This window comes from Centruroides vittatus, unplaced genomic scaffold (genome assembly GCF_030686945.1).
Source record: "Centruroides vittatus isolate TY-2023 unplaced genomic scaffold, ASM3068694v2 scaffold_1167, whole genome shotgun sequence".
Taxonomy (NCBI): domain Eukaryota; kingdom Metazoa; phylum Arthropoda; class Arachnida; order Scorpiones; family Buthidae; genus Centruroides; species Centruroides vittatus.
In genome coordinates this window covers 2,155,675-2,299,853 of record NW_027122671.1, presented here as the reverse complement: position 1 = coordinate 2,299,853, position 144,179 = coordinate 2,155,675, and the positions used below count along the sequence as shown (strand labels likewise).

Here is a 144,179-nt window from a genome sequence, read left to right as displayed (position 1 = left end):
TTTAAAAAAAATTAATGAAATACTACACAAAATAAAAAAGTAAAGTATATTTTGTTGGTTTGTAAAAAAATTGTTATTACAAAATTTGACTTCAATTTTCTTTTCTGTAGAAATGTTTGAGGCCCCTTGAAAGTCGAGGGCCTAAGCAACAGTTTACATATCTTATTCGTAAATCAGGCCCTGACGGGACAGATGTCAAAGCTGATAACAAAAGGCACAAATATGTATAGAACGATCTCGTTCATTTGTTTCGATACCATATAATGACGTGTCCCGCTAGCAATAATTGTTCTCTTTCTATAAAATTTCTCGATAAGCAGCTACAAGCAGCATATTTCATTATATCGGACAGTAATATATAATTAATTTTACATTACTAGTTACAAGCTACCCAGATAATATTTTAATAATTTCAATTATATTTATTTTAATTTACTTGTGTCAATGTCACATTTAAGTAATTTTACTTAAAAAACGCGTAATTAGAAAAACAATTGAATCGAAACAGTGCTTCAGAAATTAATACAAAGTAACAATGAATCCCATTTGTTAGAATTTTTTTATTGTGAAAAATTCATCTTCAGTTTTCATATCCACGGCGACAATTTCTTATTACGTGTCTTGCTTTAAATATTTAATTAAAGTTTAAGATACACGATGCCTTCATAATTAAAAAATAAATGTAAGTCCAATTTTTGATAATTGCAAGAGTTATTATCAATGTGAAATCTTTCCATTTTCAGGATTCAAATGGTCCAAAAGGGAAGTGTGTGTCCATAATTAGCATATTGCTGATTGATTACTATGATTTTACTTTTATTTCAGGTATGGACTTGCTTTAAAATACTTAAATGACACTCTTCATATTATTATTGCTTCGAGAAACGATTACTTGTATCTTTTTCTGTTGAAGTTAAAACGATTTACTACTACAGTACTGAATTTGGAAAGACTGTAATGACACGGAAGGAAATTTTATTGAATTCAAATAATTATTCTCATCTCTTCTGAATTCAAAATGTGCAGAATCATCAGCTTGTTCCTTCTGGGTCTGGAGCGTTCAACGAATTCATATTTTACAGTTTCATCGCTCACATAATTTAACTCTATCAAAGTGTATTTCATCCGCAATGTACAGGTGGCCATTGACTTTCGCACAATTTTAAAAATTCAACTTTTTAAATGTTTTTATCGATAATGAAAAAATTTGCTTCCATGCAGAACGCTCATACACTATGAAGTGCGGTAGCTTGCTCTATGTTCTCGACACACATTACTTCCTACAATAGCGGACTTCTCGGAATCCTAATCACTACTGTTTTGTTCCGAGCAAGAGGTCAAAACAGCTTCATTCTTGCATTAAGGCGTGCGTTAACGTGTTGTGTATTTGCCAATTTATTTATGTTTAAATATTTCGTTCTTATAAATTGATAATCATGAGCGAGAAACGGAGAAACTGCAGTGTTGATACGAACAAAAAGAAATTAAGGACTCAAACTTCATACGATCGAGACAAAGATGGAAATAATTAAATTCTGAAAACGGTGAATCTTTTGCTTCAATCGGACGTTCGTACGATGTAAACAAATCTACGATGTGTTCAATTTTGAAAAATAAGAGTAAAATTAAAGAATAAATATTTTAAACGCAGTTTTTGGTGCATATTTTTTTTTACATCCCTCTACTTTCAAACATTCACCATTCGCACACACTTTCAGGAACCAATTATATGCTAAAGTCGAGGGCCGTCTGTATTGTGTACTAGGGTTTCTGAAACGGGATCCCGGGATCCCGGCTGTTTTTTTACCCCGGGAAATATCCCGGGAAATTTTTCTCATCCCGGGAAATCCCGCAATTTTTTTAAAAGTTCACTTTTTTCTTATTTTGTGTTAAGATTGAAGAAATTTTACAAATAGAAAGTATAATTAACTCATAAACTGTCAGAATGCCGGAATGCATTTATATTTATTAATTTAAGCCTGCTTATTAGTTTTTTTTGTTTATATGTCTCAAAAATAAATAATTGTTGAACTGCGGGCTTTGTAGTAATCCTCAATTGATACGTTCTGAAGTGATTCCAACAGAGGTTTTAAAAATTTGTATATATATATATATTTACAGAAATTTTGCGAAAAACAATTCCTTACTACCACCTGCAGTGAATTATCTGGCAGAGTGAGAGCTCTGTATTCTCGCGATTATTATGAGCACAATTGCAATTGAATAAAATAACAATGTGGAACGTTTAACCTTTACCATAATACTACACATTCTATCTTTTTCTCCTGGTTTCAATGACCGGCCAAATCCCAATTAATTTCAAATAAGTTATTGCAGCTTTTTTGACAACGCGATTTTCTCGCTCGGTGTTATCGCTGTGCTGTCTCGCGATCATAACACGATAAGAAATTTAATACTTTTGATTCTGATGAAACCGTGTTGTAGTTTACTTTGCTTTTTTACAGACACACTACGGTGACATTATTCAATACTTGGCAGATTATTCATTACTTTATTCAGTTGGGACGCTATTTACAAATTTAATACTTTCAATTTTGCAACAATTAAAATCTATGTTTATTACGTAGCAATACCATTTAGTAATTGTGACCCGAACATTTATTTGGCTATTTTATCAATATTTTTTTAATTATTAAAAACAAAATTATAGACTTCATTACTGTCAATACTAGTTGTTAAATTTAAAAGAAAACATTCCCCCGAGTGCAAAAACAATTTGTTAGTCATTTAACTCACTACTGACAGATAAGGGAGTTTTTGAAAACAAAGTAATAAAACGATTAGCACTTTGTTGTCGTTCAAAGTGGGGGACTAGTAGAATCTATTACTTTCGCGGGAGAAAATAAAAAAAGCTTTACTCCCCTAAAGTTGAAAGATAATACAATCCTGTAAAATTTAACAAATCTGATGTGAATAACTGAAATTAAAATTATTTATAAATTGTGCATATGTCACACTTCCTTTTGTGAATTTGTGAGCTGCGAGTTAACTCAAGGATTTTCCTGTAATCGCCTATTATCTACATTTATACTACGTTATAATTTATAATTTATTTTGTTCGTAACCAATCCCTTTAATCAAGAATGTCAGAATCATTTGTTTGGAAATATTTCGTTAAGGATTTGAAACAAGAATTTGCAACCTGTAATGAATGTAAAACACAGATAAAGTGTAAAGGTTTTTCAACAAGCGGCCTTATCAGACATCTGCGTAACAAGCATAATATTGACAAATTATCTGTCACTAGTACTAAGCGTACAGCCGAGGAAACTGGAGAAACTAGCAGTAAGCGATTAGCCTCTCAACAAACCTTACCATCGCTTTTTATTAAAAAAGAAACGTGTGAAGAAATAGTAACAAAACTTGCGACTTTAGATGGCATCTCTATCAACTCTATTACAAAAAGTGAGTTCATCAGAAAATCATTGACAGACAGAGGATACACTTTACCAAAAAATCCATCAGATGTAATGGATCTCATCCATTCGCATTACAAACAAATCAAACAACGATTATGTTCTGAAATTGATAGCCAAATAAATGGAGGATCAAGGTTTAGTTTATCCTTGGATGAATATACTTCACTAAACAATCGCCGGTATTTAAATATAAACATACACAAAAGTGACGGAACATTTTGGAACTTAGGAATGGTGAAGATTTCCAATGTTCTACCTGCAGAAACTGCTGTCCAAGTAATCAAAGAAAAGTTAAAAGAATTTCACATATCTTTAGAAAAACACGTGGTGGCTTGTGTTACTGATGGTGCAGCTGTAATGGTGAAATTTGGAAGGTTAATTGAATGTGAGCATCAGTTATGTTATGCACACGGAATTCATTTAGCGGTATGTGATGTTTTGTACCAAAAGTCAACCACTTCAGTAGCAGTCCCTCTTTCTGAAGAAATTCAAACTGAAGATGAAGAGCGCAATGACGATATTGAGAAAGATGAAGAAGACTTTAGTTATAGTATTGATTTTGAAAGTGTTTTGTGTGAGCGTTTGGCTGAAGATCCTTTCGATATAGATATTTCATTTGAATTACATGACACACTAGGTAATGAAATCGTCTGTTCTCAAATCATTAATAAGGTTAGAAAAATAGCAAAATTTTTTCGCAAATCACCTTTAAAGAATAACATCTTACAAAAATACGTTGAACAGGAACATGGGAAAAATTTGCACTTATTTCTGGATTCCAAAACCCGATGGAATAGCCTTTTAGCCATGTTAGAGCGATTTATTAAAATAAGATCATCCATATCGAAAGCAATCATTGACTGTAATAAAGATACGGACAATTTTGATCTTGACAAACAAGAAGTTACTGTAATTCGTGACATCGTGGCATCACTGCAGCCATTAAAAGCTGGAGCAGAAAAGCTTGGCAACAGAGGATCGACTTTACTTTCATCGGAAGGTATTTTTTCTTTTATTATAAATGAGTTAAATCAACTAAACACACCTTTTTCAAGAAGACTAAAAGAGTCGTTTATTCGACGCATAGCAGAGAGAAGAAATGTAAAACTGACTGGCCTCATACAATATCTCAATAGTGGAAAGAATTATGGAAAAGTTTCAACTTTCCCAAGTGAAAAAAGTTTGCCAGCCTTACCAACCAAGACTATGTTAATTTTATCAGCAAAACAGATGTTAGATCGTCTTTTTGAAGTATCTACTGATTCTACTTCCGGTGATACAGATCAACTACCAGATGTCGCAAGCTCATCTGCAATGACTTTAGCTGAAAAGCTTGATGCTGCTATCAAAGAAGCTGAGATAGACAGATCAAGAAAAGTGGACAACAAAAGCAGTACTGAAACGCGTCTCGAGAACGAAATAGAAATCTTTGAGGCTACAGGTGAAAAAACACACATCATCTGTCTTCTGTTAAATGCGTTAAAAACGATTCCACCCACATCGATTGAATCAGAAAGGGCATTCTCGGCAGCAGGACTTTTTATTACCAAATTAAGAACCAGATTGAGTGATCGGAGTATCGACCATCTTTGTTTCTTAAAATCTCATTATAAAAATTTACAGTAATATTTGTATTATGTTTTATTTAAATAAAAAATATCATTTTCTAAGTTAGAAGTTTGATCAAAGTTCAGTTTTTTTCTTTAAATTTTTAACTCAATTCGTAGGCAATTTTTGTTATAAGCAGTTTCGAACAAACTTTAACAAATTTTTTTTTATTTGTGAATTTTCTACGTAATTCAAAGGTATTTTTAATACATATTTTACACATCATTATTAATACGATTTTGGAGGTTGTAGAACACTTAAATTACTTTAAAAAATGAAAAATAATGATATCATTCGATTTCAAGATATTTTTTATATTTTAAAAATAATTTATTATATCCCGGGATTTCCCGGGATCCCGGGAAACAGTTCACTTTTATCCCGGAATCCCGGGACAAGCAAAAGACCGGGAAATAAGAAACCCTATTGTGTACTGTACTGTAAACAATATGTAAATATAACACATATTATGTACATTGATTTCCAAAAGAAACCCGCCTAAGGAGATTGTGGAAAAGCTTGTAGGCAAACCATCCGATAAGGAACAAGTGTGTAGTGTGTTGCTTGTATGATGCATCATTCCAATGTGTAATAATTATTTCAAACAAACTTTCAAATACATTATGAACATTTTCGTTGTGGAAATGGCGTGATTCCAGTTTTTCCCCGTAATGTTGATTCTGCCTATTCATTACGGGGTTTCTGGACAAACAAAAACCCACTGAGAAGGATGAGACCTTGACGATGGTTCTGTGGCTTCAAATAGAATTTTTTTTCTGTCACTGACTTCACCCGGCAGAAAAAACAGAAATATTTCTAAAATACATATTCCTTTTTCACATTTCTGTACCCACCAGTGGCCAAGTAGATAAAACCACCGAACATTGGTAGTTGTGGTTTTGCTCCACGTGGAGTTTCCACGGTTTTCTTCGCATGAGTAACACCTAAATATGAGCCCGTTCACCATAAAAGCGCTCTGAGAAGGCATTTCCCTTCTATAGATCACCCATGTGTCGCGTTTCCGAATACAAATAAAATCAAATCATTTATTCTTATTGTAGTATTATTAATATATATGTATGTGTTACTGTGAAAGACCGAAATCTGGCGAATGTCAGCATTCACACAGTTGTTTCGTGTAGGTAAGAAATATTTGCTAAATATCATTATTTCTCACTTACACTGACAAATGTCGACATTCAGCATGCACTGATATAAATGTTGAATAAAAATATTGTTCATAGCATTTAGTCATGGAACACTTCTTTTTGCAATTACAGCGTGTATAGCCCTGCGTCCCACTTCTCGAAATAGTTGCAGCTGCTTCTCTCGGGGACATTTTTTACCTAACTTAATCTAACCTAAACCTAAGCTAACCTAACGTAACATTAATAATATAACCAAATATTCGGTCTTTCGTATATGTCGACATTCACTGGAGAATCTCGACATTCTCTAATTTCGGTCTTTCACGGTGACATGTATATATTCCTCCCCCCACGAATATAGATTTTTAAAAATTGTCACATAAAATGTTTTGGGTAAAAAAAAGGATTGTGTTACTTTGTGCACTACTGTGCATTTGAGTGACAAAGAGGTCTAGCTTTTTGCGTTTTTTTTTATTTATTTCTTTTCGCACTTTAAGGCACAAAGTAGTCTTTTTTTGCCAGCTCATTACAAGTTCTACCAGATCCGCAATTGGGTGACTGAAAGGCAAGGAAGAGAGCCAGACATATCCGAAAAGACCACTTCCGGAAAAATTCTTGGTGTTTTTGACTCGTCAAAATTACATCTTGGATTCTTCAATAGGTTAACATATTAATTAACGGGTGGACATCGGTCGTGCTATGAAGTTTGTCAGAATAAATGAAGAATAAAAAAGATGTCTCCAGCCGTACTTTTTACGATAAATTATGAAGATCGGGATTTAATTCGAACAGTTTTCATGCACGGTAATGAAAATATCGTAGACGATAAATCAAAATTATTAAAATAATAATAAATTCTACAAGACGAATATAATTTGAAATATCTAATTTCGAACTCAATTTGTGTTGCTGCATTTAAGGAAAGATGAATTTTACTTCCATTCGGTTTATTTTCCATTAAGACCCCCAAAAATGATTAAACCTCTTCATCAGTGGCGTGCCGTCATTGAAAGTGCTGTATTTTCTAAAAAATAAAAACATATTGTGCCATTATTTTCATATAATTAAAATTAATATTTTATTATAACCGCATTATGTATCTTATTACAAATTTCTATACTACACGTGAAAAAACGATAAGATTGCTATTGTATATTCGAATATTATTGGCAGAATGGAAGCGCTGTATTGTCAGCTTCCAATCAGCCAGATTACACTCATTCGCGCATGCCCTTTACAGAGCACCAACCTCAGCCGGTTTAGCTGGTGGATGCTACACACGTATAACGCTTCCAATTCTATCCAGGACCGGTCCTAGGCTGTTAGCAGCCTGCCTGTTAGATATTTGGCCGCCCTCGCCCGATTATGTGAATCATGAGATTTATAACTTAACCCAACCGATAAGAATTTACTGGTATGATGTTTTTATGATAGTTCTGTATAGTTGATAGGAGTTTTAAAAAATCCATTAAAATATTTGATATTTTTATTCTGCTCTCCCATCTTATATTACCTACGGATTTCAATGTTAAACCAGTGATACATCCATCCCATCTACAAGGAAATGTAGAAAAAAAAGACGTGTACAAATCTTGTACAATGTTAAAAAATTAACTATTACTTTGGCAGCATCATTTACAACTAAATTTAATGAAAGATGCATAAGGTACAAAAAAGCTCTAGAATTTATTTTCCTTAAATTTACGATTTATGTATCCGTTGTCATAAAAATTTGTCTTTCCACTTTTTCCCAAGACTACAAATATTCAAGTACAAAGTAACCGGTTTCAACTTATTTCTACTTAAGAATAAATAATTAAGAGATTAGGAAATTGGGGACATAAATAAAACCCTGCTGAAAGAGCTGGAATTTTACTTAAAAGCGAGAAATGTTTAAAATGTACAACAATCTTGTTGCGTTCTTTGAGGCATACGAGTGATGCGACAAGAGGCATTTGACATTGACTGGTATCGGTACCCTCGGGATTTGGCAGCCCGCGTGCATGCACTTACCAGGACTCTCTCTGATTCCACCCATTAGTCACTTGTAGGGAGCTATTTGACTAAATGGATTGTTTTAAGATTTAAAAAGTAAAGAAGATTTTATGTTATTTTTATGTATGTTTCTTTACAAAGCTATATTTAATTATAATTTTCTTTAAAAGTATATTCATACAATTGAAAAATATTTTGTACCAGATACGAGTATGTACTGTACTTTACATCCACCACACATTTTATTTCACCGAGTAAGTTTTTATTATTTTATTTATAATTTTAGCCCTTATATCGTGGCTAGCGATTCAGAATGTAATCGTGATATTAAAAATACATTTAGAGAAGTCTACGGTTTTTACTGGCTTATCGAACAAACGACACGAATGGAGCCAAGATCATCACTGACCCACAATTAACTGATTACCCCTGGAAGTCGGCTTCTCACAGAAACACAGCTTCTCTATCATCAAATGTCACGGCATGCCACTGCTCTTCATCCATGATTGGACCTGTGTGAAGACCAACATTTGCCCCCTCCAAAAATACCTTGATGTAAGCATTTGTGAACTGTTATTTACGATATTTGTAATAATTTTTGCTTAATCACCTTATTTTAACTTTTTTTGCTAATTATGTATTTGCATGAACTTTGTTAGAACTTTAACTGTATCTTAAACAACAACCAAAGTTGTATGAGGAAATTTGCCTATTTTACCAATCCAGGGACTCAGCCTTTTCCAAATTTTAATATCAACTTAAAATGATTTAAATAAATGAATTTGAATAAGATGGTTAATTATCCAACTATCAGAAATCTCACAACATGCCAAGGAAAAGAGGAAGAAGCAATTAAGTAATTAAACTAATTTATAAAGGATTAAAAACATAAAAATGGGAAACATCGTACTCCCCCTTTTTTCTCACGGCACCGAGTGTCGCAACGAGGCTTGGACTTCTACAATGTTTACACATTAAACGAAGAACTTAGTCAAAGCAATCAATGAATAATGATTAGAACTGTCACAAAACAAAGATGAGTCACATCAACGCGATGATGACTCTACTAAAGTTCAATGTCATTACCAAATAACAAAATAAACCATCACCCAATGACGACACTACCAATAAATCATCACCAGATGACAAACCTTCTCATGCTGGAAGTATTTAAAAAGATAGCTCCAGCCCGATCAAAAAAATTCACACAGGACAACAGAAGAGAGAGTGCAGGCAGCCAGTGTAGCTAGTTGAGTGCCTCTAGTCTAGTGGAATCCAGTCTAAAGCAAGCTAGTCTAGTCCAAACTAGTGCGGTACAGCAGACAAGCCAGCAGACAAGACAGAGACAGGATGAACCAGAAAGAGAGAGTAGACCAGAGGCGGTCAGACAGAACCAGAGAGACAGAAAGAGAAAGACGTACAGAAAGACAGAGAAAGAGAGAGAGTAAAACAGGACCAAGAGACTGACCAACTGTCTGAACAGACGAGAGAAGACATCTTCTTTACCTAGTATGTTGTGAGCCGCGTAGTTCGAATATCCTCCCATTAGGTACCCCCTTGTTGTATAATATAAAAATAGGCAAATTTCCAAAAAATCTGATTTGATAACTTTGTTCTGAACTTTCATTTTCTTTTGCTAATGAATTCCCTTTAGTTGATTATATCTGACTCTGCATTCTTCCTCCTGAAGGCTCATTCCTGGACTTCGGAGTGACTCTTACCCTCACGCCTTAATCATTTATTTCGTCTCAATTGACGGTGTGTCTGGTAAAACACACCTGGTAGTAGGACCGTACCCAAAACGTGTAATACACATCTTAACAGCCCTGAACCCCACAAGTTATTTGATAACACCTTCAGAAAGGACATTAGATTGGGCAACAAGCAACTAACAGGAAAGCGCAACAATGCAATTTTTGGTTTATTGTGTAGTGACAAAGCCCCAACTTGATCTTACCACATCCCCAAGTGTGTGTGAAATATCCTTTACTCTAGGTCTAGAGAATCACTCAACAAATACATGAAGTACACATTCCAAAATCTTCCACCAAGCTGAGGAAGCATCAATACAGCACTTAAAGAGAAAAGCACCACAATGCTGGCTATTGTGGCAACTGTTAGTGAAAATATACTACATTTGAAAGTCATTAAACTCTTAAAAACCATCTTGGAAAAATACACGTTCAAACTATAGAAAAAATAATAATATACAACCTTACATATTTATTGTTTCATTAATGTAATTTTCTTTCTTACTTGACAAAACCAAAACATTTATTTGAAAGTTAAAATACATTTCAAATTTATTTCATTAATTATAAATGATTATGTAATGAACAACGGTTGTTTTAATCCCAAAATATGAAAATGTAGAAGTTTGGTATACTGGCACAATGAAGTGACGCTTAATCAACACTGGGCGAGTTTTCCATCTTTATTTAGTACGCTATTTTACATATGCGTTTCGGGCTCTTGCCCCTCTTCAGCTCAGTTTAAAACACACACCTGCGAACAGCATGTAACGGATTGACAGGCGACAAAAAAGTGCATGACAATTATTACGGTAAAAAGAATGTGTCTGGAAAGAATTGTAACACTCATATTTAATTTGTTTAACACTAATTGTATTTAATTTTATAACTTGTTACTTTCAAACACTGTTATTAGGCGCAACCTTTGTAAAACCAATCCTTGTTTCATCCACCCTGCAAAAAATATTTTATCTATATGCTAGTGCTTGGGATCTTGAGGAAACCAATGTATGACTGTCGTATGAGAACTGTATTTATAGATACCGTAATAATTGTCATGCACTTTTTTGTCGCCTGCCAATCCATTACATGCTGTTCGCAGGTGTGTGTTTTAAACTGAGCTGAAGAGGGGCAAGAGCCCGAAACGCATATGTAAAATAGCGTACTAAATAAAGATTGAAAACTCGCCCAGTGTTGATTAAGCATCACTTCATTGTGCCAGTATACCAAATACAAATAACAACACAGTTTCGGTAGTACCAAAATGTAGAAGTGTTCACAATAATAAAAATTCACTTTGCAAGAAGAGTTAAAGTGAATGAATGTCAAAACAATTTCATTTCATGGAATAGCTTTAATGAGAATATTTCTTTTCTGAAAATTGATATGCCAAAAATGAACTCAAAGTGGATTTGAAGTTCAATTACTTATGATTTTGAATTCTGAGTATCACTCAATCATTCAATAATAATCAAACAATGATTTGACAGAGATTTGGTAAAATAATTTTAACAAAAACTTATAATACATTTTATTATTATGCATGTGATAACAAACATGCATGATTTATTTACTTTATTTACACATTTATTTATTATATATCAAATCAACAATTGAATATAACTGTAAAATTGAGGTAAAGGCACATTTGAAAGAACATGCATTAATAGAAAATGGTTTTACCAAACTATAATAATTTTTCACCATCATTAGAAGTACTTTCTACAAATGAATTTCTCTGTCATGTCATAAACAAATACTGCTTTCATTTCTACAATAATATTGTAGCTGGCATAGGTTGACAAAATTTTTCCATCCCTGCTGTTTCCCATAATTGTAAATGTAATACTGTGTTAATTTAAATGAATTATGTGTTAATGTAACTTTTGAATATCACAGTTCATTGAATTAACAATTACTACAAAAAGAATCAGATATAATTTGATCTCTGACTAGAGTTGAATGAGCCTGAGTTCTTCGTTTAATTACAATTGGACGTGGCACATTTTTGACGACAATATGTTTAGAAGTATCCAATTTTTTTGCCAAGTCAAGCATAATTGTATTTATAGCAGTTGATTCAATTTTATTTTTTGCAGAAGTTTCATATAAATCCATGTTTCGTTTACTTGCATAATTTTTTGCCATTTCTGTAGAAATTACAATATTGTCAACACAGTCAGATTTATTCCCAATTAAAATCCAATGAACTCTATCATTTTCTTGATAATTCCTACATTCTTCAATCCACTTATCAATATTATCAAAAGAATTTTTGTCCGTCATGTCATAAACAAATAATACTGCTTTTGCATTTCTATAATAATGTTGTGGCATAGCTTGACGAAATTGTTCCATTCCTGCTGTATCCCATAATTGTAACTGTAATAAATAATAGTATAATAATTAAAATTATTACTATAAAATACTTATTTTATACATGGGTCTTACTGAAAGTTTCTGGATATGAGAAAAGTAAAAAAATGTAGTATAGCAGTTAGCTGAATTTAATAACTCTTGTTTAGTAGGTATGCCAATAAATGTCATGCTATTGCAATCTCCCACAATTCAGAAATGGAGTGAAATATATTTGACATTCTGTTGAATATTTGCAATGGAGATGATTTGGAAGCATTTTCAAGCAATGTTTTAAAGTTTTAAATGGGGTTTAACTCAGGTCAATTATTCTAATGTTTTCAGCAAGAATCATTTCTCAAACTATGCTTCATTCCATATGAGGTGAAAACAAAATGGAAACTGACAGACTAGATCATATTGCAACTATGTGCCTAGAGGATTGAAAGACTCACTGTTAAAATAAATAAATGGTAACATAACTTTAAGTCTTTCAAGTAATCCAGTAGAAACATCTAGAGACCAGACTTTAAGGCTTCCTGCTTTACCACAACAATGCCTTGGCATACACAATGACAAAGAAATGGCTTTACTTGCTAAATTAATTATTTAACTAGTAAACCATATACCCACAAGACGTGTGGCATCTGGTGACTAATTTCTATTCTGAAAAGTCAAGAAAAGAAACTACTTTAGAGATGGAATTTCCAGAGTGCAGAAGAGATAGCTTTTATATTCTGTACAGATAGCATGTTGAAAGCATCTTACAAACTTAGTGGGGTGATTACTTCTATAGTTGATTTGGGAAGATGAAAAATGCTATGTAAAATGTAGTAGGGAGTACTTCAAGACATGATATAATTTGCATATGAATAGTTTGTACCAGTGGCGTGCCGTCATTGGAAGCGGTGGAAGCGCTGCATCCACCTTCCAATGACCTTCCCTTGTATTTTCTAAAATATAAATTTTCATATTTTAATGTACTTTGAATTAATTAAAATTAATATTTTATTATAACTGCATTATGTATCTTATTAAAAATTCTATACTAAGTGTGAAAAAAACGATAAGATTGCTACTGTATATTCGAATGTCAGTGGCGGAATGGAAGCGCTTACGAGACAGCTTCCACGGCGGCGAGAATAACTGAATGGTGTAAAGCAGCCATAGGGCATTGGAGTATGCGCTTTACAGAGCACCAACCTCAGCCGGTTTAGCTGGTGGAAGCTACACATGTGTAATGCTTCCAACGATTCTATCCCTTAGCCAATGGGTAGAAAGCTGTCTGACTAAGTGAATTGTTTAAGATTTAAAAAGTAAAGAGTATTCAATGTTATTTTTATGTACGTTTTTTTGCAAAGTTATATTTAATTACAGTATAATTAAAAGAAAATTATAATTATATTGACAGATTTTCAGACATAAAATCTTTAGAATTTTTTATCACTTTTAGATGTTTTTCATAATATTAAAATTATTAACAATTTTTTCAAGCGTGTTTTAATTCTTTAAATTAAGTAAATTTTATGGAAAATTTTTTGATTTATCTAAATTACGTAGTGAATCGCAATATTTATATTCGTGTCCGGATTATATTGACAAGTAACTCTTAGACATAAAACATATTATAATTAATGTCGATCCGAAGAAAGACGTACTAAAAGAATTATATGATTTAATATCATTAATTTTTATGGTACCATCTACCAGTGGGTCTGTTGAGCGCAGTTTTTTGAGCATAGATCGAATTCATACATTGGCCAAGATCACTCGGTGGGAGGAAAAATTGTCGTCGCTAGCGTTGCTTTCGATAGAAAAAGTGCTTTTAAATACGTTGATGGAATCGACGACCAGCGACTTTTATGATAAAGTAATTAACGACTTTGCAGAAAAAATCGCCGAATAGAGTTAGTTTATAAAAAATTAAAAAAACAAGTTTTTCTATCATTGTTTGTATCGTATCAATTTGAATTATGTATGTATTATTTGTATTTTAGAACTAAAATACATAAATTGTTATTTTTGTCATTTCCAGTATTTGTTTAAAACTTTTATGGAAATGTCATGTACCGGACAGGTCTGACCTGCCACGAAAGACGCGAAAACACGGTTAATTTACAGAAAAATTTATTAGTTTAGAAAACATAGGTAAAAGTTGTTTGTAGTCGGACACCCATTGTTTATATCAAATTGCCAGGCAGAAACCATAAATCGCGGAAGGAAGTCGTCCTATGATCGGTGGAAGATCGAATTCATCTTCGATTTTGACTTTTCTCACTCTCCAGGTAAGAGTCTCTTTACGTTTAGTAACGAGGGACAAATCACTCGGGAAGCGTGATTGAGGGAGAACGACCAATCATAATGGACAAAAGAAAGAACGGAGATTGATATAATTTCCGACAATCAAGGACACCTGGCATTCAGTTAACGTTCCGAATAACCAAAACGAACGCCGTGTGTCAACGCGCGCAAAAATAAAAATAAAAATAAAAATAAAAAATTTCGCGTCTATTGTGCCAATCTGTAACCCGTGCCACTTCGGACTTAGACCGTGTTCCCGACTCCAACGGACGAAGTCTCCCCATGCCTTACAGACTTGTCAACGCCATTGTCCCGGAGCCACCTTCGATCGACCATCGAAGAACCACATCGACGCTCAGGACGTCCGAACGGCTGATTGTCCTAAAGCAAACTATTTTGTACATAGTGTATGTATATTTTATTTTAAAATAAACGGTTTCTGTCAGATACTTGTCGTCTTTGTCTCTACAGCCACAACCCATGTACGAATGGACCCTAGACCATTACTGAAGCGGAATTAACTGATTGCCCCTGGAAGTCGGCTTCTTACAGAAACCCAGCTTCCCTATCATCAAATGTCACGGCACTCCACTGGTTTGTACCTGTGAGGCAGCCACACTTCAGTATTGAAAAAGTTACACATGGTTGCAAGACATTTATTAAGATCAAAGTTTAGATTAATATATAAAAATTAATTCTATTATGAAACTATGTGTTAATAATCAAATAATAATTGTGATTTGAGATATATGTAAGGTGAGATTTGAAAGAGAGATGGAAGTTGGATAACAAAAACTGCTCTGGACAGAAAGTGGAGAGAATTTTCACAAAAGAAAACAAAACACTGGAGATCTATAATTGTCATTCAGGAAAAACAGAAGTTCTCTCACTATTTTGAAACACTACCTATTAGAAAAAAATTGCATCTCTGTTGTTTAAATTTTACTGAATTTAAACATTAAAGGAAAGTGAATAAAAGTTATTTGAATTTTCAGATCCCCCTGGTAATCCAACTCTTCTCAATTTGTGTCTGAAACATCATCTGTGGACTCTAGGGTTTGAGAAGTCTCGACATTCTCAAAGTGCCGGGACACGAGACAACCCACGATTAAAGTCCCGGGACTTCGAGACTTCTCTGAATAAAATTAGAATCGAGTTCATTTTTGGTGAAATGTATCAATAAAAAAGCAATTTTAGTAAAAATCAACATTTATTGAACATAAAATCAAATCCTTGCATTTATAATGTTAATTAAAGTCTAAACATTTCGTATGTTTAATCCTTATAATTATAGATTCATTTTTTGACAGTAAAATCTTATAATTATAAAACCAACTTAGTAATCATACTAATCATTAATAATCATCACCTAGTCTCTATTCATTAGTCATATAAATAATATAATAAACTAGCAATTAGACTTCTTTTCTGATTTAATAAAATAAGCATTTAAAAAAATCGGAGCATTTACAGCTTTGTCTGACAATCTGTTTCTGATTTTTGTAATAATGCCTCTAGACAAGGAGAACACTCTTGTTTTCAACAGATGTTGGTTTTATAAAGTAGTTCCAAACTTTCAGTACGTTTTCTGGTTGCTTCAAATAACTGGAACTCCTTTTTTAAATGTTGCTCTTGATCTTTTTGCAAGAATTTCGGGTACATTTTCTTTGATTTTTTTGATTGCCTGTTTCATTTGACTTTGAAACGACTCATCGGGTTCGTTGTGTACTGTAGAACTATTGGTACTGGGTTTGGCGTCCATTATTTCCAAATCTGGCGTTTGGATACGAGGGATATTTTCAAAAAGTCTGCAATACAGATCTTCCGCAAAAGCAATAAGTGCAGTTTTATTCAAATTCGAAGAAAAAAAAATCCATATTTTGCGACTGAGAGCTGTGGTGGCCAGTATGCAAATATTTTAACAAATATATAACCCGTTGTGATCTTTCTTCTAGACAGGCTCTCAATGTTTCAAAGAACCATCCCCCCAGATTATCATTTGTCGTTGTCGATTGAATTTTTTTCAGTAAAACATCAATTATTGCTTCGGCTGTGAGTAATGAAGAGTTTTGTCTGCTTAAGGCAGGGGTTGGGGAACTTTTTTAGCCATTACCCCAAAATATATTTGTGTAAGTCAACATTACCCCCCTCATTTTGAAAAGGAGAAAATCGATACAAATTTAAATTAAACACTATTTATTGAATCATTTTACACTGAAAATAATAAATAATAGACAAACCAAATAAAATTATCATTTTGGAACACAATAATTTCATTGAAAACTTTTACTCTTTAGGTTTTGGAGAAATTCCTTATTACCCCCAATAATTTCTTTTTTATCCCATTTGGGGTAATTTACCCCAGTTCCCCGACCGCTGGCTTAAGACTTCTACAGCTATCTTGACTGACTGCAATAAAGTAACGATTGACTGCAAAAGAAGAAGATTGTCTTCATTCCATTTGTCTAACATGTTTAAATCAATCAACGCTTTCTTTACGCAATTTTTGAGCTTCAAAAATATAATTTAATTAAGCTAATTAATTTAATAAAGCTAATAAACTTTATCATGACTTTTTGAAAATAAAATTATTACAATACAATTTCGACAAGCGTGTCTCGAGTGTTGACCCGAAAGTCCCGGGACCCGAGACAATTAAATTTAGAAAAAGTCCTGTGACTTCGAGACACGAGATGTTTCGGGACCCAAACCCTAGTGGACTCCAAAGAACTTTGGCTCAGAGATATCTTGATTCTCTGGCTCCTGAATCTTACTCTCTCTCTCTCTCTCAACCCATAATATAATCATGATCACAAAAATTGTGCTTATCTACAAACTTGAGATGTAAGTTGTTATAAGTAAATTAATCTATATTTTAATATGAAAGTAAGTTAGGCTCTTTTCCATGGAAAATGTGAAACCTCCATTTCTATGAATTGAGTTTATTAATTCTCAACAACAAAAGAAATTGACTGGTGTCATCTTAATGTAATCAAATGGGATATCTCAACTCAGCATAGAGACTTACACATATCTAGAAACTTTCAGAGTTGTCCACATACAAGCATAAATTTTTAGTTAAACCATATTCCTATGTATTTATAATTATAGAAAAAATAAATGGTAAAATAATCCATTGTATAAATGAAAATACAAAACTTATTTACATAATATATACTGTAAAAATTAAAAACATTTAATAAATAAATCAATTATAATGATACAAATAAGATGCTTTTTAGCAGTCATAAATCTATTATACTAATCAGTAAAAAACTTGAGTATTCTGATTCACATAAATGAATCTGATATTTATCTCTTAATAATGAAGTTCACAAAATTTTAAATTGGAACTAAATGAGTTTTCCTTAAAAAAAGATATCTTTATTCTTTAACACAAACTCTGTCTAGAATAATGACATAGCTGCCAACCATCAGTGTTTGGCATGGACTAGCAGTGTTTTGTATGCTCTGTCAGTGGACAGGCTGCTTTTTTGTTTTTAAAGAATTTGATATTATCACACAAACACTTCATTTAATGAGTCTAACACCAATATATATGCCAAACACATTGTATTTTATTACAAACAACTGAAGCAAACCAGAATGACATTCTCAGATTCTTTCAATTGGGAAAAAATAGAGATTGATATTTTTATATATGTATGTTGGTATATGTATGAGAATTTTAGTTCAAATGTGATCTGTTTATGCTGTCATGTTGGTGGTTAAATCAATTATAGCCACCTCATCAGTAGAAGAAAATGACTTTTACAGTCATACTCTGTAACAAATTATTGAGCAGTGCTACAGTTTCTCCACACAAAAAGAAGAAACATCTGATTCATCACTTAAGAATATACAGGCTGTATGGTATGAACTTTCTCAAGAAGATGGTCGTTTGAGATTTGTGAGATTCCACAAATCCCATGGTAAGGCTGATGATGGATTTATCACAGCACAGCCTCCCCTGCATTGCTGTGTGGCAAAAGGAAAAGATATTCAGTATGGTAAGAAAAAAACAGAGATAGGAAATAAATAACCAGAAAAATTATTACCCTTAATAATTGCAGTGAAAGTCAACAAACTGACTCATAGCAACTATCATGAATACATTGTACAAAAGAAATTATTAACAAAGTAGAACATTGCACAAAAGCATATAATATAACAGGATACACTTGTGCAATATCAAGATTCATAACACATCATAAATCTACACCTAGCTTTATGATGTGTTCCCATAAAATATTTGACTTTTTTTAAAATTGTAATGTTAAAAGAGTATAAAACTATATTGCCAAACCCTTGATAGTGTTTATGGCAATAACTTTAAAGATATATGCAGAGATAACTCTAAATTTTGTTTATTAAAAGTATTTAATATAAGCATTGTGCAATATCAATGTTAATAAAGAATTTTTTCACTTTTCATGCTGTCAGAATTTTTATTCAAAAACAGCATTTTTCTACCAACGTCCCAGCTGTTCCCTATTCTAAAGGTTGGCAAGTATGTAATAATATCAATGCCTGCCAAGCTCGTGTCAAATTGGTTCTTAGATTACATATATTGTAGACAAACATTCTTAGATTACATATATTGTAGACAAACATTCTTAGATTACATATATTGTAGACAAACATACAAGGTATATAGAGTGGTCTATTTCAGTCAATCAAGATCAACATTTCTTTATCATAAACTTTATGGTGTTAAAAAGCTATAGCATTAGTTTTTGCATCAGTTCATTATTTGAAAAGAATGAATGATTCCTCCAAATAGTAATAGTTTATTAATGATTTTTTAAGCATTTTTCTTCATTTTTTCCAATAAACTTCACAGGTGCATGTTTGCATTGGTGTGCAGCTGTATAATGCTTCACACACTCAAAACTTCTGACATATGCATCGTTTGAAAAAATATTTTAGATAAAAGTTTGTTTGTTTTTGATGTAGAATCATAATATGGAATAAAAAATGGGTTCCCATTTAAAATAGTAAAGTTGGTCTTGTTTTCATCACCTGTGATGACACTGATATCACAGCACAGCCTCCCCTGCATTGCTGTGTGGCAAAAGGAAAAGATGTAAGGCAAGGAAAGGAAGGCAAAAGGAAAACATCTTGTGGCCTACCTGAAGTCAAGCATTTTTGGTTCAATAATTTTTTTTGTACAACATGTATCACAAATTGTGGCATTTCTCAACATGTGGCAGATCTTTACTATAGAGCACTACTTGCTCTATAGTAAAGCTCTGCCACATATTTAATGTTAAAGTGCTAACTTTTGACCCTTAATATCTCACACAATCACATTGATGATTTGGATGAAATTTAAAATAGTGTCCATGATGAATACTATGGACATCTTTAATTTTGAATAAATTTGTTAGATTATTTTGGACACAATCAGCATTTTGTCATCTAGATTTACAGTGAAAAAGAAGCTACCAAACAATCTGAGATTACATATGTTTAATAGCTCAAGAGCTGACTGCTTCTATTTGCTCTTTTGAAGGTTTTATTTACAAATGTTAAGTATTTGTAAAAGAATCACACATTTTTAAAAATTTTAGCATATCACTGGTCAATCAGCTATTATGTCACAACACATAGTGCAGGTTTGACTCTCATGTGAAAATAGAATTATCATGTAATCTCAGATAATTATCACCTGATTTCACATCTTGAAATTATTTTGATCTATTAATTAATACAAACCTAATGATTTAAAAATAAAACATTTCTGAAATAATATTCCAAAATTTAAAAAAATGGGCTATTATTGGTCAGTTATCAAATGACATGACTTACTTGTTAGTGCAAGCTATCATATGACTATCACAGATAACTGTAGAATTATCATGAAAACTATTCCATTACAAAGTTACAGATAACTGAAAAATACTTGAAATCCCATTAAAAAAAAAATAACTGATGAAACCAGGATGAAAAGTATAGCTCAGCAAAAACTTCTAAATAAAGAATACTTTTGAACATTGTGGCATAATAATACCAGAAACAGATTTGACAGTAAGACACAACATATAAATAAAATGCAAATTACACAGACTACAACTACAGGAAGTTTGGTATGAAGCAGTGTCATCATAATAATGAATCAGAAAAACAAGCATTGTCAAAGCTTTTGAGCTTTATTTTGTGCCTTAAAGTTGTTGCCCTTACAATAATTTGGCTGAACATTAGAGCATCTCTGAGCAATATCAGTGATCTCTGAAGCACTTATTTTATGAAATAATCTAATTTACTATATCTCGAAAACTGGGTTATTGTAAATATATCACTCACCAAACCATCACCAGTTCGTGACACGAAAAAAGAAAAAGCTACAAAATAATTATTATTTTGTAGCTTTTTTTGTAAAAATTAAAAAGTTGACATCTTTGCTACAAATATAATAAATAGAGATCTTAACTTTTTGCATCTTTCAGAAACATTTTTCAATTTTATGGCTTTAGATTAGGTATCTAGTTTTAGAAACATTCATAAATATAACTCTTTAGCCATATTATGTTATGCAGATTTTAATGTTATAAGATTTAATGTTGAACTGAAATACAGTAGTAATGTTGTTGTAATTTATCTAACTATTCATGTCTTGTAGTATAATGGGAAATATGTGAAATGCTTATTTCACTAGCCAAACTTATATTTTGATTACAATACTGTAATAAAAATTACTCCAAACTCGATATAGGGTAGATGTACCAGTTTTGGCCAGCGTACCAGTTCTGGCCAGAAAACAAATTTAACTTAAAAATATAATAACCACATATTCAAATCTGTCCAATGAAACAAACTTTTATTGTTAACTGTTCACATAGTTAACAATAAAAGTTTGTTTCATTTGTGATTATATTTTTAAGTTAAATTTGTTTTCTGGCCAGAACTGGTACTACACTGGCCAGAACTGGTACTACACTGGCCAAAACTGGTACATCTACCCTATGTGATTTATGTAGCCATTGAAAATTACATTTAAATATTTACATTCATAAAATAAAAATAATTAATTAGAAATGAACACATAGTTAAAAATAAATTGTTAACAGTCTTTTATATATTTACACCTTATAATATGAACAGTTCTGCAAAAATATAATTCACAAAAGGGAAAATAACTTGTCAAGCCATTTTTAAAATGATTGTAAAAGATTTAAATTAGAACCACGTGGCAGATTTGGAATATGTAAACGATTAATATTACTTAAATACATTGCGAGCTATCAAAGTAATAATACGTAATCTATTACGGTATAAATCTAATAAAAACGACTCGAGACACATTTAGTGTCCGTTCTTTTTTGTTTGACGTTGTTTAATACAAAAGGAACTTTCAATGTTATCATTTCGCTTTTCAACATTAAACCAATAAAATATTCACTATAAAAATTCTTACTGTAATAGTTTTTCCATTGCGTGTGATAGTTTTCGAGTAAAAATCAAAGCCGATCGTAGTTTTGGGTTTTTCAAGAATTTTTCCGTGACATATTCTCTCGATTAAACATGTCTTGCCTACATTCGAATCTCCAATTAAAATAACTTTAAATATTAAATCATCATTCCGAAAACCTGACGACATTTAATCGGGAAGAGAAATTAACTTATATTTAACTTTAACTTTCATTTTAGCCAGTAACTCAGTCAAACTGATAAAATGGCAACTCGCACTAGAGGCGCTCCTTCCTCATCGATTTAAACCAATAAATATTTCAATGTGCGGTTAAGACATCAGCCTTCCTCTCTGGAAGATCCAGGATCGAACTCCGAGCGGTCGGAAAACCTTAAGAAATTTTTGGACTGATACTTCTGAATACACCGAGCCCCGACTTTCACCACTGTGGGCCTGGTGAACCCATAAGCTTGTTGGAAAAGGCCTCAGAGCCCACACGGCGGGAAATATTTCGATGCAGAATGGAATTATAACAACAGTTATTTAGATCTTATTTTAGAATTAAATGCTGTATGTGATATTTGCGTTATAATAAACATTTATTTCATTTCGAGAAATGAAAAAATAATAGCGTAAACGTGATTCTACAAATGGTTTAACAATAAAACTTAAAGCATAGGCCAGTGGTCCCGACCCTATGCCCGCGGGCACCATGGCGCCCGCCAATCGTTTTACGCGTGCCCGCCACTGTGCGACCACGATAAAAATAAAAATATTTTGGTTTTCAATAAAATGCTATGTGAAAGTTTTTTCACTTTGAATGATTAACCATTCAAAAGGAGAAATGGCGTTCAACACAGATGAAAGCACAAAGCGAAATGCGACCGATCTCTTTTTCCCCTCCGCCAAATCTGCACCAATTCAATTTCCCATACCTGAAATGAAGTAAAACGGTCCGTTCTGAATACCGTAAAATCTAAGTAGGGAAACGTGTACGGCCCGTAACTTGGAGTGGCCTAGAAATTTTAGCAGTCGTTAACTAAAAAAAAAAAAAAAAGGTCAACAGCCATCCGTATGTCAAAAGTAATCTCCGCCACGATATCCCTCGCACCATCTAGAAATATTCCTGGGTGACACCACGATATCCGCACCGGGTGTCACCCATGCTAATGTCACATTATATAAGATTTGTTTAGAAGCAACTTATTTAAATGGGGCCCCAATTTAAATTTTGTCTAGGGCCCGCTAGAAGCTTAATCCGGCGCTGTTAACTATGACCAAATATAAATTCACCTTGAAAAAATAAATGGTGCCCGTCGTCCAGCCGGTATTCTGGAATGTGCTCTTAGGTACAAAAAGGTTGGGGACCCCTGGCATAGGCTATGTAACACATAATCTAGATTATTAGAATTATAACATGCATGTAGGAGAATTTTTAAACATCTAAAAAGTATAAGTATAACCTTAAAGACTTTTTAAAAAAAGTCTCAATCGGTTCTTGTGTATTTGAAAATGTAATTAATTGTTAAAAAAATAGAAATTCTTTTTCCGACTGCTCATCCGAGATAAAACTATTTTAAATAATAGTCACTAAAAAGTAATCAAATAAACATTGATTTACTTCTCTTCGTCGTCTTTATTGAGATAAATGCATTTCGATTCAACAATCCCCATCAGTACCACTTGTTTGACAATTGCTAGAACATTAAAGAACAATATATAAATATAATTTACAACATTCGACATATTTAAGCCATTGCTTACAATTTTCGAATTTTTGATAATATTGATTATCATTTGCCAACTATAAATGATGTGCCTGGAGACACATTTATACCTGTGTTCAGGTTTATCGGACTGCAATTTGAAAAAAAAAATTGTAGACCTGTAAATTCCCACTGTCGTCCTTCCTGAATCTCGATAACGGAGTTAGATACATAAAAGTCAAGACCAGATATAGAAAGTTTAGGGGCAGGAGGCCCCGATTAACAATATACGAACTTCTGATGTAAACTGGAAGTTGCGTTATTTCAATTCAAAAATTTTCCCCTGAAAGGAGTCAGATATATGACTGGTACGACTTTATTGCTAACAAAAAAGTATGATGTACAGGGGAAAGACACTACAGTTCTAATTTGAACTGGAAAGCATATATTTTAAATTAAATAAATTAAAAATATGATTACAAACTGCAGCCCGGCACTGTGACCAGGGCCGGATTTACCAATCCAGGGGCCCTGGGCACAAATTCGGTGGGGGTCCTCCTTTAAGAGTAGGCAAATTTCATGATTTAGAAAATTTACACAAAATACTGTACCTTCAACTAGATTTCAACCAGGAAGTTGTAAATTTCATTTAAAAATAAGGTTATTGTAAACATACATATATTTTATTGTGTAAAACTAATTATTTTAATTTAATTGAAAAATACCTATGTAAAATTTTTTCCCGAAATTTTCCGATGTTTCATAGATTTTTTCCAGGTTTGGTTTTCTTTGCCTGTGGCCCTCATGATTAGGTCACACTAGGTTGTCGCAGTAATAGAAAAAAAAATTATGTTTAAACATAGTTTTGTGGGGGCCCTGGGCACCGGCCCCAAATGTCCTTATGTAAATCCGGCCCTGATTGTGACACATGTATCTAACTCGAGATTAAAGAAAGACAGGCAGACAACAACAGTAGAAATTTATAGATTTTTTCAAATTGCAGCCCAAAAATAGTAAATAAACTTTTAAATGATAATAACATACGTATTCTTCAAGCAAATAAAACTAAACAAATGGTAATAGCAGATAATTAATGGTTAAAGCAAAAAAAGAAAGCTTAATCGGGGCTTCCTGTCCCTAAGCTTTCTATACCTGGTCTTGACTTTCATGTATCTAACTCCGTTCTCGAAATTCAGGAACGACGGACGGACGGGCGACAGTGACAATTTATAGGTCTACAGTTTTTTCAAATTGTAGGCCAATCGTGATATCGATCCTTAATTAAATATACTGAACAAGCTATTATTTCGTTAGATATCTGTCATATAAGTGATGCCGTTAGAAACATAATTTTGCGTTATTATACAATCATACCACATTGTTTTTCAAAACTGCAGAGTACAGCATTTCCGAGTAAAATAATACATAATTCCACAAACGAAACAGCTGCAAAAATAAACAGCTATTCATAAATACTTGCTATTATTATTATTTATATAATATATTGTTATAATATATGCTAAAGTATTGTCATTTTTCAACGATGTAATAAAAAAAATCGATTTGACTGGACGTAACGCACTTTGCATGAAACCAAATTGACACATTCCCTTTATTTTCAATGACAACTCAGTCGGTTGAATCTAGCAGCGTCCAACTTACTAGACGTACCGGTTTGGTATCATCTGTTCAGTTCTCAAACGCTCTAAATCTTGAACAATGAGATACACTGTCACATAAAATGCCTTACCTCCTCTATTAACATTTCGTTAAAACTTTTGCTTTTCATTTTGTTAAAATTCTGTATTTTTCTTTTCGTTACATGCAAAATATAGTTACTAGATGATTTCACGTGTCAAGCTAAAGTAAGCATAAAAGGCCGCCTCTCATTGGTTGTGACGTTACAACGGCCGGGTTAAGAGGGCAGTCTATCTCTCTGGGGATCCTGGGATCGAATCGGGACGGGTCGAAAAACCTCAGGAATTTTTCAGGGTGTAGTCCGTCCAGATATGTCGGGCTCCGTCCCTCACCAGCCGGCCGCTCCAATTGTGAGCCTATATACAAATTTGTAACGGACTACAGATTAATTCATAAAATTAAATAGACTATAGAGAGGTAAAAACGCCTGAAATGAATATCCCTATATGAAAAATAACTCTAAAAAATACTTCCAAAAAACTTCATTTACTTGTATTGTTCAATGAAACTTATAAAATTTCATTGAACAATACAAGTAAAAGGGAGTGAGTAGAAAAAGAAAAAAAAAATACTATATAAAATTTAGTTATAAATATACCAAAATTTCATTTTAAAATAATAGACTATTACAATTTTCGAACACTTGACATCGGGGGCGTCTGCAGAGGAGGAAAAACGGGACACTTGCCATCCCCTGGAATCGAGTAAAACATTCCACAAATTTTAATTGTAAAATTGACAGAGATATGTAACTGTACACCCTCGGCAATAAGATATTCTATAATCTACTTGTGAAAAAAGACCAAAAATTAAATAATTAAATAAAAACTTATTGATGTAATTATTTGTCACCAAGCTTTGCCAGGCTAGAAAATTTTCTGCGGACGCCCATGCCTGACATCGACGGCCAGATGGCTGAGGTGGTTAAAGCGTCAGCCTAGATCCGAAACGAATCCGATCAGGCGGAGAACTTCAGGAATTTTTCATGGTCGGTCTGTCCTGGATGTGTGCGGACCCTGTACTTTACCACTTCACCATCCGGTCGCTCTAATTGTAGGTCTGATGGAATGATTAAAAGGCTCTTAGTGCCCATAAGGCAGAATAAAAAACAAATTGAAAAAAGAATACATGAAATTTGTTAGAATGATACAACAATTATATATATATATTTAAATTCTGGGCTAAATTTTGAATGTTTGAACATTTCCAGCTTAGAAATTAACTTTAATATAATTTATATTTAGTCTCTTACAGCATTTTATTGCCGATTTTTGAAAAAGAAAATTAAATTAATAACGCCAGTTGTGCAGCGGACTTTTATAAGAAACTAAGATCGCTCTGGAAATCGAATCTGAACGAACAAATTCCCAGGAGAATTTGAAAAAAATAAGAAATTAAGAGTAAGAAAAATAATACATCTTAAAAAAAACATTTTCATTAAATAAAAATATCGATATCGATACAAAAACAGTATATGTGTACAGCCTATATTTCACCCCATTTCAAAATGTAGGTTTTAACAAGATAGAAATCAAAATTACTCTACTCGGATTATATTCCATAAAAATAAAATCAGATTCTACATCTTCAGTTAATCTTTTTAATGCAAATATTGAGTATATGAATCTAAGTAACATTAATTCTGAAATTGTCTATATTATCGTATAAGTAATAATGCGTCTGAAAATACAAATACACACAAATAATTGACAGAACACAATAAACAATTGACTAATAATGTATCGAGTAGTAACAGATAAGCTGCCCGTAAAATTCGGATTCTTTTTCTGTCTTTTAAAAAATCATAATGACAGATTACAATAATACATCTTAAATATAATATATTCAAATAACGGAAAATATATTTAAACTAATAAAAATTTTAAAATAAAGAAATTTAATCATGAATTAGAAATTAAAATAGTTAAATTAAAAAACATTTACAAAAACTCAAGTTTGTTGTTGAAAGGCAAAAGTCACCTGAACGGAACGAGGATGATATAAACAAAACTACACTAAAGTCTTCGAAGAATGACTCATTATAAGTAATAGACCTTTTAAGAATCGATTCTATTATGTACACAAAGGTTTAGTTGAAACCAAAACTCTCAGTTTCCCTCTAACAAAACTTCTTTGACTATATCATATTCACATTTAAATTAATAGTCATAGAAAAATCACAGCTTTCGAACGCCAAATTAGAATGTCGCAAATATGTATAAATTGAAAAAACAACGAACAATTAAAAACAGATAAGTACTAATTAATAATAGAAAATCCACAGTTTATAAAATGAAAAACAACTTTAAAAACTTAAATAGAACAGGAACAACTCTTTTAAAAAAACAGAAAGTAAAATTTAAGGAAACGAGTAGAAATAACGAATAACTAATTAATTTCTTATAAAAAATAATTGAAAATATATTAATTAATATCCTTATTGCCTTTTGATTTTAAGACACAAATAACGTGTAAAGGAAATGTTGCATTTTATTCTCTTTTTATTTTTGATATCATTCATTAGTGAAATTTATTTAATATTTATTTTATTTTATAAAACTCGTAAAATAATGACAATTTTGAAATAGCTGAGCTATACAAATCTCGATGTAGTTACTCACGAAGTTTCCTGTATTATTATAAGTTCTACTCAGTAAACGTTGCTTTTTCCGAAGAGAAAAAAATAGATAATTCGCTTATTTCGTTGTTCGCCTACAATATTACATGGTATTCTCTAGATCAGGGGTGGCCAACAAGTCGATCGCCAAGCCAATTTTGGTCGATCGCTAGCGATGTCTTGACTTAATGTATTATATTTGTAACCGAACGCAACTATATGCATGCAGTTATGACTCGACTCATAAGCAGTGAGTGCACTTCGTACTGTAACAGTGTATAAACATAGTGTGTATTTCACACTTTCCCCTCCCCACATAGACTATGCCTACGACAACAAGTCGATCGCGACACATTTTTACGATAAAAAGTAGATCTTATGTGCACAAAAGTTGGCCACCCCTGCTCTAGATTACAAAGAATCAATTACCGAAATTCATTACAGCAGAAATTCGATAAGTTAGCCTACGTGCGATCTGAGTGTTGCGGACATTTCTGTACATTTTGTATTATCGCACGCTGATATACACTTTCTGTACTTTTATAATCAAAGCCGTCGAGAGCTTATATAGGAACCCACGATAGATTAGGTTCCTTTTGACTCTTATCGAGTCCTTTTAGCCATTATTATTTTGAACAAGTAAATATGTAGAATGTTTCTTACTAATAAAAACCAATCTTAAAGATTTTATTTTCTGTTGGTAAAAATAACTGTATGTTTATAGGAGTAGGAAACACTATGGGTCTCCTCTTAAGACCCGGAGAAAAGTCTTCAGCTCCCTCATCGCGACGACCCTGTTTATAATTGTTTAATGATATTTTATCTGTAACAGTTATTCCTCTCGATATTTATATTCTAACTTGTAGCCAAAATTATTAAAAACTATTCATCTTTAATTATTAATTCAAATCCTGATCGAATTATAAAACGGAAAATTCTAATATTAAAACTTCTAATTTAAATACATTCCGATGATGGAATTAGAAACATCGAGAAAACATTTAATAAAAATCTTCTTTACTATTTACAGGGAGTTTATGAATTTGAAAAATAATATGGAGTGAAAAGTCCGTAGGAGTTCGCAGAATTCCTAAGCACGACATTAATAAAAGACCAATAGCAAGACACAGTGGCGTAGCGTAGTGGGGACGGCAGGGGCGGCCCACCCCGGGCGGCACTTTTAGGGGGCGGCAAAATTTCACAATAAATAATAATAATATCTTGTAAAAATTTTTGTAATAAATGTGATTATTATGTTGTAAAACATATATACATGATTTTTTTATTTGTAACATGTACAATACACAATAATGATGATTGTTCTTGCCGAAAAGTTCTTTAGAATTACTGTATATTTTAGTCTTTTAAATTGAGATACCTAAATAAGGGGGGCGGCGAAATTTTCCTCTGCCCCGGGCGGCTGACACCCACGCTACGCCACTGGCAAGACACGAGAATATTTAAACCACCCATAGATTACAACAAAGCCATCAACGTTGACCAATTATCAATGAGATAACTGAGTATCCCCTAACCAGTTGAACATTTTGCTGTTATCTTCTAAAGCAGTGATGAACAATCCGCGGCCCATGAGATCCTAACATGTGGCCCCGGGGCTTTGGAAACTTAATTTTATTTTCCTATTTTCTACCTCATGCCATTATGTAATCCTAATTAAGCTGATATTCGTGACGAAAAACATTCAAACTAAATTTGACCAGAAAAAGATGAGAATAAACTATAGGCCTAAAGCCTACCAAGTTCAGTTGCGACCCTCATTCCAGAAAAAAATTGTTCATCACTGAATTAAAGGATTCTTCTTCTTCTTCCTATTCTTTAATATGGAGGCTATATTAAAGAATTTTTACACAGAATTACTCTTTAATATAAGTTTGAAAGCTGTCAATTTATCACGCCATCTTTTATTAAGATGTTTTACTAATGTTACGCTTTCTAATAAACAATAATAAAGAGATTTTTTAAAAATTAATAACATGTAACAAGTTTATTTTTTGATATTCCATCATAAAATGATTTGCACCAATCATTTTGTTTAACAGATGAAATACCAAACAAAATGACGTGTTTGTGATAACAAAAGTGTGGTTTAATTTCATCTAAGATTAATAATTTATGTAAGATTATCTTAATAGGAATGTATCGAGAATAAAATGGAAAGAATGGAATGTATTTTTTGATATATTGATATTTCTTTTTCTAGCTTTCTTTTTTAATACGTTGTGATTGTCAAAGAGTAGTATACGGATTACAACTGTAGATAACAGTAGTACACTATATTACGATTATGAAAATATGGTATTTTATTTATAGAGTATATATTAAGTGTAATACTATTAAAGCTTCTAAACAAATCTTTAGAAGAAAAAATACAGAAATTTCTGAGGATCAAACGTAATTTTTAATGAAGTAATTTTTGGAAGTTAATTTTTAAAATAAATTTTTAATTTAAAAATTCTACTGAAATCCATACTAAGTCCATAAATATTAAATAATCAATTCTTAAGCAATAAATTATTAATGAAATGTTAGATATTAAAGTTTCGGAATTTTTAAAATTACATTTCATTTCGCCATATCTGGTCTAAAACCTAAATTAATTTTCTAAATGTCTACATGTGAAGTGTGCTAAAAATCTTATTTGACATTCTCTAATTTCATTGAAATAATTTTGTGATTAATTAAATTTTTAAATTATGAAATTAGAAAAACTCAAATCAATAAAAAAACAAATAAGGTTAACTTTTCTATAATTTAATAAAAACACTTGCAACATTTAACAAAAACAATAATAAATAATCAACATAAATATTACAACAACATAACAACTTCAAAAAGATCTCCCCACCACTATGGCCGATCCGAGTCTTTGTTGCAGATTCTGCAAAAGATCAATGCTGGAAATAGTCTTTGTTTTAAAAAGAAAAATCATCACTGCCACTCACTTGATCACTCAATTCACTAACTTTCGAAAATCCTGAAAGAGAAACTGGAGAAGACGACTTGGCATCTATTAATGGTTGATTTCTATCGTAAATACCGCCATGAATAACCAAAAATTTATCGCGAGGAATATTTTTTGGATCCAGTTCGTCTCCTTTATTCAAATAAGAAGTATCTTCCAATTTCTTCCTTCTGTCGAAGTCTTCTAGATTGATTCTAGTTTTAGAAAATCTGAAAATTTTTGGATATTCTTCAGCTCTGGTTCTGCCTTGAAGATGATTTAATTTAGTAATTATTTGTCCGACCGTTGTTTTCTTTTTCTTCTGTCCAGGACGAGATACTCTTCTGTCGACTAATCTACCGCTAAATTCCTCCGGCGAAAAAGGGGTGGGAGATTGTTCAATGTAACCGGTATCGAGTGACTCGCTCATTTTAGGAGATGCTGGGAATTGTGGAAAATGGCTGAAGAGCGCTTCTATATGCTTGACATCGTGAATGCCGTGAGCAGAAGCAGAATGCTGTCGATGATCTGGAACCACTCGAAATTCGTAGCTGCCAGGATTGATTGTACTTATATGATGACTCTCTTCAGACAACATGTCAGCCGATCTCACCCAAGGCATCGCCAACACGAAAATTACAATCGAAAACTAAAAATAAAAGATAAATAAGCATTTACAACAAACGCTTAATTTCAAATGGAAGAGTAAATTTTCACATGAATTATTTAGATAATAGTTTCGTTTTTATGTGTTCTTTACAACAATTTACAGACACATTTAGCTCATGCCACTGGCATTTTAAACCTAATCGAAATGATTACAATGAAGCAGTTAACAATTTTAAGTATTCTAGACAATTTTCAGATTACTTACTTGTTACAGAGCAACTCTTTACATAAATAGACAAATTTGTAAAGCATTTACCCAAAGTTATTTTTTATTATTAATGGATTAAAGTGAAATCATCGTATCTTAGAGCAAAACAATAAACATCGATTTGGATATTTTTAAAAGCGATTTTTAAACACGGAGTGTTTCCTCAGTAAACAATCCATCATCATTTCAATAGAAAACAGAACTAGTAAATGTTTCCATTAGAGATATTTATCGTCTTACTAACGATAATTAATTAAGTTATTTCCTGCAATAAAAGATATAAAGCTGTAACGAATGCAGCGAAAATACAAAAGGTAGTAAATAACATAACGATTATCTTAAATAAGCTATTAAGTATTTGACATAAATACTGCGCTTTGACAGGACAATTAATCATTCGAAAAATACACAACCTTAAACAACTAACCTAATCTATTGCGTAAAAGTTAAATCAAGAAAAAAAACCACAATAAAAAAAGTCCGACCTTGACATAACGGAACGTTATACCAGAGTAAAATATATACTCGACAATTCATAACTCATAAGCCTGGGATGTCGGAAACTTCAAATCAAAACATGGTGAGTAGATTATAAATAAGCGGATGAACAATTCGGTTAAGCACCCGATTATCGTAAATATTCTTACATTAATATTTGTAAGCATCGAAGTATCTTTGCTATTATTATTATTATTATCATTACGATCATCATTATCAACGCCAAGAAAGTTATTTAAAATAGTACAGTTTAGCAAATACAAAAATAATTTAAAAAGCTTGTTGTTATAATAATAATAATAATAAAATAAAATAGAAGATTCATCGATAGTCTAGGAAATAGAAAAAGAAACGACCTTGACACGGGCAACAATCTTTTGTTGTGACTTTGGAAGAAAATCGTTGATCTCATTTTGAAACGGAGTCGAGGACGTGTGACTGTTATGGATAGAAAAATAGAAAATATTTACGGAATCGAATTACTCTACCGCTTTCAACTCTTCTGAACCACTAGAAACAAAACATTCGCATCCATTCTATACACCTGTATTTAATGTAACTTAATCTACGATCTATCAACAAACCAGCCTACACCAAATTCGATTTAAAAAAACTTAAAAAATCTTTTTTTAAATATTAAAACTTCCTTAATGCAATATAATAAAGCACACAGTCATACGCATTCTAATCAATAAAATAATAATGCAAATGTCTTAAAAATATATAAGAAAGGTTATTAGAAAGAAACAAGCAATGGACTTACCATTTTTGCTAGTTTATCCTAAGATACTGTTTCCTTAATGTTTAAGCTGTTAATAAAATTCTCCGGCGAATATTAATACTTTTATTAGAGTGGTCGGGTCCCGCCCACAGATGCGATGACTGAAAACGAAAGTTGGTCAATGGTAAAGTTGGCAAATACACCGAGTGTCGAAGCATCTGATTGGATATCGTGACTCGTTCAATAAAACAACGGTAGAAACGGTATTGGCGTCGAGAGGTGAAAGTTTTGTAGAGCGTAACCTCGGTGTAAGCTAACCGAGCGTGCACGTCGCATATTGTTCTTTTATAATATATCAAAAACGTCGCATAACACATCATAGCTCCAAAAGTGGATTTAGAAAAAAAGATGATATTACTTTTTATGTTTAAACAATTATTTCCACGTAAGAAGATCCGTATTAAATCTTCCCCCTTCTTTATAAGAAGCAATCATGCGTAGAAACGTTTACATTACTTAAAAAAAAACTATCAAAATAATTTTTTGTGAATAAACAGTTACGCCGTCGGATTTAGTTTTATACGATTTTTTTTCTTGGTTTTTTAACGCTTTTGATTTAATAGTCCATATCACGCGTATTCAATAACAGATTTGTAGCGTATTCAAGCTATTCACAAGGATTAAAATGGATATTCACGATGCATTAATGCGAATAAAAAATGTGTATTATCGAAGAGAAAAGGTTGGGATGGGCTAATTAACAGTAAACATTAAAAAAAAACTTTTTTGACATAGAAGAAGTATCGAGCTTAAATCATGTTAAAAACCGCTTTAATAGTTATCTATAAAATTAAGTTATTGGGTCGAAAAGGGACTTTACTTCAATTACTAAATCAGAACAAAATACAATATAAAATGGGTTAAGGGGAGCTACCTTGTGCTTATTTTAAATCGATTTATCACATTTGGTTATAACTGTAATTAAATTAAACTCCGGAGTTGTATTTAACAACGTTTCACTATTTTTTAATTACCTTATCAGCGCAAAATATTACTAGTATGAGTCATTTTTCTCATATTTATGTTACGAAACGGATAATTGAAAATGTTTCAATCCAGTGGTTTTATGTTTTCTGTTTTGGTGATAATTGATTCTTCGAGATAATCCTTCGGTGACATCACGTACGCGTGTTAAATTCATTGGCTGTTCATTTCCCCAGTTGAACTTCCCATCTTAGGAACAATTTAATGCTCATTAGTTTTTCCTAAAATAAATTTGTTCGTATATCTATAAATACGATTCACGTGTAAAACGATCTTTATAATTTTACGCATCGTTAATCGATTGGTTAATCCACGGATATTTATTATTTTTAAGATTATCCACATAAATGTCAGTAAAAATGGCAACGTCGTAAAATTTTCGTTAAAATAGTTACGTAAAAAAATAAGTTTTAAAAATGCAAATGGAGTGGAAAACTAGAGTTAACGTTTAAAAGGATTTATAAGAAAAAGCTCAAAGTAAAAATATGCTGAAAATTATATTTAACCAGACATAACAAAACTTTACAACAATAGCAAATTTTAAATCAGATATTGCTTTTAACGGTTGTTAAAGCCGTGAAATTAAAAATGTTTTATTGTAGTACGAAACTCTACGGTAATTAATCTAGTACAGTACCTATAACAATGTCGTAAATATTTAATTATTAATTTAAAATATTGTTTAGTAGTTATTTGTGAATGATTGACTAAATATTACTTCCGTCATGCTATATGACCTAATACTGACATGTCAAGGTATAAACAAAACCAGTACACGTAAACCGAGGTTACGCGTCTTCAATGCCGAATATTACTCGGTGTAATATTACTAATAAGTTAGTAAACTTAAAGGATTTAATTGCCTACATCGTTTGATATTTTCGGAGTTCTCTTAATCTCTCTACGACCTTTAATTGGTTTTTTTTTCTTCTTTTTCTTTTTCGACAGTTTTTTTTCTTCTTTTTCTTCATAGCCTCTACTAAAGCGCCTTTACTTATATGGGTGTAACTAGTTTTTAATGTTACTTTTTTAAAAAATCGATATTATCATACGAGTGAGTCCCGGAACGGAATTTTTCCTTTTAGCGTTCGTCCTTCCATAAAAACTTCCAACTGTTTTTATTTATTATTATTTTTTTTCTGGAATCTAATAGTCTGTATCTTATCTCGCATCGCTCAAATTCGAAATCGCTATAATCTATAATGTAATTTTATCAAATTTTCTTAACGAAATAAATAATTTTCTCTGAGATTTTGTTCAATTTTAAATGTGGCCTTTGTATTTAATCTAAATGCCTATATAAAAAGGTGTTACGAACCGTAAAAAGTTAGTTTTATTTAAAATAGAAAACTTTAATTAGAACGTTAGACTTATTTGTGGGAGGGTTTCTTTTGCAATTTTTTCCTAAATCGAAACCCGAAGTTTAAAGATTTTACAATGAAAATAAACATTATAATGATGCAATTTCTTATAACTATTTCCTAATAGTAAGTCATGGTCTTCTGTTTTCCTGATGTGCCAACTGGCCTGGCCTCCAATTTCCAGTTTTACAAAAATCCCAGTTTAACATTTTACCATACATAATCTATAATCTACACAATTATATATATATAGCCGTATATTATAAATACGCTTAATTCACCTCTACATATCCTTATTTAGAGAAAACTTCATTAGATGGCATTACTGCTTCTAATTAAAACTCTTAATGGGTTATTTCTGTAGAAGATGAGCCGATTTACTTTAGCTGCATTCCAATCGATTGTCCTATTTATGTGAAAAGAATCAAAAGATGAAAAAGAAAACTTAAAACAAAGTTTTGTTTAATATAAATGGAAGGGGAAAAAAGCTGTGAAAAAAGAATAAATCTATCGACTGGTTTCAGTTTTCCAGACTACCCTACACTTGTATCGATCACTGCTCTATACACAAACGTTTTTCGTAATGTTAAATTAGAAAAAAACTTAATCCGGAACTTGAATTTTACTTTCATGGCCTTCATCTAGAGAAAAGATATGCATGAGCGATGGTTCGGTTGGTCCATTGTCTTATAAATTCATTTCTCGAAAAATATTTTCTACGAAAACATTACATTCAATTGAGTATGGAGTTTGATTTTAAGAGTCCTTTTTATAACGAATTCTTTCTTACAGATTTTTTTTTTTCCTATTTAAAAAAAGTTCTATTCTCGAAACAAAGATAAAGATTCGATTTTATTTGTTTTTAACTTTCTAGTAGCTTCGTTATTGGGAATTAGTCTTTCCCGTGATCTAATATTAACACAACAGTAAGACGTCACACTCCCCTATTATCTAACTTCTTTTTTTAGAAAATTGCGCCATCTAATGGTATACAGAATAAACTAAAAAAAAAAAAATTGTTAAAACATAAAAACTGTCATAAAACTTAAATAATAATCAAAATAATAAAGTAAATAATTCAAATCATTTTGGCCACAAACTATCTTCGTAACTAAACAATTAACCAATTCGTTTTGTAGATGGCGCTATCTATTAATTACGTCAAACCAAAAAATTCAAAATATGGCATAGCTATGCAGAAAAGAAATAATTATAAACACCTTTATCTATTGATAAATCGCGAAAAATCACTTCTAAAAAAAATTCGTTAGCATTTTATTTTATTTTATTTTAAAGAGAGTTCTGTGCAGAACAGAATATTAACTCGGTCGAGTCATAAACAAAAGTTGGACAGATAAAAGTCTGAATTTTAAGCTTTAAACCGACTTACAAACAAGATATCCTATCTGATAAGTGTAAATAGAAGTTTCATTTGATTAATCTTCAGTAAATCGATATGGTCTTTTTAAATATTATTTCTATTACTAGTTTTAAAGACCGGATTAGTTTTTAAAAAGGAAAAAAAAGAAACCGATGTCACGATCGTGTTCTTTAAAGTATTATATATATATATATATATACATCACGTTACTTTGTTTGCATTTTACGCATCGTTATCTGAAAACTGAAATATTTTTCTTTATAATTTCAAAATCGCCAAAAAATAGCCCAGTTTATATCTCCGTTTGTTTACAAATGACGTCAGTGCAAACAAGACTAACGCTGAAATTTTATCAAATACAGTTTGATAATGTATGTTTGACAAGATTAAAAAAAAAAGGAGCTTTTTAACTATAAGCTGATGAATTCCACAAAGTTCGGGCCGCGCGGCGTAACCCGGAACGATTAATGTAAACAAAAGTCTAAACTGTGAATAAAAATAAGGAATGAATACATTATGTATATTTATATACGAGAAAAAATTGAAATATCGAGAAAGTTGGGCGAAAATCTGACGGAACGTTTACTTTAGTAAAAATTAATAGAAATTTCTCATAAAATAAAATAAAAAAATTGTCAACCGAATAAACAGGGTGAATGACATCCGGGATCGGAACCGTGACGTGTCGATGACGTGTAGTGACGTCAGCAGGCTCCTCCTCCCGACAAGTTGCTGCGAAAATTTCCAATCCATGTGGCAATAGGGACGTATTGGTATACAAACCGCGTGTTGGATAAGTGTTCGAACCCGAAAAATCGTTTGGGATAATCGTCTGCAAAGATATAATCGCAGTCGAGGGTGGACCAGTGTTCGATTTCGATTTAGACCGAAGATCATCTGCGTGCTGGGTAAGTTGTGTTTCAGATGTCAATGACCTTGCCCCGTAGTACAGTACATGAATGAAAAGTTTGTTGTGTAATGCCGAATTGTTTCCATATTGTTGTCATTTTACCTACTCGTTACGTTGGTTAAGTTGACATTTAGAAATAAGCTATTTTTTGGCCCCATTCGAAATTCTGGCACACGCATCGTTGACCTGCACCTGTCTACGTTCCAGCTCGTCTTTTAGCAGGACGGGTGGCATGCACTAACGACCATTTCTCCCAACGTAGGGCTGGAACCCAATTTTCTCTTCCCGAACGCCGAAATTGGACGATTTGGCCCAAAGTCGGACGGTCCGATAAACACCTTAAAAGGAGACGAATTGCAGTTTAGTTTTGTACAGAGGTGGAGTGTAAATCACGTGATATTTTAAGATGACGAAATTACCGAGTTTCCCGAACGGATCGCAGTCCAAAGCCTTCGTCTAGGCTGGAGGACGAGCCGTTCACTCGGAGGTCATTGAACTCGCACGACCGCCAGCTTAGGTTTCGTTGCCGCTCGGGACAACAGTCGAAACACCATTTTTGCGTTTCTGACGCCAACCCGGTTTATCCGTTTTTAACCGCGCCCCCAACTTCTCTACCGGCACTCGTTTCCGAGATAAGTAAAGTGAGAAGTTTAGGTCGCGACCCCCCATTTGCCACTTCGCCTCCTCCCCGGAGGTTCCTTTTTCACCGAATTTCAAAGAGGGGGAGGAGCGGAGGACGAGTAGAAGGCCTCCCGGCACGACTACTTCCGGGTGTGTGTGTGTGTGTATGTGTACGTAGCCATGGCATTTTCCACCTTTCTGCAGGCGTCCCTACGAACAATTATTCTACTCCGTCCCCCTGCGCTAGAGATTAACGAGAGAGAGGCCGTTTTAAGTTCGGCTCTACCGTTTAAAGCCCGCAGGACTCGCTTCTCACCTGAGTTCAATGACCGGAGAAAAATCGCCGCGGGCGTTGCTGCGATTGCTCTGACGTTGGGAAAGTAGCGCTAGCTCGCGGGTCAGAGGGTGTCGATCTTTGTTTCCGATCCTTCGATCCTCGTCAACCATCGACTTTGCATAAATCAAAATAAAGTCGACTTCGTGCCGCGATTTTTAAAATCAAATCGATCGCGTAATCGAGGTGCGATTAAAAATTTTCCCAAGCAATTGCGCATCCGGGACGAGAAGAAACTTATAACTCCATAGTTTTTTGGAAGTTACCGCTTGCCCCAGGCTAAAGTACGAAAAATAATAATTTTTGGGCCCTATCGGGTGACCGAGAATGAATATAAGAATGCTGGAATTTTTGAAAGCAGTCATGCGTCGCGGTGACTAGAAACAAGACGGGGGGGGGTAAAAATTAAACCAATTTTTAGATGATCGAAAAGCTTCGCTTCTCTTTCAGAAATCTGGAATGTAGTGACATTTACGCTAATATATTTCCGGGAGTATCATTTATATTATATACGGAAATACTTTTATATAATTTTAGCATAATGCGCGCCGTCGGAATGTCAATGAATTTTAAGCTTTTTTTAAACAAAAAAATAACACGTAAGGACCGGATTTTTATGAAATTGTTAACTTTATGAATTAATTTTATAACCGATTTATATAAACATGTTTTCTTTACGCATTCTAAAATCAGTCGACGATAAATATAATAAAAGAGCAGGTAGAATTATTATTGTTTTTAACGAATCCAGTTTTATCTTAGTGTCAATATACTTCTGTATATTATGTAACCGAAGAAAAGTATACGTTTTCGTAGAAGTCATTTCAAAAAGAACTCAACAGGAAGTGGAAAAACCAACTCTTGATGTTATCGTATTTTACGGTCGGGATTCGTCTTCGGTGGCTGCCGAGATCAAATTTTAAAAATGATTTCAACATCTATAAATAGCAGAACGAGTTAAGGGCATAAATTCACACTTAAATAAACAATGCATTGAACATTTTAATTCAATTTTAACGGTAAAAATACTTGGAATTGTTAAGCTAGGTGTTTAACTTAATGGCTGATTTCCTACCAATTCCTAAATAAGTAGCTCCTTCCTGCGTAGGATATTTGGGTGGGTTTGATACTTAAATACGGGTGGGATATTAGAACTAACCTTTTGAAGGGAAGGTAGAAAAACAAATTACTACAGGTATTTCGTTTCTAAGCGATAAGTTTTAACGCGAGGAAACAAGAACGCCGACAAAGGTAAACTACTACTTTTTTGACAGACGTTATCGACAGACTAAAAACAATAGAAACGGAATTATAATTTGCTCGATTAGAATAACGTGATTCAAAGAGAAAAATGGTGATTAGAATTCAGAATAACAGCTGGAAAAACTGCATTAAAGAATACTTGAACTTTGATACATTTCTCAAAAATAGCATTCTAATTAACTATCGCATCGGTGTGTTCGCATTTATTAGTGTAGTGAAAATGTCTCCGTATACCTACATCATAAGCCATACAGCGACTTTTTGATTATCCCGTAGTGCTTATTACAGTTTACCAAAACCTTAATTTAATCTATTGCATAATATTTCGTTCAGTTTGGTTTAATAAATATTATAATATCCTGTACTTATAATATGAAAATAAACGTAACGTACGAACTAAAACTTTATTAAGTTTCACCCTATTCCTGCTATACGATCGTTATTTCCATTAGAACAATGAGTGTTCATTTTTAAAAAAATCTTGTTATTTTGTCTTCTCGATAGTATTGTAGTTTCTTTTTTCTTATAACGAAGTAACAGCGTGGTTTCTTAATTGGTAACCGCGATTCATAGAGTCACCACCTGTTGAGAGGCGCCAGAAATCGGATGGAAAGAAAATGGTCGACTGCAGACGCGACTTTCACTTTCCTTAAACAGAGGGAAAATCAGATTATATTTCGATAAATTTAATTTATATAATTGAGATAAAAGCAAAGATGTCGGGAGTGGAGAGATGAGTTAGACATTCTTATCCTAAACACCCATCAATCGGGAGATATTAATAGAATGTTTCCTGACAGTTTAGTTTTGCTGATGTCAGACAGTCTTGACAACTGAAGTAAATTCAATCTAAAACACAAATGTTCACGTATACCAGTCACCTTTCGGCGATTAAAAGAACAACTCATTCCAAATGTGTAAAACACTCGCCATGCTTGTCAAAACACACTCGAAATTTTCTCTCCATTTTCAATTAATCTCGTTCCGTTTCATTTAGCACTGCTATTTAAACAAGACGAAATTACCATTTCCTTATTTTTATTTACACATTATCTGCACTTAATATATTTGTTTTCCCATCTTTTCAAAGCTAATCGTTGATTGAAATGGCAATCGTTACTCGAAATAGCAACAAACAAACAATTAAATTATTATTAAAGTAAAAATTATATAAAAGAAACCCAAGCGATACGAATATAGATAAGTTTATCAGTCGAGATAATAAAAATTGCTATAAATTTTTTATTTCTTATTTTAATGCCTTTCGGAAAAATATGCAAGACCTACATTTTAAAACCACAACCAAGATATATATATATATATATATATAAATTTTTTTACTCGTCTACAGTTCTTACGTTGAAGGTTGAAAAAATTCTTTCTAAATTGTGCAACTGTTTCTGATTTGCCGCACGTAACGTAATCTCAGACACGTTTCTTCACTTTAAAAAAATTAATTTTATTAATAAAATATATGATTCATCATTCCTAATTGCGATCGATCGATTTCCGATTAAATATAACATTTTAAAACTTTCTAAAAAAAGAAAAAAAAAATTAATAATATTGATCGGAAATGTCTACATCACTCCTAACATTCCCCGTGTTATCAATTCAAATGCATGTTTGTCTATTCATTATATATGTTTTCTACATTTAAAAATATATTTGAATTGCTTAAAATATTGTTTCAATTGATCTGAAGAAACTTGCTAGAAGGTAGTAAAAGAGAAGAGGGGATAGATGAGTGACTCCCTCTATCGACAATCGAAGTAATATTGTTGCCTCTAGAGAAATCTCTATGTTTGTGGTAGAGCGAGTCATCGACCTTTCCTACCACAAGTAGCATTGTTAATCAACAATGAATGGTCATTTAATTGGAGGACAAGAATCTCACCGCTCCGAACTATCCACCAAACATTAGAGAAATTTCGAAGACATTTTTTAAAAACTATTATTTAAAGTTTGTTTATAAGATTTCCTTTCGTTTTCCTAAAATCGACTTCGACTCTTGTAAGCAAAAGGTTAAAATAGTTCACTGTTTTCAGAAATGTGCAGTTAATAGGATACACACCTCTTATATCTGTCGTTTGGTAAAGATTTAAAAACGAAGTTACAAACAGTGAGGTGCGATTATTAAAGGGGGAGAAAAAACTCGTTCGAGTACTAGAGAAATACTTAAGAAAAAAAAAAAAAAGATTAAAAATTCGGAAATTAACGTTCACGCAATCCGGTGGAACGGCGAAACACTCTCGAGGTCTACGACCTGTTGACACAAAACTGGGCCAATGTCCGTCCGTGGCACCAGAGGTAGATTGCGCATGACTGCTTAAAGGATAATACGCATGCAATGCATATTACGTCACCGCTGAGTTAGATTTACTATTTATAAAGATATGCCCGTTTATTGATGGCTTATCTATAGTATAAATTACCTTAAAATCACTCGGTTTATTCGTCTTGGTTTGCGCGTTGAAAAAATAATCTATAAAATAAGATTATCAATTACTAATACAAATAATATATAATATATTACACAAGAACGATAGCGAATTTAATGTTTAATGAAAAAAAAGAATATAATTTAAATTGATAAAATTATCTTCATTTTTATCAAAAAAACATATTTCAACGAATAATCAGATTGGAAATACTATTTTAAAACTTCATTTTTAAAATAGTATTTTGGATCTCGGATAATTTAATTTTTAAATTAAATTTCATGTTTTAAAAGCTATTTCATCATCTTACATCAGTCACAATGCAAAAGCATTTGTCTCCAGTCGAATTAGTTTGAAATAAACATTATGTTATTTTCAAATAATTTTATCACACTTCTAAATGAATTTAGTTAATGATCAGAAACAAAGATTATCATTACATAATGTCATTTAATCTCTTTTGCAGATCTACTGTAATTCACTCTAATTATTACCGCAAATCATACATAACTCATTTTTTAATCATCATTACAATAAATTCTCTCCTGGATTTGATTTGAAAATTACTACCATTTGAAAAGAAATTTAAAACAAATTTTTGTTTACTAAGATTATTTTTGAATTTATTTGCCCTTAAAATAGTAAATAATAAATCCAAAAATAATCTCAGTAAATAAAAATTGTTGGTGTATAAATTCTTCTAAGGTTTTTTTATTTTTTTTGAGTTTTACAATAAAATGTAATTTAAAAAGTTTCAAACAAGCACTATTTATTACGCAATAAATTTTTGACCTTAAAATTTTGTAATGTTTTTCAAGGATTAATAGTGCAATTCTTTCATGACCTATATCATTAATCCAATAATAATAATTACCAGTTTAATCAAAAAAAAAATTTTAATGAAAATTATAACTCCAATATCAAAGCACTACATAATATAAACAAAATATTAAAACTATATTCAAAAATTAAGAAAATTGCATATAATTAAAAGTGAATAAGCGCATGAGTATTTATCAAATTTTATTATTTATAAATTATTTTTATTATACATTATTACCTAAAATCACTTATTAGCATTAAGTATCAATTTAAGAAAAATATTTTTCATAAATTACACGAATCAAATTTTTATTTTGTTTAAGCTGTACTGTTATGGTGTTCTTTTAGATAATATTTATAATGATATCATCTTTCTATTTAAAAAATTTCTTGAAAATTATTTTATTGTTAATATTTCTAAATATTGATTTTAGTTTTAATTTGTTAAATTATGTTTATTTTAATATATTTTAATAACTGAAAATATTTAAAACAAAAAGCTCACTAGTTAGATTTTATGAAATTAAAATAAGTTTTTATTTTGTACATTATTATATTTGTATAAAATCATCATATTAAAAATATTATAATATGACATTTTATATACATTTACATCAAAGTGACATAAAATGTTACAAATTTACTGATTTATAATTACAATACATATGAAAAGAGTTTACTGGAATAAACTTCCATTCTTACAAACTAAACATTAGGAACACTCAAGTATTTGAATCAAAACAATATTATCACCTCGAATAAAGACTTGACTCAAATGTCTCTTACATGTATCAAACTTTTTCTTACCCTTTTTCTTTCTTGGATGTTCTTTTATAGTCATAGTAACACTGTCTTTTTCACAAGTTTCAAAAAAGTCTAAATTTTCGCTACGTTTATTTACTCTTTCATTACTGGCATCATTGTCTGTTGTAAGAGTTTTCAAGTTTTCAGTATTGCTTGTAGATGTATCTAAACTAACATCAGTATGTGCATCTTGCACCATCTGTTTAATTTCTTTATTCTTTTTTATTTTTGTTTCTGCACCTACTGTGCAAATACATTTTCCAGATACAAAACATGAAACTGGATGAAAAGAAAGTGATGTGAATGATGCATCTTCTTCAGATTTTTCAAGTGTTTCAGAATCAAATTGTTGAAATGCAAAAAAGTCATTTGTATTAAAATTCCTAAGAATTGGAGTTTTAAGTTTAGCTGATTTCTTATACACTTCATCTACATCTCTCATGGCAAGATTCCAATGTTTATCAAAAGCTATAATATATCCTGTACATATCCCTCGAATTTCTGTGTGATTTCTAGTAACAACCTAATAAAATCAGGAAACAAAAATTTTTTAAATTCCTAAATATATACCAATAATCACAATTGATTCTTAAAAATTAAATTTTTTATAAAATAAATAGAATTTGTAATTTATTATTATTCCTAATATTTGACAGTTTATTACTTCAACAACCTTTATAAAATATAAAAGTGTACTTTGCATAACCATTCTAATCAATAAACAGTTTACATTCCAAGAGTTAAAACTTCATTTACCTGAACATTTTAAAAAACTTTTAGATTTAACTTTACTAAACTACTACTTTAAATAAAGCACAATGCAATTTAATATTAAAAACTTAACTAATACATTTTGACTGATTATATTTTATTTGTGCAAAGATAAAATATAATCAGTTTTTACATTATAACAAAACATTTTCTAAAAAAGATAAAAATCTAAAAAATTATGACAAAAATTTCACAAAAACTCTCATAGATTTAAATTTACAAGTAAATAAAATTTACTGTTAAGTAAAGTGTTTTTATAAATAAGGATTTTCAGTATGAAATAAACAAAAATATTATGGATTTTTTTTTATACTAACAGAACAGAAATAAATAAAACTGTTTATCTAATAAAATATTTTGTTCTCAAAATTCAATATCACCTGAAAAAATTAAAATAATCAGATTAATAATAGTTGAATTAAATTTATGGCTACTAAGCTGAAATTATTTTATGATGAAATATATAACGTGTAATAATGATTGTAAGTATTATGATTGAGGTTTGAATCGCTTCCTATACGGGACAAAACCTGAAATAATCAGCCGAACAGGCCAAGGTCAGCAATCAGTGTTTATTTTCCCTTCAACAAAGAGGTTAATGTGCCAATGGGAAATATGAACGATATTGGTGATATCAACCTTTAAAAATTTACTTAATATGTTACAATTAATTAAAACTGACTCAATTCCAATGAAGGATACACTATATTTAATTATAATCTGGTATTCTTGAATTTTGATGTAAAACAATGTGATTAATTTCATACAAACCATATAATTTGATATATACCTGGAAGGAAGTTAATTATTGTTTTTAACACTAACTTACTATTAGGTTAAACAACCAGAATATTCAGAAAAGTAATCTCTGTAATTATCAGCTTTTGAAAATTTTATAACAAATCAAATTAATCAAGAATTTTGTAATGTATTATTTTGTTCTTTTATATTATAAAACTATTTCTCTAAATAAAGTTATAAATCTAATATACATATCACTGAAGCAAACACAGTTATAAATCATAAAATTAAATAATTTATCTGGAATAAATTTTAAATGATAAATGAAACTATTTATATTAGCCACATTAATAACATTTGACTGTATAAATAAAAAAAGTACTTCTTAAAAATCAGTCTTTAAAATTTTTTTTAAACAGAAATTTAGTAACTATTTATTGAACAGATATATTTAAACTTTTAGTTATTTGGAAACAACAAAGCTTACCTGCAATTTGCCCCCAAAATTTTAAATTATTTTTAGTTTTTGACAGTTGTTGCAGAAACAGGTAAAATTAAATATATTCTTAATGCTAAAAATAAATTATGTAAATTGAGGAAGTTTGTGTATATGAATAAAGTTTAATACATCTAGAGCTGATATATTTTTCTTTGATCTGGCTTCTCATGAAAAATGAAATTCTTTAACTAGTTTACTACCATAAATAACAAAAAAATCCTTTCAAGTGATAATATTTTTTCCATATTTTTTACATTAACAATATTGTTCAGGAAGTCAAAAAGTAGCATATTTACTTCTATTGATCACTAATTGAAAACTTAGTATACGTTATCCAGAATTATAACAAGTAATGTGATAATTATCTTTAGCATTTATTGGAATATCTTCTCTAATTTATGCTGAAAATTTCTTCAAGCAAAATGTCTAAGAAAAATTTGAACAATCTAGTGTTCATCAAATATTTTATACAAAACTTAGCAACGTCTTTCACAACAGACTTAAGACTAATTCTAGATATGTTTTATTGGATTTTGGACAATTGAAGACAACCAAGAAAGGATTTCCATAAATCTCTTTAAAAAAAAATTAAATAATTGCAAATTATCTCTTCAAAGTCTAAAGAATAAAATTATCATTATGATTCAGACATGTATCAATGATAAAAATGAATACATTTTAACATCTGAAGATGATCACTTTTTAAATGATAAGAATATTAGAACTGAAAAAAATATTGGATATATTAGAATAGATCAGAAAGTAAGTTACAAATATCTATACTTAGTATGCAATATCGTCATTGCATACAAATGATTATATAAATTGAAATTTCAACCATAATATTATTTTTCAGCATAGTCACCAACAGTAGTCAGACATTTGCTGTACTTGTGTAATGAATTTATCTATTAAAATTAGCTTCTTACCAAATTACTGGAACAAATCATAAACAATCAAGAACATTTAAAATGCAGTAACAAAATTTTAATAAAAACATCTAATGAACATTTGACCTTGACCAAGGTCTGCTTCAGGTTTTTAAACCAACAAAATTATTTTGTTTTTATTGGGCTGAAATTTAAAAAAATTGTAGACCTATAACTTCCCACTATTGCCTGTCCGTCCATCAGTCTTACCATTCTTGCGAATGGAGTTAGATAGATGAAAGATGAGACCAGATATGGAAACCTTAGTGACAGGAGATCCCAATTAACTATATAAGAACTTCCAATGCAAACTGGAAGTCATGTTATTTCAATTCAAAAATTTTCCCCTAAAAGGTGTTAGATAGATGACCGGCACAACTCTATTGTTAAAGGAAAAGTATAAAATTAAATAAATTTAAAATATGATCACAAATTGCAGCCTGGCATTGTGACAATGTCACATTAAATAATTGCTTGTTATTATAATTATTGCTTTGTTTTTAATAATTTTTATTGCCTTTTCTGAAACCGTGCCTTCTTCTATTTGTTAGTCTTTACGACACAGTGCCAGCACTGGTTTCTGCAAGTTTGCTTTACATTTCATAAAACCTATCTGGCAACCTGTGAGGTTCTCACCAGACACATGCTGTTTACCTGAAGTTTATTTATATTATTATTACTGTATTTACTTGCATATAAGACAAGGTTTTATTCATTTATCACAGCTTCAAATTCTTAGGTCATCCCATACATACAAGCAAAAGATTCTTTGCGTTTTTGCAAATAATTTTTGTAAACCGTGTATTCGCATTTTTTACTGGATTCTCACCTGGTGTTTAAAAACAAAAGTATTTTATTTGGGTCGTTTAAATCGTTCTTGTATATTGCCAGGAGTAAAGATGAATAGCAATAGGAAAAGCAAAGCTTTTGAATTGAATTCTAGATTGAAATTCCAAAAATCACACAGAAGCCCTATATAAGTTTTAATCCATTCCCACGTGAAAACAGATGATTATTTGGAAATCAGAATTTGGAGAAACTTATAAGTGTAATCGACGGAGAGTGGATTCGACTGTTAAGAATTGGCATAAGAAGGTTCCCGATTGTCCAGCTTTACATGAAAAAATTGTTGTCGTCGGTTTTACAAGATTTTTCCTTAAAGTTCAAAATTCTAGTAATTTTTGCAGGACAATGTGTGAATTTATATTCATTTGATATTTTACTTGTGATTAAACAAAATAAAATTAGAATTGTATTAATAAATCTAATTTTCTTTATTTTGATCTTTAAAGTCACACTTCATCCTATATGTAAGGTTGCCTTATATGCGAGTAAATACGGTATTTATTATTAACTCATGAAAACAGCATTCTGTGTATGTATCCATATTCCATTTGTTTAATAAATTATATCCGTTACATGACATTTGGCCTATTGCACAGAGATACATATCTCTGATAATTCAAAGTCATGATTATTTCGTCCTTTGAATTTCAAAAACTAATAAGGATTTCCTGTAACAGCACTGCATTACATATTGAACATGTGTTCAAAAATAGTAGAACATTAATAATTTATTGTATTGAGTTGTTTGGAAAGTAATTTTGTTTTTTTATTACTAGAGGAATTAAACGTATTTTTACCAGCTAATTTTATTTTAAACCACATTTTCATTATATACTTCGACAGCTGACATTTTAAGGCTTATTTATAAAAAAATTTTGTTTGATTCTGAACAATTGTTTTTTTTCGGTGACCCATCAAATATGGAAAATCGAAAGCATCATTTTCGGCATATTTTGCTTTTTTATAACTAAAAAATCAAAATGCTGTTCAAACAAGAAAAAAATTGTGGTACATGTTTGGAGAAGATGTGTTGAGAGAAAGACAGTGCCAAAACTGGTTTACAAAATTGCATTCTGGCAATTTTAATATCAAAGATACACCACATTTTGGATGACCATTTGAAGCCAATGAAAACAAAATAAAGGTACTGATTGAAGCAATCTGCCATATAACAACACGTGAAATCACTAAGAGATTAAATCTGTTAAATTGAACCGTTTATATTACTTAAAACGAATTGGTTTCATTTCAAAGCTCGATATATGGGTTCCACATGTTATTAACGAGAGATGCTCTCTATGGTTGGATTTTAAAGAAATTTTTTTTGAGCTTTATACCAGACAATTTAACAATTGATTCAAAAGAGTACTGCCATCGAGTAAACAAATTGAGTAATATCATCAAACAGAAAAGGCCAGAATTGATCAACAAACAAAGTGTAGTGTTTTACCACGATAATGCCAAATTTCACACAAGTTTGGTAACTCGTCAGAAACTGTTATAGCTTACTTAGATAGGATGTGTTATCATACCAACCATATTCGCTAGATCGGGCACACTCAGACTATTACTTGTTCCGGTGTATACAAATTTTTTTTAACTGTAAGACATTTACTTGAAAAGCAATGTCAAAAATCAATTGGATCAGTTTTTTGTAAACAACGATAAAAATTTTTATGAATGTGAAATCATGCTACTACCAGAAACAATGACAACAGGTATTTGACCAAAATGGTCAATATATAATTTAATAAAATATTATTTGTTATAAGAATATTGCATTTATTTTTCTATGGAAAAAACTAAATTACTTTCCAAACCCAATATTTTATATTGTACTTCATGAAAGGATTTTTTCTATTTATTTTTCATTTGTTTGGTTTAAACATTTTTATTTTAAATTTGCAGACATATCATAAATGTTACAAAAATAAGAAAAAACAGTTTATATCAATTTTACAAAATTTATTTGAAAACTTGTCAATAAAATGTTTACTTTTGAAATTTTAGTTTTAATTTACCAAATATAAACAGTTAGCATATACTCTATTCCACTCATTTTTACTAGTATAAAAAACAGAATAAATTCAATAAACTTACAAATTTATTTATTAAATTTATAGAAAAATCGAAATTGATTGAATAGTATGGCAAAATATTAAGTTAATTCATAATTGTGAAAAATGAAAATCTGTCTAAAATACAGAAAAAGGACTTAATGAGTAATTTGATGATTTTATGGTTTTTCCATACCATCATATATACACTAGTCTTTTTTTGTAATTTTTTTGGTGTATGCTATAATGATTTAGAACTTTTTGGCAGAATGTTATCTTTGAAATCATTAATAGAAAACTGTTGCTATCTATGGCTGAAATTTTCTATTATTTTGAATTTTCAGTACAAAATGATATCTTATAAAAATTAAAAATACTTCATTTGTTAATTAGATATGCAATATTTTCTTTCCTTGATGTTAAGAATAGTAACTTCAAGATCAATTTAGAATTCATTTTCAATGAATAAAATTAAATTAAAAACTATGTTTTAAAAACTTTTTCAATATAATTTTAATTCAATCAATAAAAAATATTGAAATAAATTCATGTTAATGCTAATATTTCAAATTTATACCGGTAACAATTTATTTAGAAGCTCTTAGCTTCATACTATACAAGTGATACATTAGGAAAACATAAATTGGTAAAACAGTAGATGAGTTAATAATAAATAAGGAAGTTTTTATCGTTAATGAAAGGAATGTCCGCTGTAGATATTTTGAGTTCCTAGTGAATATTCATAGATATTAAATATAGAGAAAAATATAATACAAAGAAATTACAATTTAAATATTAGATTCATAGTATTAAGTGTTTATATCATTAACATCATAATTATAATTCTGTTTATTGTCAGTGATTTTATAGCAATTATTACTGAATTAATGCTCATTTACAATAAAATAAATTTTCTATAATAATCAATATACATGTTATATACAATAACAAAATCTATAGTTCTATAACTTCGTATATATTTTAATAAAAATATAGTACTCAAACCATTCTCAAACTGCTAATTAAGAAAGCCAAAAATAAGGAATTATTAGGATGTTTTTGGCTTACTATTTGGCCAACTTCAGCTAACTACAGAAAACTAAAGTGAAGAGCATCTCTTTTGTGGATTGGATCAGATGTTACTGCTGAGCCCCAGTACTGTTGATATGTGATAAATTTAGAAAAAGGCTAAATTAGTGAAAGTACAAATAAACAAAAAAGAAACAGTAAGATGTAAAACAAGACTGCACATATAAATTTATTACATGAAACTGACAATGCAAATTAGTATAAAATTAAGGACCTAATCACACTTAATTTTATGCTATAGTCCAGTTCCGGATATATGAAACCTTTGAGGACTTCTTTTATATAAGTACATATAGTATTTCTAAATTATATCCAAATGGTCTCAAATTCAAAAACGCTTTAAACCGAGGCTTCCCAAAATAGTATCAACTCCTTATGGGTTGATGAAAGTTTGAAAGTGTTCAATGAGTGAATTATATACATATTGTATATGCATATATATATTTTAATATTGTTTAATTATTTAGCAAATATAATCATTCAAAAATTCCTGAAAATATTTTCAAACTATAAAAAAATTTATTAAAAATTAATGTATTTATACATACGGGTAGGCCTCCTACAACGCGGTAGATACGTTCCTTGAAAATACCGCGTTGTGGGAAATCGCGTTATAGAAGACACCAACTTAATACAAAAACTGGGATTCAGTTCTAAAAAGAGAAAAACTGCCTTTTATGGTGTAACATTTTCATCATTTTTTAAATTTATGTACATAAAAAGCTTAAATAAAATTCAACATCATATAAAAACTAAAAAGATTATGATTTCAAGTCAAAATCAAAAAGAAACATAATGTTATGCTCACAAATTCAGTCCTCATCGTCACTTATTATAGTTGTTCGAGAATGTTTGACTGGCCTTATTTCAAGATCTGAGCTTGTTTCTTCCAAGTTCCACTGCACTTATGTGATCCGTTGCAATTTTCCTGTTATGTGAAAGATAATTCGTTTCTAAATACCCTAAACTGCATTTTAAGAAAATTTCTGCGTTTTTCCAATCGCATTGGAGCGAAAACGTGTTGTAAAGGTACCATGTTGCAGGAGGCCTACCTATATATATATATAATGGATGGAAAAAACTTTTCTTAATGGAATTCATACATGAAAAAGGTTGGAAACCTCTGCTTAAAATATTATTTCTAATATGTTAAATAGAAAGGTTTGAGTTTCCATGTCCTTTAGATTAAGTCTTTCTTGCTATCTCAATTTTATTTCCACATTCAAGGAACTAAAGTAACTTGGTTATTTCAATTTAAATGTCTGCAAGATTTAGTCTCAAAAAGAAATGTTTATGTAACACAAACCAGATGTGAGAATAAGAAATTCAACTAGGTTTCTTATAGCATATGCATGTAACATTGATTACTGAAGAATATGGTCAACTTTCAATTTACATAGCAGTAAATAAAATCTTCATTAATTCTCATTTGTCAACAGAAAATTAAATTTTCACTAATACAAGAGAACTAGAGATACTATGTTTTAAAAAGTCAGAAAATGAGTTTTTTTAACACAATGGTACAAGGGAAGGTAGGCAATAAAACTAATAGGAAGAAGGAAAAAAATTTAGATATCGTTTCTTCAGAAAATGTTACAAAATTTGGTACCATAATGAAGCAAATAATCCAGAAATCCTGCTTTTAAAATGAAAATGTTTATACACATTGTATTCTTGTTGATCTTATCTATTTTACAGTTAGTTTAAATATCTCCAGATGCTGTATAAATTATACAGTCAAACCTGTATTTTTAGTGAATTTTTCAATACTCCATTTTGTAAAATGTATATATAATCTAGTTTGTTTATAAGTTGGTTCAATGCAGAGATTGGTTGAAATTTTGCAAAAATATTTAACTTTTAAATATACTATATTTTTGGCAGATAACTCATACTAGCATATATATACCCTACAAAAATTGCAGAATAAAAATAAAACCTTCATATAATAAGAAACATTCTTTTCTAATATTTTTTAATTACTACTATTTTCATTGAAAGCAATTAACTTATTCTCTAATAATACAAATTATTAAAACATTCAGAATAGCAGGATGTCTGAATGAAATACAGTCTAATAAATATACCTGAGACTGAATCTAAAACACAAAAGCATAATGTATCTAGTATTAACTTATTCAGCAAAAGCAGAAACCAATAATATTGAAAGTATATAAATACTGAGTAAGATAAAAAGTTGATTACAAGCATGATTAAAACAAGACATGGAAACATCTGAAAACAATACAAAATATAAAAGATCTTTAATTGGATATTTAAAAGATAAAAACAAGATTCTCAAGAATCATATAAATATGTAGACAAATTGGCTTAAACAGTCCAAGACTATATATTATATATAGGAAAGAAGCAGAAAAATCATCCAAGGTAAAGCTGGAAGGAAAGATCTTCAAAGCCTATATAAAAGAAGAGAAACAGTCCAATATAAGACACTAAATAAAAAAAATATATATAAAATTATCACATATCTCCACTTCTATTACAAAATAAAACTAATATTTGATATAATAAAAAGGAAAAATTATAACAAATTATTTGCTATGGCCAAATAATGCAAATATTTATCAAAAACTGTTTTGTAAAAATCTACATCTTTTTTCTGAGGTATGAGAAAAAATGTACAAGATATAAAATTTGTAATTTTTAGAAAATTTTTAATTTTAAAAAATGAATAATTGTTTCACAACATAGTATAACAACATATGAAATTATTGTCCATGCAGAAATAATTTGTCTCGAGGTAGACAGTTAAGCCAACATTTCATTTTAATTTTAGAAATTATAATAAATTAATTTTTAATTTAAAATTTCTGGAAAGAAAGAAGTGACCCAGAACACAACTCAAACCTGCAACTTTACTTACTAAGCAGATGTGTTGTCAGTAATAATCCTGGACCTCTGCAAGATTATGCAGAGGTCGAGGAGCATTGTAGTTGCAGGTTCAAGCCAGCTCTGGACAAATTCTTTTGTTCTAAAATTCTAAATTAAAAATATATTTATAATAATTACCGAAAGAATTTGAAAAATGGTAACCAAGTTGTCAGGTCATATTAGCCTTAGGTTTAGTATTAGTTTTTAAATGCAAATAGAGAAAAATTTATATATATATATATAATATTTCAGTTACTTCTCAATAATTTTGTTCAGCTCGTCTTAAACTTACTTATAAAAGCAGAAATATTGATAAGTACATTCATTAATAATTAACATATACACTAGATGATTGGTTAATGAACATAATCCATTCCAAGACCATGTTCGTTACTCCAAAAAGTTTCGAATTGTTGCCTGAAAACAAGGGAAGACCAATCGATATTCATTATTTTACGTCACTTCTTCTTGTGTTTGTTCTGTGAGGTGTTCGTTGTCTAAACATAAAAATCTTTTGCAAAAGTGTTTGTTATCCGATTTGTTTGTTAACCAATCACCCACTGTATTAGTAAGTTATTTAAAATAATTTTATATTTATTGAATATCAAAATAAATTTTCTTTTTAAATTTGCAACAGTTTTTAAATATTAAGCATTTGTTCAAGCTACAGTTTTTTCAGATTACTATTTGATTGGTTAGAAAGTTACTTAAGTACAAAATTGTTTTGATGAGTAAGAATCATTCTAGCTATTCAATAATAGCATATTATTGATATTTGATTTAAAAATAAAACAATTAATATTTATTATTTTTTTCCTTTTCTTTTTCAGAAATAAAAACCATGTCTTGAATGAGTAATGTGAAAATCCAGGATAGTTAAACCTCTGCCACTGTTGGAAATTTTGTAATGTATTTAGGAATTTATTTTTAATTTATTTTATAAAACATAACAAAACACAAGATGAACAATATATTTTCACATTTTAAAATGCTAAAATTGGGAAAAGATTTAAATTATAATTTATAATTATAGTTTTGATAACATAATAAAAAATTCATAAAATAAAATCCAAATTTTATACTAATTCATAAATTCTTGACAATATATTATAAACACAAATTAATATATCATTGATTATTTAAATATCATGATATATGAACAAAATAAACTACTCATTTCATACCAGAAGTTAATTCAATAAAAAATAAATGTTTTCAATTGCTTTTAATGATCATCTCAGATTCTGATCAAACAAGATATATACTGTACCTTCACTTGATTATCAGTTTTTGCATATTCTATATCATTTTCATTTAATACATTTTAAGAGTTTCGATATATAATTTATATGTATGTACTAAACATGTATGTATGTCACATTCTATGACTATCATGGGTACACAAATTCAAATTTTGAGACCATTATTTGAATTTCTCGTTTAACCATAATCACGGCCCTCGCCTCTTATGTAACAGATCCAGACATAGTAGCTGACTTTACCCAAGCCAATCTCCTTCTAGCTGTGCCTCCCAATGAACACCTCAAATGGTTAGAGGCTATGCACATCTTTAAATCCTCCATCACAACCACATGCATAAATTTTAAAGAGGAGATGTTTTGTCATTGGCCTGGCAAGAGTTGATTCACAGCAGGCTCTAGCCACTCGTAGTATCCAGGCAGGCTGACTTGTTGCACATGCGTGACACAGTTTTTGTAAATCGTTTCGAACTCATGATTGAACTGTTATTTAAACAGTATTTGTTAATAGAATATCCATCTAGGAATGGTTAAGAACCTGATGCAGAGCCCAGAAGGGGTTTGAAAACGTTTGTTTTTTTTCCGATATTTTGTTATCACACCGTAACTGGTTCCGTCTACATAGTTTTTTAAAATAAAATAATCAACCATTCCAACTTCAGCAAAAATTCTTTAATCCTAAGAACGTTTTCAAACGCATTAAGCGTCCATCTTCAGTTACATCTTTAAATTAAATATGAAATTCGAACAAATATTAAATTCGAACAAATATTACGTAAATTAACAGTATGATAAAATAAATAAGCAATGAGCGCAGAGAAGTACACAATGCATTAATTATAGGGACACTGGGCTGGTGGGCTTTCCACAGCTTGGAAATCTTTGTGCGATGATTTGGGCTAAACATAGAAGTACGATAATCCTAGAGCTGATATTGTTTTTAAATCTTTAATGACGGATGAAGGCAATTGTAAAGAAATACTACGATAATCTGTGATTGGTTTAAACCGCACGTTGGTTTTTTGTTTCGTTTTTATTTTTTGTTTTATTTTTATTTTTATTTGTTTATGAAATATTGGCATAATTTTTGTAAATTACGATAATCCTGTTTATTTTATTTTATTTTTATTTTTTATGTATTTATTTATTGTATCGTACCGTTAATTTACAGTAATATTTGTTCGAATTTCATATTTAATTTAAAGATGTAACTGAAGATGGACGCTTAATGCGTTTGAAAACATTCTTAGGATTAAAGAATTTTTGCTGAAGTTGAAATGGTTGATTATTTTATTTTATATTGTCTCTTCAGTAAGGAAATATAGTTTTATTTATAGTTTTTTAATCATAATCTGATAATGACCACTAAAATTAAATAAAAATAGTTATTTTTATATTGAATTCACTGCTAGTATGAAATGAAAAGTTTGTTTTGTTGTACATTACCCATATTTTTGAGATGTATAGTAAGTTCATTCAGATTTTTGATTACTTTTTTGTTTTGGATGTTATCAAGAGTTTATAATAACTGATTTATATATGTAAATATAAATGTCTTTACAAAACCCAATACATTACAATAAATCTACAACAACTGCCATATGATTCTTTTCTTCCAGTTTAATCTAAAATTATTTAATTATATTATAATTATTACATTTAATATGAGATGGTGCCTAATGCCTCCCTCTAGGGTCAAATTTATTAATAATTTATAATTATTATAGTTGTTATTTAACCCAATGTCATATGGTAGTTGTTGTAGATTTATATATGTAATTTGAAGTGTAATTATTATCTGTATATAAAATCAATCAGTTCTTAAATCAACAGAAGTATTTTTCATTTCTTATCTAAAAATATGAACAAACTTATTACACATCTCAATAATTAAAATTTTTAACAATGTTAATATACTAGCATTAATACAGGTAATTAGTACTTTTAAAATTTTGTATGATAACATTTGATCTAATTTTATTGTACTTTGCAAAGTACAACAAATCCTGCTCATTATAATCAGGATATCATTTAATGTTATCAAAATCTATTAAAATTTTCATCATATAATATTTACAATAAATGAGTTTTGCAGTTAGTTGCTACATTGCTTATCATTATACTCATAATTAGCAAAATAATGTAATCATCATTAATTGGATTTATTTGAAATTGTATAGTGATACTTTACATTAATCTTTTATAAAATAACTACTAGCAAAAAGTAAGTTGAATCAATGAAATACTACGTGGATTATATTATGGTCAAAATGATTGTGTATAAAATAATTAATTCCTAATTCTTGAAGAAAAAGATAAAAACCAAAACTTATAGGATAAATATAATGCTTATAAATTTAGCAGCAGCTCTATACTTTTCCATTAGAATAGGCAGCAACAAAAAATAAAAATTGTGGAATCATTTTAACTAACATACAGCCACAAAAGGATTAAAACACACTAATATAATCCAAAAAACATATAAAATATTTGGATTTATTCATTTTCAATGATCATATTTTCACAAATATACTTTAATTAAATTACAGAATTATGATTTGCTGTTTGACTGCTAGGATAGTAAATTTCAATCACACCCAAACAAATTTTTTGTTATTATAGAATTTTATACGTTTTAATCTTAAAATTTTGAATTTAACACTTGTTTGTTGCTACAGACGTTGATATAAAATGAAACAGTTAAACTTAAATAAATATACCTTTGCAATATAAAATAGTATCATATATCTATTCATAAATCAACTATGGCAGAATTTATTTTAGTTTATAATACCCATGAAACTAATACTTTTATTAATAAGTAAATAACGTTCATTATTCAATGATCAACATCTGCATTTCATAATTATTAGAACTGAAATTTCTGTAAACTTAATTGTTGTTATTAGTTTTTGCCTGTAAGGAAAAACTGATAACGCTTTTACAACTATCATTTATTAAAACTTAAGTCTTAACAAGGGATGCATTTTCTTTTTATTAAGGATATTCTCAGATCACTTTTGATATATAAATCCAAATTTCTTCAATTGGGATCCAACAGATTTAGGTTCTTATTTTCTCCTATTTGTGCCTAAATTCAAAACCAGGATCATGAGTTATAAGTCAACTATAAAACATGGTTAATATCTGTATTCTAATTTAAATAAATCAAGAAACACTGAATGAGATGTGATCAATGTTTCAGAATGAATAGAACAGCAATTAAAGCATTAAATAGCATTAAAAATCATCATATTGGTTCAAGTTGTAATCATTACCAAAAATATTTTCTAACAATAAGAAAACACAAAGAAAATTGTTGTGAAGATTCCTTAGTCTATACAGTAATACCTCGACTTACACTACCCCGACTTATGCGAACCCGGAGTTATGTGATTTTCAAATCTTGACGATTCGTCTTTTGTTTGAGTGCCACGCAACTCTTGATTACTCACTCCCCCCTCCCAAACTATTGTTCAGCTTACATGTTCGGACGTGACGCATAGCTACAATTTATTTTGTGTTATTTATTTCTGTGTTTGTTATATCTATGGAGATTTGAGACTCTACTCCAAATGAAGTAGAACTGATTCTTCTGCATCAAACAAAAAAAGAAAAACTTTATCTTTAGTATGTAAAGTTAACATTATTAAAGACTTCGATACAAAAATGAAAATTTGTGAATTGGCAAAACTTGATCCTTTAGACCCAGTTCAATCAGTTGATCGAATGACGGTTGGAAACTTGACAGAAGGCCTCAGTTTAATTGAAAAGAGGTTACAAATTTTAGAAAATATAGGCTCCAACAAAGAGTGCATTTCTTCTACAAAACGAGAAATAAAATAATTATTAGCATGCTAAGAGGAAATTTTGCGGGAGAAAAAAATCTTTGAGCCATCAGGCGAATTTGTTAGATTTTAGGAAGCCTTCTATACCAAAATAACTTCGGTTTACAATTTTAATAATATAATTTGTTATACATATGTATTATCTAAGATTTTATTAAACATTTTTTTCTAAATTATTGTTTTCTTTAGTCTCTGGCCCCAATTAAAAATAATTTGTATGTATTTAAATGCGAAGTTATACCCTGACTTATGTGAATTCAACTTACGTGGTTATCACTCGGTCCCACCTATCACGTAAGTTCGGGGTATTACTGTATTTATCAATCAAGAGAAATACAGTTGATGAATAATTATATATTTATTCCTTTAATAAATAGTTAATTGACTATAACGTAAAATTATACAATAACAACAATAAATCATATAAAGAATATATTATTTATTCACTCTTTAATTGCTATAGTTGAGAAAGTAACACACAAACACCAAAAAACCAATTACAAAATACTAAACCTTTACTATTACTAACATTTTCATTCATCTAAAATGATCATCGGGTAATTAGAACAAAAACAATACAAAACACTTTTCAAATTAATCAAATACAGTCAAAATTTAAACAGATGGAATACAATTAAAATTTTAATATTGACATGCTTAGTCACATCACATTATTCATGAAAATAAATTATTAATTAACAATGAAATATTACCCCTATACTAAATACCATTCCATCATAATTAAAAATGGATTAGGTGAGAGGTTTTAGGGAAGCTGTTTTTATTGCTATGAATTGAAAAAATAAATTAAAGTAACATTAGTCATAAAGGAAATTGTGCTTATTGAGTAAGCAAGCATGTAAGCATGTTAAATGGAAAAAAGCATGTATTAAGCCATTGAAATGTAATGAGAAGTTGAAAATTAGTGGATGAAATACAGATTTATAATCTAATAGTCAAAATCTAGACTAAAAATATATTTAAATATATATATTATATATATAAAAATATATATTTCCTTATTATCAGTAAAAGCAGTGATATTAAAATATATATATATATAAAGTTTTTGTAATTAACTTTTAATGAATGTTATATTTAAAACTAACAAAAGTTATCAGTTTTACTGTAAGAAGAAAATGAAAGTAGTGAAGAAGCACCTGTATGAGAGATTCTTTCAGTTTTAATACTTATGAACTGCAGATGTTTATCATTATTACCGTATTTTACGGACTATAAGACGCACTTTTTTCTTCGAAAAATTGCCTCCAAAATTTAGGTGCGTCTTATAGTTCGTAGCGTCTCATAGATATTTTTTTTAAAAAAAATTCCTTAAAAATTAAGGTGCATCTTATAGTCCGTAAAATACGGTAATACTGATTAGAAATAAAAGTAAATTTTCATACAAATAAATTTTGCTACAGCATTTCTAATGTGATCTCTCTTTTTTGTCTTCTATCATATGGTTAACATAGAAGCAAGAAGTCCAGAGCAAAAATTATGATTTTTGCATAATTATTCATAGTCCCCAAAAAGTTGATTTTTTCATTATCATCATGCAGAGTAACTTGAGATACTTTTCAACTTTGCATAGTTGCAATTTAGTAACTGATTAACTTATGATGTACAAATGGATTTAAATTTTAAGTCTTCTGGAGATGTTCATTTCATTTTTACAATTTGACTTTGAAAAGAGTAATATCTTTTTTATTTTTCAAATAGTTAATATAACAAGTGTCTTAATTTTAAGACCATGTAAGCAGACTGGGGGTGACTTGAGAAAAAAAATCCCTTGATACAAACACATTTTGATAGAATTTATTCAAGAATTGCAATATAACAACTATAAAGTAAAAAAGAATGTACAGCAAAAACTTAAAAAAGTTTCAAAGGAGATCAATTATTCAACCCAATTGGAAAACAATGCTTGCCCATTCAGGCAAAGGCCTTCGACTAGAAAGGATATGATTTCCTTTGACTTTTGCTGTATCTTTGATTTAGGGAATTCATGAACATTGTTTGCCTTTTGACTCTTAAAAATTTACAGTCAAATTGATACTCTGGCTGTCTGATAAATTTTTTAAAATCATCTTTCTTCTTTGAAGCTTAACAAAATCCACCTCATTGGCATCTTTCTCATTCTGAAATTTTTCCAGTCCATTCAATATATTGATGGTTGAGTATGCATCAGAATCCTCATCTTCTGAATCACATCTCCTTCTTTTACTGTTAGTAATTGAGGAATGACCAGAGAATGATGTAATCAGTTAAGCAAGAATGTTCTGGGAGAATGCCATCCATGATTTCTTTTGTTTCTTCATTGGTTTGTTTTTTAAATTAAGGATGCTTTTACCTTGTTTAGCTGCCATTTATTTTATTATTTTTTGGAGATTTTCCAAAAACTGTGTTTTTCTTGCATAAATTTTTAAAATGCATTATCAATTGTTATTTCATCAGTTTTAGCCTCAGTTTTAGCCTCAGATGTGATGAAAGGTATGTGCTTCAAAACCATACAAATTCCAAATGTACAGAAATCAACAATAACATTTTGTGCAGCCTTACCATCTTCATTTATTTGGTTGAAACACTTTTTTAGAACATGGGAAAAACATCTTTTGGAGTAAATCTCTCTTTCTATTCCTCAGTTTTCATTCCAGAAGTATTTTACACTGACAGGATTTCAGTGGCAACAGGCCAAAAAGTAAGCTATTTTTGTAGACTGGAAGGTATGGGTGCTATTGGGAGGAAGCAATATGAAGTTTATATTATATTTGATGATTAATTACAGAGACAAATAAGTAGCTGGAAAGATTCTACTAGCTTTCACTTCTTTAGGCAATTTTTTGAAATATACCAATGCCATGTATTCAGATTGATCTTGAAAAATCACATCATTGAACCAAGAGGACTTAGATCAATTATAAGGCCATTAGAAATTTAAGATGCACACAGATGTTCTCTCTTATAAATGATATAAGGCAGAAACAAAATGCTGCAGTTCTGGTAAACATAACTGATTGGTTGCTTTCTAACAAATCAATCAATTGATGGATGTGTTTAGAGCTACATCTGCTGATTACTTGACCCTTCCTTGATTACTGTCTCAGGTTTAATGCCTTCTAAACTTATTTCTAATTCATCAAAATACTCATTATTGACTTTAGAACTGACAGATGCTGAAATCTCTTCATTTTGTCATACTATCAGATTGATAATATGTAGGTTGTTTTTTTTTAAAAACATCCTACGGTCCATAAAAAAAAAGACAAGTGGAAATAACAAAATGAATTTATTACCAAAAGTTAGGTATAAATATGGTTACTTTTCAACATAATCACCATGAAGATTGAGGCATATGTCATATCTGTGGACGAGCTTTAAAATCCTCTCTCCATAGAACATTGCCGCCAATGACTTGAGATGGGTCTAACATTGTTTTGAAGATCTTCATTAGTCTCAACCTCTGCCCTCCTAGCCACTTTTTCTGTTCAGGAAAGAGGTGGAAGTCGCTCAGTGCTAAATCAGGGCTATACACTGGGTGTTTAAAGGTGGTGAAGACTTCCACCTAACTTGGAACTTTTTAATATGTGAAGACTTCCATCTCTTTCCTGAACTGAAAATGTGGCTAGGAGGGCAGAGGTTTGAGACTAATGATGATCTTCAAAACAACATTGTTAAATATTAATATCAAATATGATAGGTGTTTTATATATTTCCGTAAGTGTCTGTCTCTTTAATCCAAATAAAAATAATTTCGGTAGACTATCACACAGCCATCAGGTTATTATATTTCCATATGCATTTTGGGCTTATTTAGTTTCTAAGCTCTTCTTCAGTGCAATTCGCTTTTTTAAAAATTTTCCGTTACATTCATACGATACTTCTGGTTCTGTTTTCACAAACCATAGCCATATATGGGATAATATTATAAATATTATCCCATATATGGCTATGGTTTGTGAAAACAGAACCAGAAGTATCGTATGAATGTAACGGAAAATTTTTAAAAAAGCGAATTGCACTGAAGAAGAGCTTAGAAACTAAATAAGCCCAAAATGCATATGGAAATATAATAACCTGATGGCTGTGTGATAGTCTACCGAAATTATTTTTATTTGGATTAAAGAGACAGGCACTTACGGAAACATTGTTAAATCCATCTCAATTCACTGGCGGCAACATTCTATGAAGAGGGGATGGAAAAGTTCATTCACAGATATATAAATGCCTCAATCTTCACGGTGATTATGTTGAAAAGTAACCATGTTTGTACCTAACTTTTGGTAATAAATTCATTTTGTTATTTACACTTGTCTTTGTTTTATGGACTATCAGACATTGTAAAAAAACCACCCTTGTATTTCTATATGACAGTTGAAAAATCCATGCAAGTAATCACATCTTAGTGAATTGTTTTTGAATTTCTTGGTAGTAAGATCATTACTGTTTAAGCAAGAATTGACTAGATATCACACATCAAGTGATATGAATGGGAAACTCCATTTACTAGCAAGTTCAAGATTTTCAACCAATTTTATGGTTTCAGAACCCAGAAGAACATATGTGCATCACAACAGAAGTTTGGTGTTTCTTCTTTATCTTCCTATCTATTGCATACCTATGAATTTTAAACCAAATCTCAAATGTCCTCAGAGATATACTATATAATCTCTCCTTGACAGCTTTATGCATCATTTCTTCATTATAGTCAACATATTTGCAAGCACCAAGTTTCCTTTTGTAATATCTCATAATTATCTGTAACAAACAAGCAAGGTAAAAGTTAAGATCATTTCATTATGGTAGCTATCATTTTATATTCATTAATTTAAAAAAATTGAGAAACTATCTCAAGATGTCCACAAAAAATTACTTTTTAAATTATTGCCAATAACTTTTTTAAATGCTGCAAATTAAGCTAAAAAGTTTGGTTACATGGACCATAATATAAATTTTAAACAAAAGATATAATTAAACCAGAAGTAATAGCTTCTGAAATCTAAATAAAGTTTTTACAGCCTATTTGAAAATTTCAATTTTTCATAATAAAAGAAAAATTTGTAAAAATTACTCACCTTGCTTATAGTCTCTAGACAAATAACAGCACATCAACCTTGTACTGTACATACATATATAAGAATAAGCTCTTACTTTTGTTTGTTTCAAACTCACAGAGCTATCAACTAGTGGGTGAAAAAGTGAAGTTTCATCTCAAGCCAGCTGCATGATGCTAAGTTATATATATGTTAATATAAAAATTTATATAAATTTCATATTCAAATATTCTATATTTTTGTAAAGAACATTGAAAAATTGTTATTTTCTTGCCTAAATGTTAATAACTATCAGGTCTACTGCTTGCACCTAGCTACACCTGCTATTGTAAACATTATGTATGATAGATTTGTTTACAAATCTATCATAGGAAGAATGAATATATTGAAAGCACATACAAGTTATAACTGCTTAGTTTTCTTCCTACAAATAATCTAGCACTTTAATTTTTAATACTGTCATTACAAATCAACAATGTCAACTGATATTGTTGATTTATAAAGCTAAGAGAAAAAAACTAATAAAAATCTTGTATAGCTGACATTCACAATGCACACCAATATAAAACAACATTTACTATCATATAAAAATACAAGCTAAATAATTCAAGAAATCATAAAATAGTATCCACTAGCCTGATCTATGGTTCACAGTCAACAAATGATAACATAAATCATAGCATGCATTAAGATTTTAAAAAGTTAAGATTTAACTCTCTTTATTCATTGTTTTATGTTTTAATTATTCTGCAATTCAGCAAATTTTAGTTTTTCAAATATGAGATATGGTTGCAAATATGCAAAATACATGAATACAGAATTTTTATTCTATTCAAGACATTATTTAAAGCAACGATTATAATATAATCAAGACAAATAAATATTTTCATAAAATTCTTTTCTAAATAACATTTATTTTCTATTTTTCTTATTATATAGAATTTATACATTAACCATGATAAGATTATTGAGTGGAAAACAAAAAATATATTTTATTAATAAGTTTTTAAATTGAAAATTACAGTTACTCAGAAGTACAGTTACAAAACATTATATAAAAGGAAATTTTAAGATTGACATATAGTATTCAGTATAAACAAACACAAAGTAATTTTGGAAGTTTTTCTTTTATGTAAAGCAACTACTTATTTTAATCACAAATATTGTCATCAGTCATTTATGTTATCACAATTAGCAGGTCCTAAAATGTATCTTAAAATACACACAAAACTTTGTTTATTGTAATCAAATTCTGCTTATAATTATCATTATTTTCAGGTAAATAGACATTTGTATTTTATCATCATCAGCCTCAAGATATGGCTGATAATATGAAATCATTATCAGTCTTAACTAGTAGTTTAAATGTTAAACATTAATTATTTTAATTGTTATTTGCTCAGCATATAGTGTCAAATTGCAAACACTTGTCATTTTAGACATATTTAATTGTTTTTTTAACATGTCCTTTTAATGTCAGAGTCAATAAAACCAAAATTACCACCAACTGTGATGCTATTGTTAACTATTTAACCTTGTTTATTTTTATATAATTACTTATCAGTACAGAAAATCCTAAAGTGATTACAATAAGTAGATTCTACCATATTAATAGAATTGTTTTTATTTCATAATATATGAAGGCTTCAAAAAGTTTCCACTAATGGCTCACCATTGCTTACAGTGAAGTGCCGTATATCAATAAAATAGGAAAAACATTAGTGTGCAAACTTCTTCAGTTGTTTGACAACGTGGTAACAAATACATTTAAAATATCAGGAGCATCCAAAAGTGATAAACAAGCTGTTATTTAGTTTTAGTATACAGAAGAATATCAACAAGTTGAAATTTATCACAGTACATCCACACCTTAAATCTCCAGCAAATATTAGTAAATTTTTGCTGAAGATTTAAAGTGTGGATGTATTAATGACATTTACTAATGTTTTTGACCAAATTCAATGTTCTCCTTCAAGTAATCTCACATCAAAAACAAATATAACATATATTCCATATGCTTAAAGAAAAATTTGAATTTTACAGCATTAAAGTGAACATTACAAAAAAAATTTAAAGTTTGTTACAAAATATATTAAAATAGAATGCATATATCACCAATTTAAACTTAATGAACTTAAAAATTGCACAGCTTAACAAGAAAATTACAAAAGTTTAAATTTCTCATTGCAGGAAAAAATAAAATAAATAAATAATAATAATAATAAAACAGTCAAAATTGCTATACATTTAAAATGTTTAAACATTAAATGACTAAACAAAACGATAGTAAAATAAATTGCAATACACAAAGTATTTAAACTTTAAGGGATAACAAACATAAACCAAGCAGTACACATCAGCATGATTCTTCCTGGTCTCATCAGATTTACTAAATAATCTCACATAACAATTTCCATGCATTGGAAATAGTCTTTGTATCTTGGGAATTAATACATTAGCTCTTCCTAGTTGATTTATAAATTTCCATCTTCTCCAGAATTATTTTTAGCTTTCCCTCACTATATACTTCCATTGCAGGCACCAATGTAAAAATGGCCAATACGGTTGATTGCAACCCTTTCCTGTATATGGTAATTTATTTTAGTATTGTTTTGTTTAGTTGCTCAATGTTTAAACAGTTTAAATGGCTAACAATTTTCACTGTTATTTTTGTTATATTTTCAATAATGGGAAATTTAAACTGTCATAATGTTCTTGTTAAATTATGGCATGTTTAAGTTCCATTAAGTTCAAACTGATGAAATATGCATTTTATTTTAACATATTATAGACAACTGTAAATTTTCTGTAATGTTCTCTTTAAGTTTAAGTACTGTATACGAAATGCATGTTCTCTTTGTTTTTTTTTATTTGAAAGCACCTGAGGGAGAATATTGAATATGTCCAAAAAAGTTAGTAAATATTAAATGTTTTTGGAAGATATAAAGTGTGGATATATTTAGTTAAACAGAATCCAATTGACAGTCACTAAACAAATTTATTGTCCTACATTAGCAACTTACTATAAACTGATACTGTCTGTTCAAAACAATGATAATGGAATGGTTGACAACACAAGATTTTCTGTGAAGTGGGAGACCATCCACATCAATGCCAGATCAAATTAAAAAGTAGATGCAGGCATACACCAGAATAGATGTATTTCAACTAATGCAATATGAAAAGAGATTTGCATCTCAACTGGATGTGTCTGCTCAATATCATAAAGGTTTTAGGTTACAACAAAGTGTGTTCTATCTGGATCCTAAAGTATTTTAGCAACCATCAGAAATCTCAAAGAATGTTGTTATCTCTGATGCAATTGAAATGCTACAAGAAAGTAATGACTTCTAGATTGCCACAGATGAAAGGACTTTGACCATAAAGCACTTTTCCTGTTAAATTTGAAACCACCACTTAAAACACTATCATTGCCAATTTGTAACAATGGGTTGATTGCATAAGGCAATCAATAACAAGTGTTGTAATAAACTCACGTACAAAGTCATATTGATCCACGTCAAACAACATGTTGCTGGGGTCAATGAAAATAAACTGGAGTGATTCAGATAGGAATGTAGTGTTTTCCATCTGAATCACCCCATCCACTACAGAGTCATGACATGTAATCTTGCAACCTTTGGATTTTTGTACCCATGAGAAAAGCATTAACCATTACAAGATCCACTAGACTTTCGTATCTAATCGGTAAAAGTACTATAACTCGCACACTATTTAAGAATAGCCAACCAAAAGAATTCTTTCAGGAAGGAATATTTTGTTTAGTGACACTCTGGGTTAAGTTTTTCAATGCCTATGAGATGTCTTTTAGAATATTAAGAAACTCAGAGAATATTCCATGTTCTCTGAGTTGTTGTCAATAAACAGAAAATTTTTGAAGCCCTCATACATAAAAATTTTATATGATTTTCCTTAGAATAGTTAACTTTTGTACAATATGTCAAAAACAAACTGTCATTTATTCAAATAACTTTTTGTCATCATAATTTTATTTATACAGTGTGTCCCAAAAGTCTCCATATAGTGTCACAAATCGAGTCCACCAGTGGCCGAATAAATAAAACCATTGAACACTGGTAGTTGGTCATTGGTTTGTGCCTGACCAACGGGCTGGCCACCATGCAGTGTTGTGGGTTTTCTTCATGTGTCTAACACTTAAACAGAATCCAGTTTCTACATAGGAAGTCCTGCTAGAAGTTATCCCATTGGCAAATCACCCATGCGTTCCATTGCCTTACTCCATCAATTCACTGACACAAATCTTAATGCTGACATTTTAATGTTTTGTGAATAAAGTTACATTTCACCTTTGTATATATATGGAAACTTTTGAGACACCTCTATATAAAAACTACAATATTTAGTATTATAAATTTTCTGTAAAGTTTGTCAATTTGTTTCCTAATAAATATTTATTATTAGGAAACAAATTAAGATTTCAAAAATTTTTTACAAATGTTTTCATCTTTTTAGTAAATAAAAAGTTTCATTAAACTTACCTTAATTCTCTTGCATTCTTGGACACATTTAGTAAGTATATATAAAGGTCCTTTATTAAAAGATGTTTTCATTCGTATTATTACATCCTGTTTTTGATGTTTAGAGATATTTGAAGTGGAAGGCTCTTCAGAGGTTTGTTGTAGGACTTTTTCATTTTCCTCCTTTGAAACATAAAATATTAAAATGTTATTATATTTTAATATTTTATTTAAATTTGTATTTTAAATTATTCAACAGAAAATTTAATAATAAATAACTAAAACAAATGTAATATATTATTGAGAGATACCAGGATAACTTTAAGAATATGACAAAATAATTAGTTTTTTGATTATTTTCAATCATATTCTCAAATAAAGCAAAATATTAAAGTAATAGCTATTTAAACTCTGAATTATAATTATCTTAAAATTATTTGTTCCAATAAAAATAAGATCTCATTATTGTCAAAGATTAAGCAAATAAGATAAACATTTTACTGAAAGAAATTACATATGCAGGAAGTCTTCAACTTTTGGATAACTCGCTTTTTCATAAATAACACCCTTCTATATGTCTAAATTGCTTTTTGTACATCAAATTATCTCTTATACAGCTGACAAAAATTTTGAGTTATCATGATGTAAAACTTTGTCAGACTGCAGACCTTTAACCATAGATTAACCAGAAAACAGACAATAACAATTAATTTTTGTCTATTTTCTGATTAAGTTATGGTTTTAATATTTTAGGCACTGTAACACATTACCTGTATGCAATTTCAAAATATAAAGTTTTTATGTAACAATAAATCTTCATATTAAATGAACATAGAAATCCATTTGGTTTCAAATCTATTAAATTTTTATTGTATGAAATCTACATATATAAGCTATATAATCAATTGCAATATTATTTATTGTCATGCTCATTATCTAAAATAACGATATTGACATTGATCAACATTAAGTATAAATTTATTTGAAATTAGGAATAGTGATATTTAAACTAACCTTACAAAACAAGTATAGTAAGTTTGTGTGTATAAACTATTGATTATCTGTGTTTAAAAGACAATTTGAAAAGAGATCAGGTTATGCAAAGGTGCAGTTTATATAGCTATTTGAATCTTTAAACCTAAGCGTGCACCTATATAGTAATGATTGCTTTCATAATACAAGGTACAGGTACATGCAGGGCATTGAGATTTTTCCCAGGTCCATAGAAATTTAGGGGCCTGTAATGGTTTCTACCCCTATAAATTAATGTTATTTTTGCTAACAAAAAATAAAATCTTTAAGACTGTTTTTATTAATAAAGAAACATTTTATGTATTTCATTTGTTCAAATAAAAAAAAAATGGCAAAAAGGACCCCATTCTACCCCAGACTTCATACAAGCTCTTGATGGCCCTGGGTACATAAGAGAGCAGATTATGTGGTTTTATTATGTGGTTATATATACAAAAATACAGTAATAATAAAAAAAAGTTGAAGCAATGAAACAGTATTATAATGGTAATATTACTATTAAAATGACCACATGTATAATGATTACATATGGTCATTTTAATAGTAACTCAAAGAAAAATAACAAAAAGTTTTTAAAGTAAATAAATTGTTTATAAATTGGAAAGAGTTATACAAATCATTTCCATTAGAATGACAGTCATCAGAAAAAAAATAAAATTATGCAGTCATTTTGACCAACGTGTGATCTCTCAAGGATTGAGTATACATAGAACTTTATTGTTAAATTTTATAAAGTTTTAAATTTTTTTACTGTATTATAGAAAATATAAAACCCTATTTTTATATAATTCATTTTTGAATCTTAATTATTGATTAAAATATTAAACATTAGTTGAAGAAAATTAAATGGTAACATTAAAATGTTTCTTTGCACTTGCAAATCCACTTCATAAGCAACATATAATGCAATTTGCAAACTAGTATCTGCCATAAACAGTAAATAGGAAAAACTGAATTAATATTATGCTTTTTGTCCTACTGTTATTAATTAATTATCTAGCACTATAAATAGCTCTTTTTAGGACTTATCACACACTATCAAGAACTCATCACAGACTGGTGAACATTACATATTTATTTGTAACCAGCACATTTCAAGCAGACAAGCTTGCCTTCATCCACTGTTGAAGAGGTTGAGAAATTGACATTGATTATAGATAGAGTGAACATAAACAGTGATTATATGGGCTGAAGAAAAACTGCTTGTCTGCCCGAAATGCATACCATGGTTACAAATAAATACTTAATGTTCATCAGTCCCTGAGTGAGTTCTTATAGTGTGTGATAAGTCCGAAAAAGATCTATTTACAAGTGCTTGGATAATTAAGGAAAAATTAAATTAATACATTATGCTAAATTTAACATAGTTTAAAAAACTTCAAATTATAGCTAACACAAAACTAAATTAAAAACTCCAGAATATTCTATTTTACTAGAAGTTATTATTTATTAAAAGAGAATTCTTTTTAGAGTTATTCTCCATCTCCAAGATTTTAAGTTCACTTATAGAGTAACTAATTACATATCCAACATTTGGATTGTTCTATTATTTATTTAAAAAATAAACTACTATAAAGATTCTGCATTATTGAGAAATTTTGCATATCCAAATTGTTCTATCCCAGAAATATAATTCAAAAAGACTTCTGCCATAAATATACTGACTGAACATGTAGAGAAAATAAGACAAGAATGAAAGATGTAAGACTATCTGAAAGAAGTATATACCAACTGGGCACAAAATTCTTTTTGAATATTTAAAATTAAATATTTAATTGCTATTTCACACCACAAAATACATTTTATCAACATTTTACAATTTTCTTTTATTTCAATTCTACAAGATTTTTGATTCTATACAGGGCAGAAAAACCAGCAACAAGTTGCTCAACTTTCCCGGCAACATTTAAAGTTTTGGTGGTGTCATCTGTTAAAAATATAAAAAGATTTTTTAATAAAATATTATAACTGTTATAAAATGGCAAAAAGCTTAATTTTGAAGGTAGAAATGGGTTTTACAAGAAACTGTAAATCCTAACAAGTAAGATCATTATTAACTCCAATCCTATTGGAGATAAACACAACCCCCATTATCTCCCCACCCCCTCGACCTTTGATCATCAAAATTTAATAGCATCAATTCCCCTAATACACAAACATCCTTGCAGAATTTCAGAGATTTTTGACAAAAAGCACAAGAGTTCAAGCTTCAAAGAAGGTGAACAAAATAATGCCCCCCACACACAAACACTCATCCATACAGAGATATTACCCCTGAATTTTTTTTGCTTTACTTGACATTTCAAGATGTCCAAAAATGTAAAATTCTTGGGGGAGTCATTTTTTGACTGAGTGCCATATTTTCCCTTTGTTATATACAACAGCCAGGAAAGTAAAAAATAAAACACAGCAACTATACTACCCTATTTTCATATCACTTGTCTTTTTCATCCATGTGCAGTAATGTCTGAAGCTTATTTGCTTGTGAGAACATAGTATGGAAACTATATGAAAATAAATGTGAAGAATTAAAAGTTTTATTTAACTAAAGGGATTTCTTTTTGCTAAACAGGAAATGATGTCACAATTTTTAATATCATTTTATAAACTTTAAATGCAACAAATAATAGTAGTAGTAATAATGCTAATGATGCAGTAAAATAATCAAATAATAATGTTACACACATGAAAAAAAAAAACTAAACTAAATTCTAAAGGTCTGGTATCTAGTGTCTTATTGTGCCAAATGTATAAGACCATTGAACACTGGTTTATGCCTCACCAACAGGCTGGCCACATGAAGTTTCCTGGGTATTCTTCACATTTATAACACCTAAATAGGGGCCAGTTTCTCTTAAAATACTTCCCAATAGGCATTCCCCTTGGTAGATTGCCCATGTGTCACATTGCCACAACCAAACAAACCTAAACCTAGCATCTTATCTACTTGGCTATTGCCACTCAGAGAGTGTTTAGCTTAGGGAATGTGAAATTTCCAAACTAAGTGTTTGGAAGTTTCACATTCCCTAAGCTAAACACTCAATTTTCAGAGACCTGCTTTTTGGAAACACTTGAGAAGTAGGTCCTATTACTTGGAAGAGGAGCTGTTTGTGTTTGAGGCTATGTGCTCATCATGTTTCATTTGAATCAAAGACCTAAATGTTTGGCCCTCTCCTTATTAGGAATAGGAATCATTTTTGAATAAATAATTCTAAATAACACATTTGATCACAATGCTTAAACAGTGTTTAACATGTTATGTTGTGTCAAAATTTTTGTTTTAGTCTACTGAAAAAAAGATCATAGTGAAACGAAAGACACCCCAAAAAATTCCCCAAATTTTCTGTCAGTTGATAAAAATTCCCCAATATGGAAACACTGGACGGCATTGCACAAAAACTGTCTGAACTTGCCACTTGACGTCATGAAATCACTAGGTATATGGTACACGGGTCTCCCATCACACAGGAGCTTGACATTCTGCTGTTTTTCATGAAGGGTGCTTTGTGATTCAATATCACACTGAATGTCAAAATAAGTGGACTAGGATTTTTATTGCCAATTTAATAAAAATATCGCCACCAAGTGGCAATTTTGGTGCTATGCAGTACAACCTGCACCTTTCCTAGTTTACTGATAGACCTTAAAGGAATTACTTTTGCACATGAGAGAGATCTTGCATGCAACTCATTCAAAATTATCAATTTATATACCATCAACATGTATAATCCCAGGCCAGAAGTTGTATAATTCATGCACAATTGTCTTTTTTTTCCCATCTTGTAGACACTAAGGGTCTTTTTCCAAACTCACAATGAGACAGACAGCAGGTGAGGGACAGTGTCCAACATATCCAGGACAAAACACCCATAAAAATTCCTGGAATGCTCATACCTAGATTTAATCCCAAGCCCCCTCTGGAGTGGTAAGCTTATACTTTAATCATCCAACAATCCGAAATTATCAATATGTATTATTTTTCATTATACAAGTATAAACATTATTAAATTAATCATGAAATGCTTGGAGCTATTATTATTATTATTATTATTACATTAGAAAGCTTGCAAATGCTTACAAGTCTGCACTAATCATCAAGACAGTGCTTTCAAGCCTTAAATCAATAGCAATTGTTGTCATAGTAACTATATTTAATAATTTATTATTACAAAGAATGAACTACAATCATATTAAATAAGATAAATATTCGTTAACATAAAAATTATTGTAAATTATTCTTAGAAGAAATATCCTAAGTAACTAATAAAAATTTTTAAGTTTGTGAATGAGTAATTTCCATACAAAAGAAATTGTTTCAAGTCCTTAATGCTGATTACATTACACCCCAAGATATTATCATATGTTCATATCATTTCTGCCATATTGAGGTTTTCATTAAACTTCCCAAAATTTGATTTTTTCCAAAAGATATTAACTTTATCATCATAAGCTTCTTGAGATAGGGCTGTATTGGCTCTTTGATAAACAATGCTTCCTAGATTTCTATATAACTACTCCTCCATTAAAACAATTCCTGATTAGTTGATTGGATTATGTAGAGCTTCTGTGGTTATAATTATTATTTGTACTAAAATGTTATATAAATTATTTATTATTTAATTATTATTCAGCTTTATTAAATTGAAATAAATTTTTAAAATGAAATTGAAATAATTATCCAAATGTGACAATATTTTGACTTACAAGACAATTTGTTTTTTTCCAAAAAAATCATTACTTTAATATAAAGCACCTGTTTACAAATTTACTTTTCTACTTTATTGGAGAAATTAGAATAAATTGTAAATTTAAAACCAATTAGAGATTAGTTTTAAGATTTATTTATAATAAATATGAATGATGTGAAAAGATATATGTTTAAATCCAGCAATTTGGTTATTGTTTAATATGTTAGGAATTAAATAACATTAAAAAAACTGCTTAATAAATATTTAGATGTGTAAATTTCAAATTTTCAAAAGTTCAATTTCAAAATTTTTTGAAACTGAACTTTAAATTTTAAAGTCAGACGGCATTTAGATTCATTGGTATACTTTTTGAGAAAAAAAAATTGCTCAATTCAATATATGAACAAAAATAAGTTATTATAAGAAAACTGTTTTATTTACAATTAAAATCATATAAAATTATTTATTAAAATCATTTATTTATTTATTTAATCATAGCATATAGTAATCATAATCATAATTAGTTTTCATAGAACATCTGAAATGAACATGATGAAAGAAAATTAACCAGAAAATGTAATATAATTTATCAAAATATACTTTAAAAAGAAAATAGCAATTTAATTTTTTATCAGAGAAAAAAGATATTATTATTATTGTTGTTATTAAATATAAAGATTTAGATATAATCAATTCTACAAGGTATTTTTAGATTTCTATTTACATTTAGAGGAGTCAAAATGATCTCCAATGAAACTGATGAAGAAAAAGACTTTGTTCCAGTGATGTTTTGACTTCAATTGGTACATTTGTTATCTGCAAATAATAAATTTCTTGATATACAACGGATTCGTCGACAGGTAAGCAGGAAAAAATAATAATGCAGTAGAATCTCATTTTAATGGATCACTCTGGCCACCGAAAATCATCTATTGTTCCAAAAATCCATTATATCATGAACAGGTTTCCCATAAATTCAGGAAAATATCCATTATTCAAAAAAATTTCTGTTTAACTCCCTGCATATAAGAAATACCAGTACTTGCAATTATTCAGTCTCTTGAGATTTTTATTCTATTGAAAGATCTTACAAGATCGTATTATATATTAAGCCATACATGTGTAGGACAAAGCTGATAGAAGCTGTATATACTGTAAACTCAAAAGGAGGTAAATTGTGTGTGCTCATTAGCATTTTACTTGACTTCACAATTTGTTAAAAAACTCATCCATCATGGTTTGTTTTGATGCAACTTTTCTGCTCATTTATTACAAAAACTGTTTAATATTACTGATGTTATATACAGCCTGTTCACTTATGCTTAAACTCATGAGGAAGTTCTTCATGATTTGGAAAGACTCAATGGCCTCACTAAATTTCGGCACTACACTTGGACTAGAATCAAAATGTTTACCATGTGGCTCCTCTCAATTCTATCAGACTGCTAACTTATCCACTAAAAGGAGTTAAAATTACATTGATTTGGCAGGACAGGAAAAAATCTAGTATTCTGCAATCTGTTAAAACAAGATTCTACTGTATTTACAATTGTAAATAAAAATCTATATTTATAAATTTTAGTCTTTTAAGTATCGAGATTTCTTAGTTAGATTTAATAACATTGACCAGATAATTGCAGAATTATAAAATACATAAAAACAAAAATAAAATATCTTAGGAAAAGTTAAATAAATCTGTTTCAATAAACTTAATCCTTATTATCAGGTAATTTTAACTTTTTTAAAATATCAGATGAATTAGTTATAAAATCAAAAATGTAATTATTACCTGGTTACTGTAAGAATACTTTTAGATGTAATAAAATTAAATTTAAATATTTTTCTTTTTTGAAATTTGTCTTTTGGGCCAGCATTTTAAAAATAGACTGACTAATTTCTTAATTGAAATAATTTGCTACTAATTGTTTGAATTTATAGTTTTCATCTGTAAGAATTACTTTAAAAAATAATTGAGAGTTCTATAAAACTTGAAATAATTTTCTAAGTGCCCACCAGTGACTGAGTGGATAAAACCACTGAGCACTGGTAGTTGGTCGTGGGTTTGTGCCTTACTAACTGGCTGGCTACATGGAGTTTTCCAAGTTTTCTTCTTGTTAGTAACACCTAAATAGGAGCCAGTTCCCATAAAAGACCTCTTGGGAGGCATTCCCGCTCAGTAGATTGCCCATGTGTCAGGTTGCCATAATCAAATAAAACCAAACCACTTTTCTAAGTTGATTGGTTTCATAATTATCAATTTTTAATTCAATATTTATTTTGTGCAAATTAAACATGAATTTTGAAAATAAAATTCAATAATTAAAAATACCGTATTTACTTGCATATAAGACAAGGTTTATATCCATTTTTCACTGCTTCAAAATCCTAGGTCATCCTATATGCATGAGCAAAGGATTCTTTGCAATTTTACAATAATTTTTATGAACCGTGTATTCAAAGTTTTTACTGGATGCTCACCCTCTGGTGTTTAAAACAAAAGTATTTTATCTGGGTCATTGGAATCATTCTTGTGTATTGTCAGGAGTAAAGATGAATAGCAATAGGAAAAGCAAAGCTTTTGAATTGAATTCCAAATTGAAATTCCAAAACCACACGGGAGCCTGATATAAGTTTTAATCCATTCCTGTGTGAAAACATGATTATTCAGAAATCAGAATTTGGAGAAACTCATAAGTGTGGATTCGATGGAGAGTGGATTCGACTGTTAGGAATTAGCAAAAAAGGTTTCTGATTGTCCGGCTTTACATGAACAAACTATGTTGTCGATTTTACAAGATTTTTCCTTAAAGTTTAAAATGTGTAATTTTTGTGGGACAATGTGTGCATTTACGTGCATTTCAGACAGAAGTTGAACCATCCTTGAATACAGCACAACATAATTTATACATATACAGTATTTTTGAAAATGTTTTTCACTCTCCACTATGGAAATTAAGAGAAATTATTTAGAGGGTTCTGAAGTGGTATACAAGATTTAACTTTTTATGAAGAATGTAATAATTTGGTTTAAAATTGCTAGATGGTCCTCCTAGTAGTTAAAATTAGAACTAATGCTTATTTTACTTAATAAATTACCATAAATTAAGGTATAAAACACACTTTCAAGGCAAATTTTAATGCTGAATAACATGAATTGATCAAAATTGACTAAAGTGGCTCTCCTAGTAGTCAAAATATATACTGTTATTTTGTATAATTTAATTTTAAAGCTTTTTACCCTATTATTGTTATAATAGGGTAAATTACTGTAATAAAATAGAAATTAATATTTTTTACTATTAAGGGTTTATCATACCAATTTTACACCTTTTTAGTTTTCATCGTCTATTATAAAACACAACTAAAAAATTTATTTTGCTAAAATGTATTTCAGGTTTTTTTAAATAAATTTAATTATAATTTAGTTAGCATTCTTTATTGATGGCTTCAAATTTACAAAATTTGAAGCCTTCAATAAAGAATTTGTGCTAGTGCTAACACTAAAGGAACTTTATTAATGCCAAACTCATGAATTTTCTTCCAGAAGCTTTGTAAATTTCTTTTTTTACTTTTCTATCATCATAAATGTGCTATTCTACCTTTCTGATGCACTCTGAATCAATTTACATTCAGGACTCAATGCTGTTTTTGAATTTCTCTTAATTAGCAGTTATTGAAATAATTGAAATTTCACAAATAAACAATTTTTTGATACTAATTAATATTGCCTTTACAATTGTTAATTACAGTCATTTGACATAAATTGTAACAAATGCAGAAAGCAGAGTGGCCTGAGATCTAAATATCCTTCACCATATTTGATCCATCTCTACAAATTATGTCTAGCTTGTATGGAGCACTGTTAAAGTTACTGAATGCATCTTGATAAATTAGTCTGTTAGAAGACTAATATTAAAGAGCAGAACAAATAATTTTAAAAATTGAGAACTTTCAAGAATTGAAATGAGTTCTTAAGAACACACAATGAATGTAATATATTGAAAACAATGGAAATAAAGTAACACAGTGCTGCCAATTTGCAATGTACAGATTAGTCGATAATTAACTAGTAATGAGTATTCAAGAATAAACTGATTAACATGTTGATAATTGCAGAAATTGAATAAATGATTGATTAAAATATTAAAATTTCTTAAGAAGTCATATCACAGAATATAGTAACTTTGTCTCCATATTACTGTGATGCAATTAGAATTTCCAATGGCAGAACAAGACATCAGTTCTTGGATTCAAATTAGCTTGTTTATTATTGTGTAAGTTCCTAAGGATCGCATCTGAATACTAAGCACAAAAACTACTAACAGCTGTTCAAAACATCATAACTAATTTGGTACCATTCAAATCTGGTTTACACAGGTTTTACCATATTCACATAATTGGCCAATACTCAAATCCTCAGATTCTAGTGCCGACGTGTTGGCGTATCACTAACATACAAGTAGATATTAGCCACCTTATCGTAAAACAAAACTTTTTAATAACTTTTGTTTTAAGTTTTTAAATAAATCTGCTTAAATTATCCGGCAACATTCCGTACCTACAATTACTCTATAGCATTAGTTGTTTATCAGTTTGCATTTATACAAGGTGTCCTAAAAAAATGTATACACACTTTAAACAATTATAAAATCAATGTTTATTAAAATATATTTCATTTCCAAAATGTAATAGAATCTACAGACATTATTTAATTGTTTTGTCAACACCTGTTTTCAAACTGACATCCATTCTGGTCCAGGCACTACTGACAACGCAAAGCAATGGAATTGCAAAAATCTCGAAACATTTCATTTGGTATTTGCACTCATTCTTGTTCAATGGCTGCTCTCAATTCAGCAACTGTTGCAGGTTTCATAATGTAGACTTTGTCTTTTAAGTATCCCCATAAAAAAAAGTCTAGTGGTGTGAAGTCTGGTGAATGCAAAGGGTATTCTACAAAACCCCTTTGTTTGGCAAGATCTCATCAAGGTAGGATCTAACATCACGATGATAGTGTGGGGGTGTGCCATCTTGCCAAAAATAAAACTTCTCATCTTCAAAGTCCTCTCTAATGCTTGGCACTACAGACTGTCGTAGCAAGTTCAAATAAACAGGACCAGTCACGGTAACATCAAAAAAGATCTGTCCGATTAATCCTCTCGACAATAAGTCGCACGACACCGTAACTCCCAGTAAATTAACATGATGTTCCACCGTAACATACAGATTATCAGGACCCCAGTAGGTGCAATTGTGGTGGTTAATTGTACCATTTAATTTGAATATAACCTCCTAAACTGTGTTTGCACTTCAACTGCATTTTAGAATGAATTTCCTTTCTTCAAAGCTTAGTCTGACTTCCATTATTAATTCTAATGGGTTTAACATAGAAATACAAATACAGCAATTGAGCTACCAGCTGTTAAAGTGTGTATACATTTTTTTTTGGCAAACCCTGTATATCTGAAATCATTGAAACGTAAATTATGATTAAACACTATAAATTTATGTTATCAACAAACACATTTGTTAAATTCTCTTCTTTATTATTGGTTGTTTTGGTTTAATATTTCTTCTTTTAATTAAATCACTATTAAAAATATAAGATATTAATCGAACAGAACAAACAGATAGTTTGTCAAAGCTATTTCACAAATTTCTCACAAAAAGTAAAGGGTTTTTGCAAAATCAAGCTCCTTAAATTAGTAATTTTGGCCATATTGTTTTATAAAGTTACATTAGCCATTTAAAAAAGTTCGTATCATAAGTAACAACAGCTATTTCTGAAAACCTGATCGATTTCCTATAAAACGCCAGATGTTAAATAAGCAACACTTTATACAATACGTTCTGCTGTTTACAGCTGAACAACTAAAAAGGTAGAAATATACAAAAACTATTTTTCAACTACATTTGTTTCTTACGAGAATTATTTGTAAAACATCAATTAACTTTTTATTAAAAACTAAAATACAACAAAAATAATTTGAAAACACGTTCGGTTTAAGTTGATTAGTAACTTTCCAGCAAGAAAAAATAAAACAAAAAAAGGAAAATTCAAGTAATCCGCGTGTAGATTTAATCGTAAACAACAAGAGTTAAGGGGGAAAAAAAGACAGATAATCACACAGACCAATTTCATTTCCATAAAAATGTAGGTAAATAAATAACAGGATAAAAGGTTCCTACCGTTATTTGCTCAGTTTTCGATTTAGGTTTTGATTTTATTTTTCCAATGGCAAAATTTCTGTATTGCGCTAAATTATCAAATGTTTTAGCATTGGGGAAAGGCAACGCGACATTTGTTGACCTTAGTGCTAATTCCGGATCGAAGTCAGACGATAACAAATCCACCTCTTCTGCCGCCATTTTTTGTGAGGTCGGCGCCGGCGTTTTCGTTCCTAAATTTAGATTGCCGTAATTTACTAAATTATTTACTATTTATATATTGGAAATTTTATATTATAATTAATATACTAAAATTAATAACTTAAACGATTATTATCATTTTTAACATATATTAATTAAACATATTAACGAAAACATTCCGACAGTAATAAATTACGAAATCGTTTTTTATGATGCTACGAGATATTATATAAGATTTAAATTTTTTATTTAGCAGATTTCCTGTACTGAGCATAATTTCCTAAAGTCGAATATTAAATTTTTTCGCAATTATTTATAAAGAATAAACTATTATTATCTTTATAACAGGTCGAGCGGTCAAGGTGGCAGCCTACTGCTTCTGGAGGATCCGGTATCGAATCCGGACGGGTCGAAAAATTCCAAAGAATTTTTCGGTGGGTGGTTCGTCCGGATATGTCGGGCCCCGTCCCTGGCTACCCGGCCGCCTCATTGAGGACTTGGCCGAACCCATAATGTTCTTACTAGAGAAGCCCTCTTAATGCCCACAGGGCGAAAAGAGTAAAAAAAAAAAGTATCTTTATAAATTCCATTATGATTTTAAAATTTGTCTACTCTACGGGCACTAAAAGAGCCTTTTTCCATACTCGTGGGGGATTCCACGGGTGGCGAAAGTTGGGGCCCGACATATTCTGGACAGCTTACTCCCAAAAAATTCTGGAGATTCGAACCCGTATCCCGATAGTATTAGGCTAACGCCTAAACCTCCTGGACCATTAGCCGTCAAACTTCACTTCTCACGTTAAAATTACTTGGAAATTTAAAATTTCAGATTGGAGTGTTACGGAGGGATTTCTGTCAAAAAGATTTAATTTATTGAAAACTTGATTGGTTGGAGAACAATAACATCGATTCTGTTTCGGTCTGTTTTAAATATTGATGGTGTTTTTTTAAAATTGTATTCACAAAATCGATCGATCTGGAATTTTATTTTTTAAATTGAATAAGTTGTATATGTTTGGAATATTAATTTTCGCCAGACTTAAGATTAATTTAATAAAGAAACAAGTAATAAAAAAAAAATTTAACAGTCAATTCCTACTTAGGTCAACAAAAAAAAATTTATTCTAGTTATTTTTTATTAAATAATTACAATTAATATAAATATTTATATACATATGCTAGATATCTTAAATAAGAGAAATTCTTTCTCCCATATAAAACTAAAATTAATTAATTAAATTTAATTAATGAATTAATATTTGAAAAAAACTGTATTAACATCAAGTGTCATCCACTACAAGTTTAAAAAAATGTATTTGAACTTGAGTGGATGAATAAAAAGTATTTTATTAACGATTGAAAATTTGAACAAGATATATAAATATATATAGGGAGAGTGTGAACTAATAGTAGGAATTTAAAAATAAAACTATATGATAATATATTATAAAAACGTAAATTTATTTAATATTTTCTTGAAGACGAATAATAGTTTTAGATAATATAAGAATGATGTAAAATAAATTGATAGTTTTGATTAAATTACAAATTTGATATTTTTTTTTTTAATTTTTAGTTACTGTAAATGGATGTGGAGGAACCCATGGTCGATAAACATACGGTATGTTTAATTTGTTACAACTCCTCTCAACTGCTGTCCAAATTAAGGTATGGCCTCAGACATTCCAATTTTCTTCTACATTCTTCTTTCAATTATTAATAAATACACTGTACTTTACACTAACTGTTCTTTTAGATTATTTAAAGTAAACACTATTCATTTCAATATACACTTTTATTAAAATATTTGATTTATATTCTCATTAAAATTATTACAGAAACGAATGACGCCATAACAATGCCTTTAAGTGATTATAATTCTCCCTGGTGTCAAGACACAACAGGAAAAATGGTCGACTTATCGTGGTTGGTACGTTGATTGTTACGAATTCTCATTTTATCTTATTTGGGTTTAAAAATATAATTTAAAATACAATGGTGATAAAGTTAAAATACAATAAGAGACATGTTAAAGTACTTTCTGTATTTTCCTGTTTTACATTATCAGATTGTCAAAATTGGAAAAAATATTTACTGTTTTTTTTTTGTGGATAATATATACTGCATTAATACTTACAAATACTTCCGTATATACGTATACAGTAAATGCATATGTACAGTACATATTATAATGGGATGCAATATTAAAAATATAATTAGCTGAATAAATGAAATACTGTAATGCATAAGTTTTATCAAGGTCAATAAATATTGGCAATCTAATTTATGTACCAACATACGTTTGTGTGCATGTTACCCAAATCTTCACTAGAAGTGTTAACTACAAAATATTAAAATACAGGCACTTGTTAAAATTTATAATACTAAGGCTATCTGTCTGTTTAAAAGTACAGCATGACAGTAATTTTTACAGTTTTTATGACTTTACAGAACTATCGGCGACACCAGCAAATTTTTTATAAGTATAAAACAATTTTTTTAAATAAGATAAATGATCAGATTATTTTTACAATGAACTACGCTTGTAGTTCATAAAATGACAATATAAATAAATTATAAATTGAAAGAACAGTTGCGGACGAATCTAAAATAATATATAAAATAAATAGGAAGTTTAGCAAGTAAGTACTATTGTGATTATATTTATCATAATAATTCGCAGTAATAAATATCACCAACTATGTGCTTAATGAAGATATTTTGTAACACAAAATCCATTCAGGAGTTCTTTGGGAAAAGAAAATATTTTATAGGTTCGGAAAATCCCGAACGTATGACAACTAATCCTTGTATCAATTATTATAGCTTGTTCAAAATATATTTTTTAAATTATTGGTAAAAATTGATAAATTATGTATGAATGCTTTCCTCGCCTTTAAAATGTACGTGAAAAGATTATTTCTACACAAATTACGTTTGAATATTGAGAATATTCCTTGTACAAATATACATCGAGAGTTTACTTAGATTTTCTTTAACAATATCAGAATTTTCAATAATATTGTGCTTTCATATAAGATTAAGGGACGACTGGTATGTTTTAACTTCATAAATTTTTAATGTTATTACATGTTACATGTTCGAAAACAATAGAAACTATGGAATATATTTCGGTTTTAATGTTACCCGAACTTCGAATGTTTACATAAGAGGGAGTTATTTTATGGGATACAAGTAATATTTTTAATATTCAAATGTATTCTGTGTGGGACTAATGTTTTCACATGCATTTTAAATGAGAAGAAACCATTCATACATAATTTATCCGTTTATTATTATCGTTAACCATCTGAACTGATTACGTTTTATTTAGAATCATGTTTCTATTGACGCAACTATTGTTAGCGATAGAAATTTAAAACATTAACAAAAATTAAATCCAACCAGTCTAAGGTTATTTAAATATTTTCAAATCAATTGCATCTATTTATTTAACAGACGAAGTGATATAAATAGTACTAAATATTTCATGAAAATTCAAATATATTTCTGAACTACAATTAAATTAAAAATTGAAATAGGTTTTAAAGAATATGTTTAAGAAAATAATTTTGGTTTGTAAATTGAACTGATTATTTATTTAATCATGGAAACTGTATTGAAAATTAATAACGCTGCCTTTAAATTTTGTAGTGTTTATATAAATATTTGAAGTTTCTATTATTGTATTCGCTTGCATTTTATATTCCCAATGATTTAATTTTATGAAGTTCCTATTATGAATGGAACATATTGTTTTTATATATTTATACACTTAAAAAGTTAACTTTTATTTAAAAATAAATAAAATTTACTGAAGCTACAAAATTGTCTTCGGGTTCCGTTGTTACAAACACAGCGACTTTCAAAAACAATTTTCAATTACGGAGATAACCTTTTATTTGAGGTTGCGCGAGAGAAAATATTCTCTGGCGATTATGTCAATACTATATTCCCAATAAAGTTCATTAAAATCACGAAGATAATTTTGTAGCTTCAGTAAACTTATATATTTTAGTGTAAATACCGTCGGCCAAGATTTGATTTTAACGAACCTTAATTTTTGTTTAAAACGCTATCAATGACTTGCGTGGCCTAAATATTTTGTGATGCCACCATAATAATACCTAGTAAAATAATTATTCCTATACTCCCTAACTTACTTGCTATAGCGCTTCTCACGTAAAAATGCTCGTTAGATAAAACTGAAATAGCCAAAAAAGAATTTGTCAGATAGATTCAACTCAAAGCGGCCATCTTTACCTTAAAAATAAAATTTACTAAAAACTTAGTGGTGTTACGGTATCACTGGAACCAACCGTGCGCACATCTTTGAATGCTATCTTTTCATTTTTATAATCCTATTTTGGGATTTATCTGTAATCATTTGTTTTTTGTTTCAAAATCTTTCCTGTTAATTTGTAATGTCTGTTTCTATTACTTGTGAAATGTTTCTATTATTGTATTAACTTCTTACATTACATTAATATTGTAGTAATTCTAAATTAAATTATATATGTGTAAAAGTATAATATCAAAGAAAAAGTAATATTTAATACTATGAACTACTACAATACAATCTAAATTTTGATATGCAGTTGAATTTGTCTATCTCAAACATGTGTATTTCGAAATTTACATTTTCCCCTGCATTTTCAGCCTAAATTCGTTATATTTTCCATGTTTATCTCAAATAATTTTCTCCCAAAATCCCTCTATCTCAAATTACGGATTGAAGTGTCAATTGCAAATTCAAAGCTCAACGACCACATTTTGACAACATAAATTGTAGTTGAGAAACATTTCTTACAACACAGTACATAGTAGCATTAACGTTATTTTTCTCTGATTAATCACGAGTTTGGCTTGCATCTTATTGGTTGAACAAAGTCAATCATCAGAATTTATTGATATAGTATTTCTGTTAAGGTATGTTAAAAATATTTTATTTACACCTAATACAGGTATGTACTGTACTTGCTGTTATATTAATTAAATAACCATACCCTACAATCAAACCTATTCCTGTTTATTGTGTAGGAACCTCTATATGTCGAAATCTGTCTATCTGGAATTTTTTTTCGATCAGGTTATAATGAGGCAGCCAGGAGGTGAGGAATGAGACCCAACTAAAGATTGCAATTGCTGGATCCCTCATCCAGCGCTGCGGATCCGCAAATACTCAATTAACTTTTTAAATAATGGCGCAAAAGTCTACGTTGTTGGCGTTGCCGCTTTGCTAACTACTAGACTGCTACTAATTACTTACTCACTACTTTACTAACACTAATAATTAAATTACTTATAAATAAACTATACTTTTATCAATCCAGCAAAATTTAATAAAATAATAACGTATTCAATCGCTTTTAACGATCTTCCTCAGTTAAAAAAAGCACAGCATTAACTATAGAACATAAAATATGTTCGGAATAATTATAAAAAGAATAGTGCTTTAATTACATCCCATTTTTAAACAAGATACATAGATGTACTGTCAGGTCTAATAATTTTCGCATTGTATACCGACGTAATCCCACTGTTTTCAAACTTTTAAGAAACGATAAAAAGAAAGAGAATCGGAATTCAACAACGGGTATATATTCGGTGCCTTTACACAACCAACGTTTCAATTCCAAGCTTGTTTATGTGGGTGCAACGATGCGCAGTTTAAAACAAAGGCTTAAGGAGCACAAATATACAATCAGCAAGAACCTTGACAACACTGCGCTGGCATCATACGCAAGAGACTAGACAGAAGGATGTCAACGTCCAATGGGATCAAGCGGCAATTAAGGACGAATAAGCAAACGGTCAAACATCTTGAGATGTTTGACCGTTTGCTTATTCGTCGTTAATTGTGCAAGGAACACATGGCAACTGGTTGTATAAACCATAGATATGCAGACTCATTGTTTACCGCGTGGAGATCCTTTTACATTAATTAATGTTATTAACAAACAATGCTGGTTTCGTCGTTATATCTTATATTTTTTCCTTTTCGCTATTTATTTTGTTTATTTATCTATATTTTGTCCGCTTGGGCGTTTTCCGTTAATTTTTATATTTATTCCAAACACACTTTATGTTCTATATTTATCTATTTTTTTTGTAACTGAGGAAGATCGTTAAAAACGATTGAAAACGTTATTATTTTATTAAATTTTGCTAGATTGATAAAGATGTAGTTTATTTAACTTATTCTACTTCCAGTACATAGTTTTTATATACTTATAAATAACTACAGACTAATATGTAGAATCTATATAAGAAAACTAGTAAGACTGATAGCCATTTAGCCACTGATTATCTGTCCTTACATTATTATAATATAATATATTAATATAAATTAATTAATAGAATTACGTTTGCTATTATTTAACTTAAAAATTACATTATAATTATAATCTAACTACACATTTAAAGTGTTAAATGGAACCAAAGTTAAGTTTACTACCTGAATGTTTAAGATTTATAGTGACCAGTTTAAATAATAAAAGCTTCTTAAGTATTTTAAAATAAATGTTTTATTTCTTTAAAAAAAAAAAAAACATAAATTGCTGGATAGATAGATAGACAGATAACACTTTATTGCACCAAAAATACATTCGCGCCGGATCCGTGCTGGATCCAGCTGGAAGGATTTTGGTCCAGCAAAAATCCAGCTGGATTGAAAACACTGCTGGATTGCAATCCCTAGACCCGACATAGCTGGGCAACCCATCCCTAGAAATGTTACTCATCTGCAATATAAAATACAGTTACACTATTGACATATTAATAAAGTGCCGTTACAATAGTAAAATAATTGACTTTATTATTATATTAATAATATACCGCTTCTTATTTTTTATTTCCAATATTGTTTTATGTTAACATTGAAAACATTTTAGATTATATTGGTTATATACCGATTATCCCGCTTCTCAGTATAACAGATCTGTAATAGGTATCAGAGTCTATCAGTGTATCAAATCTGCAATAGATGTTCTTTCTGCATTGCAAGAAATAGGAAACGTCTATTGCACTCAGGCCTATCAAGAGGGAAAACTGGAAATTTTTCCCTAGTCCGGTGAAAACTTAGGGGTACTTAGTTTTACTAACAAAAAATAGAATTGTTTAAGACTGCTTTTTATTAGTTAGCAATCTTCATATTTCATTTGTTCAAAAGGAAAAATAGTGACAAACGGGACGCTCTGCTAAAGAGCGAAAGAGATCTGTTCTACCCCCAGGCCCCATAAAGCTCTCGGCAATTTACTCCCACTCGATGGTTGGTTGGTTGGAGTTCTTTGGCACAAGAACCATCAAAGTGCGCCATTACTCCCACTCGAACTAGCCATGATAAAATTGTGTTCGGATGCTTATCTTAATCAGGGGGTAAATAATTCCAATATAAATGTGTGAAGGATGTTATATGGTGCAGACTTGTCCAGTGAGATCATTCACTAAACGAGTTCGTACATGCGATACTCTCAACTCGTTCGTATTGCAACGCGAGAAATTCGAATCTAAGGATTCAAATTGAATTTTATTCCAGGTATTTAGTCTCCACAGCCTTATCTTACTGACATTTTACTATTTGAAGATATTCTTGGAACAATCTCTAATAGTTTTGAAAATTATAATTACTATTTCTTTTAATAGTTATCTATATTAAACAAACGAAAATTAACATATATTTACTCGATAATACTACGTGTATTTAAAAATTTTTAAACTTTGGGTATTTTTATCTTAAATTCAGGATAGTGGTCCAAACATCATATTGGAACAACCTCAGGATGTTTTGACAGAATTGTCTGCAACAGATCTTCAAGTTCTAGCCCCGGAAATCCCGAACGACGAAGAGATTCTAAAACAACTTAACGAAACAACATTCGAATTCGATAATTTATTCGCCGATTTTGTAGCAAAAATGGACGAAAATGAATCTCTTCCTCTACTAACCGATTTGGAATCGTTTTGCCACAAAAGGAAAAAGAAAAGAAGTAACGTAATCGATGGACTTCTGAAAACAGAATCCAATTTGCCTTCGTCATCTACTTCAACAGAGTCTCCTTCTACATCATGTGCCTCATTATCATTTGTTCCGTCTACAAAATCTTGTCAGGTGATGACATCTTCATCAGATACGTGTCTTCAGGAGTCTGTATCGTCCGATTCTGGAAGAAGTGGTAATTATTCTCTTTTATTTCCTCTCATTTTTCTTTTATCATCGCAGATTTGAAATTAAAACTAAAGTTATGAAATGAATTTAAAGTTTAGTAATAGATATATAATTAAAACGAAATTTTTTTATTTATTATAAAAATTTATTTACTTCATGTGTATTACGTACAGTACATATATTTATTTTGTTAAATACGTAATAACGTAATACATTTCACCGTTAGATGGCGCTATAAAAGAATTTAAAAAGTCTAACGTTAATTTTATATATAACCGACAGATGGTGTTACCGTTCAAATATAAAAAAATACAAAATATATTAATAAATTTAATAACTATTAATTTTATTCGCCTATTAAATAATATAATACATGTTTTTATAATTATTATCATTTTTATAACAAAATAATTGAATTTATAGCGTAATTTGTCGTTCGATAGTAAAATTTAATGAAACATATAACAGATGTTATTTTTTGTATTACGTATATTTAAATAATTTAAATATATATACGTATGAAATTTTATTTTATTTTATATACTGTATGTAATTATTATTATGACAAGTAAAGTTAGTTAGGCCGCGAAACACTAGATGGCACTACGCATATTTTACGTCTGGAGGAGTTCATTCACATCTGGCAACCACTACACCAGATGCGTGCTGTACTGACAGAGTTTAGTCAGATGTTTGTCTGCTGTGTCGTAATTATTGAGAAGATCAAAATATCTTCTTTGTTCTTGATGCGTGCTTAAAATATACAGAAAGTAAATTATTTTATTAATCTTGCAACTTTTTAACTATTGAGAAATTTTATAATATTAATCTTTAATGCAAAAATAACATACTAAATCATTCTTCCAAACTATGGTTCACTATTGATGAAAGATCAACAAAAACAAATGCTGATTACATTTATATATCAATAAAAGAAACATCTTTATTGTTTATTATTTGTATATTCGATTTGACGCTCGTTACAAAAAGTTATGAAGTGATTTTAGTGAATTAATTAATTTTACAATGTTTAGAAAAGATGATAAAGGAGTATCTAAATGTGAAATGAGGTTGAAACCGGGTTCGAATCCATTAGGTTATACTTAGTCCATTAATCGAAGAGCAGCGAGGAAAAATATATAAGGAAAAGTAACTCTTATTGATTAATAACATTGCAAAATCCTTACTTCCTTGTAATTTTCAAGTTTTCTTTATAGAAAACAACGGATTCTTTTAAAATGATTGGAATAAAGGACATTAATTTTAGTTGGACACGAAAGTTTGCATATATAGACTCGTTTATAAAATATAAATGAATATATTAATTTAATCTATAGTCTCCGTTATAGATTTATATAATGTTCATTTATATAGATATTATTATTTAAAAATAAATTTATTTCTAGGAAAAATTACACGTCACTAACAATGCTTAGATACCTGCGTGATTAATATACTTAGATTACATTGGCATTCATGAGAGGAGACGGTCCGTTCTAGGAAATATCCTCCGTGTAACTAATAAAATAACTATGCTAACAAGAAAACCGGAACGTACATTTTTTTAGCGGTAATTTTATGTTTAAATTGTGAAATTTTCGGATAATAAATTTGATGCACATCGATAAAAACTCGTTCTAGTAAAAAATCGACCGAACCGCGATGGCAAAAAATCGCCTTATTTAAATATTATTTGACCTTAATTCCGATTCAAGTTCAATAAGGATACGTGTAATAAAATTGAGAAAAAAATCCTCTCTTTTCCATCGTACATTTATAATTGATAGATTAAAGTTTAAAAAATAATAATAAAAATAAAATGAAATAATTTTGAATGATGCATGGAAAATTTAACTCGGCATTTCTTAGAAAGGGTCAGTACACTTCCATCGTGGATACGGAGGGATATCCCCCACCTCTGACCTTGAAATAGTGGACCCGAGACAGGATACGTGGCACCGCCGGATACTTAGTTTCCGCAGGTACATGATGTCATAGAATAAATTTGCTACATGGCGGATATCAATAACTAGAATATAATTAATGCACAGTATGAGCAAACAAAAATAGAGGATCAATAAGGTATTTTGAACCTCTGATATGTAAACGGATGAAAGAAATCATTGACCTTTTTTGATCAAGTTCAAGGTAGATGAATCATGTTTTAACGGTATACAGGTGAAAAGGAGCACCTGCTTCTCCTATTAGTTCTGTATTACAACGAAAATATGTCTTTAACATCTATAATTTCCTTTATATAAGGAAAAGTATGTCAACATTTTTTTTCGTTTCTAAGAAAATTTCATGAATTGACTTTCTTTATTGTCTTTTATTTCTTTTACATGTAAAAAAGTAAAAACTGATAATTTTTATTTGATAAATAACACTTTTGACTTGTAATTTATTATTTTGTAACGTTAGAAAAAATAAGAACGTGTTTTTTCCAATTATAATAAGGGCATTTCGGACCTTCTGTAATCAGCTTCTGTTAATCAGCTTTGTAATTATTGGTACATCTGTGAGATCTTCACCAAGGGGCCCCATATTGACCTCGGGCTATGACCATGAATTAAAGTTATGCTGCACGTTTTGCAATTATAAATTAATTGACAACCTATTAAATGCCATTCTTTGAACGAAAGCGATTTTTTCAATTGTCTTTGTTTATTGAAGCCAAACATGGGTGTTTTTTCTCTTATTAAGGGTATTTTGCACCAAGCAGGTGCAGATATCTCGAGACTCCTAACCTTAATGAGAATTTATCATTTGTAATGACGGTTAACTATTATTTGGGTGATAGCCTTTCGTATCACGTGGCAGGTGCTGGAAAACTTCGAAAACGGAAATCTCTCAACGATCGAGGAACCGGAACTGTCGCGTCGGAACGACCGTGATTCGAGGAATTTTAAACAGTTCAAAATAACTCTATTTTGAATTAGAAAACATTCTTTGTAAATTCGAGACTCATTCTCGATAGTTCCGGTTATTCCAATCATTGAGATATTTTAAATATTTTGCATTTATAAAAACGGATCTAAATTACGCCATTGACACTAAAATGAATCGAGCGGCGTAAACACAGTTTTGTTATTATTTCTAAAACTAATTTAAACAAAAAATAAATTTTAAAAATATAAACACTAAATCTAGATCATGTATTAAAATCCAAAATTCAGTCAACAATGAATTTCTACATTTTATTGATTAAAAAAAAAAAAAAAATACATACACACATACAAGCAAAAATTGAAAATGTACAGTATTTCTGTCCATATATGCAGCAAAATATCAAGTATTTACACGTATTATTATTAGTAGTTTTGATGATTATTCATTTATAAAATATAGAATTTTATTGTATTTTATTTGTAGCTAACTTTTTCTTTTCACTTTTCGTAACTTTTTCTCGAAGAAAGTATGCGAAAGATAATAGTCAAATCACCACCTGTTATTTCGAGCTTTAGAGAGAGAGTGACGACGCAAAAAAAATATTTTCCAGCAATTATCCCCGTGACGTCAGTAAAGTTTGCGGATGTCCACGTCAAGGACAAGCGTTAGAAATGGTCTTTTCAATGTCAGAATTTATTTCCATCTTGATAACGGATTCGATTTTTAATATTTGTTACGGTCGAATTAAACTATCGCAAAAACAGATGCAAGATCATTTCGACCATTTACTATAAAATCGCAAGTTGCGTATTTTTCGCGACAGAACATTAGCTGCAAATTTGATTTCTCCCTAATGATTTCACGGCTTTTGTTCTAATCTAGAGTGGTAAGATTTACATCGATTATTCATTAAGATTTCTTGTGTAACTCGTAATTTTCTTTTCTTCTATAATTCATAAATGAATAATCACCAAAATTATATTACAATACGTGTAAATACTCGATATTTTACTGAATATAAGGACAGAAAGAAAACCAGAAAATAAATAAAAAGAATAACGTTTTTACAACAAAATTTTAAATTATTGCGTGCAATGCATTGTAGTTGCATATAATGAATTCCAATACCTACAACATTAAAGTTTAATTGTAAACTTTAATATCATGGTAAAAAAATGAAAGATATTCTGCTGAAGCGAAATAACAGAGCCACATACCTAAGTCTTTAGGTGAAGCAAGGTCCTAAATGCCCGGGCCACGCTATTGTAAATGAATAGACCAGGGGCCATCGTAAAATTCCCCTCCTCCTACCTCAGACAAAAGAGCAAGTAAATTCGCACATCTCTAGGAAATACCGCATTAACGATGATTGTTATAAAATAATTTCACTAAAATCATTCTCTGCTGAAAAATCATTATACTAAAGAATTACCTATATACATTTTCTATGTAAAAAATAGAAAAAAGATCTTATATAACATGACCTATTTTTATCTTCGCGTTTTCCATTTTTGAAAACATTCATTCTGTATAGCCTACGTTTACTAACATTATTGATAAAAACCGAATGTAATCCGTTTATAATTAAAAAAAAACAAACAAAAGGAAGCAGCAATAAAATATTTATATAATAAGTCCTATATATATATTCTTATAGGGTCTGGTTGTATGTGGTATAGCATGTAAAGTATGTATTAAGGTTATGTTATAAGGAATCCTACCGGGAGCATATCTGTATCTGTAAATGGGTCATGGATAACGAAAGGTTTAAATATTAATTAGAAAGTAAAAAGTTTTCAATTGAATTTATCTAAAAATTCCAAATTTTGGGGTGAATATCGAATACCCGGATGTCACGCCAGAGTAAATTTGGACGAATTAAGGACGACATTGGCTTACCTTATCGTCACTTTAACGGCTTCTTGGATCGAATTATCATTATTTTTCTAGACACGAGATTAATATTATATTAATTTATTAACCCCGGATATTATACACTAATTTTAAAGATTAAATACTTTGGAAAGGAACGTTCTTTTTTTTTTTTTTTTTTCCTTTCATTCAAAGAAAGTTGTGACAGATCTAAAAATTGTTTAGTAGATTGAAAATTTGTTGCGGTTTTATATCCATGTGATGACATTAAGGGTTAAAATAGGTTAGTGTGCCCCATATAAACGGGAAAGTTGCCAAATTTCAGTTGTAGAACCGGGAGTAGATCAGTGCTAATACAGTTACGTTGGCAATATCAATACGTAACAGCTAAAATGACTATAACAATATTTTTGATTGTGGAAGTTAATAAATATTTCAAATTAGAATAATTGGAATGATTTATTCCGCGCCTATTTACGCTGTTAGAATAACATAAACATTAACTCGCTCGAATAACATTAGCGATGCATATTGGGCCTATCTTTTAATTGATTAAAATAACGTTGTTAGTTATTTACATCGTAAAATAGTTCATTGTTCTGTGTCTATTTGGGGGTATTGGCTGTCTGCTGTTAGAAAACACTCGCAAGCAAAATCGAATTCGCTTTTATTTGGATATATCATTTGAAAAATTACAATTTTCTGGCTTGGTATTTAAATAATTGCAGCTTATTTGGTATTAATATTTTTACGGTTAAAATCAATTATCTAATTATAGCCAGGTAGATTTTACGTTGCGTAATTATCACGATTTTACGGGTTAAAAAGGAATATTTTCTGAATATTTTATGTAGTGAGTGATATATAGAACCGAAAATCGATGTATGGTTTTCTATTTTAGTATTTAATTAATTAATGTATAGATAATAGAAGTTTTGTTTTCGTGTTTATTAAATTTCAATTGACAATAAATATTGTATTTGCCGTAATAAAAAACGAGATTTAGCGGTTGAGTATTTATTAAACGTTTGAAATCGTAATGGGCGATTACGTGATATTAAAACAATGAAAAGAAATCGCTAGGGTTTTTTCAGGAACGAACGAAAGCAGTCCGTAGCCAACGACCTACTAAAGCAACTTTCTATTAAGAGAAAGTTCCCGTTCTTGACACTGGAGGGCGCCCTCCATTCGAACGATTCACGGGCCGCCAAACGAAACAAAACGCTCCCAACCTCATTCCGTTTCGATAAGTTGTGTAGAAAGGACGCTGTGTGGCCGTGTGGCGATTCTTCGCACGAGGTTTTTTCTTCGTTAAGTATCGCCCCCGAGGGGTCGATCGGAAGCCTTTCCATCGGTAATAAACGAGGGTGATTTATGTCAATTTAAAGCGGTTGTCCTGTCTAAAAGAGGTGTTACGTCCATCTCTTTCACCACAGAAGATGCCCGAAGATGTGGAAATGGAATTATCAACAAAACAGAAATATACATTTAAGAAGTCTCTACTAAACAGATACCGTAAGTTGCATGTTCATTATTTTCTAGCCGTCGCGGTCGTTTTTTACTTCTTTTGGGGGGGGGAAGTTGGACCAGGAAGAGCGAGGGAGGAAGACGGAGACATCCTTACTGTCGCTCTTATTCAGTTCCTGTTTAATAGGGGGAAGCCGACGTCACGTGTGTAAGTTGAGAATAGATTCATCTCGTGGGGTGGAGATGTACCGCTAACCCGTTTTACCATTTAGATGGCATACTTACTAGATATTTACAGAATGTCGGTCCCAAATTTAGTAGGACTAATATTAAAAAGAAAAGAAATCCGTCGGTAGCGATTTATCGATCACTCCCGTTTTACCTAATTCGGGATTGTTCGGGTTATAAGGGTCGCGTCGACAATAGAGTCGACTTATGTAGGTCCCGCTTTACGAGGCACGCGATTGAATGGAAAGTGGAATGACATAGTAAGTCCGGTGATGATGCTCGATGCTCGGCTTACGTAACTTTGGGGATTTAAAAAGAGACGGGCCACAAACAATATCGCGTTCGTAAACATAACATTTTTCTCTTCCGTGTACTCATTTTTTTTTCTTTCTTATTCTCTTTTTCCAAGTTGGAATTGCGCAAAGCGCACCCGCCCCGGTTTCGGGTGAACTTGTGGGGTATCCAAATGGGGTTTCTTTAAGTGGAGGTTCCTGCTAGAAGAGGTATCTGGTGATATTATCGATCGTCCACCATCTTCCTCAGCCTTCAATCGGGTCGTTGGCTTTGGCTGTAGTTCCAAGGTCGAACTTTATATGTTTGTATATTAAGATCGTAGAACAGACTAATACCCGGCGGATATGTTCGACCTCTAAAGTTACACGATAAACGTTCAGTAATCGATGACGACTTCGGAGTTTTTTTCCTTCTGTAATCCACAATGTTTACGAATTTCCGTAAAAACAAACTCTGCCGTAAATTACTTAAACCAGATTGGTGGACGTATCGGATAAAACGGATGACGTCATGTTAACCTACCCTATAGGAATGATGGCAAACGTCCAGTTTTTATTTTCTGAGAAGCACCTGTGTTCTTGTTTTTAGAAGTTTTATTTTTTAAATTCGATTCCAAGTTATAAAAAACATAAATAAATACGAAAATTAAATGCTTCGAAATGGAGCAAAGGTTACAGTTTGGCGGCAAAAAAAATATTCCGGATATTGTAGAAGATAAGTAATATATTTATCTCTTGTTTGCGAAAATCGCAGATTAATAATTATTGTACTTCTTCTGGTGATAATTTTATCGGTGAATCTAAATGGGGTATTCGAAATTAGCACCTGGTGACGTCATCGTACTTTTGCCAATTGTTTACTACCGAGGAGAGATAAACACATGGGATTGACGAGCGAAGTACAGTTGTCACTATTTCGTATCGATGATTTTGTTGACTAAACTGACCCATTGACCTATATATATATACACTGCCCAATGGATCATAGTCTGGACTAACATTTCTGGTCGGTTCCATTAGGAAAACCCATGGTTCGCTTTCGTTACGCACTGTATTTAAGTACGCTTTTATCCCGACCGGATATCTGGTAAATATTTTACGAGTAACCAGTTGCAGCTTTCGAGAGGAAGACTGGATGTAAAGTCAGTGTCAAGGTCGCACCTCTACACACGGAGAGAGGAAATTTTAGCTAACTTGCCTGTCCTTTTGGACTCGGTTCAAGATCGCATTTCCGAAACCGGAAGTGGAAGACCTCTGGCCGTTTCCTGTTGGCCTTGAAGCCGCGGATACGTCTTATCGAATTTAGTTCGGTTTTGTGACGTCATTCAGTTGTTAAGCGGAACTAAAACATCTTTAATTATCGCTTTTTTTAATCAGTTTTAGAAACACTTCCTTCTTTTCTGCTGTGCTTTTGTTACCGGCTGACTCGACCCGATATGTCTCCTTTAGCGATCAATTTGGTAGACTAAATCTATTTATAACTTTCAAAAGAATATATTAGCGTTTCTCGCCAGAATTATTTGCATTCGGCGGTGTTTTGAAACTAACCGAGTTTGGCATGGTGTAGGAGGGGACGGATCCGCATTCGTTGAGCTTCTGCCACATCCAGCGGGTTAACAATTTCGTCTCATTAAAAAAAAAATCCGAAAGGTGGCGTATCGGGGAAAGATTACATCATTTCCGGCGAAGGTCAGTGTTTCTTGCCGGGATCAATCAATGCCCACGTGGCGCCGACTCTGCACAGACTTATTGATCGCTCACCATTGGGCCATGGCCGATGTCAATGACACCGGGTTGTGGGTGAAACTACATCTATAACAAACGTTTCGATTGCCGCCGTAGAATTTTTTTACTCAAATGCAGTTAGACCAGAAGGGAATTACCGTTGTAGAGCGGCGACAATCAAATCCGCAAAACGTCGATTGATATAGTCAAATCCACAATAACAACAATTGTTTCTAGGAGAGAATAGATTTATTAAAGTTGTCGTTTTCCTCTTTTGTTAGGAAAAAAAATATCGATTTTCGTTACCTTCGTCAACAAGGAAGTGCGAGTTCTTACATATATTTGCAATGAATGGCCTTTCTCCCATTGTTTAAAACGTTGGCTTAACTTTTATTATCTTTCTATTGCGTAAGATAGATTATAAAATCGAATTCAAATTCTGAATTAACCTGTTCTATATTTATGCCGATTAATTTTTACCGAAATGAATTAAACACGGTGTTATACTACTTGTATTGTCTTCTTCTTCCGTTACTTTTAGACCATAGAAAACGTTGAAGTCGAAATTATTTTGCCTATTTAGATGCGTGTGTAACAAAAATTTCGACAACAAATTAGTTTACTGGCTTAATTTTCTAATTAAATCAGTAAAACAATTCGAAGTGACGAAATTTAAAACGTATTTTAGAACACGATTCTTATACGATGAACAAATAAATAAAAATAGATCTTTCTGAAGTTCTCAAATAAGGCTTTTCTGGTTTAAGATATTTTATATTCCGGAAAGAAAAAAGCTCTATGATTTTGCGACACGGCAAGAATTGGTAAAAGTTATTTTGAAAATGATGTCAAGTGCGAGAAAGCGTTGCAACATCGAGCACACGACGATCGTTTATATAATATTTATTTAATTTGAAAAAAAAATTCCAGGAAAGAAGATCCAGTAAGTAGGTTAGACTGAACTTTGGCATTAAATATCGAAAAGGCTGTTTATTTAGATCAAACTCACTCGTTACACATTTGTAAAGGAAAAGAGGACAGTCCCCTCCTCTTTTTTCAAACACCTGTATAACAGCGGAGACCGAAAACTTATTCGGTGCGGCTTGGCCGTAGCACGAATCGAGGTCAGTGGAACGTCGTTTCACTTTCCATCCCGCGAGTACTAGCGACGCTTGACCCGACCCATTTCCGGTTCCGGTGAGGGATGACGCGATCGACTGGTGCGTTCTACATCCCCGGAGAAGAGACGAGCGAACGGATTCGTTGCCGACAAACCGTGACACGGTTATGAAGCGCAGAAACCCGAATTATTTTAGAATAGGACGGAGCGCGAAAAATAAATCTCCCAAGGCAAACACGCCCCAGATTTTCTGCACCCGTGGCGCCTGCGTGTCGAATTGGGGTTAAGGGAGTGCGTAATATCGATCGCGACATAAATTGGTCGGATTTTGTATACTTTCGTTGCCGTAACTGCAGCCTTTCTGTGCTTCCACCTAACCCGAAAAGACTCGAATTTTCTTTTCGATCGGACTCGTTAGCCATTTCTATTTTATTTTATTTATTTTATTTGTGACGCTTCGAATTTTGAATTATAGAAATTTTTAAAAATGGCGCGACTGGGATTGAAGATTGCACGCGCCTCGTCGACTTGGCGCATGCTCGTTGTCTGCCGGCTAACCTTGAACGGGTGAGTGTCAAGGCGGTCGGACGTTCACCTCTTTCCGGTTTCGTCGTTGTCAAGGTGACGGTTATTTGCGCCGATGCGCGGCGCCATTTTTTTTTATTTTGCTTTTTGCGTCGTGTTAATACTTAACCATTCTATTTGGCTGACGATTTTACTTTGCTGCGGGTTGTTTACGAACGCCTTTTTCTATACCGTGACGCAAATAGTTACTAGCTGTTGCGCAACTCGATAGTAAAATTCCCTTTCTGGCTAAAAAGAATCGATTTCGTTCTACGTCTGTCGGTCGGTCGGTCGGAGATGGCGGCAAAAACTCGGAATTCCCATTAATTTTTGAAATTTTAATCGTTTTATCAAATATCTAATTAACATATTTTCATTTTTGGAACTTTGCGGCCATTTAATTTTCTTTTTTCCCCCTCCGACACGGTATAAAATGCCTGGAGCTAAAATTACTGTCTCGTTTGATAAACTCGACGCAAGTTACCGATCTAAATATAGTTTAGTTTCGTAGAAAGTTTTCCTCCAATGTTTTAGCCAATTAAAAATTACCGTTGTTTAAATTTCCACGCTTTTCTTATCCATTTTATCCGAATGCGCTTGTATTACGTCACGTTATATGGTATCCAAAATAACGCGAATTCTCGGCTACGTTTAGCCAAGTGTACATTTTTAAAATAACCGACACAACTTGTCTTTCACAGCTGACAGGAATAAAGAACTCGAAATTGAACGAGTAACAACAATAATACCAGAATGAAACCTTGACCGTGGATAGTGTAAACTCCGTTTCCTGTAGATTGTAATTTTAAAAATAGGTCAGGGACGAAAGGGGTTGGTACGGACTAGGTATTACTATTACAACGAGGAAGAATCCATTTTTCTTACTTTCATGCGTAACCTTCTATTGATTACACAACGTGAATAAATTTTTATTTAGTACGGATTTTTGTTTCTGGTAAACAAATATTTTTTCCTTATTTTGCAGAATAAATGAATGACAATATCCTACTCGTTAAATTTTGGATCACCTCCAATAAAATCTATCTTTCTTCGTAAATGTATTTTGTACGTAAGCGGTTGCATTTTGGTACAATTACATCAATGAAAGACGATTTAATTTTATTCATCTCGAAGTTTAAGAATGAAAAATTAACGTTAAATGATTAAAATCGAATTTGTTTTAGATCTTTAAGTTGTTCCTGAGCTCTGTTTTAAGGCTTAAAAGTGATAATCAGCGAGTGGACGGACCTTTTTCAGTTTTTAATTCTTCCATAAGGAAGTTGAAGAATCTGGTTTGAGGGATTATAGGAATGCCATCGATTAAATTTATTTTAATCGTTACTTTCGAGATATTAAACGTTGATGAATGGATTTCAGACTCGCCCTTGAATTTAAATGCTAAATTTCGGTTCCAATGTTTGTTTATATTTGGTAGTGTGAATTAACTTTAGAATCTAACTAATTATATTTATGTTCATAATCTTTTTAAGTGTCGTCTCGAAGAGATAAGTGTAGAAAAATTTAAAATCTTTTAATAAAGTGTAATGAAATTTCATGTGTAACTTTAAGATAAAAATAGAGTAAAACAAAAAACAATCACTGATAAAATTTATATTGGAAATAATAACAAACCTATATTATTAATTTTAATTAAATTTTTAATATTTTAATAAAACTACTGAATAATAAATGAAAAAAAATTGTTTGTCACTCAAATAATTCTATAGGAAATTAAATACAGTCATTCTATATCGCGAGTTTCCACGTAGCTGAAATGCCGAAAAATAATTAACAATTGCTTATCAAATATTGATATGTGAGGAAACAGATTAAAACGAAAACGTAGCTAAACGAGTGGAAAAAATAATGGTAATGAGATATGTAATAATGGAGCTTTTTATTAAAATGTTTCTTTTATAATTAGAATGTATTATTCGGTCCTGGATTTGTTATTCTATTATTATTATCCCGAAATAAATCTCTGTGTTGTCAGATTTATTAAAATTCCGATACAGATTAGTCATTACAATTATTAGTATTAGTAATTTAATATATAACTTATGTATATGTATATTTCATTACAGTGAATACCTATAGCGATGTAAGGCAACACGAAGGCCAAACGGGTGAAAGCTTATCGGGCGAGGGTTTATTACATATGGAATCTCCTAGCCCCATTCCAGAAACCAAGACTTTATTGCAGAACATATTGCAACAAGCGCCCGCTCACGTCCCTTGCCACTTGAACAGTTTATGTAATGCCATGGCGTCGTGTGTCAATGCCACAGGTGAGTTTCATTACCATAATTAGTATTGTCGCCATTAACGGAATGAAATTCTATTTATTGTTATTATATCCACACACACATATACATATACATACGTATATATATATTCGTCATCGTTATTATTAGTAATACTTTATAATACATATGGGTTCTTTTTTGACATCCGCGTGTGTCCACTTTCACAGCATCTCCGGCATGTAAGGAAGCCGAAATGCTCCCTGCCGAAAATTTGTATTCTAATGTAAGGTATCTCGGGGGAATTTAATTTTCTTCCGCTAACTTATTAACGTTATTTTCGGGTGTTTAACTGTTTCTGTGTTTACACGTCTTCATTGCCAAGACTTTTATTATAACGAAAAACTTTAATGTCCCGGAAAATATGTAGTATTTTTTATTTTCCTGGATTGCTTCCATAAGCCGAATCTCCGAGAAGCGCCCTTCTTTATAATGCTAAGTTTCATTTCTAGTAATTGGTAGACGAATATATACTATATTTATAAACAGCGAGTGTCACGCGACCTTAGAGCGGCCATAGGCGAATTGTGTATAAATTGCAACGTGGAAAAAAGAGCGTCGATGGAAATCAGACGGAAGAACAGGTAGATTTTTACTTGGCAGACTAGACGGTGCCCCTCTCCGACGGCTGTTCATCACCCCGCGGAGCGGAGTTAATGGTACGCTCCCCCAGCTGCCGAGCTCCGCTCTAGTCACGTGATCGGCGCCTGTGCCGTGAAGGGGCAATATCCTTTTATCCTTGAAACGGCGGACGGCTCCGTGTAGCTGTATGGGCTGCTGGCACGAAGGCCAATGGCGGACTCGACACCTTCATCAACCCGAACGGAAAAGCGGTAACCTCGACCGTCGGCTCCGATCGGCCTTAAAAATCGATCGTCAACACAAATGTAAAACTCTTCCGAAAATAAATAATTTTTCGAGACGTTAATTGAGGATAATTAACGTCTGGGTTTGTCTGCCATTCGGCCCGACGGTCTCGTTTCTATTATTACCGGCATATTTAATATATTAAGAATTTAATGGCGGAAGGTAAAGAGTAAGGACGAGAGAAAGTATGTTATCCGCCGATGCGCACGTCCAGGCTTTCGTAACACGCTCTGACAATTAGGTGCTACTCGGTCAGTAACCATACTCACCGAGCAGAAAATGCCTCGTTTCTGATGGTTTTCGAATCGCTAGAGCTGACACATTTATTCTTAATATGTTTTAAATTAGCCGATTAAAGACAATAAGCCTTTAGTGGGTTGCGAGAACGGCGGGGTTTCCGGGAAGGACGAAAGTTTTCGATTATTGTACGGTAGAGAGAAGAGCAAATTAGATAAGTCGGTGGGCTAGATTGGCGCGTGAAGTTCCAAGGTGGCCGAGTCTCTCTCCGATCGAACATATCGCGTTCCGGGTGCGGGCGTATTCGTCTGGGCACGCGGGCTATGTATAGACAGTCGGGGGACGGAAACGAATCGATCCGACAGACCCAATTATTTATTTATCTCTAGAGGTCGTTCCACTACCGGTACCGGAAATAGGAGACGTCGCCAGCTCGTTAAACCGCCTCTACTTCCTGTTTAACCTTAGACCGATAAGTTCGATCGTCGGCTTCCCCCTATCGTTCTTTTTTTTTCTCGTACATCCGAACTCCCCGACGGGTCCCGGGTCGGTTCGGGACGAAGATAACGGTCGACCCTCCGCTGACGTCATATCTGAATGGAGTGAGGAACCACGTGATCCGGGTCGATTTCCTGTCTCGTGCGGCCAAATGAAATGGAAACGGAAATGACGTCATCGACATCTTTGTTCGATAACTGAATATGTTTTCCTTTGTTATAGGGGATTTTCTTTTGGAGGTTTTTTTTTCGCTTTCTGACCAGATGTTTTCGATCTTTACCCCTTTTCGTCCGGAATAACAGGATGCCAATCCGTTAATTTAGATGTGGAAATAATAATGATTTAAATCCGTAAACGAACCCAATCGGATAGTTTTGTTGGCTGCTGCGTTGGTGGGTTGATTGGCTTCCTCCTTCCATAGAAAAGGAAAAAGTAAAACCGAAAGAACAAACACGCTTAATATATATTTCTTCCCAGAAAATTAGGTCGAACTAATAGTTTATAGATTCTCGCTAAACGAAGTAGTTATAAATTGTGATATGCAACAAATATAAAAATCTTTCGTGTTTATGATGTCTGACCTACTTAGAGTAACGATACGAATATTTTTACGATTTATTTTCCAGGTTCCCTCCCACCAAGTCCTGCTGACAGCGGAGTATCTGACGTTGACAGTACCAGTGGTCATCTCAGTAACGATGACACTAAATCCAGACTTCAACCTACACCAGGTAAGAAAATGTTCGCAATAAAATACTCGTATTAGTTTCGGGGCAATATCATTTATAAGGTTTATATATGGCCATTCGGTGGGCATTTTCCCACGGTTTGGTGTTTTGACGCAAATTCGCGACAGGTGTTATGACCACGTGACAACCGACTTTCACCGCTTTGTCTGTTTCCCCTGTACCGTTAACCGACAGGGGAGTTTTGAAGAGTCGGGGTTGACCGATGGTCCGGAGGCCCACTGACCTCGATGCTCCATATTTGGCCCAGAGGCCTATTAAAAGGAGGAAGTTGTTTGGGAAGTCTGACCCACTTAAGAACATCGGTGGGGGATGTAATATTGAAATCAACAAAAGAAGCACCTGGATTACTTGACCATTTTTTGCACACATACACTATTCGCATGAAGTTGATTTTGTGTTTTTTTATATTTTTTCTAGGTCCACCCTGTCGTACACCAGATTCTCCCAGTCCGAACAGCCAAAGTTATGGAATTCCGGCTTATTGTCAGTTATCTCTCCACTCCCAATATTCCAATAGGGCGTCTACCACCTGTAAGTCGACTTCATATATAATTTACATTTAAATACATAGTGTTATTGTCTTAGAATCAACCCCACAAAAATTAAACGCGATTTAAACGAAAAATTAAATTAGGATGTTTTGTTTCATATTAAAAACCAATAGAATTTTTATTGATACTCAAAACGCATTTATACGGCACCGAGAAATAGAAGATGGTTGCAAATACTGCCACTGTTTCTAAACGTGACATCTCCGCTGTTTTAAAAGTTGCTGGAAAGTGTTTCGCAATTAAATCTTTAGTATAAAACAAAGAATCACGTGAGAGAAGAGCGGGCAGACGAACAACGAATCTTATCAGTCCCGTCTAAAGTAAAACGTATCAACAAAAGAGCAGAAACCCGGATCTCTGAGGCCCCAATCCACTATAGGAACGGGGTCGAGAAAGGAAAACGCAATAGTTTCTGGGTCATGCGTTACAAAACTTTCGCTGTCCCAGTTTTTTCTAACTCCGACCGGATATTTGGCTCCGTTTGAACAAGGTGAAAGAAAAGTAGGAGAGATTATCCATTTCACTCCTAAAGTCGATTGTTTTGGATAAATAAAACAAGTTTAGGTTTAAATTTTTGACATTGTTTTTTATGGCGGCATTTAAATAGAGCATTAATGTTCGAGTTGAAATAGTCGGGGGACGTCGTTTAGTTGGTAAATTAATTGAGACAAATCGAGTATCTTAAATAATATAAAAATCGAGGCAAACGTTATCGCCGTCTGTAAACAGAGAAAGCGGACGACGATCACATGACAGAGATAAAACATGGCGGTGGATTCACTTCCTCGTCTAAGGTAGGAAGACGGAACTGGTGTGATTACCCTCCGACATCGGTCTCCTCCTCCCTCACTTCCTCCATATTCGACTCAGCTGGCTTCCTGTCTCTTATCACGTGATCGGGATTTCGTCGCAGATTACGACCCGTTTTTCTTCAAAGGAGCACTCTCATTGAAATCTTCCCCATTTTTAATTCTTTAGAATGCTAGAAAAAAAAAACCGGCCGGCTAATAATCCTCTTGTTAAAAAAGCTAGATTGTTTTGTTATAAGAGCTAGTTTTTTTACGTAAGACGAAGAGGATGTTTCAGAGACGGGAAATGATTTGGCGCAGGCTCATTCCAGTGCCATAGTAACGGCAGCGAAGCTTGTGTATGACCTTCAGGCAGCCGGCAAAGTCAACGTGTCGTTGAACCACTAACTCACTGGCATTGAAATCTAGTTCTGCAGCTTGCCACCGTGGCGCGTCAAGCGCCTATTTTCCTTCCTTTTTCCCAAGGTAGAGATGAGTCATTTATGGATACGCTTCTTACGTTTTATCCGTTTTATTAATACTTAAACTTTTATATTTTTAGTCCTTTTCTACATATATAAATAATAAGCATTAAAACGTATTTAACAGTTACGAAATGAGATAATGATTTGATGGTTAATTTTCTTTATCTGGCCGTGTTTAGCAAACATATTCGAGATTGAATTCTAGATAAAATACATCAGAATTTTGTAGGATGTCTATTTTGACCATTCCGAAAACCAGGATGTCTTCCTGTATTTCTCTTATCGCAAACGTTAAAATATCTAATATATGCTTATACGACAAATAAAGGATCGTTTTATCTCGCTTTTCTTTCGTCATTCGCTACTTAGTCTATCGCTAAATTAGGGAGCGCTAGCGGAATAAAATGCGATTTATTAAGAACTCGTTTAGTAGTTTCTCCGTCGCCAAAGTCCTCGACCTTCGCAGAAAACGCCCGTAATGGTATTAATAGGACAAGAGCATTCAGTCGTTTCAGATCGCCTCAGCACGCTTGGTTTACTTCTCCGCCTCCCTCTTCTCTCGTAGTAGCTTCGTCCACTCGTTACTTCCGGTTTCCCCGCTGACTTCCGACAGTGGCTCTAAGTGGTCGAGACGTCGCAGTCGATTTATAAAAATAAATTAACATTCTCGCTTTTGAGAATAGGACCGTGTCGTTTACGAAATTTGCCATTAATTGATCTTCCTTCCCTTCCCTTTCCGCATAAAATTCTATCCCCGACGAAACCCAGTTCGGTTGGTTACCTTACTTCGGTAAAATTGATCTACGCCGCCACCAGCTTTTATTGATCGCGGATGGCGCTTTACGCTATTAAAAGCGGCATAGTTTAATCGAGTGCAGAAACATTTTCGGACTCATAATTCTGCTCTGTTACTTTCGATGCAAGTCGAAAATTCAAAATGTCGGCCGTCTCCAACAGGAAATGGGCGATATCCGTTTCTGTTAACGAGCTTCGGCAATCGGGATTTCTGTATAAATCGTACCTTGTACAAGATTGCGAAATTTTATCGCCGTGCCACAAAATACAGAATTAATTTAATATCAAGTTTTCGGCTTTTCTACGGGGGTGAAAGTTTCATAAAATCGAAAGTGTTATTTGCTGTGTAATTGCGTGAGAGATTTGTTTTTTTCTCGCCGTGAAAATAATACAGGTCGAAAATTTTAAGTGTTAAGTTAATATTTAATTTACTTTTGCCCTAAGATCTTTAGGAATCATTTATTCTCGGAAAAATAATTTTTTTTAGCGTTAGAATACCCCAGGGTCGATTATTAAAATTCAATGAATATATTGGAAAAGAATTATATAAGCGATAATGACGTTTTCGCTAAATCCCAAAGAAAATAGTCAATTTATATAGAAATTGAACGAGATAAGCTTGCGTCTCGATTATTCAAAATTCCCCCAATCGATCTGGAAGCCTGTAGATGGGAAACACACGCATGCTCCAATAGGCGGCGCCACTATTGTTCCGGACCATTGACACTGCGTGCATAGCCTTGACCCTAGAGCTTGAACCCCTTCACGTGACACGGAAAGCGCCGTCTAGCGTTCGTCGCCACAATTAATTTATGTATTTTTTCTTTTTTTATTTGTGTATTTTTCTCGTCTGCATTGGCAGTTTTAAACGTCGTCGATAACACTTTTATCCCGTGAATGGAGAATTTTTTAACAAAAGCCGGGCGATATCGATTTGCGTATAGAATGTTGTCATTCGGATAGTTTCGAAATCGAGTGCGACAGTCGGCACATGAAATTTTAGTGTAAATATAGAAATAATGTGACGTCAGACGCGGAAGGAAGTAGCCCCACCGTCAAGGACAAAATTTCCTCGAAATATTTGGAATTAAAACAGGAAACGTTAGCGATAACATCATCTCCAGTTTATATAAACAATAATCACTTAAAAATCGCAACCGATTAAAAATAAGCGTATTAATGTTCATTAATTAAAATTGAAACCTACGTACGATGACGTCACAGAGGTTTAAATTTCAATCAGTACTTCCGGTACTTTTAGAAGATTTACTAGAAACAAACGTATAGAAAATCAGACCTTAGCTATAATTTTAACGATATATTTAATTTTCTTATCCTCCATCATCCTACAACAGATGGTCAAAGCCGAAAATTCCACTATCGGTTTCCTGTAGAGGATATATAATCTGATAAACGGTAACATTATTGAAGATCAGATTCTGAAAGTTTGCTATATGCGCCTGCGCACGCGGTTGTACCTCTATCTCGTGCCCACACATACTCCGGTGTCAATACACTTTCAAGGTTACCGTTAGCGCATTCTGCGCTTGCTCCTTTTACTCCGATATTCGCTCGATCGTGCCGCTATCTGATGGCAGAAAATCGCACTAAACTAATTTTAATTCTATTTTCTTTTATTACAATGTCACAATAGAAAATAAATACAAAAGTTTGATAATTAGATCCTTCGGAGACAACTTCTTCCTTCGTATATAATATGGTTTTTTTTTTTTTTCTTACATTTTAGCAATAAATAATGTCGTAAAAATTACTTGTATAACAGTATTGTGTTGATAAATTGAAGTAATTATTATTATTTTATTTCAAGTAAACTTTTAATTAAAACTATATTACCATGTGTTATCTTAACGTTTACTTATTGCGATAAATATTTTTAATAATTTTAATCGAGTAATTATTTCGAAAAAATAATTAATAATTAAATAACATTAATTAAAAAAATGACAAATAATGTTTTTCTTTAATTAAAATTATCCGCTATTATTTTAGTTATAATTTTACGTATATTTATGCCTAAAAATGTTTACATCGATAGTTCGATATGTTTCGGTGGTGCCATCTGTTGCACAAAAATAACACTAAAAGCGTTTAAGTGAACACGAATGTGGTATTATTACTTTTATTGTTTACTATTAGATTTTATAAATTAATCGATATGATGATGTCATCACTGAATTTAAAAAATCATATACTGAGAAAAGTATTGGTGATTTTAAGTGATTAATGAAACTTCAATAAATTTTTTAAAGCGTATTGTTTTTTTTATAGCGTTTAATTGAATTTTCAGTTTAAATATTAAAAAGTTAAAAATGTTTAATTTTATAATTTGCGGTTAAGGTTAATAATTGTGAAATGATTCTCCGTTTAAACGAGTTTAAAATTCTCGACTGCCATCTGTTGGATAAAATATTTACTATATGTTATCAGTACTGTATTTCTTTTCTTTCTATTGGAAAATTACATTAAATCTCATTAACTATGTCTTTTATTTAATTACGAAAAACATTTCTATTGAGAATATATATAACGTTTAAAAAATATATATTATTTAAGTTATATAATTATTATGTTATTACATTTGTAATATACTGTATTTTTTTTCTTTTACCGTAGATTCCAATATGGCAAATTTATATAATTCGCCGGCGGGATCGTATAGGAACACATCCTACCTCGAAAAACCCCATTCCAGTAGTTCTCCTCAAGTTAACACCAGTAGCCATTTGGCAGCAGCGCTAGCAGCAACAAGAACACATCATCCTCTCACACTAACGAGGACTAGTCCGACTTCACCAACTTCATCTGGTCTCAGTTCACCAATTTCTATTCCCACATCTGTCATAACAGCCACTCATTGCAGTAGTCCAACAGATTTAGATCAGGATGTATCCTGTTTTGTAGAGGATTTATCCTTCCAACCTAGGCCGAAGAAGAAAGGTAAGCCGTGATTATTTTAGGTTTAAAATATATATAAGATACACAATATCCGAAATTTATAGACATAAAGCTTATATTTTTCTAGAAGTTTGCGATTTAAATCTTCTTTTACGCTCGTCGTTTTAATAAAAATAATATGATTTTTCAATGTATAATCTGCTACTACAAGATAACGGATAAAATAATTAGAATTTCTTATATTAACACCCGCTTAATTTTTTGTTGGTAAAAAAAGTATATTTTGAATTATTTAATTTAAAAATATTTAACATAGAAAATTTATTTAATAGGAAGAAGACCAAAAAATGCAGACGGATCGTTACCGACTGTTAAAAGAAAAAATAGAGAAGGTGAGCAAATTGCATGTGTGTATATATATATATATATATATATATATTATATAAATTGATTTTATAAGAAATTAAATCTTAGAAAGAATGTATTTAATAAGTTAAATCAATTTTTCAGGTTCAACAACATTTCTATGGGAATTTTTATTAAAATTACTACAGGACAAAGAATATTGTCCTCGTTATATCAAGTGGACCAACCGAGAAAAAGGTGTTTTTAAATTAGTCGACTCGAAAGCTGTATCACGTCTTTGGGGAATCCATAAAAACAAACCAGATATGAATTACGAAACAATGGGAAGAGCATTGAGGTAAAAATAATATTATTTTTTAAAATCTATAATTACGGATATATCTTAAAATTTACACACGTTTCAATGATTCTTAAGCCAATTTCAAAAAATCTTATTATATATTATTTATTTATTTATTTTTTTCAAATCAATTTTATTCTATTTGTTTATGTAAGTGTTGGAAACATTCAACAGTCTCAATTATTTAGTTTTCATACTTTGAAGATAATTTAGCTTACTCAATAATCATATTCATTCATTACTCACAATTCGCTAGTAACTTTGACATATTCAATTTATCTCCTTCAGCGATTTTAATTATTAAATTAGACTGCATTTATTCATCAGCAAATGGGATCTTCTGCAAGCAGTTAATTATTCACTCTGAATTTGTATTTCAATTAATTTCTACCAGAATATTTTATTGTTGTGTCAATATCGAAAAATTACTCCTCGGTTTAAAGCACTTAAAAATTTTGTCATAATACGACTTTTCCTAGGAGAAAACTTAATTATTGCACGTAAGCCGATCAAAAACTTTAACAATAAGAACTTTACTTATCCGTAATTATAGATACGATTTTTCATATTATATCGATAATTTATGAATAATGTAAATAATAATGCTATTTATTTTCGTTACTTTAGGTATTATTATCAAAGAGGAATCTTAGCCAAAGTGGATGGTCAGAGATTAGTGTATCAATTTGTTGACGTACCTAAAGACATAGTGGAGATCGATTGTTCAGGAAACGTGAATTGTGCTCATGATTGAACTGTGCACTATTTTTATACATACTATATAAATATATTATAAATATATATATATAATATTATATATATATATATACATATATATATCAGAAAGTTTTTATCTGACAACCGTTTCATGTTTATGAACGAACAAGATTATAACGACAAAATCGTTTTATTTATTATATATATGAGGGAGCGAGAGTGAGTTAAATAATAAAAAAAAAAGAGGGAAAAATTTTCACCTATTCCTAAAAACGTCTTACCTTACCTTCAAGTCAGCCTGCTGAAAAGTATCTCATTGGCCTTGTTATATACAGTATATATATTTATATATATATATAATATATATATATATATACACACACATATATATATCACTTATCATAAATCGTGTTTTTCCATGTGATGCCAATTTACTTTGGCGAATATCAACTTGGCTCCATTTAAAAAAAAATTTTAACTTATCCATCTTATGTAATTCCGAACGTGGTCACAATTTCTACCGTTGTTTTAGGTTTTAAACCACCAGAATTTTTTGTGACGTCTTTGATTTTTTCGCGGCGCCTTTTTTTTTTTAAATAATCACGATTGCTCATTCGATAGTTTATAGTAGCCGGTTAAACGAGTGTCCGTTATGGTTCCTCGTTACCTCTTAACAGTCCACGTGCCAGATGCCTGTGAGCGGGTCATTTCGGCCCTTACGGCTCTACGTTTTACACGTATCAGTGTTTAGTTAAAACTAACCAAGTCAAGTGGAAGGAGTTAAAAATATAAATCGCACACAACCGAGTTATATATAATAATATTTATTTTTTCTGTCGCGTTAAAAAAAAGAAACAATATTTAAGATAATGAATTTTCCTGCATCGAAATGTTTCTGTTTCATTTTTAATTTCGTATTTGCACAGCATCAAACGAAAGGGGCCTTAAAAATAAAGTAAGAAAAATGTCTGTCACATGAACGGTTGTGCTTAATTTCTAATCTGCCGTCCAAAGATTTAAAAAAAAAAAAAGACAAATGAATCGAAATTCTTTAAAAAATTGTAGTAGATTTTAAGATACAGGATCGAAGGCTTTGGTGTTGTGCGAACGGATGAATATGAACGGATCCTCGATAATCGTGTGACGTCACAGTGATGGCAGGATGAATTCATTTGCTTCCTATAGGGAGTTTATCCTCAAAAGGAGTTAAATCTCCGTTTATATAATTGGGTGCCGGATAACGTACGAATCTGCGTGCCTAATACTTACTCCTGTGGAAGTATATTACTATATTAATATTATTATTATTATTATTATTATTATATTATTATTATAATTATTGTCGTGATGGACACTATACATCGTGTGTCGATAGTGTATATTCAACAATTACCAATACAATATTCAAAATGCTTGTTTTTGGTACTTAAAAAAAAATAATGGGTGATATGTTGGATGGCCCACACCTACTTCTGTTTGTGTAAGTTCTGTCATTTTTTACTTGAAAGTGAAAGGTGCATAAGTTGGTGTGTGCCGCCTCGTCAGTATAAAAATGACAAATGGAAAGTCAGTTGTATTTTAATCTGTGTTACGTAGACTGATTCCAATTAGTTTATTTGAATCGTCAGAATTTAATAGGCGCTTCTTCCGCACAAATCCTGCAGAACGCCATTCTGACGTCACATTGGGGCGTCTTTGTATATATTAGTGACGTACAAATAAATTGTTCTACTAAATAAACATCTTGTGCTTTTTTTTTATTATTTATCTTATAAATTATTGACATCATTTATATTTTTCATTTCCTTCCCCCTTTATCTAATAATGGAGAAAATTTATGCAACCAAACATTAATTGACGTCATCGCGAAACACAATTTCAGAAATAATGTTAACTGGCAGATAACCCTGACATTTTTATATTTTTAAATATTTATTTTAAAACAAAATTTAAGTATCTGCGTTATTTAAAAATGAATTCGACACGTGAAAACGTCGATGCCGTGTTACTAAAACACCGACTTAGAAAGTTTTTGTGAAGGAAAAAGATAGGAAGAACGTTAATTTGAAGAACTAGGACATAAATCGTTTCTGCTTAGTGGGTCAATCACTACCCAGAAATGAACAATTTCCCTCTACGGAGAATGGGAGATAGTCGATTTTGCCTGACCTAGTAAGAAAAGAATATAAAAATAGATTTCTGAATTTGTGTTTCTCTTTAATGAAATCCGTATGAGGTCTTTCATATTCGTTTATCGTCATTTCCACTTACGAATTATTAATTAACTTCGGTAATTTTATTTAGTCACCGAATTAGTATAATGGATACGTTGTTCTAAGTATCTTTGTGTTTATTATAAATCTCAGTTTTCTTCTATTAGTGATATTCATTGTTTTAATTTGTCTCGTGTAATGCATAACACAGAAATACACAAAACAAATCGAGATAAAAAATTTATAAAAATTAATAAATACTGTAAGTATATCTGTATTATTGTAAATAACCCCTAAATGAGGATGATATTTATTTATGGTTCGACAAATGAACAATATGATATGTAAAAGCAAATAAAATTAACTATAAAAACAAGAAATGAAACCTTATTAGTTTTATTGTGTCAATAAAGTATAATATTAAGTATTAACATAATATGTTATATTTCGGTTATATTGATTTTTGTGTAGAGTAACCACACTCCACATAAAATTCGGTAAATAGTTACCATGTTATTTCTTCATTAATCATACTTTTATTCTTTATATAATACGATATATAATATATTTACTAAATTTAATTTTTTCTAATACAATTTTTAAACAATGAAATCTAAAACGGAACGTGATACTGGCCAGAAAGTCCCCATCTTATAGAAGGATGCATTTTTAATTATGTAGAAAAAAGGAAATGGTAAAAACAATGTTACAAACTCAATTTGTAACCGCTTCTCCAACGTAAGTGTTATATATTTCAGACTTGTTGAAAACACTGGTAATTGGTACCGATTTTGTGCCTGACTAACAGGCTGATCGCGTGGAGTTTTCCGGATTTTCTTCTAGTTTAATTCTTAAATAGGAGCCAGTTTCTCGTAGAAAGTCTTTCCGGGAGGCAAACCCCATGGCAGATCACCCTCGTGTTCCGTTGCCTCATTCAATCAAATAAGTTCAATGTCCTACTTTACGGCATCTCTCATATCTATACTTCTGCCGTATCTCTTTTGTTTCTTTAAATTTTCGTGTTTATGATTTTCATTCAAAAATTTAATATAAAAAATAAACTATAATCTATAATAAATAAACATAAAATCTAAAATAATTTCTGCGGTTGTGGTGATACAATGTAAATGTCATATGTCGAATACAGAAATGTTGATTTTTGATTTTCATTAATTGATTCTTAGTCTAATTTTTGCTTTTAAAACTGATATTATGGATTTATAGCAGGCATCACGTTTCTTCTTTCTTTTTTTAATGTTTATGAAATAATATTGAGATAGTAAAAACTAAATAAATAAATAAAAAGCATTGTTCTCTGCAAGTTCAGTATTTGGTGTTGATATATCTTTGTGTAATTATGTTTGTGTATGCTCTTATCAATTAGATTAGGTAGAAAATTTACACCAGTATCTTCTTAGCTACTATACTTTTGCAGATTTTAAATATGGAAGGAGGTTTATTCTTTGTCTAGTATTTATAAATGGACAGAAACTTTTAAATAAATGAAATATTGTTGACTTGTTAAACACTGACTTTATAGTGTATTTTGAAGACACATGGCAAATTTTCATCGTTTATCTTTATTTAGTTGATACGGTACATCGTATAAAGTCAGTGTTTAACAAGTCAACAATACGAAAAGGAAACGGTTTCACAAAAAATACAAATGAAATATTATAACCAAATATAGTTTTTCTTTCAATAATAAAATTTAAAACAAAATTAAGAAATGTACTGATTTAAGCACTAGAAAATCTGGTCACTTTATACAATATTTGTTACATATACAAACGGTTATTAGAGATTTATGTATTTGTATTACATTCGGTTTTTAATAAAGTAGTAAAAAAAGTTTTTAAAAAATAATACGAGGTCTGTTCAAAAAATACGCGGACTGTTTGAATTGCGCGGCTTCAGTTGGTTCCAGGGGAATCCGATTGGTGTCGCTAGGTTTGTACAGATCTCCCGGTGATAAAACCGTTTCCTGATTACAGATATCTTTATTTGTTGATTAGCTACGCGGTTTTTAGTGAAGTGCGATTTTTTCGTTTGTCGGATTTCAGAATGAATGACATGAAGGAGCAACGACTTGCTGTGAAATTTGTGTTAAACTTGGAAACGAAGGTCTAATCGTCCCAGTGACATTGAAACGAAGGTCCAATCGTCCCAGTGGGTGGGTGAAACGTCCCCAGACTCAAAAAAGCTCGCCAAGTTCGATCCAATGTCAAGGTGATGCTGACAGTTTTCTTTGTTGTTAAGGGTGTTGTTCATCACGAGTACCTCCCCAAGGCTCCACAGTGAACCAGACTTACTACATTGATGTTCTGAAACGTCTGAGGGACGCCATCCGTCGCAAAAGGCCAGAAATGTGAAGGAGTGGCAACTGGTTTCTTCATCACGACAATGCTCCAGCCCATTCAGCCCTCAGAACTCGTGAGTTTTTGGCCAAACACTCGATCACTGTTCTTTCCCCCACCCCCACTCACTTGATCTTGCTCCTTGTGACTTTTTCTTGTTCCCAAACTCAAAAGACCCTTGAAAGGAAGAAGATTTGAGACGATTCCCGAGATTAAGGCAAATGCGACGAAGGTGTTGAAAGACATTACAAAAGAAGATTACTAGGACTGTTTCAACAAGTGGAAACACCGTTGGGATAAGTGTGTGCGTTGGGAAGGAGAGTACTTTGAAGGGAACCCAGACATGTAACTTCTACATAAAGTTCATTTTGTTTTATGACGTCAGTCCGCGTATTTTTTGAACAGACCTCGTATTAACTTCCATTATTATGCTTATGCAGTAGGCCTATATCTCATTTTATACAAGTTTGAAGTATATAAATGGCTTCCAATTTTCTCGTTAAACGTTGGCTCTTCTAATTTTTCTCAATCTATCTTTGCCCAAAGAGAAAAGAAACATTTTAAATAATCTTTCGGGAGTAATTGAGTATCATATAGCAACGCAACAAACAAAGGATTGTTTGTATTCACGAAAGTGTCGTTAAATATTCAATACAACATTAGATGCCATTCACAAAAGGAGTCGTAGAATATAGTACTATCGTGGTTACTAGATAAACTGGTTGGGGACAGAGCAGAATTTTCTGCCTAGAGTCATTTTTGCTCACTAGAAGCGCTGCGGTTAGGATTCAGACTAAAAGTGGGTCGAGTATATACAAAACGTATGTAAAATTGATGATGTAACTCGACTTCTAAATATAAATTAAGACCTTTCGGAATGTAATTCAATTCGGAAAAAGAAACTATTGAGCCTTTTTTCAAAATTGCAAGGCCACGCTCCCTAATAAATGAGAAAAAGTTATGTTTAATACGACCTAAAATTTCACAATTCATTTTTATTTTTCACATAAAAAATTACTTAAACGCCTTAAAATTATTTATCTATCTTTTCAAATCTTCGTCACTTTAAATAATGCACGCGAATTCTTTAGGATAATTTTTGCTTTATATTTTATAAATGTTCACCTAACTGAAGAGGGACATTAACTTCTGGCGCCGAAATGCATTTTAGGGATATATAAGGCATTAACAGTTTCATGTGTGTGATAACTCTTTCATTGTAATAATATTCTATGTATGTGTAATAAAGTAGTTAGATTATATTATTATAAACATGTCGAAAAACTCATAGAAATAAAATAGTTCAAATGACGTTCATCTCTGATAAGATTAGAGGGGTTGAGGCGCAAGTTCAAACGTTAAACTTGTATGGCAAGCAGAAGTACACGTTTGACGTTTTAAGTTGAAAAAATGGTGAAAACATTTGGCATGGAGGATTACCAGCAAAGGTAAATATACAAATTAAACTGTTTAAAAGTATTTCCAGGATGTTTAATAACACTAAATAATTATTTTTTTACTATAATTAGCGTCGTGTTTCCTCCGAGAAACATTAGGAAAGTTCCAATGCGTTTTTCCTGTTATCACGACATACTTCTGTTGAGAGAAGTAGTGGCTGTAAATTCCTATGCGTATGAAAATCCTAAAGGTGCTTGGAAAAGCATATCTGAAAATTGCGGACGTATTACACTGTCGACGATAGAAGATGCGGGGAAAGACCAACTTTGCTTCTACAGTATTATGACAAAGTAGAAGACGGCCATCATGCCTCCTGTTGCAAAAGTATAGTAACACCACAAATTTTGTAATTTTTTAAAATTTATTTAAATTTTTTATTAGAAAACAGTTTTATACGTTTTAAGACAATTACAAAAATATCATTTTCAAGATTTTTATCTTTTAATAAATATAATAGAAGTTATCACTTTTTACTTGTTACCAAACTATAGGCACACTTTCTAAAATTACATAAAAATAAATTTTAAATATATTTTAAACAGTTTTAATATTTGGTTTCACCCCCTTTGGCTACAATTACTTGAGAAATTCTGTTAGGCATAGAGTTTATTACTTTTTTAATTGTTCATTCTTAATTTCATCCCATGTATCCATCATTGCAATTTTCAATTGATTTACAGATTCATATTGTTTCCCATTTTGATAAACAATGGCTGCTAAAACCCCCCATAAATTTTCAATGGGATTTAAATCTGGACTATATGAAGGCCAGTCAATATTACATCAATATTTTCTTTTTTAAACCAATTTTTTGTTGACATTGAGACATGAATGGGAGCATTATCTTGTTGAAACTACCGTTTATGACCTCCAATTAATGCACCAAATGCAATTATATTTTTGTCAACAAATACTAAATTAGTTTTACCTTCCTATCCATCCATCCTACTTACCTCCAAAACTTTCCCAAAACATTACAGACCCAACCCCTTGTTGCTGGCTTATTTTAACTCTATTTTCTCTTCTTAAATCATGCCAATAATATGAAAACCCATCAGAGCCATATAAATTAAACTTCTCATCACTAAACATTATTTCTTGCCATTCTTCAGTCCATCCCATCTTGTCTTTAGCCCAATTTAAATGCATTGATATGTGTTTGGCAGTTAAAGGTGGTTTGAACTTCATTTTTAAATATTTTACAGTGTCATAGTTTTTTAAAGTTCTCAAACAGTTGCATGAGATACATCTATTGGTATTTCAGCAGCAGTTTGCCTTGTTGACATGTTTTTTTATTTATAAGCTTCAAAACTTCTCTCTCATTCCTGGATGAGAAACATGATATATGTTGAATATATAAATAATGAATATTTGTGAAAAAAATTATGCTGCTTTATGAAATATAAAAAACCTGATAAAATAATTAAAATAATGATTAAAAAATAATTGATATTTCCAGTAAGTTTCAAAATAAATTTTTAAAAAACAAAATTTATGGTGTTCTTATACTTTTGTAACAGACTGTAGACTACAACCTACCCTATTTTTAGAAGTTTAAATAGAGAGGTTGAGGCGCACGTTTCAGCGCAAAACGTGAACGGCGGACGGTCCGAGCGCCGCCATCTGGCAATTCTATACGGTCGATAATAGCGTTCGCTTCGTCTAGAACAAGATCTATAATTATAAGAAGGTCAGGACCAAGGTCCTAGAATATAAGATTATCTCATACAGCCAGTTAAGCCATTTCCTGCCAGATTCCGGATATACGTCATCCGAAGTCGAGCCACCGCTTCACAACTGTTAGCGAGGGAAGAAAGTTTTAGAATTTCACTATTTTTTGTTACTTTGTTGAGAATTTTTAGACTCTTAATCTTCGAAGGTAAATATATCTATCGTTATTGCTATTATTAAACCTAATTATGTTGACAATTATATCGATAAAATTGTACGGAAGTAACAAAAGTGTTCCTAGAACCGTTTGATATTCTGTTGTAGTCTTTTCACTTGGTTCTGTAGAAATTACAGAATATGATTACAGATAATATATATTTTTTACTAAAATATTTTAAAATACTAAGGATAGTTTTTTGCGTGTATAAAAATAGTATCTGCACGATGAAATGACGACTACAAATAATAAGCTGTCTCCTTAACAGGATGGTAACACTTTTAAGATAACTTGAGATGTAAAAGAAAAATATTGTTTATTATTAATTAATATAACTTTTTAAAAATATGCATATTTACGTAAAATGCATAGAAATGCAAAATATAAAAATGTTTTATATATAGTATAAATTTATTGTAGTATTATTTATTTGTTTAATAATTTTTATGTAAGAAATGTTAATATTACTTTTTCTACTTCAAAATATTATATCTTGATTAGATTTATTTGGGAAAATTAAAAAAATAGCTAAATTTTATCATCATTATTTTTATTTTTAGATGCCAGGAGCATCGTGTGTTATTGCAACTTGTAACAGCTATCATAACACAAAGTTATTAAACAGGAAAGTTGGTTATTTTAGATTTCCTAAAGATCCAATAATAAGAAGAAAATGGATTCATAATTGTAAAAGAAAAGACAAATTCAATACCGATTCTTGTCACGTTCGCCCTGATCATTTCACAGAAAATAGAGAGGTTGAGGCCGAAGTTTTAAACGCAAAAACGTGTACGTCGGACGTTCAACTCCGCGTTCCTGTAAGCCTAGAAGTTTGACAATGGCGTTTGGAATGTCGAGCATGATTCCACTGACTTTCCAAACGCCATTGTCAAACTTCTAGGCTTACAGGAAAGTGACGCTGAACGTCCGACGTACACGTTTTGCGTTTAACACTTCGGCCTCAACCTCGCTAATGATTTTGAGAGAAATTTAAAAGCCGAGTTATTAGGTTTATTGGCAAAACCTAAACTAAAGAAAACTTTACTACCGACAGTAAATTTAGGAAAATGAAAATATTAATCAGTCAAATCAAAGAAAGAATTGTTTATTAATTAAAAAGAAATGGAAAAAAAAACTGACAGAAAAACTTTTAGATGTAAATAAACGGGAAAAACCAGTAGAATCTCTTAAATGTAATGATTGTAAAACTTTAGATTTTAATTTAAAACTATAACAACAATAGAAAATTTTAAAAAGTTTGTACCTGATTTCTTTTAATTCTGTTTCTATGTAACACTTAATTTGTATATATTGATATTAAAAATATGTTTATAACATAAAAATTGTTCTTTTGACAGTTATTTTCGTATGTTTATGAGTAAATAATATCGGTTTTTGGTACATGAATATTAAAAATTAAAAAATAGACCAATATAATTTTTAGTTTTAAAAAAGAAGTCGTTTGACGATATAAATTAAATTAATTCATTTATATATAAATCACCTACGTATAATTTACGAAAATTAATCTTTTAAGAAACTATTGTTGTTATAATATCATAAAATAGATAAAATCGATTTCATTTACAAAGTAGAAAAACGCATGTTAATTTCAATTTTACACGTAGAAATTACGAAGATTTGCTCAGTATTCCGGATTTTTCTTATTTATAATCCATTTTTATTTATATTTAATTAAGTAAGAATCGTAATTAATAAAATATTAGCGGGTAATTAAAGCTACGAGCCTTTAATCGGTAATGTTTTTACCATAAAGACATAGTAAGGTATTTCGTTTTCGACTATGAGTGACGTCAAATAAGCAACCAATGAGACGCGTTTCTTCTCTATGAGGCAACCTTATTGGCAAGCGCCAAATCCGACAGAGGGCGCTCAAGATGGCTGCTGAAACAGGTAAGGAACCGACCATGTGTTTGCAGGGCCGAATTTACATAAGGGCATTTGGGGCCTGTGCCCAGGGCCCCCACAAAATAGGGGCCCCCACAAAACTAAAAAAAAATTATGTTTAAACATAATTTTTTTTCTATTACCGCGACAGCCTAGTGTGGCCTAATCATGAGGGCCACAGGCAGAGAAAACCAAACCCGGGGAAAAACCTATGAAACATCGGAAAATTTCGGGAAAAAATTTCACATACGTATTTTCAGTTAAATTAAAATAATTAGTTTTACGCTATAAAATATATGTATGTTTACAATAACCTTATTTTTAAATGAAATTTACAACTTCTTAGTTCAAATCTAATTGAAAGTACAGTATTTTGTGTAAACTTTCTAAATCATCAAATTTGCCTACTCTTAAAGGGGATTTGTCCCCAGCGAATTTGTGCCCAGGGCCCCTGGATTGGTAAATCCGGCCCTGTGTGTTTGTTCAATGCCTGAGCCGATTCAGTTTCTGTAGAATATTTAAATGAATTGAGTGAAATTCCTATCGTAATCGTAGTCACACTCTTGTTTCGGATTTGAAAGGTTTCTTAGTTCTAACAGACCAGAAAACACCGAATGTAATGTTTTTGCCATCTGAAAATAAAATTATGATTTACTGATGATTGATAATACTTGCAGAAAAGAATTCGATTGTATAGCCTAATTAGATAAATAATGAAACCTTAAAAGGGATTTTTTTGTCTACTATCAAAATTCTCCCATTGAAAGACTCAACGAGACTTTACCGAATCTTTTCATGAAATTCAAAATCTGAAAGAACAAACAAAACGTTAGGTTCATTATAACGAGAAATAAACATTAAATTTGCATACTTTTAATTTTCGTTTCAGTTCAATTGCACATCCGACAAATTGTCTGATATCCTGAAAAGTGTTCTGCATCTGGAAAGAACAGAAAAATCAAAAATGAAAGAAGAAAAACAATCCGAACGTAAAGGATAAAATATACTTACATTGAATGCCAAGGAACAGAGCAAACATTCAAGTATTATGCAAATAAAAGTGAGTATTACGAGAACTGTTAAGTATAAACGTCGTAAATTTGTATTCGTTTCTAAAAATAAATACACGTAACACCAAAAGCTTGTTGACCAAAGAATGCCAAAGTAGACAGTACCGAGGAGAATTTTGAATTTCGTGTTGAATTGCTGCACAAAAATCCAAAGTTCTTCGTGATGGAACATAAATTCATTCAGTTTCCTTGGTAAATGCGAATCGTTTTTCTTGATAGCAAAAAGTTCGCGAGAAAGTTGTTCAAATTCCTTATTACAGATATAAAACATTAACATTCCCTGCAGTATGCCATAACAAATACCTCCAATGACAAACCAGACATGTAAACTTTGAACGACTTTACAATAAAGACTTTCTTCAACAATTTTCTGCTTCATTTTTATTTCAGAACGTACGGCATATTCGATTCTACTTGAAACGACAAATCCAGTTATAATCGAAGAGACGAGCAGAGTAGAATTTCTAATTATGGCATTATTTTCGTCAAATATTTTCTTGAAAAAGTATGGATTTCTTAATGCAGGTTTTAAATTGAATTTAGCTTTTTTGATGAATGTAAATGCAACGGAATAAATCAAAAATGTTACTGCAATTACCATTCTCACCAGTACGGGTATTCTTTTGACTGACTTAGAATCGTCATCATACTTGTCCTGCCATCCAATGCAAATCGCAAAATCGTCCCAACCCGGAATCGATTGCCATATGGAAATAATTGCAACTTTCCATAATAGCACTTCTATAAACCGAATATATATTTTTGTCAGTTTTGTATTTTTCTGTATCTCGCCTCGATATTCGCAGTTACATGGTTCAAATGGCTGTAAACCAACGATTAAGACTGTTCTCCAGTATGAACTAAGGAAACAGCTCATACACACTTCAAATGAATTCGAACTCATTTTCCGACAACCTCCACGTTCAAGAGAGAGATTTTTAATGTCTTAATATTTTTGAAATAAAATATAAGACTTACGTAAATTTATTGTTTGTGACGGTTAAAATCTTTACCATAATAAATTACAAAGTGTCACGTGAAACTCTAATAAAACGTTAGCGTAATTGAAGTTATCGATCAATTAAATGTTTCTTCTAGAACTACAACTACATGAAATTAATATCCACTGGTGTAACCATATTTTATTAAAAAGCAAAGACGAATTATTTGCCGACCTTATTTTGTAAAAATGAAATGTTTCCTCTGGTCTCTTAATGAAAAGATTTAATTTAATTTACTGCTTTTTAATTTTTAATCCTTTGCAAAAAAAAAAAAAAAAAAAAAACATTTGCAACAATTGGCGTAATATTTTATTGTTTGGCTTTTAAAATAAAATGTACTGAAATGCAAGCTTGTAAGCATTCAAAAAATCAAAATTCATCATTTTTTTACATTTTCTAGGCATGATTTAATTATTCGGGTATAATGATTAATTAACATTCGTATGATGAGTAATATCACTATCACACTATTGTTCTACACAAAGTGATATGAGATAACCAAAGTTTTTCACGTTTAGGCCTACTATTTTATTGTTTATCTAAAGTAAAAAACTGGATTACTAGGATTCTGGATTCTAGAGCTTCACATAACACTTAAAAAATATTTACTATAATAAATTTCTTATGTATAAATATAAATATGTCTATGTAATCGTCACAAACAATATATTTAATAAGAACTATTAAGACATTAAAAAAATCTCTCTCTTGAACGTGGATGTTGATGAGAAATGAGCTCGAATTCATATGTATTATTTTAAATAAATAACCAAATCCAGCAACGAGTTGCGTAACTTTCCCTACTGTTATGAGGAATTCTTAATTAAAAAATAAATTTTATATTATTAAACATAAATAAATTTGTGTAGCGCCGATATTTATGAGATTTTGTTATAAAAAAACTTTTGATATTTTTAACTATTATAAAATGGCAAAAAGCTAAATTCTGAGGGTAGAGATGAATTTTATAAAAAAAAAAAACTGTTTATGTTAATAACGAGTTTAAGTCGGCCGGATGGCCGAGCGGTCAAGGTGGCAGCCTACCGCTCTGGGGCACCTGGGATCGAATCCGAACGGGTCGAATAATCCCCAGGAATTTTTCGGGGGGTGGTCCGTCCGGATATGTCGGGCCCCGTCCCTCACCACCCGGTCGCCCCATTGTGGGCCTGGCCGAACCCATAATGGGCCTACTAAAAGAGGCCCTCTTAGTGCCCATAGGGCGGAAAGAGCTAAAAAAAAAAACGAGTTTAAGTCCAATCGAGATATGATCCACGATCTCTTCGACCTTTAACTACTAAAATTTAATATCATCCACCCCCCTAATATACAAACAATCCTGCAAAATTTCAGAAATTTTCGACAAAAATAAAGGAAAGTATTAAGCTTCAAATTGGGTAAACGAAACTCCTGCCCACAGAAACACCTTGAAATTTTTTTTTTGCATTTCTCGATATTTCAAGGTCGTTTGAGTCCAGAAATGTAAAAATGCTCTCATAGTTTTCCTCTGTTATATATAACAGCCGGAAAGTCGAATGCATGTTTTGCCATCTTCCAAACACGATAAACGTTCAGACGCAAGCCAAACTATATACACCTCTACGAACAGTACGGCACAAATATGGCGCAGGAGGCCGAGCGATGACGTGTGATGACATTCATGCAATGTAATTGATGTTTGTCATTTAAATTAAAAATAACTTTTTTGGTAATCAATAATATCTAATAAATTTGAAACTATAATATCATCAATTGATAGATTCGGAGTAAATGTTTATTCTCGACATTGACTGTGAATCATTTTCTGCTGTCTTGAAATGGTGACTAACGGCACACTCTGCAGTTGTAAAATAACGACGAAGCATTCCCACTTTACGCTTCGTCTTAAAATGTCCCAAAAAATGTAAAAAAAAAAAAAAACGTATATTTAAACTCTGCAGCATTCAGGACGCTAACACAAAACATTGCATATTTTTGAAAACGAAAAATGGCTGGCGCAAGTACGTGTGCCAGTTAATGAAAGGCGCCAAACTGACTTTTAAGTATAACAATAAACTTCATGACAACTGCTAGTCATAAAAAAATTAGAGAATTGAGGTAATTAGTCCTTGAAATTATAGACTAAAAAAATATATTCCGCTTTACAAGACATTGCAAATGATTCAAATAAAGATATGTACTACAGTACACTAGATTTCAGGCCAACACATTCATTCAAATTTATTTGTTCCGTTATTATTTGGCACGATGTTTTAAGTAAAATTAACGTTGTCAGTAAAATGTTTTAAAGTTGCGATTGTAACTTAAACTAAGCTCTTGAAAATTAAAAAAAAAAAGACTAATAGACGTAATATAATTAAAAAGTTTTCATGTTTAAAGGCAAGAAAAGTTAAGATGTTATAATTATTTAAATATAAACATATCGAAAAATAATTATTAAATAAAGTGTACTCAATACCAAATTATATTTTTAATTTTCTTTTTTATCCTATAAGAGACTGTCCATAAATGACGTCCACACTAGAAGGGAGGGAGGGGGTTATGACAAGTCGGACAAATTCAAACAAAGGGGAGGGGAGGGTTGAACTTCAATGGACGTCCGTTTTATTTCATTAAATTTTATACAGTTCATACATTTTATTATTCAGTTATACATTAAAGTGGTTAAGATTTTGAGGAGATTGAGTTTTTTTCGACGTTCGAAGAGAGATGGGGATTACGGAAACTTGGACAAACTGGGACAATGGAGGGAGGAAGAATAACAATTTCAAGAAAAATGCGGACATAATTTATGGATAGGCCACCAAAGACAATGACTTCGTCGTTCCATGGTCGTTTATAAGGAGAGAGGAGGATCAGGGGACCGATCCTGGATGGTAGAATGGAATGAGTGAATGAGTCACATTTCCTTTTTTTGGCCACAAATGTAATATCTCCTTTGAGCACTAAGATGACCTTTTTAATTAACCTCATCGTGGAATGTCGGGCAGTGGGAAATGTCCGGACGCATCACCCCTGAAAAATTCCTGACATTTTCCGACCCGTCAGGATTCGATCCCGGGTTCCTAGAACGGCAGATTGCCATACTAACAGCTCTGCCACTCGTTCATCTACTTTAACGGGTTTTTTTTTAATTGTATTCTATTTCCCAGAAACAAATTTCTCTAATTTATTTGTTATTTTATATAATAAAACGTTACTTTCTGAGATAATTTTTATCGATTTCGAAACTGGTGTTTAAATTTCATACGATATTAATAAGACAACTTCGTAAATTATTTATGTGAATTAATAATAATTATTAAATAAGATATAATAAAAAGTAATCATTCAAAGTACAAAATCTAAATTTTATACGAGTAAGATAAGTTCTCATCTCTTAATGCTGCCTCTAGCGTTTAACAGAGAAAAAACTTAGACAACAAAACTGAAAATGGAGGCGTGGGTGAAGTACTAGTTATGGTCGTGATTGTTTTATTTATTTATTATTATTTCAAATGTTTGGCTATTGTGATCACCTATATTCGTTACGGTTCTCGGAAGGTAATTGATTCAACTTTTCTTATGTGCTAAATTATAAATTAGGTTTAAACGTTATATAATGACGGGAATTCATAAATTCATACCTTAAAAACTGATGTAAAAAATATATAAAATATTCTGATACTCATCTAAAAACAATCGGTAATATTTAGTATCTTATAAATGGAAAGTAATAATATTTACTTTCATTTTATTATTTGCGCAGTTTAGATGGATGCAGAAATAATTTATTCCGTCTTTCGGACTGCATTAATTAAAATAATTTCTCTTTTAAACAGAATTTATCGGTTTATAACACATAATACCATAAAATGTTAAATATATAACGATTAGCTATACGATATAATATAAAACATTGTATTTATAGTAATGTGGTTAAAGGATATTGCCTTGAAACAAATATCTCAAATTTTAAATTAGTTTTTGGATTCAAAATCATAAAAAAGTAATTTGAAAGATTTTCTGTCTCTCTCATTGCTTCCATTTTTTAATATTGGTAAATTCTGATATTAATAAGCTAATCAAAAGAAGATTTGATAACCTGACAGCTTCAATTTGAAGAGATGTTGCCTTTGGATCAAATGCCATATGTTCAACAAATGTTTGTTCAGTAGACATCAAAACACTACATAGTCTATCATTAAACATATCTTCAACTACTGTATTAGGATTTCAACTATGCTATTTTTAATTATACTAAATAAATAAATTTTAACAAAACTACTTTACAAATAAATTTCCTATTTGCTTATATTACATGATATAAGATTTTTTGGTTAATGTTACCTATGGTAGTGAACATGGCGGCTTTTCTCTGAAACAGTGGGGATGCACGTTCTAACATAACCTAACTTATTCTAATAAATTACCATAATTATTGCCAACCAAATTATTCGAATAAAGGTAATTTATTAGAATAGGTTAGGTTAGGTTAGAACGTGCGTCCCCACTGTTTCCTTGCTGGAATCAGACGAGCTGCCATCTTGGAACCATAGGTAACATGGTTAATGTTACCTATGGTTCCAGGATGGCGGCTTGTGACATGATATTGTTATAAGTACAATGCGAAAGGAAAAACACATTCACGTGTTTACCGATAAAAACAAATTTAATTTCGCGATATATGTAGATATATATATATATATAGATTTTTTTGGATTCCTGCTGTTCTTTTACTCATTTACAATTGTCCTCGATGATGGTTTCGGTGTTACAGGCAATCTAGGTAGTTGGTCTTATCTCAACTCCAAACCGACAATGATTCGTATCTAATAGTCTCTCACACGATTCTTAATCTAACTTAATCTAATAGAAGGTAGATAGAAGAAGGGGAAGTAAGAAGAGTAATAGGATAGGGGTACCCAATTTTATCGGCAAGTAGTCCCAGTATTGCTTCGCCTTGACTTCCGAGTCTTGAATGTTATGTTTTCTTGCAAATCGGCTGTCTGAGGGTTCTTCTTCCGATATATCAATACACTTTCTTCTTGATCTGTTTTCTTTGGTCTCCTTTCTTACAGTCTTGTCGGATTCTACTCACAAGCTCTGCTGCCACACGGCCGTCAACCCTTGTGTCTGGCCCAAGAATGTCCACTCGAATCTCTTTTTCCCCTCCAGGCTCGTTGCCGTCTATTGTCTCTCCCTTACCTCCTGGTGGGCTAGGGGTAAGTCCGAGTTCTCGTAAGTTCGAGACAAAGGGACAAAGAAAATTGGAAGGAAGGATAAATTTATAGAAATAGAATACAAATTAAACCTAAAACTATACAGAAATAAAAGGCGTACAGCCACAATATAGGACTTGATTTGATTTAACAGCATTCTGTGGTAGATTTTAAGAGAGGTTGGTAGAAGTATGATGTCTCTGTAGTTTTGGGTCTAATTGTGGATTTCTTTTTACTTTCCCAACTCTGTTGTATATAACAGAGGAAAAATATTGGAGGATAGAAAATATCGGAAACTGCAAATTTGAAAATTAGAATAAAACCAGAAAATATTTATAGAACACCTGAAGAAGACCCTAAAAAGTGTGTCGAAAATGTTAGTGATACGTTCTGAGTTTTTACCTGCAAAGCTATACAAGGTTAGTGAGATGTATTTGGAAAATATGGTAATCATATTTGTGAACTTTGAAACTTTGAGAAATGAAAAAAATTTGGGGAGTTTTTCTGTATGTATGGATGTTTGTGTGTGGGACACAATTTTGTTTACTTCTTCGAGCCTTAATAACTCTTGTGCTTTTTGTCAAAAATTTCTGAAAGTTTGCAGAGAGGTTTGTGTATTGGGGGATTGATGCTATTAAATTTTGGACATTAAAGATTGACAGGATGGGAGATAAAGGGGGGTCATGCATCATATCTTGAGTAGGGTTGGACTTAATGACAATTTTACTTGTTATTAGCATTTACAATTTTTTATAAAATCCATCCCTATTCTCAAAATTAAGCTTTTTACCATTTTGTAATAGTTAAAAATATAAAGTTTTTCAATGAAGTATCATAATAGCATCACCAAAATTTTAAATGTTGCAGGGAAAGTTAAGCAACTCATTGCTGATGTTTTTAATTGGATGATTAAGCCTTGTTTCCATTGTAATGGAAACAAGGCTTAATCATCCAATATAAGTTTTTTGTTCTAGTGCAATGTTACAGATGTTAAGAATATTGGTTCGATATAGTGTTTCTCCATATTTGATGATTTTAACAGTGACACTATTTATACTTGGGCCTGTTGTCTTTTTGCTAATTTAATGCTTTAAAAAAAACTTGTCTGATGATAGGACTGCTGAGAATTTGCTGTTCAGCATGTACTGTACAAGGTGTAGTCAAAAAGTTCTGGAACTGGTCCAATAAAAAATATCTTACATACATGTTAATTTATTGAGAGTTGTCACTTTCAAAATAAGTTTCTTCTGCAGCTATACATAGATTCCAGAGCTTTTCCCAATTTTCAAAAATTCTTGGAACTTTTTGTGTGATGTTAAGCACTCACTGCAATTCTGTTTGAATGCCATCAATGCTCTCAAATCCCTGTCTTTTTAGCATTTTTTTCTGCTGTGGAAATAGAAAAAAAATCACATAGTGCCAAGTATGGTGAATAAAGAGGGTGGGGAACCATGGTCATTTTATTTTCGGCAAGAAACTGTTGAATAGTGGTAGCTGTGTGAGCAGGGACGATGTCATAATGCACCAACTAATTTTGAGCTTGTCAAAGATCTGGTCTTTTTTATTTGACATTTTCATGAATGCACCTTAAAACATTGATATAAAAATTGTGATTCTTAGTTTGAGCTTGTGGAACAAATTCTCAAAGAATTTCTCTCCCTATTGAAAAAAACAATGAGCACACTCTTCAGATTGCACTTCACCTGGGATGCTTTCTTTGGTTTGGGTGATTTTTCATTGAGTCATAGCCATAAATCCATGTTTTGTCTCTTGTAATTACTTTTGTTTCTGTTGCAGTCTTGGAAAGTTTAAAACAAAATTACACACATATATTTGCTGTTCTTTAAAAAATTCATTTAACAAAGCAATGAATATTGCAAATTGACAAAAACTCTGATCTAATCTAAATAGCAAGAAACAAAAACTCTATACAATAAGAGTGCAAAATTTGGCAGGTAGCTAAATAATGTCTGTTACACAGCCTAGTTTGTGCAAGTTCAGCATGTGGTTGATGGTAGCACCATGTCACCAGTCCTGAACTTTTCGACTGCATCTTGTACATCAATTATTGGTGGAGCATTGTTAGAATTATTTTTGTTGTTCAGGAGGTTATTTTTTCATTATAGAAGTTTTTTTTTTTGTTTTCATTTGGTTTTATCTTTAATTCCGATTCACTTTGGTTTTCTTTTCTTGGTGCTCAGTTCAGCTATTTGATAGGTTTCTTTTGGATTTTGGGTTCATAGGTTTTGTTTTGTATAGATTTTGTTTCTACTGATATATCTTTATTGATTTTGAGAGCTCTTGATTATTGATTATTTTTAATTTATTGGTAAGAATAGGATCATTTAAAGATTCCTCAAAAGCTGGAACTTTCTTATACTTCTAGGTTTGATACAATCTGAAACCTGAAATGAGGCCAAAAACATTTGTGTTACAATAAAAAATTTTTGCTGGAAAAAGTAAGGAAGGTGGTTTTTTTGTTTGCTCAAATAGGATTATTTAATTTCCCAGATTCTTGGTTTAATCTATTGTGATATACATCAATGTAGAGGAGGAGTTGCATACACCTGATTTGATGTTGGGTGTATGCAACTCCTCCTCCGCATCTTTCGGAAACACCTGTATTAAACAAGGCAAAGATGAGGCGCCATTTTTGGTCTCTGCATGGCCCAAGGCGTGCCACTTCTTCAATTCTTTGAAGTTATCCATTCTTCAAAAAAAAGTGAGCAAATTCTGTGAAAACAGAACTTGCATTAATTAAGAAATATTCCTATTATAATGTGAATTGTAAATTTCTAATGCAAAAATGATTGTTTTAATTCTTTCAAAGTTAGAAATGAATATTATAATATAATCTCTATTTATTACATTAATAATAAGTGCAAGGACCAAACAGTTAGGAGTTAAAGGTTGAAATTTGGTACATGTCATGAGAATGTACGTTAAGAAAGGATTTTTGGAAATTTCCTTTGCGAAGGATTACCCTGAAGAACTTGACTTCTGCTGTACTATTGTATATGTGGTTTTTTTACATTTTTGTGGGAAATCAAACATATTTTTAGACCCATCTAAAAATTCGAAACTGGTTAGCTTCGGAAGAGAAGGAACCTAATTCTTGAATTTGGTGAAAATGGGTAAGAACTGCTATATAATGATAAAGGTTATCATACGTAAGGATTTATCACACTGAGTGCCCGATATAACACATTTTAAATAGTATATTATGCAATTAGTTTATAATATAGGCGATTATGGCATGAATGAAAGTTTGGCACATGAGTGGAACAAGTGGGCCAATTTCAATGAATGCCATAATCACTAATTATAAACTAATTGTCATATGGTATTTTGTGGTTAGATTACACTTATAACACACTATGTGGAAATTTACAACAAAAATTTATACAAAAATAAAATACGATAACGGATGGTGGAACCAAAATTTCAAGTGTTGACGGGAAAGATGAGCAACTCGTTAGTTTACTTTTAATTGGAATTTGAATGAACCACATGTATATACCATAACCTTAGTTTTAATCTAATTTAAGTCAACTTAAAATTTGCAGACATTTTATTGGCAAGTTTTGCAATCTTTATTGCACAGCTTAGAACTCTCAAGAAGCGATTGTCATGTTTCCAAAATTGCAGAAACGTCTCTCTTGAATTTAAGCATCATCGGGTGTATGTGATATTAATTCAAGCATTTGTTCAGTTCAATGATGATTGAACTGATTGAACTTAATACCTGTACATACTTGCGGGCTCATGTGACCCACCACAGTATAAAGTTGCAGCCTTTAACGCCTTAATTAAGAGAGTGCACACACATTCGTCTACGCTACAAGCTCTCCAGGCCGAGCTGAAACATATGCAATGCATCACCAAGGACCATGGATACCACAAACTAGCCCACAGGTTGATCGACAAATTCCACCAATACCAAATTCCTGCCCAATTCCATTCCCAGGGCGAAGACCAACTCGAGAATGATAAAATAATTCCGGTCACATACAACCCATATCTCGAATCACTGTATACCAAGATAACTAAAAAGAGCCACATTCACTTCACTTCACTTATAGAAGATGTGCATCTGTATTTAACATCTTACATAACAAAGGACCATCCTGACCGGGAAAGACTCCCCAGTGTATACAGCATCCTGATTAAGGATCATAGATGCGACAGAAACCTAGTCTACATAAGCTTTATGAAGCACTCCTTCGGAGTTAGATTGAAAGAACTCTTAGCTGATATACAGAATCAGAAGACCACCACTGCTCTGGCCATTTATGCCTTGGATCCAGACATACAGCCGGATTTTAATCAGGCGAGAGTTATCTGCACCACACAACATGCACACCACCTCAAGTGGTTAGAGGCCATGTGCGTCTACATAGCTAGCTTCAGAGATAATAATAATTGCATCAATCACAAGGAAGAGATAACTATCAGTAGTGTGGCAGGCGCTTATGGACAAAAATCTATAAAGAACATCAATCACGGGAGAGCGCATGCCCAAGATGATGTAAACGAGAAGCACGTGTTCGAGTTTCAAATTTTGTTATTCGATCTGCATTCTATCAGGAATTCACCATTACCTGAGAAAGAACCAGTTAGGTTCGAAAACATTAGTAACAAACTATTTTTCGTTTTATTTTTTCCATTTTTTGTCGTCATGGGAGAACACACCAGTAACAGGTTTGAAGGTTGTATTTATTTGATGATTGTCGTTAATGTTCTTATATCCATATTGAATTTAAATTATTGGTTCTGCACTTTTGGTTAATTCAAAACGTTTTCCACATTTCAGGAGAATACATATATTATAGGTGGAGAGTATTAAACGTTTTATCCAAAAATTGTATTTGGTAGGTTGATTAACTTGTAATTGGCTGTTTTAGTTGGGGTTTTCACTCCCATACTTTGTGATATTCTTAGAATGAACATGGTCAATAGTTGTGTTGGTAAGAGTCAGATTAGTACAGTTTCCTTTTGTAATCAAATGTTATCTCATAATGGATGATTGGCACTAGTAGGCTTTGCCAAGCAATACTTAGTTTTATCTTGTGAGAGAGATTACCAAAAGAGCATCATGATAAGGTGATTGTTTGGATTAATACTTTTATCTAAAAGCAATCAATATATTTATGAAAATTCATAAGGGTTCTATGAAAATAAATATTTTTATTTCTTTTTGATTAATTAAATAAAATTATAAAAATTAATAAGTAGAACTGTATTAGCTGCAAGATAAACAAAAAATCACCAACTTTAGATCTTTTGACTTTGGGTATTACACTCATTAAAAGTTTTGTATATCATTTTGTTTTTGCATCTTGCGTAAATTTTTCTCTTCTTTTTTTCTTTATCACAATCAATTGTGGAAGGTCAAAATTTAAACTGTCTGGTCACCTGCACCAGCCATAACATACCCAAATCAACTTGTCACCTTTCTTTTCTTTCCTTTTTCTTCCTAGATCTTCCTCTATTTTTACTCCTTCCTATCCTAACTTGTCACAAAACTGTTTTATCCTCCCCCTTAGATTTGGACAAAACATATAGTTGTCTGCCAAGAAAAGCATATATATTAAGGAGAAACTGCAAAAAATATTTTTTTAACAAAATTTTGAAACTGCCATTATGAACATTCTCATTACATATTTTTTAGATAGAAAGCACATGATTCTAAGCATAGTGTTCTTCATTCTTTAAATGAGTTTTAAAATTGCTTTATGCTTTAAAATTATGCATAATATAAAATCCATACAGGTAACTTTCAATATATGTGGTTAATGGTTAATTGATTCCAAAAGTCCAAGTGTAGTGCATATATTGAAATTGAAATATCGAAGTTAACAATCAACAGGAAATAAATTAATTTGTGACGTAAGTCATTAACAAGCTGTCTGAAATTGTTATTTTTACAATTATATTCACTTGGGCAAAGTATAAGAATAAAGAAATCAAATTTTAAAAATATATATTGAAGAATTGTTAATTAAATAGATTAGATGCATGTACAGTATAATTGCACACAAAAATTGAAACAAATTGGAAAATAACATAAAAAATTAATTGAAAAAATGAAGTAAAAAAGTTTAAAAATCGAGCAAAACATTTATCAAGTATTGCCAGCACAGTTGCAGCCTTCTCTTCTCTTTTATAAATTTTTCCATAAAAGCTGAAGAATTAAAACAGAAATGTTTGCAGAATTTAAATGTGAAAATGGAAATGAGCAATTATTTATTGTGACATCTGTACAATGCTGGGCTGCAGTTTTTAATCTTACTTTTAATTTATTTAATTTAAATGCTCTCCACCTCAAATTAGTAGTGGCTTGCCCCTGTACATCATACTTTTCCTTTAACAATAGAGTTCTGCTGGTCATCTAGCTAACACCTTTCAGGGAAAAATTTTTGAATTGAAATAATGTGCCTTTCAGTTTGCATTGAAAGTTCATATATAGTTAATCAGGACCTTCTGCTCTTAAAGTTTCCATATCTGGTCTTGTCTTTCATCTCTCTATGTTCTTATAGTTAAGGAAAGAGACAGGCAGACAGTGACAGTGGCATTAGTTCTACAATTTTTTCAAATTGCAGCCCAATTAAACTATCTGAATAAGAGCAAAGTTGGCAATGTTGAACTTTTGACAGATCTTCATTATCTGAAACTGCAAATATTCAGGGTTATCTGTAGTATCGTGTTCTTCATTAATCAGAAAAATTATAATTTTTATTAATGATGTTATATAAAAGTTTTATTTTTTGTTAGGCCCTACTTTCCCTTTGGTTTTCTAATCATTTATTTATATTTTTTTATGAAAAAGTACTCCATTTCCTGAGATAGATCATCATATGATTTTTTTAACTAAAAAATTTGGTGTCTGGCCTTTTAGAATTAAAAAACTCAAAAAGAATTATAAACTTATTTATAATTGATTTAAAATGGCAGATGTTATATTTACAAAAGATACAAAAATTTATATTTACAATATTTACTGAAGATACAAAAATGGACAGGGCAGAAGTGTAAACGTTTTGTCTTCTGTATTTTTTATATATTGTTCGTAAATTTTGATAAATATATAAATATTTGAAATTTTGAATACATGAAATTATAACAATCACATAATATTTTCCAATACTTATTTTTGTTTTGTAATTTCTGATATTCAGTTTTAAATCACTAGAATGTTTTATTTTTTGTTTTTTGAATTAGAAACACACAGATTAAAAAATATTACAGTGGAACCTGGTTAATTTGAAATGCTCAGAGTCAAAATATTGCATCTTTGTGTTAAAAAGTTTCAGGTTACCAAGGTATTTCTTTCCAAATGAAGTTGTAAGTTCCTACTATCATCTTTACCTGCAGAATTCAATATTTGGTATATAAATGCAGTTAGTAGGTCTGCAAACATATTTCCTCTTGCATTTGAATCAGATTCTGTGACACTTTTGATTTTATTTCAGTTTTTTAATTAATTACATGGCCATTGTTGCAAACAACCCTCTGAAATCTTTGACTATCTTATTGTTTGCTTTTTTTTAATCCCTTCTCTACTTCTCAAATTGTTTTTTTTTTTTTAAGCAGCTGATTTACCATCATCTACTCGGTGACTATTTTGTCCTCATATATCATGAAATCCACCACTTTGATGCTAGACATTTGGCAGCCGGATGAGTTGGCTTGTGGAAAACAAGCCAACTGATCCGGCTGTCATTGCCAGTTGAGATGAATGACATTGACATACTTATTGGCAGATAAACAACTTCATCAGTGTTATTTGTTTTTATTGTCATGTGCATGATCTCACAGTGTAGAATACACATGAATGTACTGGTAAATGTATTTGAAAAAAATTACAGGATAAATTTTCAGTTTGATTTAAAATATACCCCAATTTTGTATTATCCAAGTCAAAATAACATACAAATAATCCTTTGAAAAAAACCTTTAACTGGCATGAGGTATGATTAATTGTCTAAGCTAATGTTTTCAGATCCCTCCTGGGTCCTTCTTCAAGCTATGTTTCGTTTGTAATGATCTGTTATAATGAAGACCAGCCGTTTTTGGAACGAAATTTCAAATAGTGAACTTCAAAATCCAACGAGAATCACATGCAAGCCAGATTTGAAAACTAAAGTCATTACGTAATGATCGGTTTCTTATAAAGAAGGTTTATGTATTTTTTATATGAATAAAATCTGTATTAGCAGGTCGGAAGTCACGCCAGTTAAAGGTTTTTTTGAAGGATTATTTGTATATTACTCTGGTGTGTGTTGATTCTTTATTCAAAGTAACATGTAAATTCCTATATTAAAGTTGTAGAGAAAACTTTGAGTAAAAGTGAATTCAGATAACTGCTATATTTTATGACATGTAAGATGCAACTTTTTTAGGAAAAAAAGGCCCAAAAAAATTGTCCTTCATCTTATATGTGAAGGGGCAATCTTCTGTAGGCTAATGAATTTACCAAATGACATTTAGTACACTACAGGTAACTTCTACCTAGTCGAACCATTGAATAAAAATATTATTTAAGTAAACATATTATAATTAATTGTTTTTGTTACAGCTAAGCTGCTTTTACATGTATTCATGTAGAATATTTTAATGGTAAATGACTTCTTTTAGACTCCAGTTCTTCCCTGATAAATAAAAGTGTGTTCTAATTTTATTATTATTTTAAAATCAAAATACAGTTTAAAAAAAATTGGCACCAAGTGCTAAAATCTCAGGATGGCTTAAACACATTACTTTTTTCTAAATATTTGTGCTGGAGGTACCATACATGTTATATGGTTGTGTATCTTTATATGCTATAAAATATGGTATGTTCAAGTTAACCAGGTTTCACTATATTTAAATAATATTTACAATGAAACCTTTTTTCATATATTGAAAAATAATTTAATTACATGTATATTAAATTTCAGATTATTTTTCACATTCCACTGAAAGAAGATTAAGGAACAAGATTTGTCAACATCATTGATGAACTGAAAATTTTATATTTATAAAATGCAATATTAATATGGTTGTGAATATTTTATTCCTTTAAATAATTTTTAAGAAATGCCTACTATAACAACAGTTCCACAGAGAGAGACTAATATTCCAGTTCTTTCTTCACCTAAAGATGGGTATAAGCCTTTATCTCATAATCATTATGATTTCTGTATTGAAGATTCCAGACAAATAGAGTATGCACAACAGGAAACAGATTCAAAATCTAGTTTCACAACATTTGTACATTTCTTACATAATTGTGTTATTGCTGTTTTACAACCTTTATGTTTCAGAACTGCCGATAGTGTCGATGGAGATAAATTTTTTATTGCAGAGTATCATAAATCAGAATGTTGGGAAAAAAATGTCCATGAACCAAGGGAAGAATTTGAGGAAACCCATCTACTTTGTGATGATCAGTTATGGGAACAGTCTACCTATTGTTCTGATAAAATATTTTATAATTTACCTTGTGAGTCACCTATACCAAAGAAACGATTAGCTAACGAAACTTCAGTTGCTCAATTGGTAAGTTTTTCTCATCTTTTATTATTTACTAGGCTGGCCATACATACCTTTTTTTTTTTTTTGTTCTTTCCTGGCCATTGTTTTAGTAAAATTTTTGTCCTGTCTTTTGAAAACCAAAAATCTTAGCTTTTTAGTTTGTATATTAAACATATTATTTTGTATTTTAATGTCAAGATTTGTTAGAAAATGTTTATTTTGCTTTGAATAGATACTATTGAGGAAGAAATATGAAATATAGTTTACAGAATAGGTTCAACAAATTTAAGGAATATATTACACAAACAGAAACAGATGAAATTTGATCAATGAAGCTAATAAAGACAATAATAACCAAACACTTGAAAAAATTTGAATGAAGAAAAAGCATTAATATAGCTGACAGATGGTTCAAAATATTTACTGAAATACATGAAAAGGATCTTGAATTCCAAAGATTTTAATAATTTGATAAAATTAGTCCTTCATTTTTTCAGGAACTATATCTTCTGTAGAAAGAATATTTTTACTTGTGAATTTATTTGAAAACTGAAATATTGTTTTATTAAAAATGACATGGCACTGATACCAAAATTGTATATACAGTAGAGCGTCGTTTATCCGAATCAATTGGGGACTGGGGTTGTTCGGATAACTGATTATGTACGAAAAAATATATTAACCTATCCGATGTTGAAATTTTTCTCTGTTGCGTGTCACTTTGTGTTGAATTTTCGTCAATTTTAAGCCTAACGAAAATTTTTATAATAATCAAGGCTATTGTATCATTAAAAATTATTTCTTTATTTTGTACAAACAAAATAAATATATTGAAAAATATAAAAACAAAAAAATTATACTTTAGAAGTTAATCTAGTATCAAAAACGTTTGATTTAGCATGACACAGTCTGATTGGAAAGCTTTCGGTTAACCAACGTTTCGGTTGATTGGCTTTCGGATAAACGACTCTACTGTAATGAAAATTCTTGACCACCACTATTACAGTTTTTGATGTCTGAACAATTAATTGACATAAATAAATAAACAACTAACTAACCCGTTATATATAAAGACCAACAACTGCCGAATTATCGGGCTAGCAAATGGCTATAGTAATATTAATAATTTAAGTTAATTTGGTACTAGAGTTAGGCGTTAGGCGCCATCTCTTGCTAAATGTAATAATTAGAATTTTAATTAAATAATTTAAATAAATTTAAGCCTAACTGGAAGAAAAGAATCAGCCCGAAGCGGGACTCGAACCCGCAACTTCTGCTATCCGTGCAGACACGTTACCAGTTACGCTACCCGGACCTTCGGTCCGATCTCTCCCTCCAGTTGATATAAGATTACTGTACGACCATCGACGGTCATTACAATGCCGGCTTGGGACACAATAATTGCCCACGTCCTCCCAAAGGCACTCAACTGGGCATCGCAAACCCCGGCAAGGCGTATATATATAAATAAACAATTTAATAAATTTAATAATTAAAATTCTAATTATTAAATTTAGCAAGAGATGGTGCCTAACGCCTAACTCTAGTACCAAATTAACTTAAATTATTAATATTACTATAGCCATTTGCTAGCCCGATAATTCGGCAGTTGTTGGTCTTTAATTAATTGACATTGACATTCCTGATATCATGACTTTTCATAGTGAAATAATTACGAATGTAAGGCATAGTCGTTGAATGATAGTTTCATACTTTATTGTGTTTCGTGTACATCTAAGGTAAAACAGTAATAATTTGAAAATGATTGATCTACACAAACTTGACAGCAGTTTCTATACCTGTAAGATTTAGAGGTATGTTTTTGGAGATTTAAAATTAAATAGTTACACAGGAGCAGGCATTTATGGGGGATGGTCAGATAGTGATTTTTTGTCACACTGAGTAAGTTCCCTACTATGCTTCAAGTGGAGTTGTTAGCTATTATTTGGTGTGTTGCACTATTTTATATAAAGGTTCTCATAATAAGGCTAAATTGCTTCTGACAGTTAGGCTACATTAAAGGCATTTGATATGTGAGGAATTGAGCCCAAACATTATTTTATTTTCTGGATTGTTACATTTTTGAAGTTTTATCTTATTTTGAGGAGTTTGTTTTGTAAAAGGGCAAAAAAACCCACAGTCTTCCATTCAAAGTTAATTTCCATTAAAAATTAATTGCTGTATCACTTAACACATTAGTGTTAATTAAACTTTGATAATAGAAACTTGCTAATCATAAACTAACTATTGTAGTTTTTTGTGAAAGTTAAATTTAGTTGTTAATAAGTTCCATTTTGTTAGTTAAAACCCAAAAATTACCTAATAAATTAGATATAAGGTCAGGATTAGTGACCTTATAGATTTTTTTCAGGTTGCTTTGCCACTTGTTTGGGAGTGCTGTTTGCATTTCACACAATAGTTTTTCTCTTGTGGGTGCCAGGACATCACTAGTAATGTAAGTACTGAGCTACTGGCCAAGCAGAGTTTATGCCCCTTTGTAAAACCTGAAACAATTCTTAGTATTTCTTCTAATACTTTTTATAGAGCTGTTAAAAACTGGATAATTTCCAACCATTTTAAGCAGTGGAAGTTAAATTCAGATTTAAATCAGAATAAGACATTTTTGCCTAGCTTGTTCTCTGGGCAAACTAAGGATTTCTTAGCCTTTAATGGGAATCATTCAGTTCTTGGTTGGTTTTGGTCACATAAGCATTTGTGCCAACTGAAACTTTTTCATCAACTTTTATGAATTTGCTGAGGGTACTTTGCTGCATCTTATTTGGGACTGTGTACAAACAGACCCTGTGGGTTCTTCTTTTCTGTTTTTTTGTTCTGTTTTCTCTTTCTGACATGTCTCAGCTTTCCTTTAGTGATCATTCTTTAAAGAGATAAGACTTCTGAAGTGATGTTTTTCATGGGGTGCACAATGGATCTTTTAGGTCAAAGTGCATTTAACTTGAAAGCCCCCACTTGCACAATAATAATAAACTCAAATAAACTCTCAAATCTCAACTTAACTGTAATAACACATTCCCTGATGACATAAAATTAATCATGAATAATCCTATAATGCTTCAATGTAACTTGATTTGTCTAGCTTCCTTTTTTCAACCATAACTTAAGAATTGATCAAAACAAATCTGTTATCATGTGTTTTTTCTTATTCTGCTAATCCTCAATATCAAACATTCTTTTTTAGGTAACAGTTTTATACCTTATATTAATTTGGTAAATGATCTTTGATTTTATTTGATAGCAAACTATATAAATATCAAACTGAAAAATAATAAAATAATTATCTGTGAAACACAAAATAATGTGTAGATTGTGATGATCAAGTTCTAAAAAAAAATTTTTGCGAATCAGAACTGACCAGTAGATGCAGGAAAATGATAAGTCAAGGAATGGTTGATGCAGGTTTAATTTCCATAGTTTAAATAACATTTGTTGAGAACATAAATTTATATTGATGGGCGACTATTATATTAACATAATTTTCATAAAATTTAAGATAATGAATTTTTTAGACACTTTTGATATTGCATTACATGTATATTATCATTACAAATAGATATAGTATGATGCTATAAAATAATTCTATATTATTTTAGAAAGTTTCATAAAAAATTTCGTCACATAATAAGTAGTAGTCAATATTTAATTTTTTTTTTATCTATAGGTAGATTAAGTTGAAAACATTTATGATCTTTTAAACCAGGGATCTCAAATTCAAATACAGCAAAGGGCCAGTCAAATAGATGTATATTAGACATGGGCCATATTTATTATTATTCGGTAAACCAAAATATATCTGTAAACTAAAAAGAAAAGGCTTTAACAAAGGTCCTTTTGTTGCCAGGCCTTTACAGCTGGCATAAACAGTTAGGAGCTTGATGTTTTTCTGTTTTAATTATTGCAAGATGTCAGAAACATTGATTTTTAGAAAAGAAATCATCAAAGCCATGGACTGGATATGAAGCCTTAACAGGCATTAAATTTTGTAGAGGGGTTGCAACCCCTCTACAAAATTTCAGTTTCAAAATATTTAAACATTAGTTTTAACATGCTTTATAGTAACTATCAAATTATTTTAATAAATTTAATAAAATAATATTGAAATTTAGGTTAATTTTGAAGTTAAAATTATGAATATCTGTTATAAAAATTAAAAGATTTTAAATATTTTTAATTTAGATCAAAGAAAGTCAAATAAGAAGTCAGCTTTTAGCAAATAATGGAAAAGATCAACTATCAAAATCAAAAGAATGTGTTACAAAAAGCAGACAGAAATTAGAAGAAGTAAAAACAGACATTTTTGCAATTCGTAATGATATAAGGACAGCACGTCGTCTTTTTCAAGAAGTTGAATATGGACTTCGAGATTGCAAATGGGAAGAAAACAAAAAGAAAAATGCCAGAAATAGTTGTGTGTGTCCTGTGACAACTGTTCTTATTACAAATCCCTATGAGAAAATGTATCGAGAGCATCGTATTTTTCTGGAAGAAATGAAGTATCATTTTCGATGGCAGCATGGAATTGAAATTTTGTAGCTTACGAAAGAGTGATATTTTTTATGTCATTTAACTTAATTCCATTATTTGAATAGATTTCTTAGAAATTATTCATAGTAAATAATGTTAGATGTTTTCATCTTTTAATATCACATTTAGATAGATATATAATACAAAGTATTAAGTAAATTTTTATATATATGTATAAATTTTCATATTCATTTAAACAAAGTACAAATCAACATCAATTGAAGTAATAATTATATATAATTAATGTGTAGATAATATAATTTTCTTCCAGGTTTATATATTGATATCTTAGAGATGTAAAATATTTAAGATTTGATTTTATTTCGAATGCGATTCATAGTTTTAAACTTATTTATGAAATTTTGTAATCAAGATAAATATTTATTTATTTTATGTAGTGATCTTATATAATTTTATTTTTAAAATACATATTTCATATGGAATCACTTACTGATTTCAATTTTTGAATAAGTTATAAAGAGTATTTTATATTAGGATTTCAATTATCAGGACAAATACTATTGATAATTAAATTTTTAAGTTGAAATTTATTTTAATTGGATAATTTACAGAGGATTAATATTAGATTTTTGGCATGTTTATACATTCTATCATCATTATACATTCTTAAGAGTGGAAAAGCTGAAGTTTTGACTTTCTTATTTTAATATTTTTTCCTCCTCTTAGTTTCTCTAGCTTTTGTCCTCATAATAAAGAAATATTTTTATTTAATTTATTTCTATTAGATGTTGAATTAGTAAGTGAGGAGGTCATAATGATTATTTACTTTTCATATATATTTAAAATGAATTTTTGATGTAATATATATATATATAAAATAATAATAATAATTTTCATATCATTTCAATTTTTAGTAAATTAAGAAGAAAATTATTTTGAAATTAAATTGTTTCTCGTGCAAAGGAACTAATAATAATTATTGGATATAGCTTCACTTGTTTAAATAAAAAAAATGCTCAGAAGAAAATATGTATGCTTAAAATTTGTTATTTATAGGTTTAAATCGCAAACCAATAAAGAAATCAGATGTGAAGAAAATAAGCCTTAGCATGCAATACTTATTATTGAGATCCTAATGTGTATTTTTAAAATTAGGACCGATTATTTTAAGATGATGTGCTGAATTTTTATTTGAAATCATTGTTCATTATGATTTGATTCTTATGTCATTATTGTAAAATTCAATTTTTTCTTACTTTTTTAATACGATCAATCATTAATAAGTAATATAAAAATTGAGAATGTGAAATGATCATCAAACCCTAGAAAAATTTTTCAAAATTGTTAGTATCGAATTAAAGAAATGAACTCTTTCACGATAATTTGTTTTCAAAAATATTTATTCTTTTATTTAATTTCTTAGTATCTATTATGTATCAAGTGAGATAAAGCAATAGTTATTAAAAACTCATTTACATTCAAGATGATGATTGTCTTGAATGATTTTCATTATATTTGTAATTTCTATAAGTCTTCCCACAAAAACTGTATTTGTAATAAATTTTAATATATATTCAATATATGTAGTACTAGGTATTAATAATAATAATAATGTAGCATAAATTAGAAATACAAGTTTCAAATTCTAGCTTTCTCTAAAGTCTTTGATAACTTTATATGGGAATTCATATAAGGAATAGTTATTCTGATAAATGATCAATTAATTCTGTTTAAGGATTTTTTTTTATTTAATAATGAATTGACAATAATAATTTATTTTTAATATAAATTAGTGAATTTCAAAATTAAAGAATTATGTAATAATAATAAAAACATTTATCAGCATTTTAAATTATATATTTGAAGGGAAAAACTTTGAAAGATAAAAGAAATTATTATTATTATTATTATAGCTTTATTCATCAATAGAATTTCTATAAATTAGATTTTCTTTGTGTTTTATATTTATTGCCTACAAATGTGATATTTAATATCAATTCAAGTTTTAGATTAGTGCCAAACTTTGTTCTTTAAATATTTATTAAGGAATTTTAAAATATATATTAATATTAAACTAAAGAGAAAAGAATCATTTCATAACATTACATTGGAAAATTTTTTCCTATATTAGAATTTTTAAGTTCTAATTCAAATTTACAAAGCTGTAATACAATACAGAAATGAAATATATTATATATCTATTTATTTTATAAACTATATTATACTAGCAACATGGAAAAAATTTTTTAAAGTCAGATTTTGAATATATGTAATTTCCTTTAATCTTTTACATTCCATATAGATTTATTGATCCAAAAAAACTTTATTGACTTAAGTATTATGTTTTGGTTGTGTTGTGTAATTTACAGCTAATTAAATGATTGGATTCAACTTACATCTATTTAACTGTAAATTGTTAAGATTCATATTAATCATATTTTCATTTTTATTACTTTAAAAAAATTTGCACTGATGCTTGAACATTGTT

The 144,179-nt window shown here is 30.9% G+C and overlaps 5 protein-coding genes across 5 annotated transcripts; 2 read left to right on the top strand and 3 right to left on the bottom strand.

Annotated features, from left to right (window-relative positions):
• Positions 1 to 11,209: 11,209 nt before the first annotated feature.
• LOC136986731 (ras-related protein Rab-33B-like) lies at positions 11,210 to 22,437 on the bottom strand. The gene is made up of 2 exons (XM_067284324.1): positions 22,016 to 22,437; positions 11,210 to 12,324 (listed from the first exon to the last, which is right to left on the bottom strand). The coding sequence occupies exons 1-2, from the start codon at positions 22,196 to 22,198 to the stop codon at positions 11,851 to 11,853; spliced, it is 657 nt and encodes a 218-aa protein (XP_067140425.1). The 5' UTR covers positions 22,199 to 22,437; the 3' UTR covers positions 11,210 to 11,850.
• An 8,349-nt stretch (positions 22,438 to 30,786) lies between these two features.
• On the bottom strand, positions 30,787 to 33,778 carry LOC136986630 (uncharacterized). Its single transcript, XM_067284211.1, has 2 exons — positions 33,131 to 33,778; positions 30,787 to 31,641 (listed from the first exon to the last, which is right to left on the bottom strand). The coding sequence occupies exons 1-2, from the start codon at positions 33,131 to 33,133 to the stop codon at positions 30,964 to 30,966; spliced, it is 681 nt and encodes a 226-aa protein (XP_067140312.1). The 5' UTR covers positions 33,134 to 33,778; the 3' UTR covers positions 30,787 to 30,963.
• Positions 33,779 to 43,596: 9,818 nt separating this feature from the next.
• Lsm11 (U6 snRNA-associated Sm-like protein LSm11) lies at positions 43,597 to 80,665 on the bottom strand. The gene is made up of 3 exons (XM_067284352.1): positions 80,463 to 80,665; positions 68,575 to 68,736; positions 43,597 to 44,592 (listed from the first exon to the last, which is right to left on the bottom strand). Exons 1-3 carry the CDS (start codon positions 80,640 to 80,642, stop codon positions 43,978 to 43,980), a joined length of 957 nt encoding a protein of 318 aa, XP_067140453.1. The 5' UTR covers positions 80,643 to 80,665; the 3' UTR covers positions 43,597 to 43,977.
• On the top strand, positions 75,046 to 110,887 carry LOC136986743 (ecdysone-induced protein 74EF-like). Its single transcript, XM_067284347.1, has 11 exons — positions 75,046 to 75,133; positions 82,219 to 82,310; positions 82,481 to 82,572; positions 88,387 to 88,816; positions 101,052 to 101,255; positions 103,499 to 103,603; positions 104,039 to 104,152; positions 108,875 to 109,198; positions 109,489 to 109,548; positions 109,667 to 109,859; positions 110,490 to 110,887. The coding sequence occupies exons 3-11, from the start codon at positions 82,501 to 82,503 to the stop codon at positions 110,614 to 110,616; spliced, it is 1,629 nt and encodes a 542-aa protein (XP_067140448.1). The 5' UTR covers positions 75,046 to 75,133; positions 82,219 to 82,310; positions 82,481 to 82,500; the 3' UTR covers positions 110,617 to 110,887.
• Positions 110,888 to 125,884: 14,997 nt separating this feature from the next.
• Positions 125,885 to 141,992, top strand: LOC136986751 (uncharacterized). Its single transcript, XM_067284359.1, has 3 exons — positions 125,885 to 126,014; positions 136,612 to 137,212; positions 141,383 to 141,992. The coding sequence occupies exons 2-3, from the start codon at positions 136,751 to 136,753 to the stop codon at positions 141,737 to 141,739; spliced, it is 819 nt and encodes a 272-aa protein (XP_067140460.1). The 5' UTR covers positions 125,885 to 126,014; positions 136,612 to 136,750; the 3' UTR covers positions 141,740 to 141,992.
• Positions 141,993 to 144,179: the final 2,187 nt, after the last annotated feature.

Excerpts from the sequence above, each read along its gene's own strand:
- LOC136986743 (XM_067284347.1), top strand. The coding sequence starts at position 82,501 with ATGCCTTTAAGTGATTATAATTCTCCCTGGTGTCAAGACACAACAGGA. Across the intron at positions 88,817-101,051 it reads GTCCGATTCTGGAAGAAGTG|TGAATACCTATAGCGATGTA; the intron begins GTAATTATTCTC and ends ATTTCATTACAG. Across the intron at positions 104,153-108,874 it reads CAATAGGGCGTCTACCACCT|ATTCCAATATGGCAAATTTA; the intron begins GTAAGTCGACTT and ends CTTTTACCGTAG.
- LOC136986751 (XM_067284359.1), top strand. The coding sequence starts at position 136,751 with ATGCCTACTATAACAACAGTTCCACAGAGAGAGACTAATATTCCAGTT. Across the intron at positions 137,213-141,382 it reads AAACTTCAGTTGCTCAATTG|ATCAAAGAAAGTCAAATAAG; the intron begins GTAAGTTTTTCT and ends TTTTTAATTTAG.
- LOC136986731 (XM_067284324.1), bottom strand. The coding sequence starts at position 22,198 with ATGTCGTCAGGTTTTCGGAATGATGATTTAATATTTAAAGTTATTTTA. Across the intron at positions 12,325-22,015 it reads GCAATGGAAAAACTATTACA|TTACAATTATGGGATACAGC; the intron begins GTAAGAATTTTT and ends TATTTATTACAG.
- Lsm11 (XM_067284352.1), bottom strand. The coding sequence starts at position 80,642 with ATGGCGGCAGAAGAGGTGGATTTGTTATCGTCTGACTTCGATCCGGAA. Across the intron at positions 68,737-80,462 it reads CGAAAACTGAGCAAATAACG|GAGGAAAATGAAAAAGTCCT; the intron begins GTAGGAACCTTT and ends TATGTTTCAAAG. Across the intron at positions 44,593-68,574 it reads AAGAATGCAAGAGAATTAAG|GTTGTTACTAGAAATCACAC; the intron begins GTAAGTTTAATG and ends TGATTTTATTAG.